General features: G+C 40.7%; 12 protein-coding genes, 1 long non-coding RNA gene, 1 other non-coding gene and 1 pseudogene across 15 annotated transcripts; 8 read left to right on the top strand and 7 right to left on the bottom strand.

The window, feature by feature from the left end:
- Positions 1-8611: 8611 nt before the first annotated feature.
- LOC121976731 (plasma membrane ATPase-like) lies at positions 8612-15119 on the bottom strand. Its single transcript, XM_042529031.1, has 16 exons — positions 14939-15119; positions 13171-13290; positions 12859-13095; positions 12011-12772; positions 11802-11924; positions 11595-11699; positions 11373-11517; positions 11122-11286; positions 10803-11041; positions 10689-10721; positions 10525-10606; positions 10260-10420; positions 9868-10041; positions 9325-9507; positions 9056-9237; positions 8612-8937 (listed from the first exon to the last, which is right to left on the bottom strand). The coding sequence occupies exons 1-16, from the start codon at positions 14993-14995 to the stop codon at positions 8841-8843; spliced, it is 2865 nt and encodes a 954-aa protein (XP_042384965.1). The 5' UTR covers positions 14996-15119; the 3' UTR covers positions 8612-8840.
- Positions 15120-23980: 8861 nt separating this feature from the next.
- LOC121976728 lies at positions 23981-28439 on the top strand. Of its 2 annotated transcripts, XM_042529029.1 has the most exons (6): positions 23981-24134; positions 24606-25109; positions 26941-26998; positions 27116-27199; positions 27269-27410; positions 27653-28439. In XM_042529029.1, the coding sequence occupies exons 1-6, from the start codon at positions 24125-24127 to the stop codon at positions 28043-28045; spliced, it is 1191 nt and encodes a 396-aa protein (XP_042384963.1). In that variant the 5' UTR covers positions 23981-24124; the 3' UTR covers positions 28046-28439. The 2 variants fall into 2 exon arrangements, with proteins under 2 accessions (XP_042384963.1, XP_042384964.1); XM_042529030.1 differs by having other exon boundaries at positions 23988-25109.
- A 171-nt stretch (positions 28440-28610) lies between these two features.
- LOC121976730 lies at positions 28611-31251 on the bottom strand. Its single transcript, XR_006110685.1, has 2 exons — positions 29149-31251; positions 28611-29065 (listed from the first exon to the last, which is right to left on the bottom strand). It is a non-coding gene; the product is annotated as an uncharacterized LOC121976730 (long non-coding RNA).
- Positions 31252-54436: 23185 nt separating this feature from the next.
- On the top strand, positions 54437-58813 carry LOC121976727 (uncharacterized methyltransferase At2g41040, chloroplastic-like). Its single transcript, XM_042529028.1, has 9 exons — positions 54437-54582; positions 54821-55096; positions 55744-55844; positions 55924-56064; positions 56676-56757; positions 56974-57167; positions 57862-57973; positions 58275-58388; positions 58459-58813. Exons 2-9 carry the CDS (start codon positions 54929-54931, stop codon positions 58594-58596), a joined length of 1050 nt encoding a protein of 349 aa, XP_042384962.1. The 5' UTR covers positions 54437-54582; positions 54821-54928; the 3' UTR covers positions 58597-58813.
- Positions 58814-59010: 197 nt separating this feature from the next.
- On the top strand, positions 59011-62057 carry LOC121976726. The gene is made up of 8 exons (XM_042529027.1): positions 59011-59718; positions 60016-60167; positions 60242-60426; positions 60501-60785; positions 60856-60914; positions 61008-61044; positions 61113-61184; positions 61254-62057. The coding sequence occupies exons 1-8, from the start codon at positions 59613-59615 to the stop codon at positions 61990-61992; spliced, it is 1635 nt and encodes a 544-aa protein (XP_042384961.1). The 5' UTR covers positions 59011-59612; the 3' UTR covers positions 61993-62057.
- Positions 62058-62110: 53 nt separating this feature from the next.
- LOC121978684 (endoglucanase 11-like) lies at positions 62111-64273 on the bottom strand. The gene is made up of 5 exons (XM_042530991.1): positions 64025-64273; positions 63707-63919; positions 63439-63639; positions 63074-63328; positions 62111-62806 (listed from the first exon to the last, which is right to left on the bottom strand). The coding sequence occupies exons 1-5, from the start codon at positions 64271-64273 to the stop codon at positions 62111-62113; spliced, it is 1614 nt and encodes a 537-aa protein (XP_042386925.1).
- Positions 64274-64639: 366 nt separating this feature from the next.
- Positions 64640-64712, bottom strand: TRNAE-CUC. Its single transcript has one exon. It is a non-coding gene; the product is annotated as a tRNA-Glu (tRNA).
- A 9970-nt stretch (positions 64713-74682) lies between these two features.
- LOC121976725 (tyrosine-protein phosphatase DSP1-like) lies at positions 74683-77441 on the top strand. Its single transcript, XM_042529025.1, has 5 exons — positions 74683-75518; positions 75647-75740; positions 76729-76786; positions 76874-76917; positions 77011-77441. The coding sequence occupies exons 1-5, from the start codon at positions 75322-75324 to the stop codon at positions 77188-77190; spliced, it is 573 nt and encodes a 190-aa protein (XP_042384959.1). The 5' UTR covers positions 74683-75321; the 3' UTR covers positions 77191-77441.
- Positions 77442-79500: 2059 nt separating this feature from the next.
- Positions 79501-84291, top strand: LOC121976724 (zinc finger CCCH domain-containing protein 5-like). The gene is made up of 7 exons (XM_042529024.1): positions 79501-79852; positions 80024-80193; positions 80270-80323; positions 81475-81591; positions 81737-82048; positions 82745-82975; positions 83075-84291. The coding sequence occupies exons 1-7, from the start codon at positions 79786-79788 to the stop codon at positions 83405-83407; spliced, it is 1284 nt and encodes a 427-aa protein (XP_042384958.1). The 5' UTR covers positions 79501-79785; the 3' UTR covers positions 83408-84291.
- Positions 84292-84466: 175 nt separating this feature from the next.
- LOC121977968 (F-box protein At1g47056-like) lies at positions 84467-86565 on the top strand. The gene has a single exon (XM_042530365.1). It carries the CDS (start codon positions 84633-84635, stop codon positions 86304-86306), a length of 1674 nt encoding a protein of 557 aa, XP_042386299.1. The 5' UTR covers positions 84467-84632; the 3' UTR covers positions 86307-86565.
- Positions 86566-87869: 1304 nt separating this feature from the next.
- On the bottom strand, positions 87870-99906 carry LOC121976723 (pre-mRNA-processing-splicing factor 8A). The gene is made up of 26 exons (XM_042529023.1): positions 99499-99906; positions 98726-98849; positions 98544-98636; positions 97855-98245; positions 97139-97625; positions 96249-97039; positions 96034-96119; positions 95752-95934; positions 95159-95473; positions 94777-95081; positions 94222-94676; positions 93968-94094; positions 93110-93351; positions 92906-93029; positions 92635-92824; positions 92434-92541; positions 91363-91616; positions 90662-91278; positions 90481-90587; positions 90157-90411; positions 89603-90076; positions 89354-89515; positions 89086-89283; positions 88724-89002; positions 88408-88650; positions 87870-88307 (listed from the first exon to the last, which is right to left on the bottom strand). Exons 1-26 carry the CDS (start codon positions 99780-99782, stop codon positions 88116-88118), a joined length of 7086 nt encoding a protein of 2361 aa, XP_042384957.1. The 5' UTR covers positions 99783-99906; the 3' UTR covers positions 87870-88115.
- An 8551-nt stretch (positions 99907-108457) lies between these two features.
- LOC121977967 (protein SUPPRESSOR OF PHYTOCHROME B 5-like) lies at positions 108458-109174 on the top strand. Its single transcript, XM_042530364.1, has 2 exons — positions 108458-108615; positions 108699-109174. The coding sequence occupies exon 2, from the start codon at positions 108756-108758 to the stop codon at positions 109089-109091; it is 336 nt and encodes a 111-aa protein (XP_042386298.1). The 5' UTR covers positions 108458-108615; positions 108699-108755; the 3' UTR covers positions 109092-109174.
- Positions 109175-109196: 22 nt separating this feature from the next.
- On the bottom strand, positions 109197-109961 carry LOC121977966 (serotonin N-acetyltransferase 2, chloroplastic-like). Its single transcript, XM_042530362.1, has one exon. It carries the CDS (start codon positions 109913-109915, stop codon positions 109322-109324), a length of 594 nt encoding a protein of 197 aa, XP_042386296.1. The 5' UTR covers positions 109916-109961; the 3' UTR covers positions 109197-109321.
- An 854-nt stretch (positions 109962-110815) lies between these two features.
- On the top strand, positions 110816-113042 carry LOC121978683 (annotated as a pseudogene).
- A 559-nt stretch (positions 113043-113601) lies between these two features.
- Positions 113602-123671, bottom strand: LOC121976721 (protein POLLEN DEFECTIVE IN GUIDANCE 1-like). The gene is made up of 11 exons (XM_042529022.1): positions 122930-123671; positions 119359-119510; positions 118672-118775; positions 117709-117797; positions 117538-117611; positions 117313-117463; positions 117057-117224; positions 115329-115426; positions 115096-115218; positions 114148-114216; positions 113602-114067 (listed from the first exon to the last, which is right to left on the bottom strand). Exons 1-11 carry the CDS (start codon positions 123483-123485, stop codon positions 113867-113869), a joined length of 1785 nt encoding a protein of 594 aa, XP_042384956.1. The 5' UTR covers positions 123486-123671; the 3' UTR covers positions 113602-113866.
- Between the last annotated feature and the right edge of the window lie 17328 nt (positions 123672-140999).

Here is a 140999-nt window from a genome sequence, read left to right as displayed (position 1 = left end):
AAGTCCTAGTGAGTGAAGCCAGGCAAGGAAGGAAATCCAGATGGATCAAGGATGATCGGACATCTGGTGTTGGGAAGTCCAAGTAGGTCAAAGGGATTGACTGGATACTTGGCAAGGAAGGAAGTCCAAGTAGGTCAATGGAGTGACCGGATACTTGGCACGACGAGTAAAAGTCCAAGTGGGTCAAAGGGATTGACCAGACACTTGGTGGGGAGTCCTGGCAGGTCAAGGGAGTGACCAGATGCGAGGCATGATGTACCAACAGGTCAAGGTTGACCGGATGTTGGTTAGGGAGGTTTGGGACTTGGTTTTGGGCAAAAACCAAGTTCTGGATCGATCCGTGGATCGATCCAGGATATGGATCGATCAGTGGATCGATCCAGATTCTTCCCAGCGAACAGAAAGCTTCTGGATCGATCCGTGGATCGATCCAGAGGTCCCGATCGATCAGCCGATCGATCGGGACGATGCTGCTTCGCGCGATAAGCGCTGGATCGATCCGTGGATCGATCCAGGCGCGTTTCCAGAGCACAGAGGCGCTCTGGATCGATCCGTGGATCGATCCAAAGCCTCCCCGATCGATTCGGAACATTTGAATCGATCGGGATCCGACCGTTGCGTCGGGTTTAAAGCCGCAGGCGAGCGTGGTCTTCGGCATCTCTTCACGAGCTCTTCTCAGATTCATTCCAGCTCCTCCACAGCTCTCTACAAGCACGTGATCGCCAGTTCTTGAAGGTTCTTGGAGGCTTTCCAAGTCAAGAGGCGGATCTATTGCAAGAGGAAGAAGTTAGGGTTAGGGTTTTTACTGCACATCTTGTAAGCTTTTGCTTAACTTGTATTTCCCTTTCTTCTTCTTGTATTGAGAGTGTTGTAGGGCTTCTCCGCCTTTGGTAGTTACCATAAAGGAGTGTTATTCATAGTGGAGGGTGTGTGCGTTGGTGTGGATCCTTGGATTAGTCACCTCTTGTGAGGTGGATACCAAGTAAAATCCTAGTGTTAGCGTTTTGTGTTTGTTTCTGTATTTTCCGCTGCACATCCAAGAAGAAACAAGCAACGCCAAGCAACGAAGCGCACCGAGCGAACGCGACGAGCTATTCACCCCCCCCCCCCTCTAGCTACTTTTGGTCCTAACACAGACGAGTTGGCCAAATTAGCCAACTCATTATCGCCGATCGTCATGGCGCAGCCGATCGAACAAGTCTCTTTGGTGGCACACATCGATCGGATGGAAGAGCTCGCGTTCCTGAACGATTGGAGGACTACGCTGGTAGAATTCTTGTGGTCGAGAGTGACCCCGTCCAACCAGGAGGAGACCGGTTATTGAGAAAAAGGGTCGGTCGATTCACGCTGATCGGAGACCAGTTGTACAAGAAAACCTTCTCTTGACCTTTGCTCAAGTGTGTCAAATCGGAGGACGCCACCTACATACTACAAGAAGTGAACCAAGATCCTATGGAGGGCATCCTGGCGGCCGCTCATTAGCAAGAAAGATTTTGCTGGCGGGATATTTTTGGCCGACCCTCCAGGAAGATGCCGCTAGGATGGTGTCCACCTGCCTGTCATGCCAGAAATATCATAGATTCTCGCACCGATCGACCGAAGAGATGAAGACGTCCACGGTCTCTTGCCCGTTCGACCGGTGGGGCATGGACATTGTAGGGTCTTTTCCCATGGCGACCGGCCAACGGAAGTTTCTACTCGTGGTCATAGATTACTTCTCAAAGTGGGTGCAGGCCGAGCCGGTTGCAAGGATAACCGAGCAGATGGTCATAAAATTCATATGGCAAAACATTATCTGCCGGTTCAGCATCCCTCGTCGGCTCATCTAGGATAATGGAAGACAATTCGCCGGTCATAGGCTTAGGGAGTGGTGTGAAGGATATAGTAGCCAACAAGCCTTCACTTCTGTGGCCAATCCACAAAGCAACGGGCAAGCAAAAGTCACTAATCGGGAAATCCTCCGAGTCTTGCGCGCTCAGCTCGATCATATGGGAGGTAGCTGGGTCGATGAGCTCCCCAGCGTGCTGTGGACGCTCCGCACATCTCCTAGGGAAGGGACCGGGGCAACTCCTTTCCACTTGGTGTATGGAAGTGAGGCAGTCGCCCTCGTCGAAGTCAGAGTTGAATCCGATTGGATCCAACATTATAGCAAGGACAACGCCGAGCGGAGGCTTTTGGAGCTAGACTTGGTGGACGGATCACGCACTAAAGCTGTCGTCCGGCTGATGGCATACCGACAAAGAATGAAGCAAAGCTACAATCGGAGGGTAATCCCAAGATCATTCCAAGTCGGCGACTTGGTATGGAAGACAGTGAAGCCGGTTGGCAATGTCACTAAGTTAGAGGCTCCGTGGTCTGGACATTTCAAGGTCATGGAAAAGCTCCACTCGAGTGCTTATTATCTAGAGGATGAGACGAGGAGGTGGCTCAAACGACCATGGAGCGCAAACCATCTCCAACCCTATCGGGTCGGATGAGAGGTGCGCAAGCGTAGAAGTGTGTTCATACATTTTTGTATGTCCTCTCTGAATGCAGGGATAAAATAAAGATTTCTAAGTTACATGTCGAATGGCACACCAAATCGTCGAGCGACGATGTTAAACACGTGTCTCCACCAATGGTCGAGCGGCGACCTTAAACTCTAGTCTCCACCAACGGTCGAGTGGCGACCTTAAACCCTAGTCTTCACCAAATCGTCGAGCGGCGACGTTAAATACGTGTCTCCACCAATGGTCAAGCGGTGACCTTAAACCCTAGTCTTCACCAAATCATCGAGCGGAGACGTTAAACTCTAGTCTTCACCAAATCGTCGAGCGATGACGTTAAACTCTAGTTTTCACCAAATCGTCGAGTGGCGACGTTAAACTCTAGTCTTCACCAAATTGTCAAGCGGTGACGTTAAAACACACTTCCTCACTAATGGTCGAGCGACGACCTTACATCCGAGCCTGCCCCAATGGTCAAAGGTTTACTCGCAGATACTATATTAGGGGCATTTACAAGCAAAGAAGAAAAGTTGTGAAAGGAAACGCTTCACCGAATGGGCGCGCATATCTTAAAACCAAAATACTTATTACATTGTGAGATTACAGTTGCAAGATAAAAATAAAAGCTTGGTCGAACGGGCGAGCCTACATTAGGACTTCAAAAATATACAACAATCAACCTCACTCAAGATAATCAAGAGCGTTGTCGGGCAGTGACTCAGTAATTTTATCCCGACTGATGACGCTATCCTTCAAGGTCTCGGGAAGGTGGCTACTGGTCTTGAGCTGGTTGATTGTCTCATCTATGGCCAGGTTGCAGAGTCGAAGATATTGAGCGACGACTTTATCATTAAATGTGTGCGAGCGGATGTAGTTCTGTCGCAGTGTTGCAAATCGGCTCGACTCAGCTTGGCGTCCTGATAGATCTTCATCGCCGCTCAGGAACCCTCCAACTCGGTCTTCACCTTCTCTAGCTCATCACGGGCCAGCTTCAGTGCTGCATCCTTAGCAGAGAGTTGGCCCTGGAGCTCGGTTTCCTTCGCCATCCGGCTCGCTCGCTCAATCACCAAAAAATCTTCAACATCTCTAAGCTTGCTGGCAAGATCTCGAGCCTCCTTGTTCTTCAGTTCCAGGTCCTTGATGGCCCGGTTCTTCCTAGCGGTGGTCGACTCGATCTTCTTGTCAAACGTCCTGACTTGCTTCTTGAGTCTGTTGGGGTTGCAAGGTTGCAAACATAGTCCCATATTGAAAACACATGGAAAAGATCATGGGTTTATAAGAGAAAGATATCTCCATTGGCATGAGGCCTTTTGGGGAGAGCCCAAGAGCAAAGCCATGAGGGCTTAGGCCCAAAGTGGACAATATCATGCTATTGTGGAGATATCTAAATTCTTTTCGATCCTACAATTGGTATCAGAGCCCGGACTGCCAGAAGGTTTAACCGCCGACTGTGCACAAGAGCTATGGTCTGATTGAACCATGTGAGTACAATATTGACCTCAAACAAAGAAAGTGGGGGCTCCTATGTTCGGATCAAGAGGACCAGACACCAGGCAGGAAGTCCTAGTAGGTCGGGTAGACCGAGGGGCAGGAAGTCCTAGTAGGTCGGGTAGACCGAGGGGCAGGAAGTCCTAGTAGGTCGGGTAGACCGAGGGGCAGGAAGACCTGGTGGGTCGAGGATCGGACGTGGGAAGCCCATGGTCCTTTGTTTGAGGGGGGGATTGTTGGGGTTGCAAGGTTGCAAACATAGTCCCATATTGAAAACACATGGAAAAGATCATGGGTTTATAAGAGAAAGATATCTCCATTGGCATGAGGCCTTTTGGGGAGAGCCCAAGAGCAAAGCCATGAGGGCTTAGGCCCAAAGTGGACAATATCATGCTATTGTGGAGATATCTAAATTCTTTTCGATCCTACAGAGTCGGCCCAACATCTCCTCATACCCAGAAGACTTAGCTCGCTCGGCCTCAAGGAGCTTGGTCGTCTTCTCCAGGTCGGACTTCAGGTTGGCCATCTCCTGCGGATCAGCGGCGAGCTGACTGCTGGATACCTGGAGTTTCCTTAACTCATCCTCCAGATAAGCTAGCTTGTGGCACATGGTCAGGCTCTCCACCCACTAATACAAATAGGTAAAAGGGTTAGAACCCATCAGAAGAAAGATAATGACAACAAAGAGCTTACCCCAGTTGACATTTAGGTATGGTTGTTGGCGAGCGCGCTCGGAGGCATCACCGTCGCTCGGGCTCGGGCTTCCTCCCAGACTTGGGCAAGCTGACCCCGTATGATGACTTAATGCTCAGGAGTGCTCGGTCGAGCACCCGACTCGCTGTACTCCTCCATGGGCAAGTGAAGGATCGCCGTGACGGATCATCGGCCGCTCGGAGCCGAGTGGGCCGAGGAGGCTGGGCCAGTCGACCGGGGCGCAGATGCAGGGAGGATGGCCGATTGCCGAACCCTCGATGGTCGCGATGGCGGCATAGAGGTCAGGGGCTCCGCGGCGATAGGCTCTTGCGACCACTCGACTACCGATGGAGTCCGGTCGGAGGATACCTTGGGCGTAGTCGCAGGAACCGCGGAGGGATTCGAGGTACCGACCTCGACCCTTGCGGCAGATTCCACCGCCGAGGCAGCAGAGCGCAAAGACTCTGTGCAGCAAATCCCACTATCGAGGCAGCAGAGCGCGAAGACTCTGTGCGGCAGATCCCACCGCCGAGGCAGCAGAGCGCGAAGACTTTGTGCGGCGCCTTTTACGCCTTAGCAATGACTCGCCAGAGGAATCCGAGCTCTCCGAGCGGACGATGGGCACTTACTCGGGTGGTGGCTGCGTGTCGTCGACAACCTCGATGCTAGGGGATTGGCTAGTCGCCCCCACTCGCCAGGGCGGGAATGGCAGCGCTCTCATCTTGAGAGCTGACCAGCTGTAGGCCGCAGTTCGCCAACTCCTCAACAACAACTGCCTCAATCTCGACATTCTGAAGCTTCGCGAGGTCGGACATCCGAGCACACACCATAACTTCGGCTGCAAAAGAAGTGGAAGAATCAGTTAGAATCAAAAGAGATATGTACATCAAATCTCTTACATAAGTCGGTCGGAAGCCCAGTACGGATCGGACTCAAGCCAAAGATGTACAACACAACCCGAAGCAGTAGCTTATGGATGTCATACTTCTGGCCGGCCAGCATGGAGGCAACATGAAGGTAGTCCGAGCGGCTCTTGTACTTCTTCAAATCAGGTTAGGGTGGTAAGTCGACCTGCCAGTGGGTTTGGAAGCTAGGCCGTTCGGGAAGACGCATAAAGAAGAAATATTCCTTCCAATGTTTGTTGGAAGTGGACATTTTGTCAAAGAAGACTAACTCAATCTGAGACTGAAATAGAAAGATTCCTAGTTCGGACTGCTTGGGATAATAATAGTAATAGAAAACTCGAGGGGTCAAAGGAATGTCGTGCAGTCGAAACAACAAAATGAAACCGCACAGCAAGTGAAAAGAGTTCGGCATGAGTTGTGGAAGGGGAACACAGAAATCATTACAGACTTCGATGATGAAGGGGTGGATAGGGAATCGAAGACCGACCACAAAATGGTCTCGGAACAGATATATGGTGCTGGTCGACGGATTATTGGGCCGATCGGGGCGAAGAAACCAGAATGATTTCGTGATCAGAGGGAAGCTCAAAAGCGTTTTGAGGCTCTCAGCGTCGCCCGCATCAAACCTGGTCTCCATGGTAGTGTACCAGAGTCCAGGAGCGGGGTCTAGCGACTATGAAGAGCTCGCCATTGCCAAAATACGAAGGGAAAAGAGTTCGAGGGGAAGAAATGCAAGTACAAAACATAAAGCAAGCACTGGAAGTAGCGGGGAGCGAAAAGTAAGGCAGAAAGATTGAAGGGGGGAAGATTCAGGAGGAAGTCGCCACCGATGAGATGCAGAAGATCGCCGGAGCACAGATCGCGCAGGAGGTCGCTGACAGCTTTCGCAGAGAATGCAAAGTGAGAAAAGGAAGCCAGCGCTGCGTCTTTATAAACTATGGGTTCGGTCGACTGGAGCCGTTCGATCTAGGTCATGGTAACCGGAGCACAGATCCAGCCATAGAATTCAAACCGCAAACGTCACATCAGCACATGTCGCTTCGGACATGTAGTGACTGTGGCGGCGACGCGTGGCATGCCCCCATTGGCCTGGTCCACATTTAATGGACGCCATTAATAGGCGTGGGCGCGTGCTCGACCTTAATGGGGGCGATCTGCACGAATTCCGAAGAGATTCGGGTGACATCAACGTTGACTGCACTCGTTCGAAGATACCGAAGGAGAAAGTCCCAAGTACAAGTACTTGAAGCACCGATCAACCTCAAGGATCAGTCCTCTAGCCGACCGACACTCTTCGACAGACCGACTGGAGTCCAACAGTATCTCGGCCGATTGGCCAACTGATCTCCAGACTTTTTGTCCAGTCAGTCGGACTTGTAGCCTCCTTCGACTAGACTTGAGGGGGAGACATGTGTGATGCGGGGATAAGGGACCCACCCCAAGGAGGAGCAAGGCCACGATGGAAGTCAAAGTCAAGGCGTGGTCAACTCCCCTACATCACCGGCCGGTCGGGCAACCCCCTTGCCCGACCGGGATAAAGAATGTTCGGTCCAACATCATCATAGCCCAGCCACGTACCGAGCTTCTGACGCTCATAAAAACATGTGTCGGTGAGGCACACGCCGAGCGGCCAGCCCGCTCGGACTTACATCAAACCTCGGAACTAGCGAAGCGAGGTCGCGACCGAGTAGACTACATTCAGACACAGCTCCACTCTGCACAACAGTGGAGCTCAAACAGTGGAAGATTGGCCAAGCGGCCATCCCACTTGGCCCGAGAATGATAGCATCCGGATGGCTGATGGTTGGCCGAACGGCTTACCCACTCAGCCCAGTAACGGACAAAAGGAGGATCTGACGATATCCTTTTGGGAGTTCGTGCCCCCGACAGACGGCATGGTTGGCGGCATGGTCAGGCAGAGGATCGTAAGACGGAAGATTCCACTGTCACGTCAGAAATATGTTCAACTTGTTGAGGTATTATGTCAGAGATACTTTACTGATACATTTTCTCAGGAAAAGCTTCGAGAAGTGTGCGTGCATTGGGAAGCATGCGCGTGCGCTACAGGAGCCCAATATAAAGGGGTCCAAGGTTCGTCGGAGGTACGCGCACATTACTGTTGCTACTGTTCTTTTATTTCTTCGTTCTACAACTTCCACATCGTCGGTGACTGACTTGAGCGTCGAAGGGCCAATGTCAGGAAACCCTTCCCTGGCTCGGCGCTGACGTGGTTGTGGTTGCAGGTCCGATTCGCTCGGAGTCTTCGCACAGTCAACAGTAGCGCCACATCCCTAATACCCGTTGACTCGACTTTCAGACAGGATCAATTACATACCCTCTCAAATAATTCGGATTTTGAAAGAGATTGATACTTTATACTAATAATTTTATTTTAGTATTTTAATATTAAAATGCTTTAATTAATATAATTCGATTATAAAGAATCATGCGTTGCGATCACTACTAATAATTAAATTGTAATATTTATAGATTTTATAATATTAAATTAAATATTGCCATCAATGTTACCAATATTGCAGATGGTAATTTCATATAATCTAATTAATTATTATTTGATTGTGGCAATTGGATTGGGTAATTTGCTAATACATGGACATGTGATAAATATATACAGGTATATATAACTCAAAAGAATCGATAAATATGATTGATTAATTTTATATATAATTTAAAAGATTCGATAAATATGCTAAGCGGTAAATGACTTTCTCCTTGATTTGTTACAATAAATCTACAGTACAATTATGCACACTCAAAATATTTCTTTTAGTTAACCAGATTTTGAGAAAAAAGCTATGGCTTATACTTCTCCGGCTTCAGGGATTAAGTTCATCAAATTAAATCAGTAGAATAAAAAATCTTCCATTTTTTTTTTTTTTTTTGATAAGGCGACACCCAGATTTGACTGGGGATAAACGATCGCCAAATCAGATCCAATATAGGCCAAGATAAGGATGGTATGCGAATTGAGATGTATTAAAGATAGGCCCACAAATTGAAAGAAAAAACAACACAAAGTTAAAAGTTATTAATATTAATTTTATAGAAAGTTTCATTTTTAGAAAAGTCATTTCAAACCTGGATCACAAACATTATAAGCACACCATGGCACAGTTATACTGGGAAGACCCAATACTTGAACTACAAAAAAAGAGAAGAAAAGCATGGCCATCCTCATAAATCCTACTCTAACAAAGTGTGCTTCTTCCATTCCAGTTGCAGTTCTACAACCCTCTTTGTTTTGGTCTCATACTGTGTAATGCTGCTGGATGTTGTCGATATCGAGACCTTTGAGCTTGAACACTGATTCCACATGACCTTTGAGAGTATGGAGCTCACGAAGCCTAAAATTTTCTCAAAACAATAGAAGATATCAGCTATTAAGAATTCAGTAAAGCTGCTTTTTTATTTTTTAGTTAGAGAAAAGTTCAGATTATTCAAAAGTATATGGCGAATTGGCACCTTGCAATTTCGGCTCGTCTTTTAGCTTGCTCAGCAATCTCGGAGAGTTCTCGGTAGCTACTCTTCTCAGGGAAGAGGTTGGCACTCTCAGGGGGTTGGAGTCCATGAAGAGTTCTTTGTGCCGTTGCCCACTGAGCTTCCCTTTCTTCCTTACCGTAATCCTTCTTGGTGGTGAAAGCAGTCTGTAAATTGAACAAGATCAGAGAGAGAAAGAAATGTGCAAACTTAGCTGATAGGACTGAGGATGTCCAAGTGAATAAACTAAGAACCTTGTTCTGCAGGAGGTTATCCCAAGCTTTCCCACTAAGAATATAACGAATTGCAAATTTGAACCAATCGAGCGGGAAGAAGGTGATGATGCTGTAAAGCCAGATGATACCAGCCCAACCCCAACCTATTCCTTTTATCCGCGCAAAGCCCCAATCAGCATACACAGCTATCATAGATGCAACCTGCCACAGAATCGAAACACCAATTTTAGACAAATTTAATGATTTTAAAAATCTATCTGATAGATACCTTTTTCATTGAATGTTGTCTAGTTGGCTAAAACAATTCTGATCAGCAATTTTTGTTATATAAACAATGTCATCATCCTCCAATGAATTGAAGGATTACATACTGAACATGGACTTAAAAATTAGCAATAACAGAGGTAGTAAACCACTTTCCTCATCCAAACTTTTAAAATTTACAAACTAAGCAAAACAAATAGAGTAGTGTGCTGTGTGCAATAGCAACAAGGATACGGCAAAGTGATAACAGAAACATAATTGAAAGTGAAAGATATGAAAGTAGGTGGATGATCTTACAAGCTGAGCAATAAGGAAGGCACTGACTAACAGAAGTCCAGGGCGTTCGACGAAAAACCAGCTGCGGGAGCGTGTAACAAAGATAAGTGCCTGGCTAATAATACTGACTTGTAGGTATAAAGCAGACATCATCTCATCTTCACTATTTCTCAATGACCTGACACCAAATTTATCCTGCAAATATATCCAAGGAAATAATGTTAATTTCCATGGCCGAGATAGTGTATGTATTATTCATAGCGGTTTGAACCTCACATTACATGATTTACAGGCAGTTGTATGATGTGCAATCATGAATTCCATGTTTAAAAGTTCAAGTATAGCAAGTTAAAGTTAATTAATCTTGAATTTTCTAAAAGTGAAGAGCCATATAACAGTCAGTGTAGACATACAGGGAAGAAGTCAGTGTCTTTCATTGCCCAAAAGAAGATAACAGTCATTAAAGCCATATAACTTCCATAAACAATGCCGGTAGCAAATATCTCGTTCAATTTCCAACTATCAGGCAATGGGGAAGGCTTCACTCTGTCCTTTGATATTGTCATGATTGTACCTGATGTTGCAAAATCAACTTAGCAACTTGCCATCATAAAAAAAACACGACGGTAAAAGATGGGAAGCGCATAGTTACGGCAAATATTTGTTGTCTAAACTTACCATCATTTAGGATGGCAATGATCAAAACCATGAACGGCGAAAAGTCAAATTTCCATATTAGTGCAATAAGCATGAAACCAAGCTGCAAGAAATTAAGTTAGAAGTGGAGGAAAAAGGAAGAAGCAAAATCACCAAAATGACAGTTAGTTTCAACCAATGCTTACCACAATACGAATGGTGATGGAGACAGCATAAATCTGAGGAGAAGAAAATCATAACTCTACATCAGAAATATTAAAGGAGAAAAAATAACAATGTACTGATAGTTAGGTACAAACTGTGTAGTTCTTCATCCTCTGGAAAATAGCTCGGCTAGTAAGGACAGCACTGATAATCACACTAAGCCCAGGCTCAGTGAGGACAATGTCCGAAGCACTTCTAGCAGCATCTGTAGCATCAGCAACTGCAATTCCAATATCAGCTTTCTTCAAAGCAGGGGCATCATTAACACCATCTCCAGTCATTCCACAAATGTGCTTCCGTTCCTGCAACTTCTTCACAATTTCGTATTTGTGTTCTGCTCAGAAAGAAAATGATCAATATTTTGAGATCAGATAACCAAAGTAATAGTTGAGAGCATAAGGTCATCAATCTGACCGGGAAAAACTCCAGCAAAACCATCGGCCTTTTCAATTAGTTCATCAACTGGAAGTGCTTCCAATGATGCATCCTTATTTTGGCCAAGCAATGAGGAGGAAGGATACATATTGGTTCCCATTCCAAGCCTTCTACCTGTCTCCTTAGCTATAGCAAGTTGATCACCTGAATATGAATAAATCACGTCAAGAACAATAAAGAAATTAAATTAAAGACAATATTAAGAAAAGGGCAAATAGATGTTCTCCTACCAGTAATCATCTTGACGTTGACTCCAAGATTGAGGGCCCTGCGAATAGTTTCTGCACTGTCATGCCGAGGTGGATCAAATAGAGGTAATAAACCAACAAACTGCCATGGCGTCCCTGGACTCTCCTTGGACTTCTCTGGTACCTCCTGTCAAATAGAAAAATACTTGTGAGTAATAGTAAATTCAATATACTACAATTAGATTAATGGATTGGAAAAGCAACCTGTCTTGCAACAGCCAGTGATCTTAATCCACGTTCAGCATACTTGTCAATAACACTATGCACTTTGTGCCTGACATCTTCTTTGCAATTGCAAAGGCTCACAATCTAATCCCAAGTAGAAGTTAATGCTCAGATAAAATTGAACGAAAAGTGGACATTTTTTTTTCTTATGACAGACAATAAGATAAAATATCGAAAACAAAATACCTGCTCTGGAGCACCTTTGCTTACACGGTGCCAGCTTCCATTTGAATCAATGTAGGTCAGAGCAGTTCTTTTATCAACAGGGTTGAAGGGAAGAAAATGTACTTCCCTTATACCTGCTCTAGCCTGTATTTGATATCAAACACTTTTTAAACCTAGCTAGCAAAATCAATGGAAGAATATGAATTAGAAAGCATCACATAAAGTACTACCTCCTTTGGGTCTGCAAGCATCCCAACCATGGCAGCATCAATAGCATCCTGATTCTCAGTTCTCGATGCTCTTGCAGCCAATAAGACCACATACTCTTTATCAACACCCTTTGCAAAGACCTCAATGAGGTTCTTATCGACACTCAACTTGTTGAGTGTTAGTGTCCCAGTTTTGTCACTGCAGAGAACATCCATACCGGCCATCTCCTCTATTGCCGTCATCCTCTTTGTGATAGCGCCTTGCTCAGACAGCCTGTGGGATCCAATAGCCATAGTCACTGACAAGACAGTAGGCATAGCAATCGGTATGCCTCCAATCAAGAGGACCAAGAGATTATCAATCCCATTTCTGTATTTTCGATGCTGAATAGGATACATGACGATGATCTCCACAACCATTCCAATAACAATGGAGCAAATGCAGAAATTGCCAATGGCTGTGAGGACCTTCTGGAAATGACCAACTTGGTTTGTGCTGTCCACCAAGTGAGCAGCCTTCCCAAAAAATGTATGCACACCAGTGGCAATGACAACGGCCTCAATCTCACCCTGCTTACAAGTTGACCCGGAGAACACTTCATCTCCTGGGTTCTTAGTGACAGGGAGAGATTCTCCAGTTAACGCAGACTGGTCTATTTTCAAAGGATCACCTTCCAAGAGTCGGGCATCAGCAGGGACAATATCTCCAAGTTTAATGCTGATTATATCACCAGGAACAAGTATGGAAGCTTCCTGCTCACACCAGCGGCCATCTCTGAGCACCTGAAAGCATCAAATCAACAACAATTTTGGTAAACAGAATTTACAGGAAAGAAAGGAAGCTCCCAAGGGATCGTATAAGCTTGTACCTTCGTTTTTGGAGCCAGGCCAGCCATAAGAGCTGCAGCAGCATTGCCAGCATTGTTTTCTTCAATGAAACTGATGGTGGAGTTTATCACGAGCAGCACTACAATACCGACAAAGTCTTGCCAGTCTGGGGGTTTTCCACCGCCGTTGGCCAAGGCAATGGCCATGATGGCAGCCATTTCCATCACCCATGAAAGGGGGTTCCACATGAAACCCAAAAATTTGAGAAATTTGCTCTCCTGAAAATCAAAAGAAACGGTATTTTTTTTTTCAATCTCAAAGTTCAGTACAATAAAACAAAGTAAAAGTTGAACCTTCTTCTCTTCAAGTTTGTTTGGCCCAAAGATTTGAAGTCGATTCTCTCCTTCCGAGGAAGAGAGACCTTCCCTGGTACACTTCAGTTGCTCAAAAACCTCCTCAATAGGAATCCGTTCCTGAGATTAACCAAGACAAATTTATTAACAAAAATAATACAAAATCCTAAGGACTAACCAACTTTTGTATCAAAGTTAACTCAGCAAATCTTTCCAGCTGTTGGATGACACCTCAGCGATTTAATCAGTCAGTTAGCACCGTACAAGTTCGTTCCTCCAGAATGCAAGTTCTTCTTTTTATTTGTATTTTAAAATATATAACTACTTTTGCAATAAAAACCACAATTCTTAATCAGAAAAAAATCAGAGTGGGATCGATTCCATGGCATCGTCAACTTTACAAAGTAGAAAAAAAAATCAAACTTTTTTTGATAACTTTGTTATCACGAAACTGTAGAAGAAAAGGCTGCCAACACACCGCTGGAACAAGGGTAGAAGCTACGAATTATAACCACGAACCCTGTGTCGGATGATGATCGATACCAATTTATTGATCATGATTCCCACATCAAAATATGGGCTACTGCAGAATTTATCACTCATATTTGAGTGAATGAGGCTAAGACTTGGCAGATATTTTATTTTAATAGAAAAAAAAAACGACACCGAATTGGTGTTCAATAGTAGAAGATGGTCTATTATGATGAACAAAATGAAAGGAAACAAGGCCAGATGATAACTTCCTCCCAATCCGATGGATGATCTAGGAGGAATTTTTTTTGACCTGGTATTGACATTCGGGTAATCGGTTATATATTTATTGAAAATGATTACATTATAATATGTTATAGATGTTTAATCATTTTTTTAATTATATTTTTTTTAGATATGATATTAATTTTATTATGTTTTTTGAATGAGAATAGTTGAATGTAATAAAAAAAATATTAATATAAAAGATAATAGGTATATAAACATGAGGACGATATCCAATTCTCGGGGATGTGAATAAAAGTTAAAAAGCCGGTGAAAATGAATATAATAAATAAAAATGGGAACAAAAAATATGAAATCGATCGATTGTCATCCCTTCGCACGATAAAGTCCAACGCACTCAAAAGTGGACGGAGACCGAAATAGTGGATCTCAATTTTCTCTTCCATATCAATTTTTTAATATTGAGTTAAGCAAAGTAAACAGACAAAGGATGAAAGTAGTCTAAATACGAAGAAAATCATATTATACTGTTTTCCCATCAACTTTTAATTACTTGCATTTATTTGGAGAGAACAAAAGAAAAGAAAGTAATTGCGCTATTTAATACTAGTTATTATTGAAAACCCAAACTTTGCTTTCTTCGTGCCATAAGGTTTCAATATAAATAAAGAATCGGAATAAAACTCTTTTCTACCTTTTTTTTATTTGCAAATAATATATTTAATACTTGTTATCATTTCTTTTCTCATGAAAAAGGTAAAAAAATTCACCATTCTAGTATCAGAATAGCATATTTCAACCACACTAGGGTTTGAGAACAAATGAAATGGAAAAAAGGGCGAAGAATTTACAGGAAAAAAAAAAGGAAATTGATCTCGAATGCAATTTGACAAGAACCGAGAGCAACTTGACAACAAAAGCAAACGCACTCAGATCGATCCGGTTCACGCCAAGAAAAATCAAAACGTATGAATAAGACAATCTTAAAAGACCTAATCAATCACTGAATCTTACAGATCGAGAAGAGTAGGGTAAGGAAATGCACACATACCAAATCGACGTTCTCATTCTTGATCTCGTCCAAGCTTATCGCCTTGGCTCCAGCCATCCCGATCCGTGTGCGAGCAGAGAACAGCACTTTCGCCCACTCTCCCTCTCTCTCGCGGACGACCAAAAGCAGACGCAGGAGACCCTTGTGAAAGCTTCCTCAGAGAAGAAGGTGCGTCTCCGCCGCCTTTTATAGTCCTCTTCCCCCCGATACCTACTCCCGCATAGAAATATACTATGCAGACGCACGCTTGCGGACACGCCGAGCCTAACTTGCGACGTGTCAAATCACTATTGGGAAAAGACTAGACCCCATTTCCGTTACCGAAAGCCGATACCATTAATGTGGCGGTCGTCCCGACGCAGGCAGTATCGGCCACGTACCGTTTAAATTTGTTACGGCGCTGCGATTCCCCGTAACCCATCCAAACCACTTATTAATGCGGATAAACCGGGTCGTCGGACCGTTACAACGTAGAGTAAATGACATGTTACAATTTTTTTAATGTATTTTGGAATTACGGGAAAATAATTAAAACATTTCCATTCGATAAGGACTCTCCAATGTTAACCGCGTTATTTTCGAATTAATTAGTTTAAAATGTCACGCACGTCACATTTAATAATGATTTCCTTTTTATTTAATGTCATATTAAATATTTTTTCAGTATAATTAAAGAATAAAAGAGTCCGACTTGACTTTTGGAATAATCAGAAGAGCAATTTTCCAAATTTTTTTTAATAAAACAAAAGTCAATTTGAAATTTTCATTTAAAAGATAATATTGAAGCGGGGGCCGAGTTGCAAAGTCCAAATGGGCCCACACTCAATAATTGCATTATTATATCTATATTTTTCTTTATTATAGATATGATTCTCAATCAAAGATATTATAACTTTTAAATTTTCATAATTTAAATTCATATATCAATTTATTTTTTTAACTCGAAATTAAATGAGAGTTGTGTGTTTCATGTGCATTCGAATGGGCATTACCAATCGACTAATGGAGTAGTTGGCCTAAAACACAATCGAAAAGCCACAAGAAAAAAAAAACAATTCCATCCCAAAACAATGCATCATTGTCGCTTTAAAAAACATTTAGGGTTGCAAAGAGACTCGGAGCTACTACAATTATATATTTCCTAATGCCGTCATTATCTAGCCCGATCAAACCGACCCGATACCGTTTTAGTAAGGCCGGGTAGGTGAAGTTATGAGCCTACTTGCCTACTTCCAAAGTGCTTAGTGAGTCAGACAGCACCTAAAACTAGACCCAATTCGACACTACAAATGCTACTCTACAATATCAGGAGCTAAATTTATCGACTATATATGAACAGAAGAGTCTGTGAAGGTGCTGATCCGTGAGTTGTGGGACAGGTAAAGTGTAGACACTCCACTCAACCATGAAAAAGAGTGGTGTGCAGGGTTGCAGTACAAGCTGAATCGAAACCGCACTGCATGAGTTTGATTTCTTCAAGCTTCCTTTTTGAGTCGACAAGAACTCTACCGGATGATAAAGAGTCATACTAACGAGGTCCCTCTTATGTTGTAGAAGAAAAATAAAATAAAATTAATATTAGATACCAAAGATTTATTATACCAAACTGAGAATTAAACATTATTCGATTGCCACATGGAGGCAAAATTTTAGGCCTAATTAAAGGAAGAACATGGCACAGATATCAGTCAGTAGCAAGAGAACTGATACTTGATATATGATGACAAACAATCAGAGTTAAGTGCCTAAATATAGTGGGAGAGAGTTGGAAGCTTGTGACTGTTCCAAGAACAAACAAAAAGTGTAGTTTATGAAAGCCCTATAAGTTAATTAGTAGGCCAAATGAAACCTAACGGTGGGTAAATCACGTAGCACCTTCAGATGTTCAGAAAAAGTAGGCATGCATTATTGTAGAAGAAGACCAAAGTAAATAATTGAATTGATGATGAGCAAATGCACGAGGCAACTTTAGATGTCCAACACCCATTTCCTATCTCGTCTTCAACTTCAATACAGGCACCTTTTGGACCTGTAAAGGCATCACTTATACCACAAGAAGAAAAAGAAAAGAAGAGATCAAGATGCTTTAATGTTAGGCTTCTTCCTTATGCTTCCTCTCTTTCTTGACCACCATTATTCACTATTTCACTAGTAGGGAATATTCTCAGTGTTCCTCAACTTTGGATTGAGTGATACTCCATCTATTTGTTCTCCATGATGAAAATTATTAGATGAAAGGAGTGAATGTTAAAATTGGTTTTGTATTATTGCAGTATTGGTCCGAGAATAATTGACTGTGATATTGCAGGATCACTAGCTAGCTTTCTCTTTTGTTGCCCTCCGGTCGATGATGCAGGCACATTCATGTGACTACAAAGAGGAAACGTTTGAAAAGTTTTTGTGAGTAGTGAAACTGAAGTGAAGTGGTATTGAACACATCATAATGATCGATCGACTTATTAATTATATTTTTTGTGGGGGAAACAAGAAGTTGACCACCATATATGTTGCTAGAGCAGTATGCTTGTTGACAGTGAAAGGCTCAGCCTGCTTCACTTTTGACTGATCTTGCAGTTTGTTCCTCCATCGGCCTCCTCCACTGGGCATGCGATTCTCTAGCTTGTGCACTTAGGGCCGTAAATGAGCCAAATTGAGTTAAATTTTGTATTGTTAATTGTTATGAAATTTTTATATTTTTAAACTTATTTAATTAATCGGTTACCGAATCTAATATTATGAACTTATTTATTCATTTTAAAAATTTATTAGTCTATTTACAAATTTGATAACAAATTTGTTGATTAAAAAATTGTTGATTCATAAACTTTGTTGGATATATTATTCATAAAAAAATTAGCTCTTCATAAATATTAATAAATTGACCATATATATATATATTTATTTAGTTTATTGGGTTATTCAAGTTTGTTATTCAATTAACCTTTGCTAATGAATGAATATAAATAAACATATTAAACAAATTTGATGAACATTTGATACAGGCCCAACTCATGTTGAAGCTCAAGATGAGTCTTCAAAATTTAAACGGATATAATTTTTAACACGGGATTCGGAATCAGACTTTGTCTGTCGTCATATGTACGGAATTCGAAAACTTACGTTTGTTATAAGTGAAACCGTAATCGTCAAATTTTTAACCCCAAATTCTACCGTTTAAATCCTTTTCAGGGTCTTTTTTGCTATTTTGATAATTTTTATTTTTGTAGGTATTTAGAATAATTTTTAATACTTCTAATATTTTTTAGAGAGGATTTGTTTTGATCCGCGTCTTGATTTGAATTAAAATGTTAAATTAATTATTTTTTTCGGATACAAATCTATTTTCTTTCTTTACAAGATTTAAATTAAGATTTATTAATTATATTTTTTTTATTTGAGTTTTAAGTTATGATATATGTAAAAATCATATTTAGATATTAAAAAATAAATCCTTAAATTTTAATAAAAAAAATTTCTTCTTAAACATTCCTCTTCTTATTTTCCTCTCAATCTTTCTTCTTCATTTCCACCTACTGAATAATTCGCTATTGCGTCTGTCGTCGACATTCGATTCATTTATAACCGGACTTGCACTTGAGTTTATTCATATTTGCACTTGTACTTTGAACTGTGGTTTCACTTCCGCTTCTAGCGTGGGTGAACAACTGTTCATCCTTTTCCATTTCAAAAATAATAAAATAATCAAAACACATTCTTTTAAAATTAAAAGACAATTGCCTCCAGAACAATGGTGCAACAATAATGTCTTCTCAATTTCTTTGATATATAAAAATTAAATCCTAATTTTAACAAATTAATGGACAAAATTTTTTTAATAAACAATTGATTTAAGAATATTAGATTAATGGGTCGTCGTTGTAAGTGATTCTTAATTTATGCTAGTGGACGATGAAAACTTTTGTGAGGCCGAATTAACTATCCAAAAATTAATCAGAATAAATTGAATACATGATATTAACTAAAAATATTATTCTAAATGAGTGTAAATTTCACTAAAAATATTATTCTAAATGAGTGTAAATTTCACTAAGAATGAATTTGTAAAAAAATTAACTTTTGAGTAGGTATAAGTTAAATTTCACTAACAATGCCTTCACTCAGGTGCTTGGCCACTTAGCACTCAGGGTGTTGGGAGTTCAACACTCGGACGTTTAGCACTTGACACTCAAATTCAATAGCTTGGGTGCTTAGAGTGGACTTGAATGCTCGGGGTTGATCCTTGGGTGATCAGGTGCTTGGATTGAGGGTAGTCGGGTCAGGTACTCGGGCAATCCAGTATCCACTTAGTCTCGATCCACTGTTCAGGCTATTCGACACTCGGGCTTGGCAGTTCAAGCTCAGAGCCACATAGCATGACAACGACGTGGGTGCATCCTACTGATCTAGTATGTACTATCACGTTTAATTATTATCCTTTCAATAATTATGTAATCTTGTTAGTTAATGTCGATTAGTTAGCTTGTCTTAGTCCATTATCCATTGATTTGCTATTTGACTAATTAATTCACTAGAGTTTTTTTCTCTTCGATCCAACTTATTTAGCATTTGTACATTTACACTTGCACATGCCATTTGCATTCACCATTATCATTGATGCTGTGAAGACGACGGGGCCTACGTGGAATCTAGTTAACACAGAGCCAACACAGAGCCCAAGTGACACGTTTCAAGACGTTGTCAACGTAGACTTCACGTAGCAATCTGACCTGCGAAACCAACTAGACCAGTTTGAGCTGCCGACCTACTGACTTACCAAGTCGATCAGACTAGTCGAATCGCCGACCTCTCGACTTCCTGAGCAATCTGATTCGCCGAGCCGAGTTGCTGACTTCTCGACCTCCCTATTTGCCGAGCTTACTCGATCAGTCGAGTCGCCAACTTCCCGATCTACTGATGTGTCGTATGCTGAGGCAAATAGGGGCTATGATCCCTACTCGCCCATGATCTCTTGCCCACCCCCTTATGATCTCCTCGTCACTAGACTCAACCCCGGTTCAGAATCGACAGTTCAAAACTATTGACAACTAAGACGGTTACGATTTATAGTTCGAAATCACCGGTTTACGATTCGTGCAAGGTTCACCACAGTTTACCATGATTCACGGTTCAAGATTATTATATTAAAAAAAAATAAAAATGGTGGTATAGGAGAATCAATGTTCATGTAGTTCTCTTACCTTTCTACCCTTTTATCTTATGAATTTCATTTCCTGTTCCCATAGTATTTGTACTTTTGGTATCAAATTTTTCGATTTAGTCATCTGAAAGTTACATTGCTTAGATTCTTTTTTTAGCTCTGGTTTAATCGTCGAATAATGTTTGAGCTTCCAATGAAAGTCGATCGTTGTTCATATAATAGGTTACTATTGGCACGATCATGGAGAGGACGGGAAAGCCTTCTGTGACCGCTTCTTCAAGACATTGAAATCTACATGTTATCTGCTTCATTAAAATCAAAAGAAATTGTAAAATAATTCTCAATTTCCTTTATAGAACTTAAGAATCCTCAAGTAACTAAGTCAATACTGAGAAAGTAAATCATGGGTAACTACTAGTCATTAGTACATGTGACCAAGACATAGGGAAAAACATGCTTGAATGCATCAAGTTTTGACCCCAAGACCTTATGTGACAACACCCTATGACTCAATCACGACACCTCATGTTCAATGTGTTTGTACATCTACATCATGTGGAAATTTTTTTATGTCTCATTACATTATTTTTTATAAAATTTGCTCTATTATTTCATTATAGATGGATGCAACCATAATATATAAAATAGTAGTTATAATTGGTTCAATATGATCGGTTAAATTCTTAATCCATTTTAAACATATAAATTTAAAACATGACAAAAAAATTTATAACCTAATAATCTTTTTTTGGAAATTCTTAGAGTTATCAATACAATGACATACCCATATATCAATATGTTTACCAATGATCATTCCAAATATCGAAATATAAAAAACTTTATTATTTAATATTGGGATTCAATCAAAGTCCCATATTAGAAAGATTTGGTAAAGATCATGAGTTTAAAAGGATGTAGGATATCTCCATTGGTATGAGATTTTTTGGGGAGAGCCCAAGAGCAAACCTTTTGTAGAGATATGTGGACATCCTTTTGCACAATAAATGGAATTAGAGTCATGGTTCAGACTAGATACAATGTGGGATAACCTTGAACGAAGTTAAGGATAGGCTCGGGATAGGTCAGGTTGACCAGATGCTTTCAGGGAGGCGGGAAAGATCCTGAAGCAGGTCAGGATGATCGGATACTCACAAGGAGCCCTGAAGCAAGTCGGCACAACATTTAATTTACTAAATTATTTAATTAATTATTTCTCCTTGTTTTATTAATCTTTTAACTGTTTTTATAAATGTAGTTATAACAACATGTTTAGCAGATGAATTAAATGATTTTTATAAAAATCTTCAAAAATATATTTAGATCCAAAACTAAATGAAATTATTCTAAAAAAACAAATCTAGTTAATCATTCTCTTAATTTATTATTAGAATATAAAATTAAACTAGAATCACTATTTCCACGTACTAGTGAATAACCTAGATAATTATGCTTAAGCATGATCAATTCTATATTCCGTTGGATGTTTCACTTCTATATGTAGTTTCAATAACCTATAGCCGTCGCTGACTTTGAATTTGTAGGAAACATTATAATGATTATACTTTGTAAGCAATTATTTTCGATGGAAGAGTGATCTTATTAAAATGTTTAATAAAAATAAAAGATTTTAAACGAGAAACTTCCTAAACCTTAAAAGTAATTGCATCGGTACTTCCTTATGTTTTGGGTGTTCGTAATCGGATTTGGAAGTTGCTTGGTCTTATCATTGTTTGATTGATTGTTCGGATTCATTATTTTCTTGTCCCTTCGAGATCGAGATGATGAACCTCCTCGCCCTTGGTCTCATTCTTACCCTCAGTTTCCTTCTATTATAGTTGAAACTCGGAAGAAGAAATCAAAAGTGTATAAAATTGGAATCAAAAGCGTGTAGAGATTACATAATTAAGAATGAGAATACAGAAAATAGGTGTGAAAATAATGAAATCGGCTCTCTATTTATACAGTTTGGAGAGTAATGAACACTAAATCATAACTATTAATAAAAACGGTCAAATAATCTCAATCATTGAAAAAAATATGTAAAAAAAATACATCTCATCCATTTTTCAACGGCTAGAACTACCGGTCAATTGTCAAAACCACTGGTCTAACAGTCAAAGTTGATTAACCGATGATTCTAATAGTCTGATACACAAAAAGAAAATTAAATTGCCAGGCCAAACTAATGATTAACCGCCGAATTAGATTTTTTTGGGTTGAACCATAATCGGCTCGGCACCTTGCCGAGTCGGTTACGATTATTGAACCGGAACCGGGTCAATGGGTACCAGTTCCATATCTAGGTTGGGTCCGGTTCGGATCCAACCCGGGATCGGGTCTACTCCCCACCTCTCCCAGATTTTTCTGAGTACCTGACACTGATAAAAGGTCAGGTTTATGCTCTGCGCAAGAGGCGACTCTAACCCAACATCTCTTAATTATGTCGTCCCTTTGTTTTTATCGAAATACTACGATAACTCAGGTATCATAGTGGTTTTTTGCTGTCCCTTCGTCGGCAACTCCCGGTGAGCTTTTTGCTGTTTATTATTCTTCACGGAAATCGACGCTACACGAAGAAATAGAGTTGAAGACCTCAACGTCATTACCGCTGCGTGAACAAGCATCATAGTCGACGACGCTCGCTTGCTGGTACTCACTCTCCTCCCTTGACGATCGTATAACATCAAATGCGTCGTTGATCGCAAAGCGCGACAACAAATAAAAACAAACTCTTTTAATCTGAATTTTCTACCGACAACCAGCTACGAAAAGGATTTTTTTTTTAAAATAAATAAATAAATAAATAAATAATTCACCATAAAGGAATTTAATGTAAAGTTTGGTGGTGTTTCAATTTTTGAGAAAGTTTCACTTTCTCCGATTCTATATTTGCCGATTTTTCATTTCGCTCCTGAATTTCCATAAAATGTTATCATTCAGCCTACCTTAATGGTAAAATATTTAAAGAAATAAATAAATAATTCACCATAAAGAAAATTAATGTAAAGTTTGGTGGTGTCTCAATTTTTGTGAAAGTTTCACTTTCTCCGATTCTATATTTGCCGATTTTTCATTTCGCCCCTGAATTTCCATAAAATGTTATCATTCATCCTACCTTAATGGTAAAATATTTAAAGAAATAAATAACAAAATCAGAGTTTAATAATACTGCCTACTTCCCGGATCGATCAATCGGACGAAACTTAGACATTTAAATTATCAATAATAATAATAAATAATACAAATGCATTTTCTATTTATAGCAAAAAACGATAGATTATTTAAGAAAGGAAGGACTAATTGTAGCAATAAAACATCTTTGCTATTTTAAAATAAATTATTTAATATATTTCTAAATGACTCCTCGCATCCAGCGAGTCAATTGTAATTGTTGGGATTTTGTTTATTCTCTGCTTTAAAAAATTAATTAAAAGAAAAAAAATGTTGTTTATTAAACTACTTTCTTTCGTCAGATTTTTTTTTAAATTTATTTTTTCTAAGGAGTTGGTGTCATGCTGTAATCTAAGCGTTTATTTGGAAATGAGAATCTTAGAAAAGAAAGGAATCTTTTCGTTTGACACCTTAAAGTTTAACGTTTTTTTGATACCCTAATATTTTTGAAAAATCCCTTAATGTTTTTATTGCTCGTCTTTAACAACTGAAGTTTGATGAAAATTATTTATTTATTATTTTTAGACTGAGATATGAAGAAGATATGTGAAATTAGAAAAGATTGAAAATTCACGGTAATTCGAGTCGTCGTTTAAGGATTTTGAAACAGGGGCATTTTGAAAATATGGATAACATGACGAGAGCAAAATGAAAGTTTCCCTAGAAATTCCCATGCCGGCATGGTGACTTGCTGCTGCCAGTCGGCTACCTGCTCCCCACCGGTAAATGCCCGTCTCTCTCTCTCTCTCTTCTGCCATTGTCTTCCTCCTTGAAAGCGGCTCTTCTCCAGCTTCGCCCCACGCTCTGGTACCAGATCGGGAGCTTTTAAGGGTCTATTAGGGTTTCTACGCCTCTACATGCCGCCTGGTTAGTTGATTCGGTGCCCATTTTTTTTGGATTTTGGTTGTGATTTGAAAGTTGCGTGGCTACATGTTCGTTTTCTCGGGAAGTCTCTCTGGATGTGCGCGTGTTTTTTTGTCTGTTTCGAAGAGGTTGCGTCGATTTTGAGCTGCGTCGGGCCTCGCGGTGGGTGGGTCTTTGTGCACAGGACACAAGGTCGGGGATTGCTGCCTCGGAAACCCTAGTGTAGTCTGCAGTCTGAGCTAGTGAGATGGTTTCTATTTCCCTTTCTTGTGTGGGCTCCGGAGGCTTTTGATCTCGCCGTGCATTTTGGAGATTGCATTCGCTCAGGGGCGAGTGGAGAATAGCCTTGAGATTGTGGCTGGAAAGGTCCAACCTTTGTTTAGATTTTGGTTTGGGAATTGTAGTGCTTTGAGCAAAATTGGAGCTAGGGTGTTTTACTGTGACACAAATTGGATTTTTTTGGCGACATGTCAGGAGCTCCAAAGGTCCGTTCCATCAATGTGGCTGATTCTGAGGCGAGACCTGTCCTAGTGCCTGGCGGAAACCAGGCAAGGTCTGTGGCAGCTGCTCAAAAGCCAGCTTCGAAGCCTTTGAATAAAACTGAGAACCCAGAGGCTGCTGCTACTGCTGCTGAGAATAAGAAGAAGAAGAAGGATACAAGTCCAACTGCTAATCTGCCACCTGTTCGTTCTAGTCTAAGCGCTCCCTCAGCTCTTAGGAGGCACGATTGGCTTTTACAATCAAGTTTATCGATGAATGCTTCTTGCTCCTCAGATGCGTCGACAGATTCATTCTGCAGCCGAGCCTCCACCGGAAGGATTGGTAGGACAAACTTGATGAGCAAGCGGAGACAGAGCATTCCTACTGTAAGTAAGATTGTGGCTAAGGCCGAGAAGAATGTTCCAGATGATGCAGTCATGTCTATACCGGAACTTGTGCATGGAAAGAGAAAGTGTGCTTGGGTGACAACCAATACAGGTGAGTTTCTTTGGATCAGAGATTGCCTATGCTCTGGGTCTTGGATTTTTGTTATCTCTTCATTGAGCCAAGTTTTCTTTTTCCTTGTCAGTTATTGAGTGAGTTCTCTTATATGGCAAATATTACTCTTAGTATAGGAGTCATACCATCAGTTCCTTAACTATTCTTGTGTCTTTCCAGCGTTTGGTTAGTATGAAGAACTTCTTAACATGTTGATGTTGGTCTTTCAAGTTGTTTGTTGGAAACACTTCAATTGTCTTTAAGGATTTGCAAGGATAGCCAGTGGAAGGGTAAGAGTTTTTTTTTTAATTTCTGGGTAAAGAATGTGAAAATTTTCCAACATAAAGTGCTTGGAAATCAAGGCACTAGAATGTGCACGGAGACAAGGTAGGAAGGACAATGCCAAATAGAAGTATAGATATAATGGAGAATGTGGTCAATAATTCTTCACTGATTTTGTTGTGGATTCTTTAAATAGATTGCTGTTCCTCAAATGCCTCACCTTTCAATTATTGATTCCTCTAGGAAGAGAGCTGAGACCTTTAAATGTACAATGTTCATACATGATCTTTGATGACTTGTTAAAATTTAGAGGTAACATATCTTTTAAATAGATTACTGGACCACAAATGCTTCATCTTTCGGTGATCATTTTTCTGGGAAGAAAGCAGATACCTTGTACATTGTCAGTGCACTTCAGTTTATGACTTGTTAGGACTTAGCGGTTGCAAAAATGTCACATCTATTGCATCAAAAGGTAAAGGCGTCACCTTAGTGGCCCTTGGGCGGCCCCATACACTCTAGAAGGGGGTAAATCACGGGGGACATTTGCCCAACTGCATCGGTCCTTTGCAAGGTGGATGTCAGGCACCCAACATCGCATCTATGATTATGTACAAGATCTTGGGAGATGAAAAAAATGGAAAGTCTACTTATTTGGCCCGTGTTGCTATGCTGGTGTAGCAGAACCAATAATTGCTTCATCATACTCTTTTTGAAATTGAGGAAGATCATTTGTCAGACGTGTAGAATGTATACTTCACCTACATAAGGCAAATATCTGATGTATAGTAATTTCCTTGCTACATAAATTGAGGTTGGAAAGAATTAAATTTAGGATGAGAAATCTTTTAAGGAATACATTTGGCTTAATTTACTTAAACGTGGTTTATGCTCTCAGCAGCACTTTGATGCCTATTCATTCAAAACCAATTAGTATCTTGTCAGTGAATTTTTTTGTGATTAGTTTAAAGTATGAGAGGGTATCTATTACAGTTTGACAAGAAGATTTACCTTTCGTGCATTGATTTGGTAAGACTTATCTGATTCCATTTCTTTTCTTAACCTAAATGCACACTGGTTGGATTGACATCAAGGCCCTCTTTTATTGATAAATATTAATTGTCGTGGTGAAAGCATCATACTTAGTGAAAGCATCATACTTACATGGGCAAGGAGCATCGGTCTTATTAATGAATAGAATAACACTCTTGGCTTTTACTTCAATGGTATTTTAAGAATGTCTTGCATTCCCCATAAAATATCTTTAAAGAGGGTGTAATCTCAGTGGAATCCAAGAAAATAGGTGAGCTCTTTCTGTCTATAGCATTCCAAGCTCATTTATCCATTAACCTAAAGTCTACCATGGTTTGTTTTCTTACTATTCGCTTCCTATTACTATAGTATTTATTTCTTACCTGAAGTTGCTTTTTCCATCTCGTAATATGCTTATTCTGTGAAGGAGTGTGTTTCCATCTTCTCTCTGCTGCTTTACTCCTAGCGCAATAAAGCTAAAGTCTTTTTTTCTTCTTTTGTTCCTATGTTGCTCCAGAATCATGTTATGCTCAATTCCATGATGAAGAATGGGGAATTCCTGTTCATGATGACAAGTAAGCTACAATAGATTTTACTTTTTCTCAAATTTTTCTATCAAAGCTTTAGAAGGGACAGTGTACAGACTCATAGTATGATTTTTTTTGCTGTCTGGTACAATAAACAATCCACAGGAAATTATTTGAGCTTCTTGTACTCTCTGGTGCTCTAGCTGAGTTTACATGGCCGGCTATCCTCACCAAAAGGCAGATATTTAGGTACTTCATAGAAAGTTAGAAAATAGACAATTAACTATTAACTCAGTGCTCATAGGACTGCTATTTCAGGGATGTTTTCTTGGAATTCGATCCTGTTGCAGTTTCCAAGTTGAATGAGAAGAAGATTGTTGCACCTGGAAGCAGTGGTAGCTCCCTTTTGTCGGAACCAAAGTTGCGAGCTATCATTGAGAATGCACGCCAAATACTCAAGGTCCATCTCACCCCTTTTCTATTCCTTGTCATTTTATCATCATTCTCACTAATAGTTTTTGTGGCGGGCTTTGCTTATTTTGTTATAAAACTGCATCTTAACATCTGCGTTAGAAATTTTGATGCTCAATGACAGCGCAAATAGTGAACACCAGCATCTTGGGGAGTGACACTGATCTGAGCCTTGCTATATGTTGCTTCATAACTCATCTTACTGACCTCCTTTCTGCTATACTCAAACAGATAATCGATGAGTTTGGATCATTTGATAAATACTGCTGGAGCTTTGTTAACTACAAACCTATCATCAGCAGATTCCGCTACCCTCGTCAGGTGCCCGCTAAGACTCCAAAAGCAGATGTCATAAGCAAAGATATGGTTCGGCGAGGCCTTCGCAGCGTGGGCCCAACTGTCGTATACTCCTTCATGCAGGCTGCTGGACTGACAAATGATCACCTCATTCGCTGCTTCCGGTTTGAGGAGTGCATAACAGCTGCTTCCCCTAGTCCAAACGAAGTCCACGAAGCTACGGTACCGGTTAACCTCAAAGCCAAAGAGAACTTACTAGATCAGGGACTGATGGAACAAATTGATTCGGAATTGTCAAGAGCCGTGGAGGAGATGAATATTTCCTAGCTCTTTTTGTAAGGGAAAATGCCATAATTCTGAACACCTGTGATTCCGCTCACTTCTCATGAATACAACAACCTATGTAAAAAATTGTCTGAGATTTATGCTTCTCGTTTGCAAGCTTTTTCTTGTGCCGGTGGATTAGAGTAGGAAACCTTTCTTTAGCAATGTGGGTGCCTACAAGTTGGTGGAATTTAAAATGATTGCAAAAGTTGTCAATTCTCAAGCCTAAATCCATCTCATTAGCAGGTATATGTCTGATTTCAATCATTGGAAGTGGGAGTGGATGTGATGATTACTTGAATACTTTGCTCTGAACTTGTTATCAATACAAAAGGGATTTGTTTAGTGGAGTGTAAGTATAACACAATTCTGGAATGTGTACTTGGCGATGAGACTCTTTGGAGTGTATAACCAATTTCCTAATGAGTAGCTTTGTCTTAGATTCCTTGTCATTACATAGCTTGAATGGGCCAAGTGTTTGGTTCAAGGATATTATCCTAGTGTTTGCTACCCCAGAGCTAATCTGTTTTATATGGAATTGAATGGTTTCCATGTGCTGTTGTTGTAATTAAACAACCGCGACCAATGAATTATTTGACCCAAAAAATCAAATAGTTGACTTAATCGACCTCCTCATTCTACTTTTCATTCTTCAGAAGCCCAAGATCTCTAAATTTTCAGTATTTCTTCCTCTCATCAAAACTAGATCAAATTGAGTTCGAGATCGACATCGATCAAAACTAAGACAAGTTGCATTTACCGTCTCCTCCATCTACTTCTCTGGCCATCATTCCACTTCTCACGCTCATCTTTTGAGTTATGATCGAAGTGTGCTCGCCGATGTGGTGAAATGTACAGCACACTCCAGAGAGTCATCCAGTGCCGACTGAGACGGAGCTACTGATTGTTCTGGCGAAGTTGGATCAGTTTCTCCTGCGAGAAATTTGAAGAAGAAGATCATAGATTCCACAGGCTCTAACGGCAATAAAGCCAGCATGAGGGAGAGCACGGCCAGAGTTCTACCTGGTAAGCCAATATATTACATTAAAATTCTTGATAACAAAAAAGAGCTATTTTTTCAGAAACCAGAAGAATCCATAATTTACAATGGTTCGGCAACTCTCAATGTCCTTCCATTGGAAGCAAAAGTGAAGCTGTTAGTTCAATAGCCCCTCTAGGACGACCTCACTCTCTCTCTGAAAGGGATAAATCATGGAGCTCTACCATAGTGGCCCTCTTTACACGAGATCAGACACCATCGATGCATTTTGCACCTACAGAAAAGCCTAAATAGCAACTTACAAAATAACATTATGTGCAAGAAAATGCCGATATGGTTAACGACACATCGCGCGGAAAACAAACCTGATACGAGTGTTTCAAATCCATTGTGCTTTTAACAAACCTGATGTGCAACACTCATCATCTTAAACCAGAAGTAGATTGGAAAGCATGCAATTATTGAGTTCTAAAAATAAGTATAGTGATAGAATAAAAAAAATTACTCGTTATCTGTACTGGAGATTGAAACAGCAGCTGAAAAACAAAACAATTAGGAAAGAAGAACAAAGGTAAAGAAAACAAAAAGAACGGTGGTAGACAAGAAAAAAAACCAAAATGCATGTCCTGGCCTTATTCAATTTAATCTACAGACACAGCCCTCAAATGGCAGAATTTACAGTTGGATATCATTTTTTATTTAAAAAAAAAATCTGTATAATAATCATCAATAATAGGCACAATGCTCTTATCATTCAATTGCATTCCATTATGTGTAGAGATGAGATAGAAGAAGGTGCTATGAATTCTCTTTTTTCACTTCTTTGTTGATTGGAAGATCATATTCTCTATATTATCAGATGGATGGTCTAGCAAAATATCCTCACAGGATTAAATAAATCACATAACCTCTTTTATTAGTCGAAGAAAAAAATTTGTATGACTTTTTCACAAACATAATTCCAAGCAATTTGAAACAACAGATGCACACAGTAATTTTCCAATATAATACTGTCTCTACTACTGTGATAAGTCTAAATTTATTGAGAAGATCTCTAATTCTTTAAAAGTTCAGTCCCCGTGCAATCAAGAGGAAATTTATTTGAATCCTTAAGAAAGATTTACTATTTCATTCAGAATACGAGTTGAACGAGTTATCACATTATCTGACGAAAAAATTGATGAGAAATATATTTAGATGATGTATGAACATTGTCTAACACACCAACAGGGCAGCAAAACACGGTGTCAAGAGAAAAGAAGGTACCTTGAAGCAACGAGAGAAAGGGGAAAGGATCGATTCAACGCCATGAGAAGAATGGATGTCGCTGTATTCTGTAAGAACAGCTCCGCCTCCTAAATCTGGTTCCTCGGGAAGTAGCCTTTCGCTGCTTCTCCAAAGCCTTATGCTCCACTGCAAAAGCATCGACAGGACGACCATGGCTAACGAAAAACAAAAGTGAGGAGCAAACTGCTACAGCTCGCTAGCTAGGGTTTTCGGAGAAGCGGAGAGAGAGAGGAAGAGCCGTAGCAGCTCCCGGGGTTCTAGAACAGAAGCGCGTAACAAAACGTCCGAAACGTTACGGCGAGAATAACGACATTAATAACGGCAATTTGCGTGGCTCTGTGGGCCCTACGTAATTAAGCAAGATAAACCTTTCGAAGTCCGGAAATTATAAACAAAACCTCCGAAAGACGAAAGGCAAAATATATATAATCTAATACAATATCCGCATATACGTACGTGCGTACCTTGTTATGAAAACTCGATCTAGTGGGTACATACCCCATCGACGTAGAGTTGTATGCATAGAGCAGGTGCATGCGAACGCACACAGCGTGGCACGAGGGTGATCGTCGTACCACGCGGTGTGCGTCTCATGCAGCCGCTCCAGTGGTTGCATTTCGGCGCACTGGCTCGTGCGTGCGCGTGCCTCGTGATCAATCAGTGGATTTCATTAGCAACAATCTCGTTGTTATCTACTTCATGCTGCTCAATTTTGGGGGTATTTAAAGGAAAACAGGAAAAGGGTGCGGGCGACGGGATGGCGCTCGGGGGCTGCTACGTGCGCGCGCGCAGATGGCGATGGCTCGGCCTGTGTCGCGCGTGCGGAAGGATCTGGGGGGAACGACGTGGTCGAATCCCTCAAGCGATCTGGCCGGGGGGGCCGCCTCGCGCCCTCGCGAGAAGAGCAGCGGCCGCGTGCGCTGGCCTGGCCTGGGCAGGCGCCACGCAGTATGTGTGACGAGCACATGGAACCTGCACGATCGAGATGACTCAGAGAACCGTGTCGGTGGCTGCGATGGTGCCAGCTGCGGAGCGGACACGCGCCGATGTGGAATGGATTGCGGCTTGAAATGGTGCGCGAATCGCGATCAACGCGCGTTGGTTCCAATTGTTAATTGATGGATGGTTCGGGAGGAGGGCATAGCACTGTTAATTGTTAATTTATATAATATTTTTAATTGAAAAACTGTTATATAATTATTTTCTATTTAAAATTTAAAATATATAAATTCATCTATGAGGCTTGATGCGGATGTATCTCTAGGTTAGATAGGAAATAGGAGTAAGTTGAGGGGCGTTTAGGACATTTGGCATGTAAGGGTTTCATGGTTAGAGGGATCATTGTTCACCCTAACGATGGGGGGGGCGGGTTCGGGTTTTTCTGCCGCCGCCGCCAAGCACAAGAAGCAGAGGAGACCCCTCGCCGGCGCCAACGCCAACCGCCGGTCCTCGCCTCATCTCCTCTCCCCCCCTCCTCGCGAGACCACCACGGGACCAACCTCGCTACTACCACGAACGGAGCGCCACCCTTGCGACGGCCAGTAGTCGCGCCTCCTCTTCTCATCTTCCTCGTCTCCCCCTCCCACGGCCAGCATGCGATTCCGCTGTCTCCTCTCCGCGCCGCTGCCGACGTCGCCTAGGAGGATCGCCTCTACCTCCGGCGGTCGTCGCCGCTGTCGTAGCCGCCTCCATCGGTTGTTATCGCCGCCTCCACCGACTCCAACGTCTGATGCCACCTCCAGTCGCCGGCGACACCTTCAGCGACTACCACAGCCGTCCCGAGCAGGCACCGTAGTCACCTTCCGAGCAGCCGCCGTCCGAGGGCTCATGTATCGCATTATGCCTATATTCCGGCCTGCGAGCCGAGAGAGTTGTCGGCCTTCGTGCTGTTGTTGCATTCCGGCCTGCGAGTCGAGATTATAATCGGACCATGCGTCGTCCTACGGATTCATATCGCATCCGGCTCTGAGCCACTGGAGCCAGCTACTCACCGGGCGGACATTCATCTACTATTTAGTGCCGCGACGACTCGGTCAGTATCCCAATCAACTCATCCACCTATCCAAGGGCACCCCCCCGGAGCCAGGGTACGTCATAGTACCTTTCCTGCATTTATTTCATTATTTTGTCATCAGTGTTCGAGTACTTATACATTTGTGGGACCCGCCTCGAGCATCGGGGTGTCAGGGACCGGGGCAACCAGGTCACTGGATACAGGTATTGTCGATCCGGGACTTCGGACGACTTGGTCAGTCAACGCAGAAGACCACCCATCACTGGGTCATGGGGATGCGGTCAACATTCAAGACACGTCATTCCGGCAGGTTCGTCTTCTCAGCTTCCCGACAGGATCAAATTGGCGCCGTCTGTGGGAACGCACCTGATCTGGAACGTGAGATGGACAACGCCGAAAAATTCTGCCATTCTCATGACCTCGATTAGTGTTTCTGTTATATTATCTCTCAGTTATTTGCTTTGTCAAAGTTCCTCGATCGAAGACCCCGTGCCGGTCGGCCGGGCGTATATTATCCGAGCCACAGACTCGATGTAGAAGACCCCGTGCCGTTCGGTCGGGCGTATATTATCCGAGCAACGGGCTCGATGTAGAAGACCCCGTGCCGTTCGGTCGGGCGTATATTATCCGAGCCACGGGCTCGAGGTAGAAGACCCCGTGCCGTTCGGCCGGGCGTATATTATCTGAGCCACGGGCTCGATGTAGAAGACCCCGTGTCGTTCGGCCGGGCGTATATTATCCGAGCCATCGGCTGGATGTAGAAGACCCCGTGTCGTTCGGCCGGGCGTATATTATCCAAGCCACGGGCTTGATGTAGAAGACCCCGTGTCAGTCGGCCGGGCGTATATTATCCGAGCCACGGGCTCGAGGTAGAAGACCCCGTGCCGTTCGGCCGGGCGTATATTATTCGAGCCATCGGCTCGAGGTAGAAGACTCCGTGCTGTTCGGCCGGGCGTATATTATCCGAGCCACGGGCTCGATGTCGAAGACCCCGTGCCGTTCGGCCGGGCGTATATTATCCGAGCGACGGGCTCGATGTCGAAGATCCCGTGCCGTTCAGCCGGGCGTATATTATCCGAGCCACGGGCTCGATGTCGAAGACCCCGTGCCGATCGGCCAGGTTTGAGTTATGTTTTAAGACCGTCGAGCGGCGACCTTAAACCCTCGCGTCATCGGCGGTAGAGCGGCAACCTTAAACCCTGACGTCATCGGCGATCGAGCGGCGACCTTAAACCCTCGCGTCATCTGCGGTCGAGCGGCGACCTTAAACCTGCGTCTTCACCGACCAGCTTATCAGAACATCTGATATTCTATCTGGTCGAGCAGACTTCACGAGCATCTACCTCCCTCATCAGGGGTCGAGCAGTCTTCACGAGCATCTACCTCCCCATCAGGGGTCGAGCAGACTTCACGAGCATCTACCTCCCTCATCAGGGATCGAGCAGTCTTCACGAGCATCTACCTCCCCCATCAGGGGTCGAACAGTCTTCACGAGCATCTACCTCCCTCATCAGGGATCGAGCAGTCTTCACGAGCATCTACCTCCCCCATCAGGGGTCGAACAGTCTTCACGAGCATCTACCTCCCTCATCAGGGGTCGAGCATACTTCACGAGCATCTACCTCCCTCATCAGGGGTCGAGCAGTTTTCACGAGCGTCTACCTCCCCCATCAGGAGTCGAACAGTCTTCACTAGCATCTATCTCCTCCGCTCGGGGTCGTGTGATCGTCACTGGTCTCGGACCAGCTTCGGATATTCTATCTCCCCCGTTCGAGGTCGAGTGATCGTCACTGGTCTCAGACCAACTTCAGATATTAAATCTCCCCGGTTCAGGGTCAAGTGTACTTCATTTATCTTGGACCAGTTTCATCAGTTATTTCCTCTCCCTCGTTCGGGGTGGAGCGGTCGCCACTGGTCTTGGACCAGGTTCAATTATTTCTTATCTCCCCCGTTCGGGGTCAAGCACTTCTCATTGGTCACAGACCAGATAAGAGCATCTATCTCCCCCGATCGGGGTCGTGCTATCTCTGATGGTCGCGAACAAGAGTATCTCCACTCATTTCAGACCGGAATATCTCATAGGTCATGTACCCGTTCAGCTTATGACTTTCGTCTCCGTGCGCATTCGATTTCACGAGCTATACTCCCGTTCAGTGTTCGGGCCCCACTCCTGCCTGGCGATGTTGCGTCGCTCACTCAGGTTTCGCCTATACTCTCACTTGGCGTTCGGCCAAGAGCTTGCCTGGCAGCTGTTCGGCACTATCTTTCGTCGCTCGGTCGACACTTTGGTCTCTTAGCCGCATTTTACGGCAATCTGATCGGCATTTTATGATCACCTGTTGGTCATTCTCTGGGCTGCTCGGTCAGCACTCTCTTAGCCGTCCGACTAGTATCGCTCGGTCGTCCATTCGGCCAGCGCTTGAACTAGGTCACACGCCCGACGCTTCCTAGGTTGCCCAGTTGCATTTTACAGTCATCCAGTCAACATTTTTTGATGGCTTGGTTCCCATTCTCCTGATCCTTCGGTCGGCATCCTCGTGGTCACGTGCTCGGCATCGTTCGCCCGGCGTCTATCCACTCGATCGACATCCTTCCGATCGCCCGGTCGGTACCTGCACGATAGTGCACTCGACACCGGTCGTCCGTTCGGTCTGCTCGTTATCCCGCATGCCGCTCGGTCTACTATCATATTACTTGTCGCATGCTTGACATTCTCGCAGTCCGCTCGGCATTGTTTCCATCCCTCACGAGACACCATACATCTATTGCTTGCGTAACATTATGCGAGGAAGTCGATGATGGGATTTTGTTATCGAGAGCATTTCAGCTTGTACGAGAGCAGTTCGGCTTTTGCGACTAACTATCTAGTCAGTCGGACTTGCGCCTCCTTCGACTAGACTTGAAGGGAAGACTTGTGATGCGGATGTTTCTCTAGGCTTGATAAGAAATAGGAGTAAGTTGAGGGGCGTTTAGGACATTTGGCATGTAAGGGTTTCATGCTTATAGGGATCAGTGTTCACCCTGACGATGGGGGGGGGAGGGGGGGGTTTGGGTTTTTTCTGCTGCCGCCGCCAAGCACAAGAAGCAGAGGAGACCCCTCGCCGGTGCCAATGTCGACCGCCGGTCCTCACCTCATCTCCTCTCCCCCTCCTCGCGAGACCATCGCGGGACCAACCTCGCTACTACCACGAACGGAGCGCCACCCTTGCGACGGCCAGCAGTCGCACCTCCTCTTCTCATCTTCCTCGTCTCCCCCTCCCGCGGCCAGCCGGCGATTCCGCTGTGTCCTCCTCTCCGCGCCGCTGCCGACGCTGCCTAGGAGGATCGCCTCTACCTCCGGCGGCCGTCGCCGCTGTCGTAGCCGCCTCCATCGGCTGTTATCGCCGCCTCCACCGACTCTAGCGTCTGATGCCACCTCCAGCCGCCGGCGACACCTCCAGCGACTACCACAGCCGTCCCGAGCAGGCGCCGTAGTCACCTTCCGAGCAGCCGCCGTCGGAGGGCTCAGGTATCGCATTATGCCTATATTTCGGCCTACAAGCCGAGAGAGTTGTCGGCCTTCGTGTCGTTGTTGCATTCCGGCCTGCGAGCCAAGGTTATAATCGGGTCATGCGTCGTCCTACGGATCCATATCGCGTCCGTCTCCGAGCCACTGGAGCAGCTACTCACCGGGCGGACATTCATCTACTATTTAGAGCCGCGACTACTCGGTCAGTATCCCAATCAGCTCATCCACCTATCTGAGGGCGCCCCCCCGGGGCCAGGGTATGTCATAGTACCTTTCCTGCATTTATTTCATTATTCTGTCATCAGTGTTCGAGTACTTATACATTTGTGGGACCCGTCTTGAGCATCGGGGCGCTAGGGACCGGGGTAACCCGGTCACTGGATACAGGTATTGTCGATCCGGGACTTCGGACGACTTGGTCTGTCAACACAGAAGACCACCCATCATCGGGTCATGGGGATGCGGTCAATATTCCAGACACGTCATTCCGACAGATTCGTCTTCTCAACTTCCCGACAATATCAAGGCTAATAAAGTTCATTCAAAATTATGAGATGACCAAACAGATAGTATCGATCAAAATTCTTGCATCATTCATTTATTCTCAAAATTTGGATCTTTTACTTCAAATTGTTACACTAGAGCACTTACAATGTCAACGGCTGGTCTGGCAATGCCTACGTTGAATAAAAAATTGAAAATTTCCTGATGTTGCAATCGTTGTTATACATGGTTTCAATAATTTAAACTTTAATATATGTCACCTTTTAAAATAGTCATGTATCCATTATATTAACATCTTCTCTTTATTAATATACACTTATATTTATTTAATATTAATATTGTTTATTTATAAATCCACTATCTATTTATTCATCTTTATTCTATATATCCATTTTTTAAAAAAAAATAATATAAAATCCGCTTATTAACTGTGTTTACATAATTAATGGTTGTTAATATGTGAGTGTTATAATACTCATCCACATTAGTTTGTAACACCATTTGAGTGTTAATATATTAATTATAACATTAATATATTAACACTCATGTGGATGCTCCAAGAAGCAACTCATGATTACTTTGCTTTAATTGTGCTATGTGTTATTGTTATTATCTGATATTGCGATCTGTTGAGTCGTGAAAAATAATTATCACAAAGAAAATTATAAATGACACGATAGTGAGGGGGTCACACGAAGATCCTACAAATACTTAGCAAGAGATTAGAATGGACATCAAGATTTGCCTTGACGTGAGTCGTATAACCACTCCGACGCTTAAATTATCACAGGAGCTAATAGAAGATGAAAAATGTGAAATCGTAAAAGAATTCATATGGTTGTGTGTGTGCACCTGAGCCCATAAGAGCAGACGACCTTTTATAGAGTTATAACTATGTCTTCCCCTTCCTCATGTGCTCAGAGATGAACATTTGCGTTGCCCACGCATTTTCCGAGAGAAACGACTATGTTACCTATGTCCTCCGAGATAAACAGTTACGTTTCCCACGCCCTTTGGGAGAGAACATTTACATTATCCATGTCTGCCGGGAGCAGTGGCTCAACAACCCAACTGAGTTGAGGGAGTTGGGTGATTGGTTTAAGGAAGTCAGGCGACTGAGTTGAGAGAGTCAGGTGACTAATTTGAGAGAGTCGGGAGACTAATATGAGGGAGTCAGGTGTTGGTTATGTTTTTGACTTGATCCGATCTATTCAATTTACAAATGGCTTGACTTTGATCAAACAACTTGACTCTTGAACAAACCTTGCCATGCGTAGGTTCTTATATCCATCACATCACAAGCCTCCCCCGAGTCTTGTTGAAGGAGGTCCGAGTCCAACTGACTGAACTAACTGGTGCACAACCCTCCTATTACCCAATACACGATATTGACTTGGCGCCCCGGATTTACTGTCTTACTCTCCATACGCCTCAATAACATGCGAGTCAGGTGCCATTAATATAGGAGATACATATGATTGCATATCAAAGTCATGATTGACATGTCATATTTGGTTGTTAATGTTGTCCTGTCCAAGATTGATGTGTGTCGAGGTCATACCAGGAACTGGACTCGAGGTGACTATTGAGATTTAGTGGATATTAATGTAGGAGATACGCATGATTGCATATTATACGAGTCATGATTGGAATGTCACATCTGATTGTTAATGTTGTCCTGTCTAAGCTTGACTCATGTTGAGGTCATATGGCCGGGAGCTTGGTTTGAGGTGACTGTTGAGTGATAAGCCTGAAGTATATAAGATTTTCATATTATTTTCACATCATATTTAACCTACTTTTGCATGCATGATTTGTGATATCTTGATCCTATGTTTCATTTTCATGCTTTATTACTCTTAGATATTGCTCTCGTGTATTTTTGTTGATAGAGACGTGAATCAGAGCGAAATTGAAGGAAGAAGATCAACTTTGGAGTCTCCATAGCCGGACATGGGTGCCCGTGCCTGCTTAGCCAACACGCCACGGGTGCCCGTGCCCAGTGGCACGAGTTGTGCTTGGTTAGGTCGACCTACCATGGGTACATGTGCCTAGCGACACGGGCCATGCCCGGCCAGATCCAAGGCTCCCACACACGACGCAAGTGATTGTGCCCAGTGTCGCGGCTTGTGTCGAGTGTTCGATTTTCTACACTATAAAATGAGCTCTCCTCATTTGGATTGGGGATCTGGGACTAGAGGACTTTATCTACCTCCTTGGGAGAGGGTTTCCCTCAGAGGAGGAAACCCTAGATCAATCACCTTCGTCCACTCTAACGGTTCGTCCACCGCCGATGCAAGGAACCACTCCAAAGATTCTGGGAATATTCTCCCTAAGCATTTCTTATCTCTATTCTCTGATTTGAATTGTATGAATGCTTTTATTAGTGTCTTTGGTTTGTAATTCCTTTGTCATGAAGTAGTTCTCTTAATTCTAGGATATAGAGAGTATCCCTTTTGATATCTGAACATCTTTTCATTTAATCTACTGAGTTTGCATGTTTCTTGTTTGATGAAATGCGTGTTTATGGTCTGGATCTACCGTACTAACACAATCTCGATGCTAAAATCATGAGATTCATATCCCATGGGGGTTTGGAGATGAACCAAAAGAAGAATTCGACCCTCCGACTCATAAAAAATCGAGACACGGAGAGTCGGATACGAAAGTGTAATAATATGCTACGAGGAACTCTAGGGTGTCATAGAGCTTAATGGATAAAATCTAATTCATTATCACATAATAGGAAAAGTGATTAATTAGAGGCCAAGGGATCTTGTGACAAGGTTGCTCATAGATTTCGATCACTAGTTACGATCCTTCTAAAAGTAGATAATGATTAGGATTGATATGTCATTGTAGTACCAAAAGTTCACATCGGATACCATATGATGACCTACCTATAAAAATACCCATTGTGTTGGTTGGTCCTAGGAAGATCGTACCGGTTTCACTGTACAAAAATTTTATACAAGTCCTGAACCTTTCCTAACAACCTATTGTGTTCTTTAGAAATTAAATTCGGAATCGCAAACAGAACTTAACATTATTGATTCCAAATTTAACTTATCTGTTCTTAATGGTTTAGACTTGGATCGCAAACGATACTTAACATTATTGATCCAAATCCACCTATGTTATAAATTCAATTAAATATTAATTTCTAAAATTGGCTTCCAGGACTGCTTGACGAGGTACTAGGCCTTTTTGGGTATGAGATCATCTACCACCGCCTAGACAAAGCCTTTTAAAGAAATCTAATATTTAATTTCCTTATATAACTCTAGGTTTAATCAAAAGGAACAATCGAATCACAATTCGAAAAAACAAAACAAAAGAAACACAACTTCGAATATCTAATCCGAAAATCTAGAATCACTAGCCTCTTGTGTTTGAGATTCATACAAAGAAAACTAGTATGATGCGGAAAATAATTACTAGTTATACATTTCTTTGTAAGCAATAACCTCTTGATCTTCTACCGTATTACTCTTCTTATCTCGGACGTTGTGTGGGCAACGATCTACCGAGATGAGAACCACCAAGCCTCCTTTCTTCTAGCAAGATTCGGCCACCAACCAATAAGCTCCAAGGGATGCAAGAGCAAAGCCTCCTTTCTCTCCTTCTTCACCAAGCTAGAACTGGCCACCAAAAACCCCTCTAGTATTGATGCCGCCGACCACCAAGGAAAAGGAGAAGAGTAAGGACTAGGGCCGGCCACCACCAAGGAAGAGAGAGAGGAAAGTAGAATAGAGTTGTGTCTCATGAAGACACCCCCTCTTTCTCTTTTATAATCCTTGGTCTTGGCAAATAAGAAAATTTTAAATAAAAACTTCCTTATTTTCTTTGTCATGAAAAGAAAATTTTAATTGATTAAAATTAATTTCCTTTTCTTATATTAAGTGGTCGGTCACCTCATAGCTCCAAGAAAGGAAAGTTTTAATAACACAGGAATTAAAACTTCCTAATTTGCTTCCGAAATTTTTAATAAAAATTTCTCTAATAAATTTTCCCTTCATGGTTGGTTATAAAAGGAAATTTTATAAATTAAAATCTCTCTATTAAAACACATGGATGATTTCCAAAAAGGAAAGTTTTCTCTAAAATTAAAATCTTCCTTTCAATTTACAAATAAGGAAATATATCAAATCTTTTTTTAATCTTTTGTAGAAACTTATAAAAGAAAATATTTAATTTTAAAACTCTCTTTTTAAATCATGAACATGGTTACAAAAAGGAAAGTTTTATAAAAAAAATTAAAATCTTTCTTTTAACTACAAATAAGGAAAGATATCAAATCTTTCACTTAATCTTTTGTAGAAGGAAAGATTTAAATTTTAAACTCTCTTTTAAAATCATGATATCCACATAAGAAAAGATTTTAAATAAAATCCCTTTTATTTTTCTAGCGGTCGACCACCTAAACTTGGGATCCAAGCTTTTGCCGGCCACCTTAAATTGGCTCCACCCTTAGCTTTGGTCGACCCTAGCTTGGGCTCCAAGCTAGCTTGGCCGGCCACCTCAAGGTGGGTAGAAAGGTGGGTATGCGGTGGGTTGATGCTTATAGGGTTGATGTTTGATCCTCCATTTGATTTTTCTTGTAATGTAGAGATGACATCATCTTCTATTTCTTCCTCTTCACTTGAGGATGTGGACTCTTCCACTTCTTCATCTCTTGAGGATGTAGAAGATCTCTCCTCTTCCACCTCTTCCTTCTCTTTCTCTCCCTCCTCTTCCTTTTCCTCCTCGAATGTTGACCTCTCGTCAACATCGGATTGATCCTTCTCTTCTTGGACCAATGAGTCATTCTCCTTGGGCTCTTCCACTCCTTGGACTTGTGTAGGGTCTTCATGGTAGGCAATGATCTTTTTCCAAAGATCACTTGCATTTGTGGTTTCACCTACACTCAACAGAATATTAGAAGGTAGTAAATTATGTAAAATTCTCGTTACCTCCTTGTCCGCCTCCGATTGCTCTCGTTGCTCTTCGGTCCAATGCTGAGGTCGGAGACGTTTACCCTTCTTGTTCGTAGGAGCTTCAAATGGGTCACTCAAGACAACTCATTGGTTCCAATCCATTTGGAACCATGTCTCCAGCCGATTCCTCCAAAACGCGAAGTCTTCCTTGTCGTATGGCGGAGGAATCCATATGTCCCATCCAAGTGGACCTCCCAAGTCCATCTTCTTCTTCCTCTAGCTTCTTGCTCTCTTGGCGGTTAGTCCGTAGAAGAGCGACCTCGCTCTGATACCAATTGTTGGGACCGTGATGTCCACTAGAGGGGGGGTGAATAGCGTTTCGTCGCGCTTGTTGGTTGCTTCGTCTTGATAATGTGCAGCGGAAATAAACACAAGACACACACAACGCTAATACTACGGATTTACTTGGTATCCACCTCAAGAAGAGGTGACTAATCCAAGGATCCACACGACACACTCGCTCCACTAATGAAAACCTCCTTCTCGATCGCAGCCGGAGGCGGAGAAGCCTCGTACAGTACTCACACACAAACACAAACACGAACACAAGAAGAAGAAACTGTTGGATCGAGAAGCGCTAGAGGGGGGGTGAATAGTATTCGCGGCTATTTCGTTCGATTATCGGAAAACTATCGGAGTAAAATACGCAGCGGAAATGTAAATAAACACAAACACAGAGACACAGTCGTTTACTTCGTTCGGAGCCTAGATCGACTCCTACTCGAAAGCCCGCGATCCTTGATCGCTTTCCGTGGGCAACAACTAAGATATCGTGAATAAGTACAAGGAAATAAGTACAAATGGAATTGAAATAATACCGACAACAAAATAATAACTGAAGCTTCGGGTCGTCGGCGACTGCAACAATACTTTAGAGTCGTTTCTTGAGCAGCACTCAGCAGAAGGAAAGCTTGTCAATTGTTGATCTTCACTGCTGCTCGAAGACCCCTTATAAAGGGCATCCAAGGCGCCTTGAAAGCCTCCGAAGGCGCCTCCATAGCTCCGAGTCCACCGTGCAGATGAGCGCTGACCATTCTGCGCCTTATCACCTTGAAGGCGCCTTTATAGGTCTTCAAGGCGCCTTCCAAGGCGCCTCCATAGACAACCGAGGCGCCTTCAGCCCTGCTTCACGGCCAGGTCAGCTTTTGCACCCGAGGCGCCTCCAAGCTCCATGGAGGCACCTCGGACACTGTTCATCCGAGGTTAATCTTTGCACTTTGGTCCCTGCAAGATACATTAATCCCAAATATACCCTACAGCACAAAGTTAACACATAAAGCATAATAGAAGTGATAATGATAGTCTCTGGACTATCCGAGCCTGACTTCGGGTTTCCAACCGAAAACCCTAGGTCGACCCGACGCCTACTGTTCCCTCTACGGGGAACGCGTCCTCACCTACTCCACTCAGGAGATTTACCTGTTGCCAGTGCGATCCTCCAGATCGACTGGACTTTTGCTCAGCACTCGACGCTTCCGGACTTTCTGCTGGACATCCGCTTCCCGGCTAGTCTAGTCTTTCACCTGGTTCGCGACACCAGGACTTTTCACCTAGGGTTACCACCCCCTAGGACTTTTGCCTGAAGTCATCGACCTGCCAAGACTTTCCGCATAGGGTTACCACCCCCTATGACCTAGGGTTACCACCCCCTAGGGTTTTCCCTTTGCCTAACCGCAGCTAGGACTTTTCTCCACCTAGGGTTATCGCCCCCTAGGACCTAGGGTTACCACCCCTTAGGGTTTTCACTTGCCTAACCGCAGTTAGGATTTTCCTGAAACACTCATTCAACATGTTAGATAACAACAAGACTTAACTTTGAACCCTTTGCCATTATCAAAATTTGGGTTCGATCGTCAGATGCTTCCCGCACCAATAATCTCCCCCTTTTTTATTATGGCAACCCAAATTCAAAGTTAAGTAAGACAAATGCATAAGTATATTAAAAGGTTTTAAGTGAGCAAGCTTAAGTATATAAATTCAAATGAACGCCTAACTTAAGCTAACACTTAAACTTTTGTGAAGCTCCCCCTTAATACAGGGTTTCCTTTTTGAATTTAAATAAAGTTTTACTTTTGAATTACCTACTCTCCCCCTTAATAAAACATTTTTTACTTTTGATTTTGAATTTTCTACTCTCCCCCTTTGCCATATATCAAAAAATAAGCCAGTTGGAAAGCATGTTTTAAGTTTTTAGAAAAAATAGTTTTAGTCTTTGAAAAAATACTTGTGAAACACTTAGCTAGTAACTGAAAAATTTGTTAGTTATTTTTCTCCTAAGTTAAGAAGGCTAATTTATGGATGACTTGAAGGATGGCTGAATTGTAAACTTAGTTGGTTTTAGAGGAAAAGAGAAAAAATATGTAACTAAGTTTAGAAAAACTTAGCTAGATTTTAATGAATTTTAGAGGCAAATTATTTTGAAGGCTCTTTTTACTTGGCAAAAAAAAAATTTGAAATCCATGAGTTAAATTTTGCAAGGAATATGCTTTTAATACTTTTAGCTAAGTATAGAATGAATCTAATAGGTAACTCAGCAAAAATTCATAAAGATGACTAAGTCTGAAAGTTGCTATATGAATCACTTAGCTAAGCCTTTTGCAAACATTAAATTTTGAAAATATAGCTTAAGTGAAAAAAGGGACTTAGCTTAATTTTGAATAAAATAATATTTATTTTTGAAAAAGAACTTGTTAATTTTTTAGGTTGAAGAGAGAGAGTAGCTAAAATTTAGGTTATTTATTCAGTTGGTCCTTAAGTCCAAGCATAAGTCAGGTTAAATAGCAATCAAATTATTTAATTGGTGTTGATCAGGTATCAGAGCCCTAAAGTACAAGTAATCTTAATCTTAATATTTCCATTTCCCTTAGTTTGAGAGATACTTTTAGCTAAGATAAGGTTATTTTTGTCTTTAACAAGTAACTAAGCAAATTTTTGTGATATCACAACACTTTAAATTCTTAGTTTTTAAAGAGGGAGTTTAGCTAAGATTTTTAATTTTAAAATACTTTTAAAATCCTTATGAAGATAATAGTTTTGTTAAGTATTTAACCTTAAAAAGACTTAGTTTTTCAAAAAAGTTGTTTTGATGAAATTTTGAGAATGCTTTGGAAAAAACTTAGCATTTGAAAACAATTGCTTTGAGAGACACTTAGCTAAATTCCCTTTTTTTTTTTTTTTTTAAACTTTAAAAAGTACTTAGCTAAATTTGAAAAACTAATTTTAAAACCAACTCAAAATCACTCCCCCTTAATTAATGCCTTAATAAATTCTTTGAGTTCAGGAGTCCAAGCATGAGAGGTTAAAAAAAATTATTTTTCTATCTTTTCATCTCACTTATTCTAGATTAACAAGCATGTTTAGCATATGAGTGAGCGTGAGATGGAGTTGTCTTTACAGTTGAAGTAAAACATAAGTTTTGAATTTCAAAGGATTTTGAAATTAAGTTTTGAAAGAATTTTGAAATTAAGTTTTGAAAGAATTTTAAAATTAAGTTTTGAAAAGATTTTGAAATTAAGTTTTGAAAGAATTTTGAAATTAAGTTTTGAAAAGAATTTTGAAATTAAGTTTTGAAAAGATTTTGAAATTAAGTTTTGAAAGAATTTTAAACTGATTTTGAAAGATTTTTTAAATAATTTAGAAATTAAGGTTTAAAAGATTTTTAAAATGATTATTAAAAGATTTTTCAAATAATTTTGAAATTAAGGTTCAAAAGATTTTTAAAATGATTTTTAAAAGATTTTTCAAATAATTTTGAAATTAAGATTTAAAAGATTTTTAAAATGATTTTTAAAAGATTTTTCAAATAATTTTGAAATTAAGATTTAAAAGATTTTTAAAATGATTTTGAAAGATTTTTAAATAATTTTGAAATTAAGGTTTGAACTGATTTTTAAAAGATTTTTCAAATAATTTTGAAATTAAGTTTTGAACTGATTTTTAAAAGTTTTTTAAAAGATTTTTCAAATAATTTTGAAATTAAGGTTTAAAAGATTTTTAAAATGATTTTTAAAAGATTTTTCAAATAATTTTGAAATTAAGGTTTAAAAGATTTTTAAAATGATTTTTAAAAGATTTTTCAAATAATTTTGAAATTAAGGTTTTGAAAGATTTTTAAAATGATTTTTAAAAGATTTTTCAAATAATTTTGAAATTAAGGTTTAAAAGATTTTTCAAGTAATTTTGAAATTAAGGTTTAAAAGATTTTTAAAATGATTTTGAAATTGAGTTTAAAAGATTTTTGAAATAATTTTGAAATAATTTAGTTGAATTAATTTGATTTAAGTCAATTTTAATTTCTAGTCATCTCACCCGATCTAAATTTTCAATCAGGGAACCCTATAATTGTTGTGAGATGAACTATGGTTGAATTTTAGGGTCTGGTTTAACTTTTGTGTTAGATTCAGGTTTAGCTTTGGGTTCAACAAGTAAGCATTCTTTGGATAAACTTCTGGGCTATGGTGAGTCACAAGGAACTCATTAAAGTAACCATGCCTTCGAGGTTTCCAAATAGTCCTACCCATTGAGCTTAATACTAAACCTTGGTCTAACTAGTTACGATCCATTTAAGGGTAGCTTCGGTCAGTTCCACTTGGCCAAATGCATCAGGTCGAAGTCATATCTTCCTAGACATGCGATGCCCAAGCTTCCCTAACGTACTATCATCCAAAAATTTCACCAGTACAGTGGGTCAAGTTAAACCTAGCCCATTTTGATCTAACCTTAATTACCCTATCGGGTAATCTACTCTTGTTTTACCCATTTCGGGTAAATTAGGTTCAGTTACCCTGTCGGGTAGTTCAGTTGGGGGTGCCAGCGAGTCTGGATCCTCCATCTATTTTTATTTAAGTTAAGTTGAAATTTACTTTTAATTTTGAATTAATTTTGAATTTTTAATTGAATTTTGTAATTTTGAATTTGATGAATTTTAATTTCAAATTTAATTTGAATATTAATTTGAATTATGTTCTTAATATTGTTTTTCTATTAGCTCCCCCTGGATCATAGCCTCGATATGGTCTATCAAGGTAATAGACTTGATCCTTGGGGACCCAATAGTAACCAGTTCCAACTTGATTAACCAAGTTGGATTTTGGCACCCATGCTTGGACAATTTTTCTATTATTTCTATTAACTAGTGATAAATATGATTTGTATTTTATTTTAGTTTTAAATCCAAGTCCAGTTTTGTTGTAAACGGCTCGCTGTTTTCCAAGAATCAGATCCAGATTCTTGGAGCCCAAGGTGAATCGTTCCAACGTGTCCTTGAGTTCTTTAATTTGAGCTTTCAAATTGGAAATTTCTTCCTCAAGTTGTTGGACTTGAGTTGAACTTCCAATTTGAACTGACTCAGTTAAAGAGCTCGAGTCAGTCGCTTCCTTAAGGGTTATTACCTCCTTTTGGAGCGACTTAACCCGGACGTTGGATTTAGCCAACTTTTTTACTAAGTAAGGTAATAATTCATGCAAGTTATCTAATTGAAATTCTGCAAGTAGTGAACTTACAGTGGGTTTTGGTCCTTCGGAAACGAATGCGGATTCGTGGCTTCGATCAGACTCAGTCCCGGATTCGCTCTCGATTTCTGACTCATACTTGGACTCAGTTTCCGCCACGGTTGCTAGTACTGGTAGAGCGAGGAAGCTCGTCGGTTCTTTTTCGTCGGACCCGGATTCATCTGAAGACTCGGACCATATCTTTTCCTCTGTCTTACTTGTACCTACACCCATCGTAATACCTTCCTCGGCCGAAGTAGTATTATTCTACTCATCTAATTCAAATAAATCATTTATTAAATTATGCTTACTTACTTGAGCGTCAGAAGTGCCCTCGTGTAGTTCCATCAACTTTTGCCACAACTCTTTTGCACTTGCGAAGGGGCCGATGCGGTTCAGTTCTTCATTGGTTAGGCCACATTGTAGCATGCAGGTTGCTTTGGCATCGGCTTCAACTTTTTTCATTGTGCTAGAATCCCAGTTGATGCATGAGATAAGTTCTCCGGTGTCGTCACGTGGAAGTTCGAGTCCGGTCTGGATGATGATCCACATCTCGACTTGCGTCTTGAGGTGGTATTCCATCCGGTTCTTCCAGTATCCAAAGTCCTCGCCAGAAAAGAGCGGCGGTCGGACGGTGCAGAATCCTTCTTGGAATGTCATTTTAAAAGAATCTTGCACACAAAAAATATGAAAAAAAATGTACCAGGACTTGATCCTGGATTAGCAGTGCGGTATGGAAGGATAGAAATAAAAGTTCACCAGTTTAGAGAAAAAATAATAATAATAAAATATTATTAAAAAATCAGTGCAGTATGGAAGGATAGAAATAAAAGTTCACCAGTTTCGAGAAAAAATAATAATAATAAAATATTATTAAAAAATATTATTTCAAATTTTGCCAAAGTCAATATTTTATCAATACTAATAAACCGTGAAAGGATGAAAATGAATTTTTCGAAAATAATTTTGGAGGGAAAAAACGAAAGGCGTAAAACTATCGGAGCCCTATACAAACGACAAAGCCAAAAAAATGCTTGAATGGTGGTTGCACCAGTTCAAAGCGACCTCGCTCTGATATCAATTGTTGGATCGAGAAGCGCTAGAGGGGGGGGTGAATAGCGTTCGCGGCTATTTCGTTCGATTATCGGAAAACTATCGGAGTAAAATACGCAACGGAAATGTAAATAAACACAAACACAGAGACACAGTCGTTTACTTCGTTCGAAGCCTAGATCGACTCTTACTCGAAGGCCCGCGATCCTTGATCGCTTTCCGTGGGCAACAACTAAGATATCGTGAATAAGTACAAGGAAATAAGTACAAATAGAATTGAAATAATACCGACAACAAAATAATAACTGAAGCTTCGGGTCGTCGGCGACTGCAACAACACTTTAGAGTCGTTTCTTGAGCAACACTCAGCAGAAGGAAAGCTTGTCAATTGTTGATCTTCACTGCTACTCGAAGACCCCTTATAAAGGGCATCCAAGGCGCCTTGAAAGCCTCCGAAGGCGCCTCCATAGCTCCGAGTCCACCGTGTAGATGAGCGCTGACCATTCTGCGCCTTATCACCTTGAAGGCGCCTTCATAGGTCTTCAAGGCGCCTTCCAAGGCGCCTCCATAGGCAACCGAGGCGCCTTCAGCCCTGCTTCACGGCCAGGTCAGCTTTTGCACCCGAGGCGCCTCCAAGCTCCATGGAGGCGCCTCGGACACTGTTCATCCGAGGTTAATCTTTGCACTTTGGTCCCTGCAAGATACATTAATCCCAAATATACCCTGCAACACAAAGTTAGCACATAAAGCATAATAGAAGTGATAATGATAGTCTCCGGACTATCCGAGCCTGACTTCGGGTTTCCAACCGGAAACCCTAGGTCGACCCGACGCCTACTGTTCCCTCTACGGGGAACGCGTCCTCACCTACTCCACTCAGGAGATTTACCTGTTGCCAGTGCGATCCTCCAGATTGATTGGACTTTTGCACAGCACTCGACGCTTCCGGACTTTCTGCTGGACATCCGCTTCCCGGCTAGTCCAGACTTTCACCTGGTTCGCGACACCAGGACTTTTCACCTAGGGTTACCACCCCCTAGGACTTTTGCCTGAAGCCATCGACCTGCCAAGACTTTCCGCATAGGGTTACCACCCCCTATGACCTAGGGTTACCACCCCCTAGGGTTTTCCCTTTGCCTAACCGCAGCTAGGACTTTTCTCCACCTAGGGTTATCGCCCCTAGGACCTAGGGTTACCACCCCTTAGGATTTTCACCTGCCTAACCGCAGTTAGGACTTTCCTGAAACACTCATTCAACATGTTAGATAACAACAAGACTTAACTTTGAACCCTTTGCCATTATCAAAACTTGGGTTCGATCGTCGGATGCTTCCCGCACCAACAGAAAAAAAAATACAATGTAATACACCCTTCTTCTTGCTTACTTGTGCTTGTCGTCACCTCTTGAACCTCAGAGAAACTCCCCAAGTGCCTTCAAGAACTAGCGCGAGTAGATCGGAGAAAACTCGTGAAGAATCGCTGAAGAACGGTGCAAAAGATTGCAAGAGATCTGCGGAGAAAACGCTCCGCCAAGGCTTTAAACAGTGTTCCCAATCGATCCAATCCATTCCCAATCGATTGCCACGTCAGCACCCAGTAATCCAAGCCGTCCATCGCCTGCAACCTACGCAACGGTCACTTCCCAATCGATCGACCGATCGATTGGGACTGCCTGAATCGATCGGCCGATCGATTCAGAGCCTTTCTATGCTCTCGCGTCCGCGCGAGAGCTTCTGCTGCCCAATCGATCGATTGGCAATTCCCAATCGATCGCCCGATCGATTGGGAAAGCTTCTGTGCTCGCGATTTCCTGACCCCAATCGATCGACCGATCGATTGGGCCATCCCAACAATCGCAGCACACTCCAATCGATCAGTTGATCGATTGGAGCATGTTCAATCGATGGCCCGATCGATTGAACACCCTGGACTTGACTCAAACTCAAGTCCAGCTTCCCAAACCCAACTCTCGATCAACCGTGACATGTTGGGTTTGCACGCCTAGCATTTGACTACTCTCAACCAACCTCGAACTATCCTTCTAGCCTCATTCATTAGCCTTGCGTCCCTCAGATATCTCCCCATCCTTCACGCCTTGCCTTCTGGAGCTTCTATCGGCCTCATTCTAGTTGTCGGGTTCTCCTAGCCAAATCAACCTAGGACTTGCTTTGCCAAGATCACACTTGGACTTTCTAATTGTCTGGCTCCTCACTAGGACTTTCCCTTTGCCTAGCTATACTAGGACTTTCCAATTGCCTGATCTCACTTATCAGGACTTTCACCACCAAGTCTGGTCAATACTAACCTACTTAGATTTTCACTCTTGCCAACCTTCTTGTTGGATTTACCTTTGCTTAATCTCCAATTAGGACTTTTCCCAGTCAAGTCTCCTGTCAACCTTGACCTACTTGACTTTTCTATTGCCTAACCTCCAGTTAGGACTTTCCCAGATGCCTAACCTCCAGTTAAAACTTCTCCACTGCCTAACCTCCAGTTAGGACTTCACCACTGTCTAACCTCCAGTTAGGACTTCACCACTGCCTAATCTCTAGTTAGGACTTCACCATTGCCTAATCTTCAGTTAGGACTTCTCCACTGCCTAACCTCCAGTTAGGACTTCACCATTGCCTAATCTCCAGTTAGGACTTCACCATTGCCTAATCTCCAATTAGGACTTCTCCACTGCCTAACCTCCAGTTAGGACTTTCAGACGTCTAACCTCCAGTTAGGACTTACCCAGTCAAGTCTTCTGTCATTTCTGACCTACTTGACTTGTCTTCTTCTCAACCTAGTTAACCTTTTGACCATCTCCACAACCGGACGATTGTCAAACATCAAAACTCAAATCCCGACTCAAGCTTGACTCAACTCAAGCTTAGTCAAACTGGTCAAACTTGACTTAGGGAAAATTGCTCCAACAGATCGATCCTTCAGTTTGGTCGACCGATCAAGCTGAACCTGCAAAATAGAGTTAAACAGTATATCCCTGCAAAATAGAGATTAGCATAGTAATATATAAAATGCATGAGTAATATAATAATAGACAGTTTAACTATCTTGATCTCAACTTGGAAACCTTCCCAATTTCTTCAATTGGATTAGCGACCTTAGGTTGTTCCCTTTAGGAACACGACCTCACTGTCGCTTCTCTAGTTGTTTACCTCAACCTACCTGCCAAACTTTGATCCTCCAGATCTGTTTGGACTTTTCACTTAGCCTTGATCGGCTCGCATGGACTTTCTCTCGATCTTCGACCCTCCAGACCTCTTGATCTCACTGCCAAGTGTCGGGTCCTCTCGACCCACTTGGTCTTTCCACCTGGGTTCCACGATCTGCTAAGACTTTTTCTGCCTAGCCTCCAACTAGGTCTTTCTTGGTTGAGTAAACAGCCTGCACACTTAGTCATCTTGTTAGATTACAACAAAACTTAACTTGAACCCTTGACAACATCAAAACTTAGGTTTGATTCTGGTGCAACTTGCACCAACAGATACGAGTGCCCATACCCGCCAACACAGGATGTGTTCTAATCGACACATTCAACCGAAGGGCATGTGCCAGTCGACACGAACTGTGCTTAAGCAACCAAACCGACCACGGGTGCCCGTGCCTGCAGGCACGACCCGTGGTCGACTTCGCTCTAAAGCCACCACGTCAGACATGGGTGTCTGTGTCGCCCTACACGGTCCATGTCGAGCTATGGTTCCTTGTCCTATAAAAGTCGATCACGTCTCTTTGATTGGAGATCTTGACCTAAGGTCCCAAGGAAGCTTCGGAAGGTGTTCTAAAGCTGATCCAACACCATTTGCACGAGGAAGGAAGGTCGAGTGTAGCTTGGAGGAGGATTCATCACATCAAACCTAAGCTTTTATTTTTCTGAATTTATATACTTGATTTGAATTGTAATCGATCTAAACATGTTTTGAGTTGTAACCCTGTCTCCATACAAAATAGTAACCATAGGTTGAAGCTTGCCTTGGTCTATTTGCATTTTCTCAAAGACGGCTTTGAAGAGGACATTAACGGAACTTTCCGTATCCATGAAAATACAAGCCACCTCGGAATTTGCAATAACGACTTTGATGATCAAGGCGTCATCATAGGGAAGCTCCACTCCTTCAAGATCTTGAGGTTCGAAGCTAATATGTGGGCCCTCTGCTTGCTCTTGGTTAAAGCAGACCGCATGAAATTCCAATCAATGTCCATGGATTTTTCGTGCTCTGTTGGAATTTCTATTAGTTGTTCCTTCAGAAATCATGTTCACCCTTCTTACAACGGTATTGCTATGATTCTCCTCCTTCCTAGTCCACACAAGTTCCCCACCTTCACAAGGGACAAAGAGATTACTGGGTAGTGGTCATATATTGGCTGGCTAACCAACCACACTAGAACTCAATGTTGGAGGTCTAAGCAATTGTGGAGCAATTTCGGGAGGTGGTTGTACTTGCTCAACCGCTCGGTGGCTATCCTGGGCATACTATTGGTAGTATTGAATATTATGTATCTTGGTTCGGTGGTAAATACAAAAACTAGGAATCCACCAGCATGACTCTATAAAAGCTGTACGTGCCACTCCACGTGCTGCACCACTCTCCCTTTCCTAGCTGGGTGGATAGGAGCTGGTGGGATGGGAGCCGACCGATGCTCTTTGTGTCTCAAGGGAGCCGGTGGGGCCTTCTACTCAGCTTGAAAGGGAGGAACTGGATTGGTTACTTTCTTCTTCCGAGCGGCTTAGGGTTCTTCCATATTGATGTATTTATTTGCTTAGGGCGCTCCTGTTGACTGTTGACGGACTCCAAGTTGAAGGAACCTGCAACCACAGCAGCGTCAGTGCCGAGCCAGGGAGGGGTTCCCCGGCAATGGCCCTCCGACGCTCAAGTCAGTCTCCGGCGGTGTATAAGCGAGGAAGCAAAGAAGTAGAGTAACAATAGCTACAGTAAAATGTGCATACCTCCGTCGAACCATGGAGCCCTTTATATAGGACTCCGGGGAAGCGCGTGTATGCTTCTCGAGGCATGCACGCTTCTCAAAGCTTCCCCTGAAAAGACATGTCATGAAAGCATCCCTGACACCATACCTCAATAACCCGGGCATATCTCTGACATGACAGTGGAAGCTTCCGCAGTACGATCCTCTGCCTGTCCATGCCGCCAACCATGCCGTCTGTCGGTGGAAAGAGTTCCCACGAGGATATCGGCTGATCCTCCTTTTGTCTGTTAGTGGGGCGAGCGGGATAGCCGCTCGGTCAGCCCTTAGCCGTTTGAGTGGTCTAGCCCTTCGGCTGAGCGAAGTGGTCACTCGACCAACATTCCACTGTCAGAGTTCCGTTGTGTTGTGATCCTTTTTCACCGGCTTCGAAGTTTGATGTAAGTCTGAGCGAGCTAGCTACTCGGCGTATGTCTTTCTTTGAGCGTCGGAAGCTCGATGCCTGGCCGAGCTGTGGTGATATTTGATCGGTACTTCTTTGTCCCAGTCGGGCGAGTGTGTTGTCCGACCGACCATCGATACATGGATGTTGACCGCTTAGATTTTGACTTCCACCGTGGTCATGCCCACCTGAGGGGTGGGTCTTTATCACCGGATCATGATAAATAAATAATAAAATAAAATAAATAAATTTAAATTATCAATCTCAATAACCAATCAAACAACTAAAAATTTCAAACAATCAAACAAGCTTGAATTGAGAGCTTGATAACATCTAAATGAACTAAGCTCAAGCCAAGCTTGAACCAAGCTCAAGTCAAGATTGAACTGAGAGTTTGATAACATCTAAATGAACCAAGGTCAAGTCAAGATTCAAACAAGCTCAAGTTCATAAAAAATAAACTAAGCCAAGCTTGAACTCTCATTTCAAAAACTTGGTTCATTTTAAACTTGGCTCGGCTTGGTTACCTTATCAAACAAGCTTGAGCACCCCAAAGCTCGGTTCGGCTTGTTTACAATTCTAATTTTGCCTAACAAATCTCGATTTCTTTTCAGGAAATTAACATTGCGATTCATGTATTTACTTTTTGGACCATCAAGATAAATCAAGAAGTATTAGGAGTAAATAGTTAAGAAGTTCAATATTCTTTAGTTATGCATCTTATTTGAAAAAAAAATTCTATAAATTTATCATAGTTAAATATTAAATCATGGATATCCCAACGATAACTTAAATATACTACTGTTCTAGCATAACCCAGACGCCTTAGTTTATTTTCAAGATAATATAAACAGGTAAATTATGAATAATTATTAATCTCAGATAATTGAATAGCGCACAGCGAGTGAGGATTGATCTTTAATATATTTCCGTGAAGGATTGTACTCCTGTTTAAACGAGCATTTTGTTTTTCGGCAAATCAGGACTCCCTTTCTCTATATCTTCCTTTTCGTTTTCTTGGTTGGTTTACCAATATATCCAACACAAGATGGCATCATTTTGAAGACCTATTCGATGAGACCACGGACTTAGAGGCAATAAACGAAAAGAAACGGAAAGAAATAAATCCTCGCACTCTTCTTCATACCTCTCTTGTGATTGGTATCTGGGAGCATTCATCCACCCGTCCAGGAATCGAAAACAGTTTGTTTTTTAAAACTATAATTTTTGCCTCCTACCTGTCTCTCTAATCCCTAATGTTCCGGGCTTTAGGTGGCGGCCCCGAACCCACGGGCACCGACGGTTTCGCTCGTCGTCCGGCGGCAACCATCCAAAAAAATGGTAAGCTATCGAAATCTTTCAGTTGAATGTTAAATCTGTCGTCTTGGTTTGGCGGCAGACGAAAGTGGAGCTGCAGGCCATGCGAATGTCATTGCTGGAAGAGAATGCGAAACTTTTCACTACATTTGTTTGATCGGGAAATAATTGTGTAAAAAAATATAGAGAGTATGCTGTTTTCTAGTTCATTTTTATTTATTTCTATTTTTTTTAAAAAAAATCTTATTATTATTGAGAGAAGGAAGACAGCGCTCTCGTCGGCTCATAATTGTCCACGAGTCGGTTCCGGACGCCAAACAAGGTCTCGAAGAAGAGCGGCAGGGAGCGAGCGAGCGAGGTCGACTGGGGCATGGCTGCCGCTTCCTCCTCAGTACTCTGTCCTTCCTCCCGCTTGCGAGGCTTTCATGGTCATACGCTCGCTCTCCGGCTACCTCCCCGCCCCTCCTTCCTCAGCTCTGGCTCTTCCCGATGGCTCGGTGTGTCCGCATCGGCCTCGGTCTCGGTCTCCGTTGATCCGGTGAGTTTCTTCTCGATACCTAAATTGAAACTTTCCCCGTGATCAATAAGCTTCTTATTCATCCTCAAAACTTTTTGCAATATTTCCAACTGAGATCCCGGGGCATGATTCAAAAAAAGACTTTATGGTAGAAAATTAACCTTTAATTCGTCATTTTATCCATTTTGTATGTCGGGTCTTCGTGAAGTAAATAAATAGAAGAGCTAGGAATGGCGATTGTGTTCTGTGGTCTGAAAGAGAAGATTTGAAGAAGCATTTGTTCTGTCTATTATATATAATGAGTATTTGAAGTTAGGAAAAATTATTTTTTGTTCTATCCGATTTAGAATAGATTGAAATACTCACATGGAAGGGACGGCCATTTTGATGTTTCATAGTTCATTTGGCAAATTACTTCTCAGACTAACTTTTAGCTATTCCTGTTTCTGCTAGAGAGTCAACCATATTACACCGCACTTTTTCTTGGTTTTTTAGGTTTCTAAGAATGCAGCAAATACATTAGGTATCCTATCTGTTAAAAGAAACAAAACCTTTTTTCCTGCAAAAGTGATACTATTTTTTTTATATGGTGGCATCTCATGATAATTTATATGCCTAATTTGCACTTTCACACAATGGATGTACTTCCTGAAAGAGAATCCTTTCAGGAAACCAAAGCTCAACGAGATGACTTGAGGGACATTCCGTTGCTTTCCTGCCCGATTTGCTATGAGCCTTTAATAAGAAAAGGGCCTTCAGGTTTTAACGTGTATGGAGGATTCGATGTGTTTTCAGTTGGACAGATCAGTGGTTACTTGGTATATTAAGATTTTGTTCTTGTACTGCAGTCCTTCGATATACAGGTCTGGTTTCAAGTGCCCAAAATGTAACAAATCATTCAGTAGCAAAGATGTCTACTTGGATCTAACTGTCACTTCTGGGACAACTGAGTACAGTGAGTTCAAGCCTGCTAGAACTGAGTTATTTAGGTAACACAATTTCTAAATCTCCGATGATGTTTTGAATGAATTAAATAGCACATATATAAAATTATTTAGTTTTTATGCACTAGAACATGACAATTACCAAGGAAATTAGAATACTGAAGGATATCATAAGTTACTTTTTAGATGGTGAAAATTAAGAACTCAAGTTGTTTCTGTAAGAATTATCAAATTCAAGTTCTTTTTCTTCGTCATTAAGAATTATCAAGATATTGATAGTGCACAAAAGAAAAATATTGGATGTTTGAGATAGCTTTATAGGTATACCTTAAGTTTTTCATCCGTGGAGTGTGGTACATGCCAACAGCCTAACTACATTTACTTAAGAGATTTTCCCAGTGGGATGAGAAAAAGATATTCCAATTGTGGACTTCCTTAAGGTTCCCTGAATTGTTCGAGATTAAGAACTAACATGACAATGTACCTTTTGAGGTCAGGTTAATAGTTTAATTCTTGTGTACACTTGAGTTTGGAAGTTTTGAATGAAATAAACATTTGCCACAAGCTGTTAGATCCTAATATTGCTCTAATGGATGGTTGTAAAGCATCTTTCAATTTGATCATGCTATATCTACCATCTTGTTTTGTATCCTTAGGAGCCCTCTTGTTTCATTTCTCTATGAAAGAGGATGGCGTCAGAACTTCAATCGAAGTGGGTTTCCAGGTCCTGATGAAGAGGTAAATTATTCACCTTGTTCTATGAAAGAACATTCATCTTATTGGTCCCTTTCTCTTTGATCATGTTTCAAAACTATATTTAAAAAGTAAAATCTTCTCACTTCAAAGAACCATGTTTTTCACGATAACCTAAAACTCTAACGAACCACATATAATCATGGTTGATGTTTTTGAATTTTACATTGCCAAATTATTGTTGTCTGATTGGCTTGGCAGTTCAACATGGCTCAAGAATACTTCAAGCCTGTCAAAGGTGGTTTGCTCATTGATGTTAGTTGCGGCAGTGGCTTGTTTTCGAGGAAATTTGCAAAATCTGGTTCTTATTCGGCTGTAGTTGCACTGGATTTTTCTGAGAATATGCTTCGCCAATGCTATGAGTTCATTAAACAAGATGATACACTTTTGACAACGTAAGCATTTTCTTCAACATGTATAGCATAGTGTTTTTATCCAAAACTTTACTAACACGGCGCAAGTTTTGAGGTAATATCTTTTACTTCTTGTCTATCCACAAGTGCAAGCTCTCTAATTGAATCAATATAGTATGGGGTCATCTGTTCCCTACTTGCTAACTGTTAACCACCTATGCATTAGCTCCATGGCCAAATCTTTCAAATTTGACATCCATTCAAATATAGTTAAAAGAAATAAATGAAATATCTGCCTCATGTCATGCTCCCAAATAACATTGCTTGCTCCATCATCCAAGTACTGTGAAGTTAAAAGACTCTTCTAGCAATCAAATTTCTGCTCTTCTTTTTGGTTGAATTACATAATTTATACCAAAATCCTTTACAATTTTTTGGCTATGTACAAGATGTTCTTGATGAAATAAATTAAACTCGGAATTAGGAATTGTTAGTTGTCCTGCAACATTTTAGGATGGTTACCATTGTCTAGGGTTACTATATGCTATTTAATAGTTCATAGCTGTTTCTTTTTCCACAGATTAGTAATTAAATGAGTTAATACTGACTTGAAGGACAGTTTATTAGTTGTTTCTAAAAAACATTTTGCCTACTTTGCTTTGAAATTAGCGCAAAAGTATTGTGGGATACACATGCTTGCCTCTGATGCATCGAATGTTGTTAAACACATTTTCAGGAACCTTGCTCTTGTAAGAGCAGATGTGTCGAGGCTTCCTTTTGCATCTGGTTCTGTTGATGCCGTTCATGCTGGTGCTGCATTGCATTGCTGGCCTTCTCCTTCCAATGCGGTAATCATCAATTTGTCTGTGTGTCTAGTAGTTTATCATATGCCAATTCAAATCTACCGAATTTTGACGAAATAAAAATAGGGAAGTCATGCAGATTATGTTGATGTTGAATGCCCCAAACATATGTCATTCTGAATTTGAATGAGGTTTTTTATTGCAACATCTCTGTTCGTACAATTTCAAAAATGTTTTAAATTTCTTTGGCAATCATCAAAATTGATGTAGGTTTTGCAATTCAATGGATACTTCTTGTTTTAGCTCTGTTTCTAAAACAACTTTGAGATTTAATCTTTGTCGCCAGGTTGCTGAAATAAGCCGGGTACTAAGAAGTGGCGGTGTTTTTGTCGGAACGACCTTTTTATCATCTCCAATGAATACACCATTGCCCTTCACGGCATTGCGGCCGTTAAGACAGGTACACTCAAACCATCCCTTATTCCTGTTGCTTTGCCTAGAAAGCTAGCTAATTGTTCGAAATCTTCTAGTTTTTTATGCAAGTGAGCAACAGCTATACCTATTTCACTGAGAAAGAAATTGAAGATTTGTGCAAATCTTGCGGACTCGTTAATTACTCAAGCACAGTGAGGCGAGCTTTTATCATGTTTTCCGCACACAAACCGTAATGCAATGGTAATTGCCCTGGTTCACCCAAACAGCAACAGCAGCAAACTTTATGTTGCATTTAGCATTAGAATCATATGACGCATCCATATAATAAATACAAAGCAACATACATGCTATAACACCAATAGATATACTATTCATCCATTTCATACTTTGTAACTGATGTAAGAATAATTTTTCATGACTTGGAACCGTGTTTGTATATTTCATATGTATTATTTTGGCTTTCTTGGACATGTGCTAATTGGAAATGATCTGTAAGATTGCCACACTTTTTTAATATCATGTTTTCTATACAATGCTCAACTAAAAAAAAATTATGTATCATGCTCTCCGCTAACGTTATTGGTTCAAAAATATTTCACTAATATTCTCTATAGTTTAGAAGGTTTTGAAGGTCTGGGTAATGGTGCAGCATTAGGTACCTTTTCAATTTCTTAGATATATATTTAAAGATGGAGTTTTAGTTTCGGATAATTTTTTTTTTAATAGATTGTTAAGAATGTTGGATTGATAGATATTTCATTATAAATATTTTTGGATTTATTTTAATAGTCGATAGAAAATTTAGATGGGAATGGATTGATTATAATAAAAAAAATATTGAATAAGGATGGAAATATAAAATTTATTATATCACATGTATCTTATCACAATAGATCGAACTATATTAAAAATTTAGTATATAAAAATTTACGATTAGTGCATCGAATCACTCTTAATTTTGAATGGCGTGGTGATTTCAGATTGAGACAAGTGGAATTGTGATGAGGTCCACCATTTTATATGTATTTATTATCAGCTTTAATTTAGAATTTGGTCAGTAACGTCTATTATTCCTCCACCAAATGGATAAATCTCAATCTTTAATCCTCGTCTTTATTTATTTTTTGAATGGAGATGTTGTGAAAGAGTCAACCAAGAGGTAACTCTCTGCCACGATCTGTTTCTCCATCGTCTTGCCCTCAAAATTTATTTAACTTATTTCTCCTTCTCATGCCTCTGGCTTGAAGACATGGTGGCGTTGCGCAGATCGCCGAACATTTTGGTGATCGTCACCATTATTTCTGTCTGCTCTGTCTGCTCTGCTCTTTCTGCATTTCGTGAATCCCCGACTTCAGGTACAAAAATTTCTCTCCTTTTGATTCTTGAGATGGAGAATGAAAGTTCCCTCAGACAAAGATGACTTCTTTGTCCAGTTTCTGCAAACAGGAAGATGTTTTGGTAGAAAAAAGGCTACTTTTTCTTAGTCTTGTTCATCTTGTTTCAATGAATTGATCTTGGAAGTTTTTTTCTTTACGGGATCTTTATTTGTTGTATGTAACTGCATTTATATCGCACAGCATTTTGTTAAAAAGAAAATAAATAGAAGGCCTTCTTTCCGTTGACATTTAATATTTTTCTTACATGAACTGCAGCAAAACTCCTGATCATCACACAAAAGAGATCCATGTTAGAACAGAACAAGTCCTTCATTTTGGCCGCAGAGAGGACTCACAGAAGAGATCCCCTGAATGCATTCAGATTCTACACCGATGGCTGGAACATCAGCAATCACCACTACTTGGCCGTGAGTCTGGCTGGAACATCAACAGTTTCTTTCTTCCAACATCTTTTCAATTTCTTACAGACTTTCGATTGCAGTCGGTCGGATTCTCTGCTGCTCCCCTGTTTTCCATCAGCATTGTTTGGTTGCTTGTCTTCGGCCTGGCCTTGGCCCTCATCTGCTGCTGCTACTACTGCTTCCCAAAACAGAGCCACTCTTTCTACTCCCGCACAACTCATGCACTCTCCTTCATTCTCCTCATCCTCTTCACAGTTCTCACAGTGTAAGCTCGAATCCTTTTCATCGGTCCGACAATTTAACTTGTCAAGAATCGATCTTGACTTGGTTTGCATCCAGAATTGGGTGTGCCATTTTGTTCGATGGCCAGAGAAACTTCCACAGAAGCACATCCAGAACTTTGGATTTCATCGAGGGGCAGTCCAACACCACCGTCTCCAACCTCAGAAACTTCTCCAGCGACTTGATGAAAGCCGAGAACGTTGGGGTTGGCCAAGCCTCTCTCTCATCGGATCAGAAAGCCAGAATTGATTCGGTCGTTCGGAGAGTCCATCGAGCTGCAGATCAAGTTTCTTCCAAGACATCCGAAAATACGAACAAGATCAGAAACTATCTAGACAAAGTGTACGTGCTGCTGTTCAGAAGTATTTTCAATCTCATTGCAGTCATTTAATCTTCGTGTTGAATTTTGCAGGCATGTTATACTGATCGTAACTGTGGCTGCTCTGCTTCTCTTGGCTGTTCTTGGATTAAGTATGACTCCATTAACTTCAAGATCAAGTTCTACAGCCTGAATAATAATAAAAAAAAAATATGATCTTTTTTCTTGTTTTGTTTTTGTTGCAGCATTTTCAATACTTGGAATGAGATCTCTTGTGTATACGTAAGTATTGTTATGATTTTTTCCAGAACAATATCTTGATTACTGATTTCTTCTTTGAGTATTTGCAGATTAGTGATAGTTGGATGGCTGCTTGTGGCAGCAACATTTTTTTTGAGTGGCCTCTTTCTCCTCTTCCACAAGTCAGTCTCCGATCATACTTTGCATTTTCTCCTCAAAAGTTGTTAAATTTGTCGAATTTATGATTACAGTGCAATCTCTGATACGTGCTTGGCCATGGACGAGTGGGCGGTGCATCCGCAGGAGCATTCCGCCATGGACGACATCCTCCCCTGCGTCGACGAGGCCACCGCCGGCGCCTCCCTCGACCAGAGCAAGCAAGTCACCTTCGAGCTCGTCGACGTGGTCAACCGCGTCATAGTCAACGTCTCCAACGTCAACTACCCTCCCAACTTCCAGCCCCTCTACTACAACCAGTCCGGCCCGTTGGTTCCCCTCCTCTGCAACCCCTTCAACACTGACCTCACCAACCGGACCTGCCTCGCCGGAGAACTCGGCTTCGACGACGCGGCGCGCGTCTGGTCCAAGCACGTGTGCCGAGTCAGGACAGCCAACGGGTTCGACACGTGCTGGACCGTCGGCCGCCTGACGCCGGCGATGTATCGCCAGATGACGTCAGCGACGGAGGTGGGCTCTGGGCTTTACATGTACGGGGCGTTCCTTGTTGGTCTGGTGGACTGTAGCTTCGTGCGGGCGGCGTTTAGGTCGATAAGCGTCCGGAATTGCCCGGGTTTGGGCCGGTACAGCAAGCGGGTCTACGAAGGGTTAGCGGTGGCGTCTGCCGCCGTCATGGCGGCGCTGGTGGTCTGGGTGGTCCTGGCGCGGTCGAGATGGCGGCGCACGTTTGAGAAGAAGGTTGCAGCTCGATCGCAGCTAGAACAATTGGAGTTACAGAGGAAGAACTTGTTACAAAGTCAAGAAGAAGATTAATAGTTTGTACACGTGATTATGTTAATGGTGTTGATTTGTAATTATTAGCTTGTCCTAAAGATCGAAAATTCTCAAAAATTCTCAGAAAACCCCATAAAGATCGAAAATTCTCAAAAATTCAAGCCGACATGCCTCCTCTCGTCGCTCGCCGGCGCTTCCTCCTCGATTCCGTCGTCTCATTACGCAGCCTGGCGAAGACCCCCACCATGGGCGCCGTGTTGTACGTGCACGCCTCCGTCTGCATGTAGTTCCCCCTCCGGTCCTCGAACGCGTCGCCGCCGTCCGGACCGCCCACGATCGCCCCCGCCACCACGTTCGGATTGGACCCCCGCCGCCCAAACCACGCGTCGTACCCCTGCGCGCACCCGATGAAGCCCTTCTCCTCCTTGTGCGGCGCCGTCGACGCCGCCCGGTGGTGCACCCTTCTGGGAAACCGTGGTCCGAAGCCCACCAAGTAGCTGAGCCCCATCGGGTTGTCGCCGAGGATGTAGTCGGCCTGGCCCCTCGCCAGGCCCATCAGGTCTCGCGGGCCCACCGGCCCTCGAGAGCAGAGCAGGGCCCGCCCCCCGGAGGCGGCGAGGCTGTCGGAGGCGACGGCCAGCAGGAAGGCGGCGCCGGCCGCGTACTGCAAGTTGTTCCAGGGGCGGACGAAGAGCAGGCCGCCGGGCGTACGGGCGACGTTGCTGCCGGAATCATCCGAGTTCATGGAGAGGCAGGCGCAGAGGAAGTGGTCGGCGTTGGATTTGTACTGCTCCAACGTGCTCTTCTCCTTCCCCTGGAGCCGCAGCTCGCGCCTCCCTTCCTCCATCAGCAGCTGCTCATGAAGCACAAAATTTCACTTTACCCCCTGATGTTTCTCATTTTGCAGGGATTCATAATTTCAAAATTGATAGAATATATAAATTTTTTATATCTCGATAGAAATCGATATGAATGAAAAAGTTTCATTTCGATCTATTTATTTAAATTTGAAAATTGAATTAATTAAGGAATTGCATGCAAATTAAGTGAAGTATCTATCGTACTTTGTGAACTTTGCATGCGAATGAAGTGAAGTCTAGTCCATCGTTGAACGATGTACCTTGGAAGCAAGAATTTGGACGCCGGCGTATTTGATGTCCCAGCTAAACTCGGCGACGGCCCAGGCGGCGCCGCCCAACTCGTACGCCTTCTCCACCACGTAGTCCAAGTACTCCGCCCTCCCCGTCGCCCGGTGCAACCACAGCGCCGCCCACAGCAGCTCGTCCCCGTACCCGCTCCTCGACGGGTAGTAGCCCGCCGCCTCCGCCACGCTCTCATGGTACCTCCCCCTGTACTTGTCCCCGAACTCAAAAAGCTGCAATTTTTTTTTGTTTTTATTCTGATCGATCGAGGATTATTAATTCGTGCAGAGGGAGATCGATCGAAAGCGGTGCGGATTGATTGATTTGTTAATTAGTTAATTACCTGTTGAGCGTGGTGGAGCAGGAGGTGGGAGTAATGCGGATTGCTCTGCTTGAAGACGATCGCGGCGGCCGCCATGGCTGCCGCCGTCTCCGCCGCCACATCCGATCCGGGGTTCTCCGCGTCGACCTTGAAGGCCTGCCGGGACGTGGTCATGTCCTCGGGCCTCTGCCAGCAATAGTGATCCGTGTCTCCATCTCCGACCTGATCGTCCGATTCGAGAATTAATTTACTCCGAATTCGAAGGCAGCTGATCGACTGGAGAGAATACCTGAACCCAGAGAACGTTGGGGTGAGTGTGAGCCTTGATGAAGTAATCCGTGCCCCACTTGATCGCCTCCATGGCGTGCTCCAACTCGCCTGCCGCCGACATCGCGCCGCCGTACTCGACGACGCTCCACGACAGCATGGTGATGGTGAAGGCCATCGGCAGGCCGAACTTGACGTTGTCGCCGGCGTCGTAGTACCCTCCGACCAAATCGACCTATGCCACGCAAAGCACCGAGGTGAGGAACCGAAATCAACAATCACGCATCGCGCGTTGCACTCCATGACCGGAAGTCGGAGGAGGAGAAAGAAAGGCACGCACTCCTTGCTCAATGCCGTCGAGGAGACCGGAGTGGCCACGCCAGGAGACGCGCTGGCTGTAAGGGAGGTGGCCGGAGCGCTGCGCCTCGAAGTAAAGGAGGCTCTTCGACAGGGCCTCGCCGTAGTCGAACCCCGAAGCACCGGAAGAGGCCGGAACTACCGCATTCAGCAAAATAAGCGCAAATGGCACGAGAATTACGGCAAAAATCTCGCCTTTTGCTGCATTTCCTTCCATCGATCTCGTAACCATTGCGGAAACCTGAACAGGAGAGGAAGATCGGAGCAAAACCGAGGAAGAAGACGGAAGAAAACAGAGGATCGGTGTGATTATTATTATTTTTATATATTAACAATCATAAAAAAGAAGGCTGCACGGGAAGAAGAGAGGCATTCCTTGGAAGCACCCTCCTCACCAAATCTCTGGAATTCCATATTTCAATAATTCTGAATATTAATTTCCCCCTTTTTCGCTCTCACTCAGGTTGGTGCGCTGCGCCGCCGTTGGGTTCTTGCCAAATTTAGCTCGCTGCGTTAAAAGATGACGGAATTATCTGCCATCGTTGATAACCTTAAAAAAGCAAGGACAATGACTTCATCATGCTGACGAAAAAAATATTTCCGTTGCCGGGACTCGAACCCGGGTCTCTCGGGTGAGAGCCGAGTATCCTAACCAACTAGACTACAACGGATTGTTGAAGAGAAGCGATGGTGTTTATTAATTGTAGCTAATCTTTCATAGATCTGACAAAGATAGCCTTTCTTATCACACTCAGTAGTTTCTGTGTATGCTGTTTTCGAGATTTGAACTCCTTTTTAGATTTGATAAATGGATGTGCAAGACAGTGGTAAGATTCTTGGCACTCCTTATTAACAACTTGTATCTGATATTAACTCAGGGCTTCACTTTTCGAAGATTCAATATTTGTAGGATTTTGCCACGAAGCTTTTCCCCATAGTGTTTTTATTTTTGTTTTTTTTTGTTCCTACCTTAGTTTCAATCTCCAAAGATGGATAGAGTGACATTCTGCTTGTAGGCTACAAGGTTTAAGTCGTATTTCAAAATGTTTGGAGCACGATTTAAAGCAGGGATTGACTCTGGGAAACTCCGATAGGTGTGCACAAAAAGCTTGCACTTATGTGTGTTCCGATCAAATATTGTGCTTGTGTGTGTTCCGATCAAATATTGTGGTGAAGTCATCCGTCAATGAACAAGTTGAGACATGCACATTCTTCAGAGATCGTTAGTCCGGAGAAGGAGAGGACTTGAAATGCACTTCAATAGAGACTTAGAATGACACCGGGGAGAGATTTCGACAGATACTCCAATGCTCAAGTTGGAGTTTGGTTAAGGTATGAGGCTTAAGGAGGAAAGAGGAGAAAACATGAGAGCTTGGTGAAAATTAAGAAAGTCCCCTCCCCTTTACACTTTCATTCTCTAGGATTTATATAACTATTAGAAGAGCTTCTGCACGTCAAACGATTCACTGTCTTTTCCTTTAGCATCCTCGTATGAGCCAGTGAGAGGATCAAATCCGACCACTATTATTGTCTCCTCATTCACCAAATGTCACTCGTTTGAAAGAGAACATTTAGGATATCAGATCTAATCATTCATCAGGTGTCATGTGTTCCAGAATATTCATGGAGAAACGGTCTCATTGAGGATAGAATTATGTCGCCTCCTTATCCACATATCCCTCATGTGCTTTCAGTAGGCCATGTAAGGTATGAGCTCGATCAAAGCACAGATGAGGAAATGAGACTAACGCAGAATGACCATGAAAATAGACGAAGTCGAGGTCAAAGCAAGAAAGATGTCGACAACTAAGGCTAAGGCAGGGGATACAGGCGACTAATAGCTGAGGTTGAGGCATGGATGATGTCGAAATCTGAGATTGAGGCATGGATGATGTCGGTGATCAAAACCTAGTTAGGGGAGATATCTGGAACTGAGACTGATATGATGTTGATGATTGAGAATTAGATAGGGGAGATGTCTAGATCTAAGGCTAAGCCGAGGGCGATGTCAAGATCTAAAATTGAGTTGAAGGAGGATGTCGATGACTAAGACCATCACAGGGGAGATGTCACCGATCGAAACAAAGATACGGATAATATCGAGATCTGAGGTTGAGCCAGGGAGGATGTCAACGATTAAGGCCAAGACGGAGGATTTGTCTGAATATGAAGCTGAGCCGAGGACGATATCAGGATCTATGGTTGAGATAGGATGATGTCGACAATTGAGGCCGAGACATAATAGTTGACTTGTCCTTGATCAAAATCGAATTTGTTCCTGTCCGAAAGTGAAGAAGATGGAAAACTGGGGATGTGGCGGGAAGTTTGATGGGGCAAAGTGTTGGATCACTGCGGCCGGCTAGAAGGGGGTTGAATAGTCTGTAAAAAAATAAAAGCAAAACCCTTCTCGACTTTTCTTAAACTAAAACTTGCTTAAAATATAACAGCAATAAATTAAAACAGAAAAGAAGAGGCACACAGGGATTTACTTGGTTACAACCGGGGAGGTTGTTAATTCAAGGAAGATGTTGCACTAGTATCTCTTTCAGGCGGAGAAGCCTCTTACAACGATGAAGCGCAAAAAGAAAGAAGCTAAACTCTAAAAGAAGCACACAACTGTTGGAATTACAATTCTTGAGTTGTTAAAAAACTTCTGGACCAAGGTTGTTGATCCCGTCCGGAAGCTGAGTCGGATGGAGGCGGGCCTTGTTGTGCTAAAAGTTGACGGAGAGTCGTTGAGATGCTGAATCAGCGAGACACCCCCTGGACAGGTTCGCACGGGCGGTTCTACGGAGAGAAATGATCAGGATGATGACGCTATTGATCTGCACACACTCAGACGAGTCCACCGGGCGTTAGAGACCAGAAACCAGGGAAAAAGTCCCCGGGTCAGGCCCTCCGACGCTCAAGTCAGGTACTTTTTCCCCAGAAATCACAGAGAAAACACGAAAAGTAAAAGACTGGTAGGAAATGACGAGTGAGCGTACCTGCGTAAGGGACAAAGCATCCCTTTTTATACTGCAACTGAGGCTTCTGGAACCTGACGAATGTCAGAGAATGTCGGATGTCAGGTTCTGTCTGGCGGTGGTCGACACGTGGCTTTTTCTTATAGGCTGGCGGAGGAACCAAGAGAAGTATGAGCCTCCCACCGTTAGAATATTCCCTGACAAATGATGATTGTTCTCTGACAGGTGGTTACGATTCCTTGCAAGCCTATTTGTCATGTAGTCTCTGGCCTCCTGACCCACCTTCGTCTGCGTCATTCGAAGTATGTACATCCCGCCGACCTGCTGATTCCCGACCCGCATTTGCTTATTGCTATCCAAGGCATGTATGTTCCGACCTGCACGCTTGGTCTAATTCCCGACCCGCATTTGTTTATTGCTATCCAAGGCATGTATATTCTGACTTGTACGCTGGGTCTAATTCCCAACCCGCATCTGCTTATTGCTATCCAGAGCATGTACGTTCCGACCTGCACGTTGGGTCTAATTCTCGACCTGTATCTGCTTATTGCTATCCAGAGCATGTACGTTCCGACCTGCACGCTGGGTCTAATTCCCGATCCGCACCCGCTTATTGCTATCCAAGGCATGTACGTTCCGACCTGCACGCTGGGTCTGATTCTCGATCTGCATCTGTCCGCTGTTATCCATGGTATGAACGTCCCGACCTGCACGCTGGATTGACTCCCTGACTTGCGTCTGTCCACTATTATCTATGGTATGAACATCCTAACCTGCACGTTGGGGTCGGTTCCCTGACCTGCATCTGTCCGTTGTTATCCATGGTATGAACGTCCCGACCTGCACGCTGGGTTGGTTCCCTGACCTGCATCTGTCCGCTGTTATCCATGGTATGAACGTCCCGACTTGCACGCTGGGTCGGTTCCCTGACCTACATATGTCCGCTGTTATCCATGGTATGAACGTCCCGACCTGCACGCTGGATTGGCTCCCCGACCTGTATCGCTTCATAGGAAGTCTTATTTGGTATACCCATCCAATCAATAAGCTGGCCCCCTAGTCGCACCCAATCCCTGGTTATACCTGACCCATGGGTTCAATCCTCAATTGAATTTGGCCCTGTGGGTCGGGTCTATTTTCGATTCCCTTTGAGATCAGATCCGACCCAACTTGTAAATACTGTCCTTTGACCAGTCCATCAACTGAAGCTTTGACTTTAGCCACGTGGGTCGGAATCTTGACCTCCTTATAATTCTGATTCCTGACCTCCACGATGGTGTTGCCACGGCGGCTAGACTTTTGACCTCCAGGCTGGTGTAACTTTTGACCCTTCTGTAGGTTTGACTCCGTGCCATATCATCTCACAGACCCCACATTCATGCACCATATTAGCTGTATTTATAGCCTTGGTCAGGGCGCCCCGAAGTGTTCCGAGCGTCTTGAGGAGATAAAACTTTATCCCCAATACACATATCTCGGTTTGACCGAGATCTGGATAAACTTCGGTCCGAGCGCCCGGAAGGGTTCCGGGCGCCCCGGACTGTTCCGGGTGGCTCGGTTGGGAAAGTCAACCCCGTTGACTTTTTCAACCCGGGTCTTCTTCTCCGGCTCCGTTCGCCTCAGTCCGAGTCTTCCGCTCGCTTGGGTGATCTCTACCATCCGGAATAGAGCTCACATTAACCCAACTTCCGGTCTTCTCGAGCTGGCTTCCGCTCCGGCTTCTTGTCCCTCAGAATCGTCGTGTTCTTCCTCTCATCTGCTAGCGTACTTATTCGCAGTCTTCGTCCCTTAGTCAGACCCCGTGCCGACCTTCTCACTAGCTGCGTCTCTTGCTCCTCGAGCAGTCTTCCGTTCCGGCTTCTCGTCCCTTGGAACCACCGCACGCTTCTTTCTTGTCCGTCGGAGTACTCTTCCACAGTGTCTCATCCCTTAAACGTACCGCGTGCCGTCCTTCTCGCTAGCTGCGCCTTCCGCTTGAGTCTCTGTGCTCCTAAGCTCCTGCACACTTTGACTTAGACACAAAGTTAAAAATCGACAGAACCTAACTTAACTTGTTGATCACACCAAAACAACATTGGGATTCCAACACAAAGACCCCACACAATCCTGCAACACAGAAGCATTAGTGCTGGGCCAGGAAGGGGTTCCCGACGTTAGTTCTTCGATCAAATCAATTTTCGGTGATGTAGAGAATAGTAAAAATGTTGTAACAAAAGTGTGTAGAGTAATAAAGTTGTGCATACTTTTTCCTGTATATAGGAACCTCCTTTTATAGTGTCACTGTAGTGATTGCACACTTGTCCCAAAATATGCGTACGTTTTCCCAAGTGTCCTTTGAAAAGACAAGTCAAAAAGTGTCCTTGATACTTTTACTTAAGTGAGCATGAATATCTTTGATGTAACAGTCTGGAAGCTTCTATCGTACGATTTTCCTACGGAACGTGTTGGATCGAGTCGCGCGTGAGAGGGGGGATGAATCACATGGTTTTGAAAAACTTGTTCTTTTCGGTATTGAAAACAAAATGCACAATGAAAATACAAACAGAAACAAAAAAGTAAAAGAAAGTAAAAGATACGAATGTAAGCTGTTTTACTTTGTTGAGCCTTCAATGACTTCTACTCCAAGACTCGGGCCTCGCGGACCTATCGATGAGTAATTCACTAAAAGTCTCTTCCGAAGCCACCAGAAAAGGGGATTGAGTCCAAAAGAATCGGAAAAGTGTAACAAACTATACTTTCCATTTGTAAACATTAAGAACAGAAATTAAATTATGTTAGCAAACACTTTCGTAGGCGGTCTACTTGAGTTCGGTGTTTGGACGACTTCTCAGTGGCAGTCGGGCAGCAGCAGGAAACTGGAGCAATCGGAAAGCCAAATCGAGCGCGTAGGAGCTCGTGCAGAAGTTGATGTTGAATGAAGAGGTTGAATGCTCTTTTACAGAGGATGGAAGGCATCTTCCATAGTCTTGAAGGCGCCTTCAATCCCCAAATTTGATCCCAATCAATCCAGCTCTTATCGGCGACAAATTCTGAATTTTATCCATTGGAAGGCATCTTTCATAGCCTTGAAGGCACCTTCCATGAACAGTACGAAGGTACCTTCCAATGCTTGAAGGCGCCTTGGGTACTGTTCACCCGAGGCCTTTTTGCTCCTTTTGCCCTGCAAGTTAGGTTAGTCCAACACGACAATATCTAACCTGCAAAACAAAGTTAACACAACAATAATATAATCAATTTATAACTTAGACTCTATTCTCCAGTCCAGGATCTAGTCAGGATCCCAATTTAGATTTCCAAAATAGACCTAAATTAAACCGACTCCTACTGTCTCCTCAATCAAGACGCGTCCTCACTTAGTCACTCTCTTCCAGTGACTTATCTTTACTTACCGTGTGTCAAGTTACCTCCTTGACGTCAATCTGACCCACCAGGTCTTTCTGCTGGAATCGCATATCCAAACTTCGCCACATGGGAATCACACATCCCAATCTCATGCCGGAATCGCACATCCGGATTTCCTCTTGCCAGAATCTCATATCTAGACTTTGCCAATCGGGAATCGCACATCCTAACTGGACTTCTTGTCTGGTGTCAGGTCCTCTTGACTCGTCAAGTTAGTCAACACTGCACACTCAATAACAAGGATAGATCACAAACATATCTAACTTTAACATACTTGTCATTCATTAAAACTCAGGTTTAATCATTGGTGTCAAATGTGTTGGGACCTTGACGCCCGCTAGAGGGAGGTGAATATCGTCTCACCCAAAACACCGCTTCCTACAATGGTTAGTGTGCATAACGAAAATACAAGACAAACACTAACAAAAGAAGGCAAACCTAACACGTTGTTTAACGTGGTTCGGAGATAAACCTCCTACTCCATGGTTGTCCGTAAGATGGATGATCCTGATCCGTTGGTGGATGATGTAGGAGATCGGTAGCCGGCTAGAATGGTGTTTGAATAGCTAGGTCACCCCCAAACTCAATCGCTTCTCTACAAGGTGTTAGTGCGCAAGCGGAATATACTAAAACAATGAAAGCAAACAAGAAGGAACACAAATCCTTTATGTGGTTTGGAGATTACTTGCTCCTACTCCACGACGTGTCCTTGAGGTGGGCGAACTCTTGATCCTTCGATGGATCAGTCCCCAGCAATCTCTGGCTAGATCTTACTCCTTCTCGGTGGAGTACAACCTCTCACAAAACTCTCTTTCTCTTACAAGATGGAACTTAGGTTTGGAGAGGAAGAGTGGACTTAGAAGCTTTGGGCAAAGACTTAAGAGTTATTCAACAAGCATATTGAGTTACCTCCTTCATGCCCCAAAGCTTCTTATAAATAAAAGGAGAGAGTTGATCAACAAATCAACTCATCTCAACACTAGTCAACTAACACTTCCATCAGTCGACTGGTGCTACCGTTGGAGATAGCCAATGACTACTTCGCAGTGCCAACGGTTTGCCAACGACTATTTACCAGTCAACTGGTAAAAGTACCAGTTGACTGGTCACTGTTGGCTGAGCGAACAAAATGCTTCTGTTCGCTCCCAGTCGACTACAACTTAGAGCAGTCAACTGGTCTCAGTTACATACTCACACTCATCCTCTCCGGAGTCGCCCTTGAAGCCCTCTTCCTCTGCCTTCGTCCCTCAGATGCACCCGAGCCCGCAGCTCCTCTCCGTGCCATCCTTACGTTGCCTTGAAGTCCACTTTCTTCGGCTTCACTCCGTTGCTCCTCGTCCTCGGTCCCTCGGATGCACCATCCTTCACTGATCTTAAAGACCTAAGCCATAGGATGAGCTTCCTAAGCTTAGCCACACCAAGCTCCTCATGTGTGTTTCACCAAGTCCTGCATGACTCAAATACATATCAAAACAATATGAAAGTCTAACTTAAACTCTTTGACATACACATCAAAACTATGATCGTACCGATCAAACTTGGGTCGATTGCACCAATAGATGACTTCTCGGAAAACCTCTGGCTAGCTCAAGTAGCTCCTTGTGGATGGAGAAACCTCGCCACAAACTCGCACAAGCTATTGATCACTCAAGAAGACCTTTGAGACTCTAATAGGAGTTAACCACATCTATTTTCGTCAACCTTGGCCAAGCACCCCGAGCTCTATTAAATAGAGCTCGAGAGGAAAATCTAGCTGTGTTTCCCGCCACCAGTCGATTGGTCATAAGTGAAATTCGACCGTTATAAGCCAACGATTAGCTACTAGTCGACTGATGAAAACATCAGTCGACTGCTACAGTAACGCTACAATACTGCTACGGTAACTATGCAGTACTGCCACAGTGCACAATGAAATTGTACCCTGAGACAATCTTTTATGCACTCGCCCTTTCCTGTACAACCTAGACCTAGCTTTCTAGTCTCCTCCATCAGCCTTGCATCCCTTGGATGCCTCCCCATCATTCACGCCTTGCCTTCTGGAACTTCTATTAGCCTTGTCATCATTGTCGGGTCTTCATTGCCAAAAGCCACGCTCCGAGACTTCATCCTTTGCAAAGTCACACTTGGACTTACATTGCCAAGACTACATACTTGGACTTACACCGCCAAAACTCACCCTTGGACTTTCCTTGTTGTACCTGTATCCTGCACACTCACAATGTATATCAAATATAACAATAAATCTAACTTAAACCTTTGCACAAACATCAAAACCTAGGTATACCCAGATTGCTCCAACAAAATGTACCAACCACATGCTTTGTTAGTGGCACAAACTTCCAAAAGAATATGAGGAGACATATGGGTGGGTCTCACAGTAGGTCGACTAGTGCCCGCTCGGTCGAGACATGCTCCGCTAGGTTGTGCTGCACCAAGCAATTTCCCTTAGCTTTTCCATTATCAGAGGGTTGCCTCTCATCTGGATAGACACGCAGTTGCTCGGCCTTGACTCTATGTTGTCCTCTTAGCTTTGCTTGCCCGTTCGAACATGTCGTCCGTCTGACCATAATTGGCCCGTTTGGTCGATCTTTGGCCAACGCCTCTTTTACTTTGACCTCTACGTCAGCCGATTTACCTTTCTTTAGCCTATCTCTGGTGGAGCCCCTCTTTATCACCAGACTGAATGTGATTCTCATCTGAACTAGATTTGAATTCGTTTGGCTACATTTGATATTATCTTTGATTAGAGACCTGCTTTTCCCACCTCCTTGACATTTTCCCCTTCCCGATCTCATCTTAAAATTTATTTTTATACCCTTTTATCAGTTTTTTTTATCAGTTGCGTTAAAAAAATAAAAAAAAAATAAAAGATTATTTTTTTATCAGTTTAATTTTGTTTGAATATTTTTTTATTATATATTTGTATTTTTTTTAATAGTAGATTATATATATATATATATATATATATATATATATATATATATGAAATTAATAAAAATATATATATATAAATTTTAAAAATTAAATCAAAATAAAAAACAAAAATGATTAAATCTAAAATAAAAAATTATATATAAAAAAATTTGATGAAAAAAATCATAAATAAAATTGTTTAAAAAAATTAAATTGAAAAAAAAAAAGAGGTATAAAGCTCATTTGAAAGGTGGGGTATTGTGGGGGAGAAGTAATTAGAGTCGGATCATTTGTCTCTAATTTTTTCTATCTTCGTGTCCCACTCGTTGCCTCCAACCCACTGTCGCTGGCCTTCAGCCGCCGCCCTAACCATAACTATATTTTAGGGGGAAGGTGAACCCAGGGGGGTCACCACCGGCGCGATCAGCGTCGGAATCTGACTGAATCTGAACAGGGACTCAGATCGACGATGGAGGAAAATCTATTCAGGTTCGGTCGGATTTCAACGTCGATCACCCCGGTGGCAACCCCCTGCGTTCACCTTCCCCCTAGCATGTAGTTTTGATATGGACGATGACCGGAAGCCGCTGGCGATGGGTTGGGACGACGAGTAGGACATGAGAATATGTGATATTGAGGACAGAGAATTCAATATCTTGTAATCTTTTATTTTTTTTTATATTAGATTTTAGGAATTATTATTGGTAAACATTTTAAAAGTATAAATATATAGATCAAAATAAAAATTACAAAAGATAAAAAAGAATTGATGAAAAATAAGAAAAAATTATTTAAAAAATAAAACTAAAGACAAAGTAAATTAAATTGAAAAAAATAGAAGTTAAGGAATTAAAATAAAATAATTTTTTATTTAAAAAAAGAGGAGTAAAAAGGTCATTTAAAAAGAGAAAGAGAGGAGGGGTATTGTGTGGAAAAAGCAATTTACCTTTGATTAACAGTTTAACATGATTTTTAACGTTGATCAGTCTTTCCTTTCTATTTTACATTATGCGTATCTTTCTCTGTTACCCTCCTCCCATTGCAGTGATATAGCCATTTCTATTTCAGTTTCAATCTCGAAAGTTCGATAAGTGCTATACTAAGATTTCAAATGGTTTCACTGCAGTGCAAGAATTTAGTTTGTGGTGTAGCTGGATATAAAAATTTAAAGGAAGGGGAAGAAACTGGCAGCCACGAGAACGTGTATGGTCGACAGCCGACGGATTAAAGTCGTCGTCGTTTACCGCCGGTATATTCTCCGGTATGTACTCGTCGTCCCCTCTCTTTGCTTTTGGATCAATGTAAATCTCACGTCACGTCCTTCTCACCTCAATTATAAGATATCCGTATAATAATTCGGGATCGCGACGCTGATCATCCCTGTGGTCCAATGCGCAGAGCTACCGTAGCAGTAGAAGTTTGGCCGCCCACCACGTAATGAGATACTACGCCGCATACTTCGCCGCTGCCGTCGAAATCAGATTTTGATAGAGAAAAGGATCGTTTTTATTCGTGATTTCAGCTTCTGCGTGCCCCTTCGTGGCTTCGTCAATGGAGGAGCAGTGATGTCACGAGCTCCCACGGGTCATCGAGATTTGGGGATCATAACAAAGTGGCGGATTCATCGTCAAGGACCACTTCCTGAAGACGTTGTTTTTTTTCTTCCATGGCATGATGGCAAACGCTGGACGTGACTCACCGTTCCAGTCCACCACCGCAGCCTCTTCGCCTGAGTCAACAAGTGGAACTTGGAAACGCTGACAAATTACTCCTTGTCCCATTTCGTGCCGTGGTTGTGATTCCCAGTAGTTACTTCACACGTTGTGCTTGCTCGCAAGGGCAAATAGAAAAGAAGGCGAAAAGAGCGAAAAGCGCGCTGTTTTGTGTCGTTTACAGCTTCGCTGCTTCCTTCCTTTGCCTTTTTAAGCAGGGCAGCGGTGCAACGCAGCGCAGCGAAGCGGATTTGGGTAGCAGAGGAGATACTGATATACTCTTGGCAATGGGGAAGCAGTCGCTGGACGCGGTGGAGGCGGAGGCGGCTAAGATTGCGAGGCCTCCGCTTCCGGCGGCCACGGGGGAGGCGCTGCTGCTGCCGCCGCTCAACTTCGCGATGGTGGACTACGGCGTCTACCGGTCGGGCTTCCCGGACGCCGCCAACTTCCGTTTCCTCCGCTCGCTTCACCTTCGCTCTGTCCTGTGCGCATCGATTTCCTTTAGTCTTGCGGTGAAAATTAAATAAAAAATAAAAAATTCGATTCTTTGATTGCAAAAAGCGTCCGTTTTTCTTGTTTGCTCGCGGTGGATTGATCATTGACGCCGTGCAGGTGCCTTTGCCCGGAGCCGTACCCGGAGGAAAACCTAAACTTCCTTAAGGCTAACGGAATCAAGCTTTTCCAGATCGGGATTGAAGGGTGCAAGGTTCGTTGCTAATGCTTCCCCGTTCCTGGTTCCTCTAATTCGTCTTCACTGTTTTCGATGCACTTCTAGTGTTTGATTAATTGTCACCGACATAACCTAAATCATTTATTCTTGTGCACAGTCATTTACTTGATGGTGGCTCGGTCTATCTTTGATCTTTTTGATGACAGCAACTCTTTCTATAGTATTTTATCCTTGTTTACTCCTTAATTGCTTAGGCTGATGATACTGTTCGTGAAAGAGCAAGATAGCTTAGTCGGTAAGGGCTTTCGTGATTGTTCACAGAGTCTTCGAGTAGAATTCCATCTTTACCTGTTAAATGTATAATAACTATAAGCTAACCGCTTGACAACGCTCGAGTTTACTGCTTTCTTGATATCTAACATAAAATTTATGCTTCATCATTCAAGCTAGGTGATCAACTTATTCTTTCCATGCTCCTCTCAGTTTGTATCTTTATGTTGATTAGTTGAACTATTTTGCATATGCTTTTTGATTAACAATTTGGATCTCTTTCAATCTTGTTCATGGGTTCAGCAATTGTGAGTATGAAAGTCACTAGCACAATTCTATTAACACTACCTTGTCTGAGTTGTAAGTTCTGATTTCTGAAGTTTGTAAATCTCCTTTAAAGTCTATATGCATTTCCCTCTATTCTGAAAATGGGGGATTTTGACCGTATGGCAAATCGTGTTCTCATAGTTCCATAGCAAATGGAAGTCTCTACCAGTGAATGAAACAAATCTACCAGGGAAGTTGTCTTTCACAAAACACAGTTGGTTTTCTGTAGTACTCTATTCTTAAATGAGCTTTTATCAGACATTTTGGTGGCTGCATATTCATTTTGATAAATAACTAAAGAAATGGATATTTGATTGATACAAGAGTTGCAACAGTTCAGAGTGAACATCTCTTAAGCATAAGCATCTAAGTTGAAACATTCTCATGTCTCAGTTCAGAAGACTTAATGATAACATCGCATTTGCAGGAGCCTTTTGTCAACATTCCAGAAGATACAATTCGTGAAGCTCTCAAAGTCGTTCTCGGTAATTTGTTCAAACCAATTTCCCTTATTCTAGCACATATACGATTCGACTTTATTTGTCTAACCGTTTGGAACGTTAACATTGTAGATGTGGGAAACCACCCTCTTCTTATTCATTGCAAACGAGGAAAGGTAAGAGTCATCTTATTTTCAACTACTTCCTATGTATTGCTTGAAACATAGCCATGGATTATCTAACTACTCAATCATTGTGCGTGCGTGTAGCATCGAACTGGCTGTCTCGTAGGATGCCTAAGAAAACTCCAGAGGTGGTGCCTTGCCTCAATTTTTGACGAGTACCTCCGCTTTGCTGCGGCTAAAGCTAGAATTTCCGATCAAATGTTTATGGAGCGCTTTGATATCTCAAGCTTGAGACATTTGCAGGCTTCATTTTCAGGATGCTGAGGCTTCATGTTTTCTTTTGCAAACGAGTTTGGGTTAGTTCTTCGCGACACGAAAACGAGAATGTTTTCTTTCTCAGCTCTTATTCTGTAGGTAAATATGATCGAAACCGTTGCTAGTGGTTCCATTTTTGAGGTCCCTTGTATGTGTTTACCTCAGAGGTGCAATTCCACTTTACTGATTGGAAGAATATTATCTTGTCTCATTAATTGTTGTGATGATTCAGGGAGTGCTAATCAAGCTTACTTTTCTTACATCTTGATCAATGAAATGTCGAAAAATCAGGACAAAAACTCAACTCTTATGATGTCTTGGATATTCGACCGATCCTTCGGTCGACTGTTCACTCAGTGCAATCTTGTTAATTCAAATGGAATACAATTCTTATGTTTGGTGATTAGTCTAGTGATTCCTTTGTCATGATAATTCCTATTCTAACTTACCGGTTAAATTCCTTAATGGTTGTTCTAGCTGGTTGGCTCAACTAAGTTTAATTGGCCATTAGCGCGACTACTAGGTCACGGGGGTCGATTAGCTCCAACTTGATTGAGCTGATTGGGTGTCATGTAAGGCCAATTGATCAACTAACTTTTGGGCATGAGCAAAGCCAAAGGATGATTGACAATTTATTAAGTAAGCTTGATTAATTGAGTGAGATAGACTAATCGAGTCAATGATTGAGTTACATGTTGAAATGGATGAATTGGTTGAGTAAACTTGAGGGTTGAGCGAACAAGATGGGCTAGATGAATCGAGTAAACTTAACTGAGTTAAGTTAGGCGAGTCGAATAAGCTGGACGAGCAAAGTGACTTCCAGGACTAACAAGGGGCTCGCGGCTACAGCTAGGTTAATAATCAAATCGAACCGATCAGATTTTATCACAAAAACCAAATGGATAAAAAATCAATTAATTCGATGGATTACCGATTTAATTTTAGAATTTAAGGTTTAACCGTCAATTGATATTGTATATTAATTGATTGTTATTGGACAATTGAGTCAAGAATCAAATTTTAAAGTTTTTTTTTTTTTTTGAACACCGATCAACCAACATTAGTCGACTGCTTATCACATATATAGTTGCTGGTTCGATTTAACTAATTTAAAAATAAAAAATAAAAAAAACTGAAGGAATCAAGTTTTTTTTTTTAAAAAAAAAAATGAATTTTAACTTTGGCCGATTAATTCAATTTAACATATTCTTTACTCACCGTTACTCACAGCTATTGATGCTTTCGTTTGCATTCACTAAGTGCCAAGCAGCTCAAATGCTTTATATCCCCTTTCTTCTTTAGCGTCGCCCTCAAGGAACCAGAATCATACAGACCGATTGCTTCTTCTCAGCGGAGAAAGGAGCCTCTGATTGGAACCGGCAACTCAGTAATTAGACTACTTTAATTCTGCCGAAAAGATTCAAAGCCAGCTTTGTTTTTTACCTCCATCATCGTCAACACAATTTTATGCATATTCGCCCCGGGACACGGTGTGATAGTAAAAGATAGGATGGACTCTCATGCAATGAAATAGCACTCAAAAATTAGTCGGTTAAAAAATTAAATAATTAAATTAATGGATTTGAAAAGTTAAATAGTTGAATTTTAAAAAAAAATACACATACATATTATGTGCAAATTCAAAATTAATTTTTAAAAATATTTAATTTCTTAAAAATTTAAATTCTAATCTTTTTATTATTCTTTTGAATACTTCCATGTGAAAGATGATTTGCGTTTAGACTCCATCATCTAGAAATGTTCCTTCCTATCGAGTCAAGGAAGAAAGAAGAAAGAAGAAAGAAAGAAGTCAGGAGAATCAGAGAAAGAGAACACTTACTTTTTACTTTTTCTTTTTTTAGTTTTTTCTGTTCCATCCATCTTTTTCTGCGTTGATCCGATCAGATAAATTCCCAGTCTTTTCCATCCCCCGCCTTTGAATCAATTTTACAAGAAAATTGATTCAAGAAATAATTACAAAAAAATTCTCAAAAAAAAAAAGCCTTTAAAAAAAACAAATAATTCTGATATCTCCTTCCTTATTCGTAGACACTTTCATTTATTAGAAGATTTGCTTCCTCCAGGATCCGCTGTCTCTCCAGGACCCGACACGGCATTCTTCGCCACTGAGTGGTCGATCTGCCGTTTCGGCGGAAAAGCGAGTGCGTCGGATTCGGGGGCGGGATCCGAGAGAGTTGGGCCGCGTGCCTCGGCTGGGACAGCGGATCCTGCGGGCGAGGCGGTCGATGGATTCGCGCGGGACTTTGCGGTAATCTTCGCTTAATGACGTCGTCCTAATCGAGATTAATAACCCACTCCGCGATTAAAAGCTTCGGCGACAGCGACGTTCTTCTCCTCCGAGCCGATTTGGAATCGAATATTTTGAATCAAGCAGGCCAAAGATTTCTCGATCGGTAGATCTATAAATTGAGGGAGAGCTGCTCCCTCGCCCTCCGATCACCCGCTTCCAATTCTCGGGCTTCGAGGTGGAAATCGGCGATCTGAGTTGGGGTTTCGAATAGCAAGGAGTTGATTTGTCTTTGGCCGTCGGTTCTGATCTCGGTGCAGTAGGAAAGCACCTTGAATTAGCCGATCACCAACGTGATGACCGGCGATAGGGCAAACTCCCCCTCCGACTCTCGGTGCAATGCCTCGCCTGAGGACCGCGAAGGTTAGTTTTTGGTTCCTTTCCGTTTTGGTTCTTTTTAGGGAAAGCTTTTTTATATATATAGATAAAGGGGGAAAGCTAGTTGCCCACGTGAAATCTAGTTAGAGATGATGTGATACTTGATTTTCGTTGGATCAGTGTGTACAAATTTGATGGCTTTGTTTTCGGGTGCAGAGCCGATGAAGAATTTGAAGATTGAGGGGGACGAGAAGGACGACGCCGATGGTCGTCCGAATCCCTACCCTCAGCGCCCTGGAGAACCTGATTGCAAGTACTACTTGAGGACCGGCTCTTGTAGTTATGGAAGCAAGTGCAAGTATAATCATCCTTCTTCCACAGAACAGGTGATAGCAATCAAAAACCTTCTTTACCAATCAATAGTAAGTTAATTCGATAATATGTGATTATTTTTTGTTGCAGGAAAGTAAGAATAGTGATGAACTGCCCCAAAGGGAGGATCGACCTGACTGCCAGGTTCTTCTTATCTGTGCAATTCTAATAAAAAGTTTTGTTTTTTTTTTTAATTTCAACTTGTGAGTTATAAGACATCTGTTTGTTTGTCAAGTTGTTTACTTCTTATCATAACAGTAAACTACTAGGAGATGAGAACACGCACGCATGCACAAAAAAGATTGTTGGCTTCTTTATTGCATGCCTGTCATGTAATTTTCATGCACTTGGTTTATGAAATTTGCAGTAGTTACTCCATTTGCTAAATTGCAATTCTTTGGACTGGAACCGCAATGTGATTGCACAAACACATATCATATTTTCTTCATTCACACACAAGCACAATGGTTTGCATATATGTAATTTCATATACTTTGTCTATGGAATACACAGATATTCCTCATTTACTAAATTACAATTCCTTGGACTTGTAATTGAATTTGATTTCTTCTGCAAACATCACCTGAGTTGGTTTCCATATTCATTACATATATCTGCCGATTAATTTCATGTGCTCAGTTTTCGAAATTCATTGGATTGGAATTGAATGTGATGCTTCAAACACATTATATTTGATTATTTTAAAATCATAACTATGAGTTTATGGTTGCTAGTTATGGATTCCATGTCTAGAAGAACATTCATTTTGATTAGATGCATCTTCAAAAAATTGATATTTGATGAATAATCATAAGAAATTCTTATGGTAATAGATAATTATCCTCCTAGTACTTAATTATGCCCCTGGAAATGATTTTTAATTGATGAGACAGACCAAATGGTAGAGTTCTCTAGATACGATCGATTTCAAACACCAAAATCAAGCACAAAAGATTTGGAAATGAAGAAAAATCTGTCTGTAGAGGAGCAAGTTCTTGATATCATTTAATCTTATACACTCTCTTTTGTTTTAAAAAGAAGCATTTTTTCAAAGTAAATTTTTTGTCTAAAAATTTGAAGAAAAATCTGTTTAGATCATAAAAGTTGTCTTTGATTTCGCAGACCATTTTATTTCCCCTCTTGATGAACCAAGTGGATTTAGGGGTTTTCAGAGACTGATATGCCGAATCAATTTCATCCTTTTTTCCTTTTCTGTTATTGGTGCATCAGATAGAATATGGTTTCTTTTTTCCATTTCTGTATTTTCATTTGGTTTTTTGAATTTGTTCTTGTAGTTTTTCCTCAAAACTGGGTTTTGCAAATATGGTACAACCTGCAAGTATCATCATCCAAAAGACAAGCATGCAATCCAGATACCTCCCTTGAATTCTTTCGGACTGCCACTTCGCAAGGTAGTAACATCTTTTTATTGTGGCTCTAGATTTTGAAATTGACAGATTAATGTTTCTGAACCTTCGGTTTTGTCATTATCAAATTAACTTGAGTTTAGTTAATTGACTAATGAACTTATGTGCTGTATTTTACCTGATTTAACAGGATATGGAGTCATGTTCTTACTTCTTGAAAACCGGATCTTGTAAATTTGGAATGGCATGCAAGTATGATCACCCTCAGCTTAACAATATTGGAGCCATATTTCCTGGGTCAGGGCCTTCAGTCTACGGCTATTCTGGATACTCTGCAACTACAGGAGGTCTACATTTGGCTGGTGGATATTCTGCATGGCTTACATCATGGAATCCTTATGTGACTAATTCTTATATCGAAGGATTTCCAGCTTACAGTTCGCATGTGCTTCCAACTAACCAAACCACCATGCCTATCCAGCAGGGTTGGTGCACATATGTGGTTAGCACCTAGTTTATGGAATTACTAGACTTACATCCACTGGTCTTAAATCTCACTATAAATTGGAATTTGAGTGCTTAATATTTGAGACTTAAAGCATCCATATCTATCTCTTTGATTTTGAATAAATTTTCTTTTTATTAATTTATGTTGTGACTAGTCTATCATGGTTTAACTTGATTTAGAGATTCCTTACCCTTGTAACTTTACCAGTTTGTGCATAGAGCTTTAATGACAATATTCAGATTCAGTATATTTGCTTGATCACAAATTTCCAATTACATTGTGTTCATGTCAGGTTTCTGTTTGCAGTGTTATTTTGCCTCGTCCTCTAGTAAATATGTTATTTCCTTTAAATAGACTTATACAAGATGTATATTTGTTTACCCAAGCCTACAAATTGTGGTTTACAGAGACAGAAAATTCACGTGTGATTTATAGGTAGCGGTATCCTCATTCACAATTGATTGTGACTTCATGCACACTAAATAGGAAGGCGTACTGACGTCGTTTCAAGCAACTCAGTACTAATACTTTGGATAAATTAATTTTCATATATGCTTGTGTCTACCATGAAGTCATATGTCATTTTCCATCTTCCTTTTCCTTTTGTTTGCTGCAGTATCATCCTTTCGTCGTTAACTTTCTCATCATAGTATGATATTAACACTTAACCATGTGCACCATGTCAAACAGGCACCCAGCACTATAACTGTTTCCTCTATAAGCAGCCTTGGGAATAATCAAGCAAAGCCAGGTTCGAGCACTGATGGTATCTTTCCAGAGAGACCTGATGAACCAGATTGCCAATATTACTTGAAGACTGGGACTTGCATGTATGGTAGTTCTTGTAAATATAATCACCCTAACGGAGCAACCCAAGTGGCTAACTGCATCATTGGACCCTATGGGCTGCCTCTTAGACCAGTAATTCTTCTTCAGAATTGTGCTATTTATTTATGTTCTATTTGAGAAACTGAACAATTTCCTTGTTTAAATGCATGTACGTATCAATCATTCGTAAAGGATTCTCCTAAATGCAAACACTATGCTACTTATGGAAATTGCAAATATGGTGCTACATGCAAATTCGATCATCCGATTATAGCCATGTACTCACTGCCAGGAGCATCAGAACCATATCCTTTCAGAGATGGTAGAGGGATTACATGGAACGCATCAAACAATTCATCCCTTAGGGTCCTGAAAGGACTTGATCAGCTCAATTCTTCTACAGTTGCCAGTGGAGAGCAAAATGTGAACAATAATGAGCATGACGGTCGATCTTCAGCACTAACTTCTCCAAACCATCCTGCTCCTAATTCTGACTCCTCGTGGAACCAATCCGATGAGGGTTAGCTTATCACTTGCCTGAAGAATGGGAACTGTGCCATCTCTGAATGATAAATTTTTGGTCTGTTTGACTCTATACCCCCACACAGACAAGTAACTGGTGATGATTCAGTGTTTCTTGAATATGGATCTGCTGTAAGGAGGATAACAAATTATTCAGAAAATTTTGAAGTGTGTATTTTCGGAAGCGAACCATTTTATACTCCCATTGCAACTGGAACGAAAACTTGACAATGAAACTCTTTATGTAGCTTTAGGCAAAAAAAAAAAAAAAAAGTGTGCTTGTTAATATCCAGCATATCTGATATTTCAAATTTGACTTGTGAAGATGCAGAGATTGAAGCTCCTCCAGGATGCAGTAATTGATTGTACAAGTTCCTAGAAGGTATTACTACTTGTTCTATATTTTGACTACTTAACACAAGGAACTCAACTAGTTGAGAGGTCTCACCCTGATTCTCACGTTAAGTTACACAAAAGAAATGTGTTGACAAAGTCATTTAAGTATTCAAAGCCAAAGCAATGCATAAGGAAAGGAAAAGAAATTCTGCCAAAGTTTGATCCCTTCACAGATTCAAACACTATCAAGAGCTTAGGCCCAGCTTGGTCTTGGTGGGAAAACCACAGTTAAACATCATCATCACTCTGATACATATATAGACTAGTCATTCTTTAGACTACGAGCCCATGGAAGACCATGATTTTGACTTCCACAACCCTAGGAATCATCCAATGGACTCTTCATGTAAGAAATGGAATGATTGACTGGTTGTTCAATGCCCAAATGCAATTGAGTTACTAACCTAAATGTTAAGAACTTATTCAGTGGAGTGGTACCAAGTTTAGGATATATTGGGAGATTATAAATAGATGTTCAATTTATATGTTTATATTGGGAGATTATTCAATTTTCTATTTGATAAATGATATCGAAGTCCATGATATTAGAGCCTTATTTTGAACTTCGAAGTAAAAAAAAAAAAATACAAAGTTCGAAAATAATACATTTAAAAGAGGCAAAACCCGGCGATGCTAAACATTCAATGGAAAATATAGGGACTGAGTTGATATTTTTTAAACTATCCTAAGCGAAGTGAAAATATTAATAAACTTAAAAGAGGCAAAGTGAAAAATTGTTCGAGCTTATGACCGAACGCGTGATTGGCTGATTGCACGCTCGAGTCTGTTTGACTCGCTCAATTCCAATTCCAACTTCAACTCCTCGGTCGCCATGGCCTTCCTGTTTAAAATCCAACCCATGGCTCCGCTTTCAGCTGTAAAATCTGATAATTGGCCCGAGAATCAACCACCCTCCTTCCGGCCGCCGCTTCGGGGTTTTACGCCTCCGTGCATGGGTCAATCAGCATCCTCCCGCCTCCTCACCCTCTCCCAATCTAGAGACTTCACCGACGACCTTCCCGACGAGTGTTTAGCCCTAGTCTTCGGCTCCCTCACCGCCGCCGACCGCCGAACCTGCTCCCTCGTCTGCCGTCGATGGCTCCTCGTCGAGGCCAGCTGCCGCGCCCGCCTCTCCCTCCACGCCCGCCCTTCGCTCCTCCAGGCCGTGCCCCCGCTCTTTGCCCGCTTCGATGCCGTCTCCAAGCTCTCCCTCCGCTGCAGCCGCCGCACTGCGAGCGTCGGCGACGAGGCCCTGGCGCTCATCGCTTCACGCTGCCCCCGTCTGGTCAGCCTCAAGCTCCGCTCTTGCCGTGATATCACGGACGCCGGCTTGGACGCCGTCGCCCGTCACTGCCCAGACCTCCGGAAGCTCTCCGTCAGTTCCTGCTGCTTCGGCGCCAACGGCATCGACTTGGTTCTCCGCGGCTGCCTCCTCCTCGAGGAGCTCTCCGTCAAGCACCTCCGCGTCCTCCACGACTCCGCTGCCATCTCCGGCCCCATCGCCGGAGTTACAACGCTCCGCACCGTGTGCCTCAAGGATCTATATAACGCCCAGTGCTTCGCGCCGCTCATCGCCAGCTCCCCCAAACTCAAGACGCTAAAGCTCATCCGCTGCTCCGGTGACTGGGACCCTCTCCTGGAAGCCATGGCCGGCAAGGTGCCCGGCTTCGCGGAGCTCCACCTCGAGCGGCTGCAGGTGAGCGACCGCGGCCTCATCGCTCTATCAGCTCGCGTCGACCTCGAGTTCCTCCGCCTCGTGAAGACGCCGGAATGCACCGACGCCGGCGTCGCCGCTGTGGCCGAATGCTCCCCCCGCCTCCGCAAGCTCCACGTAGATGGATGGAAGGCGGACCGCATCGGCGATGACGGCCTCGCCGCCGTGGCCCGACGCTGCGTCGGCCTCCAAGAGCTCGTCCTCGTCGGGGTCAATCCCTCGATCCGGAGCTTGGAGCTCGTGGCGACCAACTGCGGCTCCCTCGAGCGCCTTGCGCTCTGCGGCAGCGACACCGTCGGGGATGCCGAGATCGCCTGCGTCGCCGCCAAGTGCACTTCGCTGAAGAAGCTCTGCATCAATGGGTGCCCTGTCTCCGACCAAGGCATGGAATCCTTCGTCAGCAGATGCCCCAACCTGCTCAAAGTGAAGGTGAAGCGGTGCCCCGGAGTGACGCCAGAGTGCGCGGAGCGGCTGATGGCGAGCCGGAGCGGCCAGCTGTCGATGAACGTAGAGCCCGTCGACGAGGGACCGGACGACGAGCAGAGGATCGTCGCTGCTATCGACGAAGTTGAAATCCAGGAGAGCAACAGCGGCGGCCGCGGTATCGAGCAGGCGGTAGCGACCGCCGGCGTGATTACGACGATCTGGAAAAGGAGATGCGCGACGATGAAGATGCGGTCGGGGCTCATCGCAGCTAGGAGGAACGTGGTCGCCTTCGCCATCCGGAAATGGTCGTCGCAGTGGAGGACCATTCTACGCCTAGTCAACGCTGAGTATGAACACGGTCGTTGACTTTTTCTCCGCAGCCTACAAGCACGGAGCCCATCTTGAGATTTAAATTGTGACTTTGACTTCATCGAAGAATTGGTCTTTAATTTTGAATTTTTGGCCATTCTCTTTGTTCAACCTCGATGACTTATTCTTCTTAATAGTTTTCATTATCGATTGGTTGAAAGATCCAATCATGAAATAGGACATTTATGAATGTTTGACTATCTGCGCTAGGCCTTGTAAATGAAGGGCATACAAATAAAAGGAAAATGTTAATAAAAAGAAATAAATGGTTGAAATTGAAAGAAGATTAGTTAAAATATTTTTCATTTTTTCTTCATTCTTTCGTGATTGTCCTAGTGGATTTTCATGTTTATGAACGTTTGGAAGCTGAAATTGTTGTACTGATGATTAGTTAATGGTTTATGTTTAATATGGCTACTTGCAAGTGTTGTGAGATAATAAGTCTAACCTAAAGCTGTTGTGTTAAGGTCCCAAATTTGAGGTTTGTGAGCTCTCATGATTCATCTAATTTTGAAAGTGAACGATCTAGTCTTAGAATCGTCCATCAAATAAATTCAAAACATATAAATGGATCTTAATAGGAAGTCCAACGTCACCAATAGTTCAAATTCTACGGGCGTTATGAAAGAATCAGGCTTTTAAGAAATAAAGTGAAGAAGGGAAACATTGACCATTGAAGACTGTTTTTTTTTTTTTGTCCAAGTATCCAACTTGTACCAATTAATCTTGGAGGTGTGCCCACTCTCCGCACATAAAGTAATATAGAGAAGCACATGTGACTCTTGATGCCCAAGCATCACTAGTAGTTAGAATATCACGGACATTTAATATGTCCAATGTGAAAATCGAATCTTCATTGCATGAGAATACCCTGCCTCTGACCACTGCACCATACCTCAGGAGTATTTAAAAAAAAAAAATAGGAGATGATTAATCTGGTCTATGAAAATTTTTTATCAATCATTAAAATAAGTCAACAAATAGATCCGATCTAACCTTACAAGTAATTAAAACTCTTCGTGTGTTTATATCTTGGGTGACACTCATATTTTTTTTTTTTTTTTTTTTTTTTTACGAAAGGGAGGAGGATACCTCTTTTAAAGAATTAAGGACATCTTGAAGAAGAGCTTTGTAAAATTGAAAAAACTGTTATCATTGTGACATGAAGTTTGAGGTTTTTATTTTAAAAGCCGTGAAATTTTAAACATCCTTTTTCTCTTGAAATTAGTAAATACGAATCAGACCACTCTAAATATAGGCGTGTGAAAAAAAAAATTATAGGAAGATTTTTTTTTCATAATAGAAAGAATAGTAGATTTTTATATTTTTATTGTGACATTGATATACGCTTCAATAATAATTAAAAAAATATTAATACACTAAGCCTAGTAAAGAAATTACGTAGCTAAATCTATTTTACTTCTCTTAGATTAGTAGAGGATGATTCGATTGCAACCAATATAGAGGAGCATTTTGTAAATACTCATTCTACAACTTCAAAGACTAAATCTAATCGTCATATAGTTGGCAAAAAAAAAAGTTGATGACAAAAACTAATAATGATTATACACAGTAAGCCTTGCTTTTAAATATAATAATGAAGCAAACAGGATATCTAACTTACAAATCTTTGGCAACGGAGCTTCAACGCTGAGTCACCATGGCATCTCAAGTGTAGAGGCCCCTTTTTAACATGAGATGGATTATGTGGAAATCAAACTGTATCCATCAAGTGCTCGCATCATAGTAGCATCAAACTACATGTCCATTTCAAGTACCAGGTACATATTCCTCAAAACAACTAAACTATGTAAACTTATCCTCTGCGTCTGCCAATGCAGTATCGCCTTCTTCAAGATTACTGAATTCAAGGTAATGTGTGGGTCTGTGATCCTCATGGTAGTAGTCTCTTGGTATCCCCAACTTCACTCCGTATCGCATGCTCACGGTATGCTTTACTCCCATGAAGTTGTAATTCCATGGACCATTGTCTGGAACCTGAGATTTCCAAATAACCAGGGTAATTCAAGTATTCAGATTTATCAAAGATCTCCAAAATGAATCATAATTTTAGGATATGGCAGGAGAGATTCATTACCATATAGAATCCTAGGAAACGGTCACTCAGAAGCATTTGCACTTTCTCATAGTGTGTAGGTAGATAACCATGGGGGTTGCTTCCAGTGTCCTTATTGACACGTCCCCATTCGTACCCCGATTGAGTGAGCTTATATGCAGTCAAGGAGCAGGAACCTGGAGTGAAGCTACAGGTCAAAATAATACATTTGTCACCATCCCACTGCTTATTGTTCTCTAGTACCCGAGCATGAGATGTCAGATCCTGAAGGAAAAGGTATGTATAAGGAGCATGAAACCAACATATTTCATCGAGAGACAGAAGTAGCAATATTGACCTGTGGGGATAGCTGAGGAAGCTCATTAGGTTGTGTGTGCATCCATCCCAATGGTTCTAAGTCGTTCAAAAAATCGTGCTCGGGTAGAGCTGATGGTAAGTGGACCTGCTGATGTGTTCCCCATTGCGGTGCCATGACTATGCAGCGGATCTCCTTCACTTGTGGGTTATCTTGAGGGCTCAGCCCATAGAGGTAACCAGCAATCTGAGTTCTCAAATCTGCTATGCAGATGAACTTCTTCAATATGTTCTTAGGCATAATGTAAGTATATCCAGTCTCCTGCTCAATGAAAAACCAATTAAATTCCTGAATAATAAATCTGTAGCCAGCAATGATAAAATATTGTAATGCCTATTTAATACCTTGATATCATCCGAGTTCACATAAATGTGGTTAACACGAAGATAAAGATTTGTAGCTGAAATGGCCCTGACTCGCCAATCGGTTTTGGAACCAAATGCTTGCTGCTCATATGGACTAGTTGTGGTAACTATAAGCTCATCGCCGTGAACATTTGTCGTCCTTGTTGTAACTGCTGTCAATTGGCTAGCTTCTTTAGCCTACATTAACAAAAGGGAAGGTTAGAATAACATGGAAAAAGTGTCGCAGCCGGTTGGACCAAATGCAAACCTGTTTCTCAATTTCAGCAATCTGTTGCCTCTGCTGTGAGGGTGGTGCTATCTCTGCACCCAATATTATGTCTCGTATTTCAGACTGTGTTAACGCGGATGTATTGACATTGTTCTTTTTTGCATAATCAGAAAGTATGAGATCTCTAAGTGCGACTTCAACCTGAAACCAGTTTTGAGGTTAGTAAAAGCTAAAATTATTGGGGAATAGAAATAATAATAGGTACTAGAAAATAACTGCAGATTCTACCTTCATCCACTGATCATCAGTCAGCGAAGGCCATATATGGTGTGGTTCAGTGACAATGGTCTTGTCAGGCTTCAAGAGCATCTTTGCTTTCTCATTGTTAACATGCAGTGCCCGCAATATCAATATAAGCCGGGAGAAAGCAGTGTAGGATGAAATACTTTTCAACCAATCGTCATAGATATTAAAAAGAACCATCTGAGGTTCAGTAGCCTTCAAAATCAGATCACCGAACTTCTCAATCTTTAAGCAAGCCTGAAAAGGCAACTGGAGTTCACTACCCTTGATTACAATATTGGGGAAGTCAAGCAAATGGACTTCTAAAGGATCCAACATTCCTTTACGAGTGACAACAATTTGCTTCGGCTGCTCTTCAACTGGCAATGACCGCACGAGAGCTGCTACTTCTTCTGCAGTCTTCCACTTGGCCAGTTGTCCAAGACGCTTTTGCCCAGCCCAAACACTTGTATGGATGACCTGCATGAGACTAGCTGTTTAATCCTGCCAGCTCGCAAGAGTCTCAAGCTACCTTAAACAAGTAGAAAAAAAGAATATACCTTTAGAAATAGTTGTCCTGTCCTTGGATTGAAGATGAAGATAGCACCATTAATGGGCTTAGTGGTGAGATTTCCCTCGAAAGTTTTATGTATTGTTACTCTATACACATTAGTATCATCAACAAACCATATGATTTGGTTGCTGAAAATCTCTCCATAATTTTGCGATGAGAGATATGGTTCAGTTGGCTCAGATGAATATAGCTGCAAACCTTTCCTTATTCGTTCCCTCAGCACATATAAAGCTGGATTTGACTGCATTAATGACAAAAATAAGAAAATTGGAAGTCAACAAATATGGAGGATTATTTCTCAGAATTATACCTTCATGATCTTGTTCATCGCTTGAGCTAGCAAAGGCTTTGACCCAGGGAACCAATTGCCAAAGGCCGAGTGCAAATTGTATGCCAAATCCAGTCCAATCATAACTCCTGCAAAAACATAGCATTAGTTAACAGGTTCTTTGTGACTATGAAATTCTAAATGGAGCCAATACAAAATATACCAGTGGGTGATGGATATATGGACATATTGTCTGTTGTATAGTCCATAAACTTAGCCCTAGTATAACGCTCTATATCATGGGAATCATAGTCCCCCCAACGAAGTTGCACATCAATCCAGTATTTGTTGCTTGCTTTTTGGTCAAATACGTCCTTAGATTCAGCAACAAGGCTTGGTTTGGACATTGGCCATCGATGTGCAGCAAAGAGGAGAACGTCAGCACAAGAGCTGTTCATCTTGTAACTTTTCCTTGGATGTATAGTCTCTTTCTGCACAGTCTCAATTTCTAATGCATCCAACTCTTGATCCAAAACTTGGCAAAGATCCATAACAACACTCTCATGGATCTTCTGCCAAAGGTGAGCACGGAATATCTGAATCAAAGATATCTTCAAGGTAGGAATTTTCCCATGCATAAATATTCCTGTCAGATCAAGTTGGACCTGGAAGCCGACGTATACATTGGCACGATTGATGGTGGGTGACCACCACAAAGTAAACCTACGATTTGGAATTTGATTCAGACCTGACCGCTGTGCATTGGTTAACTTCTTATACTTCATAGACTCCTCGAATCCAGATGCCTTCTCCCAGAAGAGACCTTCCCAGGTCGGGAAACTGAAACAGAACCAAAATCAGTCTTAAGATACAGAGATACAGATATAACATAATCTTTGCATACATGTCAATTTCTTTACTTACTATGTCCCTTTAAATAAAGTGTGTTCCAGGATTCCTTCCACTCCTCCAAGTGCTTGGATAACATCAGTACGATAGTTGTTCAAGTTCCAAAGCTTGCCATCATGCCTCTGGTGGGTCCACCAAAATGGATTCTGCTTCAAAACTTGATATTGCTTGAAATCAGTACGAACCCTCCATCCTTTATCATATGCTAATGTGTGGCGGTCTTTCTGGAACAAGGTGTTGATTCGAGGTATGCCTCTATCCCAAGAATCCTAAAATAATAAATACTTATTGTCAGACCTTCAAATTAATACTGTATTAGCAAATAGGAATACTAGCTGAAGTATATCTGAATAATAATCAACAATGATCTTGGGCAGAAAACTATTGTTTATTTATGTTCCACCCTGAACCCAAGAATAGACAAAGATAAGGCCCGTGGTGAAGGAGAATTGGACAGATAAAGAATGAACTGTATCACATATATCTGAACTGGATGAGATCCATGGCAAACACAGACTTAGAAAACTCCCCCAAGCGAAACAACATGCCGAGTAGATTTTTCTCTTTAGACAATGTTACTAAACCAGCCAATCATGTGCTATAGTCAAAGCATCTGTGATTAGAGAAAGTCTCAAAAGTGTATTTGCTTGTGATGGCAAATTTTGACAAACAGACAGTTAAGGATGACTATAAAATTGTACCAAATGAAGCAATTTCAAACTCCTCATTACCCTGCAAATTCTACTAAGCGTTGCACATACACTGCTAGTTTTTTATGTAAAACCAGTAGGCCACTAAATGCTCAGAGAACAGATAACAAGAACATATTAATATTTTTCACAACCTTTTCACCACATGATAATATATCAAGTTAACATTTAAATCATGTTTAAGTGACATTATCAAGTTCATTCACTGATAGAAGATTTAGGCACTATATTTGGGGTATATAACAAGAATCAACTAATTCAAAGCAATTAAATGTCTCCATTTGTCTCACAGCTAAATGATGTTCAAGAAAAAAAGGCTTTCTAAAAGATTCCAAGCATACACCATTTCTCCAATTTCAACAATCATGAAAAATACCTCTAGATCCTCAAGCGTCAATCTTCTATTTTGTGACTGTGCTTCTTGCCTCTTCAATGCATATTCAGCCCAAACACGCTGTGAATCAATGAACTCACTCTCCCAGGGCTGAGTAATTGAAAGATAACCAGCAAAATTAGAATTAGCAAGGGTATATTCTAAAACTATAAATTAATGACACAACAGTGTTGGTTTAAGAACCTGTATATAGCGGTAAAGATTGGGGATAAGCTGATCTTCCTCATGACTCATACCACTCCTAAAATGTGTCACTCCAACATCAGTTTGTTGGCTATACCTTAGGTCACTCTGTGGGATCAATATGTGTCCCATGGAAAGCATCCCAAGGCCTCCAATTTCCTTTGGTGTGTAAAAGATAACAGGAGGAAATCTGTGGAATGCAAGTAATTAAACTCAACCATGCAATAGAAAATATATCATATTGGGACACAAAATTGGACATAGTGATTACCTGCTAGGCATCTTTGAGTTCAATCCAATTTTAATACGAGTCTGTATCTTGTTTTCACATTTGACCAGCAAATCCAACAACTCCTGTGTATGCACAGTGGCTTCTCGGAAATATGTCATAAGACCTATCAAAAGAATGAAACAACTAAATAGTATAATCTAATTGCCAAATAAGTAAAGCAAAAAAGACAATAGTTTAGCATACCAATAAGAGCTGTATTCCATTTGTTAACAATCTTGGTAAAAGTTGTTGAACCTGATGACATAAGAATCTGCCTCACACGATTCTCAAATACCTTCATGTGTTCATCATCAACACGCAAGAAGGCTATTGCTGTTCTTTCCTTGGTTTGTTCATTTTGTAAATTCCAAACACCATCTTTGGTGTTACTAAAAGCTTCTTGAGTCATTCTTACTTTAGGCAATATTCGAATCTCAAATCCACACCTGGAGAACATTATGAATGACAAATGAAAAGGACGAAGTATTGTTAAAAACTTAGCTACTACAAAGGAGAATTACTAAACTGAAGGGAGTCTCAACTAAAAGTTTGGTAGTTAAAAAATGGATCATCAAATTTGAAAAATAAATAAATAAATCTTATTAGAAAGGAACATTCAGATTAAACAACAGAAGAGGACTTTAAAAGCGAAAACTAGGTACATAATATTTTGTAATACTTTGAGAATAAAAAAGAACACCCAAAAATTTTAAAAAAAAAAAATCATCAACATCCCTTGCATTAGTAGAAACATGCAAATACTTCATGTGAACATAATAAATTCATGTGCATTTGGATGCGACTTCAAAAAAAGAAAGCAAAAAAGAACACTTTAAAGAAAAAGCAAATTTAAAAATGTTAAGCACAATTGCCAGCCAATATGGTAATATCTTAAAGATGCTTGATAAGACAGTTGTAGAACAAACACGCTAGAAAATTTGGGCCCAGCAACACCCATATGTAGAGATCAATTGATCAAAGTACAGTACCATACAATAGAAAGAAATCCATGGTATGAGTCATAAAGTATAATAAGAAAAGAGAAGAAACAAACATTCTTACATGCTGAAAAGGAGATTGGGATTGTCCTTGCTATAAACAGACACGAAGCTATTTTCCCATTCCAATGTTGTAATGCTTCTCGGAAGCCGATTTTTCATATCCCAAAAAACACTTCGCCCAAGATTGACTGCAATTCACAAATAAAATGATGAAATGAATTCATTGAGGGGGAAATGTAAATATAACAGAGCGTCAAACAGAAAAAGAAGCAAAAGATATGAACAAAATGATGAAGATGGGCAAAGGGGATCTACCATCATGTTTCATCAACCTCATCCGTGCATCTCTAGGCCAACATTTCTTGTTATTATATCCAACCATGTTTTCGTTATTTGGATCTGGATGCTCAGTTAGATACCGCTGAATTAGGTCTCGTGCCTCCTCATGTGTGAATCGGAATAGTATGTGTACTTTGTCAATGTAACGGGAATATAACCGAATAGGATGTCTAGTCTCTATTCTGGTGTCTGCATATGTAATGAATTCATTGGGCATCTGAGGAGGACCAGCAATTTCACTGGCTCGGGTTAAACCGAGGAGCAATAGATCAAGCACAAGCCCATAATACTGCACAACAAAGGAAGCAAATTGCAGGCCTCGAATAAGACCATATGAGTTGGTGTGGCTCATATCCTTGTATGATAACACAACATTGTTTTTGGCAGTGACATAATCAGCAATATTGTGGTCAAGAACCAAGCGCAAAAGCCTGTAAAGAATGAACAGGATCAAACATAATACAATTAACATATGAAGTAAAACTCTGAAAGCATGGTCAGATAAAAAATATGAGAAAAAAAAAATGTTACCTATTAAGCATAGTCAAATCAATTTTCTCAAAAAACTTCTCAAACTTTGTTTGCATCATCACCACACACTGACCATCACTTGTGTCCCATATGCCTTGTAAGTTATTAATACCTTGGCACCATTTGTATACTAGAAGTGGTGGTGGTTCTGAATCTGCAGGCTTGACCCAGTTAGGGAATAGGTGTCTTTTGTCTCCTTCATACCACAAATATTGATCAAGGTATGCATCTGTGATTTTTTCAAGAGGTTCAATCTCATAAACTGGAATCAGATAACTGTATAAATCCATGAACTCAATTCCAACCTGTGAATATTGCAAAATGAGCAGCAATCTCAGAAATGGGGAAAAAGGAATAATAATATTGAAATTGATGGGTTTACCTCCTTGAATGCACGCTGAGTGAGCAAGTGACGTTTTATTCTTGATAAGGCTTCATGGGGATTGTCATATGCTTGCTCAATAAGACCCAATTCTTCCCTTTGAGATTGATTCAATCTAACTGCGACACTATAAGATTCCTTCAACCTCTCTAGTGCAAGGATAAGGAGTTTGGTGTCATGTTTGTAGGACAATGGTGGAAATGGAATAGGAGAAAACTTCCTTGATTCCAACCAATGAACTGTGGTAGTATAGATGGCCACAGCCTCTTCTGGGGTGACATATGGTCCATCTTTCAGGTAGTTGTGTTGTCGCTCCTGGAATAACAAGGATATGGTTTGTCAAACAGGTGTTGAGATTATACCAATAAGAATCATAAAATAAATATAATTAATTATATTTGTTGTATTTATTTTATTTCAGTTAGGTGTCTGATGATGCAAGATGGACTCAAAAAAAGGGAAAATGGACAAATTGTGACAGACAATCATCACGTGACTGTGAATTGGCAAGCATAAGATATACTGAATTGGCAAGCATAAGATATACTGATCGCTTCTTCAACTGAAAGTGTAACAAACTCTATCTCATTTACCTGCTCAGCTTTTAGCCATAACCGAGTCAATCTTCCTAGGTTCTTCCTACAAACTGTCTTATCAACAGTTGCACCCCTTCTAATACGCTCACGATTGTAGTGAGCAACATTTGTCCACCAATCTGCCTTGGATTTTACATATCGGAGAATCATATTCTCAATTGGCACTGGGAGACCTGGAACCTGAAATTGACTAACATATAAGGCAAACAAAGCAAAAGCAACTGAACAAGAATAATGACAATTAGAAAAGGTACTGTCACACTGTTAGAAATAGCATACCTTCCATGGGATATTGGCTTTCCAACAACGCCATGCTTCACTCAGATGTTGTAAGATAGTCCTTGCCTTGTTATGCTTAATGCCCTCTGCAGGATACAAATGCAAGTTCATGGCTACCAAACCAATCAACAGAGGATGCACAATATGGAGAACAAAATAATGTAGTGTGTGGTAGGCACAAACCCAGATACAAAACGTAAAGTTTATGGGCTTACCAGGCATTGCATCGAGAATATCATGCATCACAGCAGCTCTTAGTTCCAAATCAAAGTGGCTTTCAACTCGTTGTTTTGTAACAGTCTTTGCGACCCCCTTTGAATGGCGGCCTTCAAATTGGCGAGCTAATAAATTACCCAACCATCTTTCCAGCAATGGTACAATACCTCGAAGAAAAAACAACCATACCCTCCACATGGGAGCCCAAAATCCACAACCAGGTCCCTTCCCAACAGGACCAGTATTAAAACGGTAGTAGATTAAGTGCTTCAGATCTTTACACATTCTGATCTGCCTCATTAAACGGTACTTATAACGGTACATGCCAGTCAGCTGACCAACATGAGAAAAAATGTATTGCAATCCATCAGCTAATTGAAAAGCATCTACATTTCCCAGACGGAACTGGACATTAGCATCGACTACAAGCTTGGTCAAACGAAGAATTTCTCTGCACAGATGGAAGGCATTTCCAAACCGTGACTTCTTGCGCTCCTTTGTGGTGAGCGTTTTTACAGGTTTCAAATTAAAATTGTAATCAAGGTGAAGATAGTTGAGATTTTTCCGATGAATCAAGAGATTAAGCATATTGTAACCTTGTTTACAAACTTGTAGACCTGCTTCTACCCAATCTAGTTCTGTTGTTTGGAAGAACTTAGTAGCCTGCAGAGATCGGAACAAATGTTTCTTCTTCTGTGCCTTGGGAGGTCGATGATGTAATTCATTCAAGACAAAACATTTTAGCAGCTTCTGATAACTGACGCGAACTTTAACTGGATAGGATGGAGGACTACAAAAATAAAAGTAACATTAGACATGAAACTAACAATTTCAAATCCTAATCAATACAACCATAATAGACAATATATTCAGTAACATATCAATTTACCAATGCTCCTTGAACCACTCTGACACAAGAGGTACATCTTCAGCCCGTCTTGTGCGACCAGATCTGGTATTAAATGGGCGCGGTGCAAATAGCAATGAGATACCAGCTGCAGTTGTATCAGTATATAATTGTGTTTCAAGCAGAAGAGGTTCAACTCCTTCGGGAAGGTAAAATTCTTCTTCATCCTCTTCTTGTACTTTCCTCTCCCGACGATCAACCTTGTTGACTGAAGATATTGGGTTAATTAAGGGATCAAAGTAAAATGCAGGCAAATCAGGATCCTCAGCTTTTATGTACATTATCATGGGAGTGTGATACACGCTAAGCTTGACTTTCCTTGGCCTATTGTTGTACAGATGTGGAAATGCAATCCTGTATTCTGTTCTAAGTGGCTGGCGAATGATTAGCTTATTGATGTCATTAAATTCATTCCAATCTTCATCACCTTTCTCCATGTCCCTGTACAATGGCTCAAACTTGGGGCCTCCTGCAGTCAACAAAGCTATTAGTATCAACTATGAGAGGTAAATGATGAGAAACTTACAGATAAGTAAATAACCATTCATAATTAAACAACTGATTTTTATAACAGCTAACTTCAACAGTAAACTGATAGTGTGGGATCTCATCAAGGACCAAATTGATTTTTCAAAAGATGCAAAAAAGGATAATATAACAATCAAGACCTTTTCACAACAAATCAAAGAGACACATACCAGGTATGCACATGTTCAGTGCTTTAGCAGTAAAGAATGACTCCATATCGAACAAGTAAAAGTAATTGTGATCGATCAGATCAGAAAGTAGTTGTCCCGCAAGCCGATTCAGATTTGCCATTATTGGAAGTGACAGATGCCACCTTCTGTAACTAGGACCATTTATGAGCTTTGTTTTTACAAGAGGTTTATGGTCATAGAACCATGTATGCACAGCAGCATCTTCTTCCTCATCTAATTCTAATTGAATCGCTTCTAAGGGTTCTACATCCAACAAATTGTCTGCATAATCTAATGGAGGCTCCTCGTCATCAAAAGGAGGAAACCTCATTCTTTTAAAATGCCGGCGATCTCTTTTCTCCCTTCTCATCATGATCCACATTGTACCCCACTATAAAGGTAAGAATAAACAAATCACGATATTATAACTGGCAAAAACTTTTTAAATGAAAGAATACACTAGCAGTCTGGTAGGGAATAAATTATGAAGAATTAACGGGCCTAACTAAGCTTTTGAACAGAATCTGACAGCAATTACTTGTTTTTTTTGTCTATTATAATATGTATAGGAATTTGGACATTGCTAGACATGTATGATAAGCTCCAAAACTAAACTAAGGTAGTAAACCCTGTCAAGTCAGAAAATTTTTGAAGAAATATCTTGCTAGTTAAAACTGAAAAGCACATACCTGTGCTAAGTATATAGGTTCAACCACCCAAGGTATCTCATTCACAAATGTGATTGCACCAGTTATGTGATATAAAATTTTCACATTGCGAACCTAAAACCACAAAAAAAATATTGTTCAGTTGAGATGCTGCAGAATATACCTAAACTTCAAAACATGAAACAAGTCATACGATGAAGTACCTGTTCCCATGGCATAGGCATGTTCTCAAGTAATTTATAAACTGCATGAGGTACAAACTTCAAAGCTCCAAGGTATACACGCTTGTCATGGCGATATTTCTTCGATGACATGTCTCCATGATCTCTGTGTATAAAAAAGGGAGGAAGTTCATTGACTTGAAAACAGATTCATTTGGAAGCTTACTTTAGTAATGTCAGGGATCAAAAAAATACACAAACTTAGTCTCAAAAGAACATGACTAATTGAATGTGGGCTTTCCAATGTACTATGACAAAAGATCTGGACGTGTGAGCCGATAACTCACTGATGCAGTCCACAGACAAAATTTGAATTATTTCAAATACCTCATTTATGTGCTGAAAGGGAAGGAATTCGAACTTCAGTAACCAATCCAACAATAGAATAGAAGTGAAAGAAAAAAATTATGTGAACCTTCTCAGTCACAGTTTACAAGTTGAAAACCAAACAGCTTTATAGGTGCACGTATATATGTGGAAGAGGGAATGATTAAAATGGGTATATTGATGAACATGTATGAATTTATTTTTTAAGAAAAAACAAAAAGACATGCACAAGTTCTCCAAGCATGCTTAGAAGGAATAATAGCAATCAAGAACTAACTAATAAATAGCTATGGAAAATTATCTGAGTTCCAAAAGGATAGCAGAAACCTATTTGTTGACAGTCGCAAAACAAAATAATTTTTACAAGAGTTCTACACCTTCATAGGCGGAGTTCGAAACAACAAAATGATCCCAGAAAAGCGGATAACCTGATGATCTTCCTGACGTGCTCGGGAGGCATATCCTCCTTCTGGGTCTCAACAAACCCGAACTTCCTCTTGTCGCCATACCGCTTGGAGTTGAGCTGATGCCACTTCCTGGCCTTCTCCACCAGCTGCGCCTCCAGCTCCGCTGGAGAAGGCGGTATGCTGAAGGACGGCTGCACCGCCGGGGGCGGGGGCTGGGGAGGGGGGATCCCAGCCCCGGGCACCGTTCCTGGCGGCGCCATGGGGGGCTGTGACGAAGACGACGACGGAGGGCCGCCGCTCCACATCGCTGCGTCTGTTACCGCACCAAATCGACAACGAAACAGGAGAGATCGACTCTCCCCTCTCCGCTAGGGTTTGGACTTTGGCGTAGGGTTCTGGACGAGCGCAAGCGAGCAGCGAGGGGATAGCAGCGAGCGGGGATAATATCGCCAATTCACCGACTCGAGTGAGTCGCCGACACTATCATGAATTTCACCGGGACTCGGACTCGGACTCGGACTCAACCGAGAGGGCACGGGTCCGTAGCAGTGTTGTCACTCAGCTTCTTTTACTTATTTGCGTGTCCAATAATTAGTTCTTATCTTTATAAATTAAAATGTCAAATTCTACGGTAAAGTACATGTATATTTAATTTAATTTAATTTAATTTTTCATTTACAAAATCTTATATTTTACTTTATCCATTTAAAAATATATTACTCTTAATTTATATTACGATAATTTATCAAAACCAACACCTAATTTTTTAAATTGAATAAAAGGTACATCACACTTTGATAATTATCAAAGGATGCATTAACCGAGGATAGATCCTTTGAATCATATTTTACAATTTAAAAATTGGATTACTTCATTTATTGATTCATTTAAATGTACTTCATCGGTTAAACAGGTAAAATTCATTCAAAGAGATTAATCATCCTTGTGATCCATCATCTGGACCGCAAAATGAGGTCTAAAGGATCCCATCTGGCATTAATATATCTAATCTTTTTATTTTATCCTTCTAATAATTATGTTTACATACAACCCCTTTTTCTCTCTCTCTCTCTTCACTAGTAGAAAATAATCAAATTTTATTCTTCTTTTTTTTCACCTATCGAATTTTATTCAATACGAATTAAATTTTTTCAAAACCTCTCGACCACCATTAGTAAAGCCGAAAATAACAATGAAGAATATATTTGAATTCCTTATAATTTAAGAAATCCACAAGACCTGAAATGATTACAATCTGAGATTTCTAGGTCAATAAATAGGTTTCGATCAAAATCCACTAATCGACCTAAAGACCTCATATTACAACCATTTAAGTCCTGTAAATTTCTAAAATTAAAAGAGTCCAAATATATTCTTCATTACTATTTTTGACTTTCGTTGGGGTGGTCAGAGATTTTGAAAAAAAAATATTTTTTTTCCTTTCTGTTGGGTCTGATATCTCCCCATATCAGGCCCACGTTGGACCTGATATGGGGAGATATCAGTCCTACATTGAGCACGATATGGGGAGATATCAAGCTTAATATAGGCTCAAGGAAAAAAAATTAAAAAAAAAAGAAGCCTTCAGACTCCTTACAATTTTAGAAATTTACAAAACATAAAATTATTATAATTTGAGATCTTTAGATCGATTAATGGATTTAAACTGAAACTCACTGATTAACCTAGAGATCTCATATTGCAACCATTTCAAGTCCTATAGATTTCTAAAATTACAAAGAGTCAAAATATACTTTTCATTATTATTTTCGACTTTCGTAGAAGTGGTCCAGAGGATTTTAAATAAATAAATAGATATATATATATATATATATATATATATATATATGCATCTTAAGAGAGATCAGACCCCATAGGCCTAGGCCTGATATGGGGAGATATCAGGCCCAATAACAAAAAAAGAAAAAGATATTTAGTTTTTTCAAAACCTCCGGTCCATCACTAGGAAAGTCGAAGATATTTTAGTTTTTTCAAAACCTTTGGTCCATCACTAGGAAAGTCGAAGATATTTTATGGGGTGTTTGGTTTGCGTTTTCCACGCTGTTTTCTGTTTTCATTTTCTGCGAAAATGGAAAACGCGTTTGGTTTGCGTTTTCCACGTTCATTGTTAAGAAAATGATAGAGCGATTTCTAAGAAAACGAAAAACGCGGAAAAGTCATTTTCTAAAAAATGAAAAACACGCGTTTTTCAGAAAATGAAAAGGAAAATGGGGCAAACCAAACGCACCCTTAGTTTTTTCAAAACCTCTGGTCCATCACTAGGAAAGTCGAAGATATTTTAGTTTTTTCAAAACCTCTGGTCCATACTAAAAAAGTCGAAAATATTTAGATTGTAATTATTTCAGGTTCTATTGATTTCTAAATTGCAAAGAGTCTAAATATGCTCTTTAATGCTATTTTTGGCATTCCTAATGGTGATTCAAAAGTTTTACAAAAAATATTTTTTTTCTTATTTTTTTAATTTTTTTTCTTAAACTTGTTATCGGAGATCAAGCCCACATTGGGTCAGATATGGGAGATATCATGCCCAATAGAAAGGGAAAAAACAATAGAGAATTTTTTAGCCAACATAGCTGCATACTTGGTAGGATGAAGCATGATGAACACTGTCCCAAAGCAAGCTGAGAATGTTGCCTAAGGATCCTTGACGCCTTCCTTGGGCTAGCCACCTAATTTTTATTTTTAATAGCAATGAGCATACTCGAACATATTGATTAAACAACAACCAAAGAGTAGCAAAGCAATGGACTATATACCAGAGCACTGTAACCATCGATGAAGTGGTACATTATTTATCATTAGGGATGACAATGGGATAGGGCGGGGATGGATTTGTCATCCTCATTCTCGCTCCCAAATTTTATCCCCATCCTCACCCCGCTCCCACCCCCACTTTTTCAGGTTCAAGGAATCCCCGAACCCGAACTATCTCCATCCTCGGCCCATTTCCGCTTTCATCCCCAAATTCATTTAATATTATTATTTTTTTACTATTAATATTAATGTTAATACCAGTATTAATAATAATTTTATTATCAATATTTTTAAAAAATTTAATATTAATATTATTATTGATGCGGTGATAAGGAGGGGCCCCATCCCGCATAGGATAGCGACCATAGTGAAGATCAAAGTCAAGGCGGTCAACGCGCAGATAACACCGGGCGATCGGGTGAGCATGCCCCGACCAGGGAGAAGATCCCGGTCTGATCTTGCCTTTGACACGGGGAGTTGTCAAACAACCGACGCTCAAATAACTGGCTTAGCATTGGCGAGGTTGAACTTCGACCGAGCGGCTACCCCGCTTGGCCCGACAGCGGGTCTCGATAATGGCAGAGCATAATTTCGGCCGAGCGGCTACCCCGTTCGGACTGGCAGCAGGTCTCGGCATTGGCAGAGCGGAACTTCGGCCGAGTGGTCGAGAAGCACAAACAACGGAGTTACGGCCGAGCGGAAGAGATACGGGGGCAGCAAAATTTCGGTCAAGCGGTCATCCCGCTCGGCCCTGCAGTACACTCCCTCTGATATCCCTCGACATCCTTTTGAAAGTTGGTGCCACCGACACCGGGTATGGACAACTAGAATATCTTACGGCCGAAGCTTCCACTATCACTTCAGAGATATGCTTGGTCTGTTAAGGTACTGTGTCAGAGACACTTTACTGACAAGTCTTTTCAAGAAAATCTTGGGAAGTGTGCTTGCCTTGAGGAGCGTGCACACGTGCTATAGGAACTCTATATAAAGGGGGTCCAAGCATCGGCGGAGATATGCAATACGCAAGACACTATGCACTCTACTATTCATGCTTATTTGCTCCACCTTCTACTTCATCGTCGACGACTGACTTGAGCATCATAGGGCCAACGTCGGGGACCCCTTCATTAGCTCAGCACTGACTTAATTTGTGTTGGTGCAATCGACCTCCAAGGTTTTAATATCAGACAAATATATTTAAGTATGCTTAAGTATGGAACTTAATCAAGGGAAATCCTAATTGTAGGCTAGGCAAGGGGAAATATCTTGATATATCGTGGAAGTCAGGTGGATAGGTCTGGAGGACATGATTCATGGGTAGACAAATACTAAGTCTTGGTGAGTGAAGCCAAGTGGAGAAATTTTTAGAGGGTGGTAACCTTAAGTCCTGGTGAGTGAAGCTAGGTTGAGAAAACCCTTGGGGGTGGTAACCTTAGGTCCTGGTGAGTGAAGCCAGGTTGAGAAAACCCTAGGAGGTGATAACCTTAGGTAACGAGAAGTCTTGGAGGGGTGAACTCCAAGCAAGGTTGTTCGGATGGTTTAGGCGGTCGACCGGACAAGTGGATCTCGGTAAATCTAGGCTTAGGTTTATCATTGTATTCTGTATTACTATTATTGTTGTTGGCTAATGTAGTATTGCAGAAAAAGTCTTAGTGGATCGGGCGATCAGATACTAAACAGGAAAAGTCCAAACATGTCTGGATGATCATCTTTGGCAGGTAAGTTGAGGTAAACAACTGGAGGAGCGACAGTGAGGTCGGGTTCCTGAAAGGAACAACCTAAGGTCGTTGATCCAACTGAAGAAATCGGGAAGGTTTCCAAGTTGATATCAAGACAGTTCTACTGTCTTTTATACTACTCATGCATTATAATATTACTGTGCTAATATCTGTTTTGCAGGATTATTATCTAACACTGTTTTGAAGGTTCGACCTGATCGGTCGACCGAACAGGATGATCGGTCGACTGAACCAGGTCAACTTAAAGCAGGTATCAGTTCAGACCAAAACAGAGTACAGTCCGGTCAAAGCTTGATCGGTCGACCGAACCAGAGGATTGGTCGACCGAACCATAATGACTTAGCACTGCCAGTTCATCAGCACCGATCAGCAGCAAAGGAAAAGAAGCAGATCGGTCGACCGATCCAATCAACAATAAAGCGCATTAAAGAAAGATCTCGGTAGATTTCGACGAACAGGGAAAGAGCTTGTTCGGTCGACCGAACCATTAAAGACCAATTAATGCAGAATATCGAGCCAGCGTCAGACTCTAGCCAGGAAGGAAGGGAGCGTGTTCAGTCGACCGAACAGGAGGATCGGTCGACCGAACGTCGAGTATACCTATAAAAGGAGGCTCGAAGTCTGAGGTAAAAGATAGAACTTCTGATTGACTCAAGTGCTCTTATGCAAGCTGCTTGTGCTACAAATCTTCGTCAACTCTGCAAGACACTTCGTCCTATAGTGCTGACCGAGCTTCGACTTACAACTACTATTGTCGGTATATCTTATTTTGTACTGCACTTAATTTCATGTAAGATAGTAGGAGTGTTACTATCTTATATCTTTGTACATGTACGATCCACTCCTTTCCGAGGATTTATGAAAGAAGGGTTATAGTGTTTTGCCCATCGGAGCGGTCAAGGTCCGCGGGCCTTCGAGTAGGAGTCGAGCTAGACTCCGAACGAAGTAAACAACTTTGTCTCTTTTCTTATTTTTCGCTGCACAATTCTGATTGAAAAGAAAAAGATAAGTTTTAAAGAAAGCGATATTCACCCGCCCCTCTATCGCTCGCATTCGATCTATCAATTTGTATTGCATGTTTGAGTGGAGTCAACAGATGATCAGCGGGAGCGCCACATCCCCAGCTTTCCATCTCAGCGACTTTCAGACAGGATCAATTATCAATATTATTATTAATATTTTTAATAATAATAATAATATTATTATTATTATTTTTGGGGTGGGTTCGGGGATGGGGACAATATCACCATACCCGCCCCGAACCCGCCCCATCCCCGACAAAAAATTCTGAACCTATCCCCATCCCTGAATAAATCAGGGATCTCCATCTCCATTTCGGGTTTTCTCCGTGGGGCCCCGAACCCACGGGGGAAATTGTTATCCCTATTTATCATGCTTCATCCTTGGTTGAAAAAATTCTCTATTTTTTTCCTTATGGGAGATCAAATCTACATTGGGCCTGATATCTCCCCATATCAGGCCCAATGTGGGGTTTGATCTCCCATAAGAGGCACGAGAAAAAAAAAAGAAAAGGTAAAATAGATTTTTTTTTTTTTTTCAAAACCTCTAGATCACCCCTAGAAAAGCAAAAAATATGAGTATATTTGGATTCCTTACAATTTTAGAAATCCATATGATTTGAAATTGTTGAAATCTGAGGTCTATTGGTCGATCAGTGAATTTTGTCAAAATCCACTGATCAACTTATAGACCTCATATTGCAACTATTTTAGGTCATGTAGATTTCTAAAATTATAAGAGTCCAAATATGCTCTCCATTATTATTTTTGACTTTTCTAAGGGTGGTCTAAAAGTTTTGAAAAAAATTATTTTTTTTTCCTTTCTATTGAGCCTAATATGGAGAGATATCAGACTCAACATGGAACTGATCTCCCATAACAGGTACGAGGAAAAAATTAAAAAAAAATATTTTTTTTTCAAAACCTCTATATCACCTCTACCTCTAGGAAAGTCAAAAATAGTAATTGAGAGATCCTTTCAATTTTATAAATCTATAGGACCTAAAATGATTGCAATCTAAATATATTCTCTATTATTATTTTTGCTATACTAATGGTGGTCTAGAGGGTTTAAAAAAATTTAATTCGTATTAAATAAAATTCAATAGGTGAGAAAAAAGAAGAAAGAAATTTGATTGGTTTCCACAAGTGGCGAGAAAGGGAGAGAGAAGTTGCATGCAAATATAATTGTCGGAAGGGTAAGATGGTAAGATTCAATATATTAGTGTACCCTTTGGTAATTACCAAAGTGTGATAAACTGTTTGGTCAATTCACAAAGTTAGGTGCTTCTTTTAGTAAATTATCGTTTATATTATTAAATTTAGATATGAAGTTGTGGATATATTAAGGAGACTTGGAGAAGTACATTAATTTTAACTTGCAATGATTCAGAGTTTCTTTACGTGAATCAGAGAATTTCGAATTATTTCAAATTAAAATTAATATGTTTTTTAAAGTCTTCTTAATGTGCGTGTTCATACCTCTAAATCTATTTCGATAGTATAAATTGAGAATAATTAATTTTAAACTTGTGAATGTTTAAAATTTTTTATCACAAATTTATTACAAAGTCTAGACAATAATACTAATTAATTAACACCGCCAAGGATTCCTTTAATTTTCCATCTGAAAAATATAAAACTTTTGAATTTTTAAATAGTATGGATCCATTAGTTTATTTTGTCCAAAACTTATTTATAAATCTAAAGAACTCCAAAATATTTAAAACTAAAATTAATATACCACTACAAATCTCCTTAATATATTTATGCTTCCATATTTGAATTTGATATTATAAATTTAAAACAGTAAATTTTTAAACCGGTAAAGATTTGAGAAAATTTATCACAAGTTTATTATAAAATTTAAGATAATGATACTCATTAATTGATACTATCAATGAATCCCTAAGACTACCCGGTTAAAAAAAAATAGTGTTATATTAATGCTCTCATACTTAAATTGTGAGTGATAAATTTTTAAATTTATAAATGTTTGATAAAATTTGTGAGAAACTCACCAGAGTACCTAAACATGATGATGCTCACTAATTAATATTATTAATGAGTTTTAATACTTTTAAAAAAAATTAAACTTTTAAAATTTCAAATGATTTAGATTCATCACTCAATTTCATTTAAAAATGACTAATAAATCTAGAAAATTCTGAATCATTTTAAATCAAAATTAATATATTTATGTAATTTTTTTTAATATATATCATATCTAAATTTAATGGTATAAACTGAGCAGTAAACTTTCGAACTGATTGGGAAAATTTTAAAGCCGTAATACACGTAAACTCACATAATTATTTCTTAAAAGAAATAAAGAGGTATAGCAGAATATGATACGTGTTTTTTTTTAATTACGAAAACATTTAAATAGGTAAAACTGAAATTTACTCATACGGTTAAGTAAAATGAGTAAAATGCCTTAAAATTTATTAGAAAGTTCGAGAATACAAATAATACTATTTTCATTAATTATTCTCCGTGATATCCCATGTGACCTGACTCTAGCGCAATTATATGTGGATTACACGACTCGTAATTTATAAGATTCAATAACCCATTAGGGTTTGGGATAATTAACTTCTATAAATACCAGAATCCGAAGAAATCACTTATGAAATTATCCTTAATCTTCTATTTTTTTTAGATATATATATTTTTTTAATAACATCCACGATGATTTAAGTATTGGATGGATCTATTTGGGATGATGTCTCTAATGTGTATTTGATCATGTTATACAAGGAAATTTTGTTAGTTTTCTTAGCTAGTACTAGTTATCAGTCTTTTGATTTGATTAATTTTAAGAATGATCAGTCCGGTTTCTAACCATCAAAATAAATCTAGAAGACTATAATAGGTGATCTAACATCTAAGGTTTGTCATTCCATCGGAAGAAAATGTCCCACTATAATTTGGATTCGAACCGTGTGTGTCTAGGAGACTGCATGAGCGTCATAACGCTGTATCATAGTCCGGGTTAAGGCAAGGAAACTTCATTAGTGTGACAAAAGATGATGTGCTCACCTCAGGTGCCCTCCACGTCTGTCGTAAGGCATTTAGAAGGAAAGTAAATCACGGTGATTGAACAACGTCTCTTTAGGTGAGAGAGATTTTATTCCCTAGAAGATTTCCCTCGAGGATTCAACTCTTATTTTCATATGGTAGTCTAGCATCCGAATATCAATTGAACTACCCGGAGTACAAAGGAAATTTTGTTAGTTATAACAAAAGATAATTACGTTCATGTCAGATTTTCCCTCCCAATTGATCTCCATATTACATGAAAAGAAATAAATTATGTAGTTAACTTATAACCTACTATCAAGTGGCCAAGTGGTGGAAGAAAACTTTGTTAGTGATCTCTAGTGCAGTGATAGATTTTCGTTGCATTACTCCAAGTAGGGGAAAACACTCTTCCATGCTCCAAATCAACTTCATTACAAAAAGAAACAACTTTTATCCTTGAAGAACCCTCCTTTAGCCGCAGAACCTTAGAACGCAAGTATATACTTCCGTTCAAAACTATCGATAAGTAAACTCCATTACAGATGACGAGACAGATGAACCACCAAAGGATACAGATAAAGGTAAAGCCAGCGATGAGAATTAATACACTTGTTTCTTGGATCATGTTCGAAGCATTAATTCCTGTCCCTTTGTTCCTCTTCAGTCCCGTGTTTAATTAGACTTAAGGAACTACTTAATTCTTTCGTAATCCGCGTTTCTCATGGATCAAAACAACGCGATTGGAGATGCAGAAGGCTGTAGCAGCTCTGAATCTGGATGGACCGAGTATATTTCTTCTCCCATGAACGATCGTCACAGCGAAGAAGATGGCTACGGCGAGGAAGAAGAAGAAGAAGATGATGATGATGGCGGAGACTCTGTGGCTTCTGATGCTTCTACTGGAGAGTTACTGCACCAGAGTCAGCATCCCTGTCGTAGCGGAGTCGATGAGGATGGACAAGGCGGCGATGACTTCGATCGTACTCGAGATGGTGAAATGGAGGTCTCTGCAAGGAAAGAAGATGTTTGTTCCTCTGCTCATCTCGATGACAAGTAAAGAGGGATTCGGATATCAATTCGAGTTGAAGTTTGAGTATGTAGCTCGGGTAGTTCGTTCTCCTTGTAGAATCGAAGATTACGGATTTTTGTTTGATTAAATAAGTTAGGAATCAGAAGAGTTTTCCCTCAGAAGGTTGATAGTAGTGACGAATCAAGAACAGAGGAAGTGTCTTAATTTGCGCCTTGATTGTAACAATTAAGAATCAAATTATGAACTATAAGATCGAATTATCTGGTCTTGCGCTGCTTCTGGAAGTTCTTGCGGGAGAGGACCATGCCCCGGACGCCGTCGGGGTCGGCGGCGAAGCCGAGGAGCCGGTAGAACCCCACCACGCGCGGCTCGGCGTAGAGGGCGATGTTGGAGACGCCCGTGGCGCGGAGGTCGGCGACGAGTCGCTCCATCACGGCCTTCCCCAGCCCGGTCCCCTGCAGCGACGGGTCCACCACCACGTCCCACACCACCGCGTTGAACACCCCGTCCCCCGTCGCCCGTGCGAACGCCACCGGCTTGCCCCCGGCCAGCTCCTCTATCCACACCACCGCCTCGCCCGCGTGCCCCAGCGCGCGCCGGAGCCGCTCCGGGTCACGCCGCGGGAACCCCACCCGCGCGAACACCTCGTTCAGCGCCGCCACGTCCAGCCCCCCGGGGTTGCGCCGGACCCGGAAGCCCCGGGACTCGAGCTCGCCGTCCGATACCGTGAAGGAGCTGGAGGCGGCGAGGCAGAGGGGTTTGGTCGGGAAGGAGGTACGGTGACGGAGGGGGAGGGGGATTGGGGACGACCAAGGGCTGCGGAGAGGAAGGAGGGGGCCGTGGGATTGCATGGCCGAGGTCACTCGGCGGAGGATATGTTTCTGGAATGAGGCAACACAAACTTTAAAGGGGCAAAGTGATATTTTCACATTTCTGTTTTTTTTTTTAAAAAATCCATTTTATCATTGCCAAAATTTCTAAAATTTACCATGATAGCATAAATGGTCACTTTCGCCTCTACTGTTATAACTCGGGTGATAAGTAGGAGGTTAGATCCTCTAGTCCAGAATTTTCTGGATAAAGGAGGTCCTATCTATTTATTAGTTAGATTAATTGGATTCTATTTGTTAAATAGGTGGGGTCCAGTTCATCCAACTAATGAATGAATAAGGGATCAGGGATGATCCGGAGATCCTGGACTAGAGAATCCCTGCCCAATAAATATTTATCCCTTGAGGTGGAATCGAATCTAGGGACGGGTGAAATGTAAATTTTGCACCTGTATCATTTACTCTTATGACTTCTTGCCTCCATGGGGGTAGGGTTGTTGTTACTCGGATGTAAATTTATTCGATTGATATGAGTCAATTCTTGAGGATTTTATCATCTCGGGTTATACTTTTCCATTTAAGAGGTCGTTGTATATCGTAATTTATCTATCTGTATTTTATTTTATCATGAGGTCGATAAAACTAGAATATTTATGGTGAGTGATATCTTATTGGATAAATGATCTCTTTCTTTGTCCATAGAGGCACATTGCAATGATAAGTATGAGAGTTCAATATATAATATATACTTGATCCTGTGATAAGGAGGGGCCCGATCAGCAAGGTGGTCAATGACATGATGGAGGTCAAAGTCAAGTTAGTTAATGTCCTTATAATATCGTCCGATCGGGAAACCCCCTTTCCCGACCGGGAGGGAGAGTCGATGAGCCTACATGAAGCAGATGTTAGCAAAGCTCGGTCATGTACCGAGCTTCCGACGCTCAAACAGACAAGGTATGCGCAGAGCGGCTAACCCGTTGAGACTCACATTAGCAGAACAGTGACGACCGAGCAGACTATATTCATACATAGCTCCTCTGTTCGGTACAACAGCGGAGCCCAGACAGGATGATTGGCCGAATGGCCATTCCGCTCAGCCCGATGACAAGATAGTCCGGATGATCGAGGGCTGGCTGAGCGACTCTTCCGCTCGACCTATAATACACAAAAGGAGGATCAAATGATATTCTTTTGGGAACCTGTGCCGCTGACAGACGACATGTTTGATGGCATGGTCAGACAGAAGATCGTACGATGGAAGCTTCCAATGTCTTGTCAGAGATATGCTCGCTCGTTAAGGTATGGTGCAGAGACACTTTTCTGGCACGTCTTTTCAAGGTATGCTTCGAGAAGCGTACGCGTCTCGAGAAACGTACATGTACTCCTCGGGAGTCCTATATAAAGACTTCAAAGTTTCGACGGAGGTATGCATAATCTCTACTGTAGCTACAGTTACCCTGCCATTTCGTTTCCTCGTTTCTTCTACATCGTCGATGGTTGACTTGAGCATCAGAGGACCATCGGCGGGGAACCCCTCCCTGGCTCGACACTGACGTTGCTGTGGTTATAGGTTTTACTGATGAGGAGTCCACCAAGGATCAACAAAAATACTACATCCCCACCATTTATTACCTCGACTTTCGTACAGGATCAATACTATCGCCTCGACTCTCGAATTGATGGTCATCCGTTAGAGAATCATCTGTCATTATTTGATAATACATAAAATACTGAAAAAAGGATAAATAATTCATCTTTTCTTGAAAAATAAATAGCAGAAAATTGTGAATGAAAAAAAACCCCCCCAAAGTGACCGAATCATAAAATCATCTTTTCCTCTCCCTGTCTTTCGAATTTTTCTGTTCTCTTCGGCTAAGGGTTTCAATTGGGTGACTGATGGTTTTGCCCCCTTGCGAGCAGTTATGCGTCGTATTCTAACTGTGAAGTTCTTTTTCATCATCGATCATAGTTTCAGTTTGTATTTCTGCCATTAACCTTATCAAATTCTTTGATGGCTTTGGTTCTGTGCAGAGTTAGAATTGGTGCTCTCACCTCTGCCGTCTGGATAGCCATCGGAGCAGCAGGCATCCTCTATTATCGGAAAGGGTGCCTCCATTCTTGATCTTCAGGTTGATGCCGGTCTGCAGAAGGTGGAACTCAATTCTTCAGGACCGGAGTTTTCTTGCAGCCCACTCTCGCGTTCCTTCGCATGGACCCTGCCTTCTCACATTTTGGAAAAGCTCACAGGAATATCAATGCTCGGTCTTCAGCCTACCCCTGAAAACATGGTACAAGATCCCTTTTGGATTTCTACCAGATTGGGCTTTTTGGCTGGTTGGCTCTTCAGGAGGTCTTCTTTGTTTATCTGGATATGACGGGCTTGACTTTAAAATCCTTGTTTGCAATCCTTTAACTCAACATGGAAGGTATTGCCTAGCATGCATCACAATCAGCAAAGGCAATTGACCTTGGTAGTTGATAAGGTGGACCGTGCTTTTAAAGTGATTGCTACAGGTGGTGATATCCTTGGAGATCAAACTTTGCCGACTGAAGTCTATTACTCAAGACTTGATAGTCGGTCAGTTCATTAGGTAATGCCAGCCGTTACTTTATGTTCATCAAAAATGGCATTTTGTGATTCGAGGCTTTATCCAGACACTCCTTCACCACTTGAGCTTATGATGTATCGAGTGGATATGGGGCAATGAGAACGCATTCCAGCAAAATTTCCACGTTCATGACTGGATGGTTATTTAGTTGCTGGTGCAAAAAAACCGTTTGTTTCTAGTGGGAAGGATTGGACTTTTCAGCACTCTCCATAGCATTAGCATTTGGGAGCTTGATCACGCAAAGACATCATGGGTTGAAATCAGTAGGATGCCACCAAAGTATCTCAGGGCCCTTCTGAGATTATCGGCTGATAGATTTTATTGTTTTGGACAGGACAATCAAATATGTTTTACTTCCTGGAATCAGGGAAAAGGTCTTCTCTATGCTGTCGACAAAAAGGCATGGTCATGGATTGTAGGATGGGTGATCCAATTATGCAGTACTCAGGTTTGCTTAGAAAATAGGATGTCACAGGAAAAGGGAAAAGAAATGTGAAGTAAAAAAAAACACACTAAAAAGAAAGAGAAACGGTCACCACCAGCCAACTCGTAGCGACAATGCTGGGAACTCTAGCTTGCAGCCTCGCAGCAAAGCTGCAAGTTTACAACCGCAATGATCATGAATTCGTGGCAACTCCGCGAGAGTTGACCACCACTAGGATCAAACAACAAACGATTTTTCTTGGGCGTTTACCATTGTTGGGAAAGCTCGTTCCGCCTAGTTCTACAAACGGTTTCTAAATCATCCGCCTAAACAGGAGAACATGTTTCAACTCTAGTACAGTTCATCTTTTCTCTCATTCGCACCCAGTGTAAATAGAGGATTAAGATAGTCAATTTTTAATTCTAAGTGTGTAATTTGACAGTTCACTTTAAGGATGATCATTTCAAGTCTTAGGATTTATAACCTAACTAGTTGAAATTGTTAAACGGCACAAACTAAAGTCTGAGCACATATAGAACATGACCTATCAATTAGTGCAGACTTCTTGGCTTCTTGCATTCATGATTAACTCAAGATGCTGATTCTCACAAAAGTCTAGGCAGACAATTTACTAGAAGGTTCGAAAAAACTGAGACAATTGCAATAACACAATGCATGGAAAATATTGTAGTCCTTTAGCCTACAAAATCCATGAACTTGCACTGTTGGAGGAGGATTAGAAACATATACATGCAAAATTGGGGAGATTAATCTAAAGTTCGTGAAGTACTTTGGAAGAAGTATCGGTGCCTGCTCTTCAGTATTCGCCCTTCAAGTGGGGCAAAAGTTGAACCAGTTGATTCAAGCTCATTATCAACCGTGTTCGCTGAAAACTTTAAAATTCTTGGCGCGCACCAAAGGAGAAGCATGAACAAAAATTTAGTCAACATGTTGTTTCCTGGAACAACGAAGGTTGATGTACCAAGTGGCTAGACGGCGTAGGCTCAATCCAACCATAATCTTCCAGATGGCAAGCATTATATAGGTAAGACTTGACCAGAAAAGAATCCACACTAATCTCCAAGGGAGTGGTTCGTAAGGGAGAAGTTTTGCATACACTGGGGTTAGTACTCTGATAACCTAAACAAAGATAAATATTTTACTGAGTTGAATCATGATGGCGATTAGCCGTCGCATGAAAATTACTGCTTATGACCTACCACACAGGCCGGTGCAAGAGGTATGAAAGTAAGATCCTTTCTCTGCTCATCAGATTTCTCGTTCAGAGTCTGTTAAAGGAAATTACAAGTTACAATCTAGAAAAGGAAGGTAACTTCCATCAAATGCAGGAGTAAAGCAAAACCTAAGCCCAAGGTATGAAACTACAAAATATTGAATCTCCAAAAGTGAACAAAAAAGATCATTGCACGGTAGAATGAGAAAATAAAAAACAATCATGTGGGCATTAAACCTTAATATAGTCCTTAATTTTTCTAGTCAATTGATAGACGATACACTTGTTCTATGACATTTGGATGCTTGTATCCCAGCTCTTATACCGTGTGATATTGCAACTTCAGACCAAGATCAGAGACCAAATTATTTGTCAACTTTTGGTTTATTATTCTCAAATAAACTTTGCAACTATCATTTATTGTCAAAAATATCTGTCCGGGCATCATCAGCATATGCTTTCCCGAGATTACTCATATTTTGTCTACCAAACAACAGAACTTTCGCAAACTGGTCTCAGTGCCAGATTAAAAAAAAAACCCTTGTTATACATTGCACAACAAAAATTCTTTGGAGACTTGTAAAGTAAATCAATTACAAAATCAGCAGCAAGCCAACATATCTAACATGGACAGATGGAAATTGTTATCATGCATGTATCTTCTATCCTGTTATGTGCTTGCTCATGCATTATGGTTGTCAGCATGATATTGTCTATTGCCTGTGTTCATTTTTTATGACTACTATGTTTGGCTTCATGTTTTATGAAATCTCATGTAAAATAATTAACACATTCATGTATTTATTTTGGCTCCTGGTATTATATCAACCACCCCACCTTTCCATGAGAAAACCAAAAATCAGAAGACTGAAAAACCATATTAAGCTAAACAAAAATCAAAATGTTATATAAAAGATTTTGAGCCAAAATCTACCTGCTTACAAAGATCTTCCAAAAACTCTGAGTATGCAATGGGCTTTATCTCATTGAATTTTGCCAGGAAAGAATGCTTGATTGCATCAACAAACACTTCGCACATGAAGACCAACAGAACATTCTAGATTTTAATGAACAAGCATTAGAAGATTACACAAGGCATTAGGGAATCACATCATGAACTCTTCTCATTAGAAGGAATCATGTTTGTCAATGGAACAAGCAACTTACACTGAAAAAGCTTTCAAACCAGGATCCCTCAGCCTCCAAAATGTTCTGAGCCAACACAAACAGCACAAAAGCTGTGATGTGAAATCTCTCCACTATGTCTGTTCACCAGTGTTTGAAGCCCGACAAGGTAATGGAAATTAGTACAACTTCCTTTGCTACTTATCCAGTGTAGCAGGAGATGGAAAAATAAAATTGACCAAGGTTTCACAATGTAAACAAAAATCATAACAAAAGTAAAGGACTTTTTTATATTGCACTCGCACCAACATGTGAAGTTTATGATACAATCAAGGAAAAAGAGGCGCATAATGCAAGCAAAAGAAGTATGGATTGGTTGATTGGTACTTTAACTGACTGTTGATTACTAACAATGGAAATGAAGCACAGAAAAAATGTAACTATTAATAATATTATCTGGTAGGTATTAAAAATGGAAGGAAATTGAGTCAACAAAAACGCATTGAGCTTGTCTAAAGGATATAGAATTTACTGGATGCTAAAGAAAACTATCAACCATACATTAGACAAGAACACGGAAAATGGACTACAGACTTCAGGGAAACACAACTCTTAGCAAATTTGTGAAGGCATTCTTGTTGTAAAGAAAGCTATAAATGATGGCCTACGTATAGGTGAAGATTAATCAATCATGAGATAAAAAAATGACTTTAAATGTATTTCCTGTTATGATTTTCCATCTTTTGACTCAAGGCATCATCAATACTGTATTATCAATAAGCCAATCCTTTTCTGTGTTTTCTTAAAAATCATATTTTATCAGGAAGAGGATCTTCATGGGAAAAAAAAAGTTTAAATGCAGTAAGGTTGTAACATTTTACTGCTTCACTTCACAATCTTTAACTTTCATTAAGTATTGGCTCTTTTGATTTCTGACAATGATAAATAGATTGATATTAACATATACAAAAAGCCAATGGTTAACAATTCCTTTTAAACATGGGAAGCAAAAATACAAAATTCTACATGAGCGCATCACTTTTTACTTAATAGCTTGTAAATACTTAATTTACAATTTACATGTGAGCTTTCATTTTCTTTAATTTGGAATGTACAAGATAGCTCAGTTATTTGGTTATAAGGTAGAACTAGAATTCTTGAAAGAATAGTTACTTAGAATAAGGTCATAGGTCCAACTGGAAGATAAATTATATAGCATAACAGAGAATCAATAATGTGCTAATGATATGATGTCTTATCCTCATGAGCTGGGATGAACTTCAGGCCAAGCTAATATAAGTCAGTTTGTCCTCGGGTAACATTGACCTTGTGTTGATACCAGATCATATGAGAAGTATATGCTACAATTTTTACAAATAGCCATATTAAATGTTTTGGGAACAATATTACGCATTCAGATTTTGACATCTGTTCACCAACAAGACATAACAAAAAATATATGCATACCATAATTCTACCATAGGTCTCAGACTATGATGGATGAAATTTTAATGAAGATCCAACTTTGTGTAACATCGGTTTCCTCTACCTTCTCTTACATACTAGCATAATTTTTTTTTCATTTTGGATAAGATCAGAGATGTGTATCAGCACTCTCATGTAACAATCATTACCTCCCTCTAAAATAGAGGAACAATATCAAAATAATTGGTCAAAGAGCAAGCATGAGCATCTAAAAGGAAATAAAACTGAATTCTGCAGTCCTCAGCAAATCAAGACACTATAGGAAGTATGAAAAAAAATGCTTACCATAGTATACCAAACTGTGAATATTTTCTTTGCTAACTCGTTTGAATACATTACTTTTGATCTCAGCAAAATTATTTGACACCAGTAGAGCAAGGACAGCATTATTGTGAGCAATAATGCAAGTTGATAATGTAATAGCCTGAGCTAACAGTACAAAAGAATGAACAAGTGTGGAGAGTTAAGAAACAACAAAATAAACTCATCTTAGGACAAATTAGAAAGAGACAAAACAAAGCCACTAGAGATGAAAGGATATCAAAAGCAATGACAGCAATTGCTTCATCAAAAATGAATCTAATCAGTGCAAATATCATATCATCATCAGAGCAGGTTGAAAGTCCTTCTGCAGAGTCAAAGAGAACTTGCAAAACATCTTCGCCAAATGACTGACAAAGTTTGTCAAATATCTGGAACAAATTTCAGAAGATAGCATCATTATTCAAAGAACAAACTAACATATTCCTCAACTGCAGCTGCTCACCTCTAATACGTTGTAAACGACATACAGTTTAATTGTTCCTTGTCCTCGTATGAAGTGATATATTAGGCTAATATCTGTTTCACAAGAAAGAAAACAGGTTGTTTCACAGTAAACATGAGAAAATTGTTGTGAAAATATAGAATAGTTGGGTGTGTAAAGGCAAGCATGTACCTGCTAACTGTAGAGAAGAAACTCCTAAAACTAACACAAAAAAACATCCAAAATCTGACAATTCAGCAGCACTAAGCCTCCAAAACTGCCTGCCAGAAATAATTTGTGTCAACAAGTACAGTTTTACCAAGCTGTTCAGCATTTATAAAAGAATAAAGGTAGATAAAAAACTAAAACTATTTCCCAAATCATTCAAAGTCCTTTAGGTTGGTTTATGTTGACAGCCCAAGCACCCAAAATATTTACTTCCTGGCTAGACAATTCACAAGTGAAAATGAAAGAGCAAGTTATTATTGACAAATATATGATACCTATGCAACAATCAACTGAATCTAGAAATTTTCATAAAGAGTTCAACATTGGATGCAAGGTTTTAAATCTCAAGTCATGTTTCGGTCTGACTGCAACGACATTATTTTGCTATCGATGGTGTTCATGGCGAATAGGAGGTGGAAAGAAGAGATGAAAAAGGAATAACATAACACAATTATGTACTTAAATTCAAATTTTATTTTTCACTTGGAATGGTACAATTTTAACATTATCTTGTATGGAGACAAACTAAAATAAATAATAATATCTCAATTCATCTTGACCTGCAAAGAGGTGTCTAGTGTTGGCATGAAACAATACACATTGCTATGATTGTCACACTGATATGATTGACACAAAGACATATGAGACATTGCCTTTGTCGAATCAAGTTTCGGTAATTTATTAGAATAATACATTTTGACTATTTTGACCGGCATGGTACGAGATTTTAAACCATGGCTATATGTATTAGCAAAGTAAAAGAACAAGGGCTATAGCCATGCATTTCCTGTCTTGTTAGCTTTTCCCAAGATCACATGTGTAATTGTGTTACAACAGCTAAACAGGAATGTAATCACAACTTGGAGTTCACAAAAAAAAAAATGATCCTAAAGCTCGAGGGAAGTAATTCAAAAGACCAAGTCTAACCTGGTCTTTAGTACCCTCCAAAGTGCCATAGCAATTCTTGCAGGCATTATTGTCAGCAATGACAAAAATGACTCCAGACAGACAAAGAAGCCTGCAACAATAAGCTGCATATGTGATCAACATCAGACGCATTACACCAAATATGCAGATAGTGCAGCCAATATTAATATTTTAAGATGCTTGAGCCAATTTCCAAAAGCTAATTCTTAACTTGTTAAATTTCATCGTGGGAAAGAAAGAGCATCCGCAAGATATGCAAATGATTTACCAGCCTGTATAGACATATATCCTTAACTAATTAAAACGTCTGTTTCCATCATTTGCAAGCTACTTTTTAAAAAGATACAACTAGCACACAAACTTACATGTTCTTTCTCACCCACATGATAGCGTAAATAATAATTGTTAATCAAAATTAATAGTAAAACCTGAAATCCTTTTGAAGCAAAAAAAAAAAAAAGTAAAATATGTTCATTGTGTTAACCAGAGGAAACTAGTCTAATCCATGTCATCTTAGGTTTGATTGTCAGCTAAAACTTTAAATACAAATCCTGCTCAAGGGAAACCAGTTTTTCCTGGCAACTGCACAGATCTTGGAAACTTATAATTATAACAGAGCTGTTTTATATGCAAGCATAACTTCAAAAAACTACTGTTCATCTTCATATGCTTGGATTTTGGATTTACCCTTTCGCATCTCCATGGCACATGAAACATAGTATTATAAACCCCCTGTCTTTTCTTCTCATTGCCAGCAGAGATTGTTCCTCTAAGGGAACTGCCACGATAAATCTCTCCTACGAAGTACTTACAAGGTGATTTGTTGATGAAGGAGGCTTCTGCCAAGATCAATGTGAACAAGAGAACATATTATATTGAGACACAAATTTGATAAAATATGCAAAATGATGAAAAAATTCTGGTTGAAAGCTATAAAAAAGTACTAAAAGATCATAATGGAAATTGAACAGTCTTACTGAATCTAGTCTAGCAAGTTCATTGAATTAATATGTCAAATATAGAAACTATCATATATGGCAACATTCAGCACACACAGTTCATAACTCTTACATGATTTGCGAAATGGGGTTGGAGATAATATATGGGGCTTCATTTCTAACTTAGCTTTTACCTTCCTGATTCACATCAATTACCTTTTGATGAACTGTAAACACAATAAATTCTCATAATCTAACCCTAAATGTACATTTCAAGAGATTTAACCTCATTCCTGACTTGTGAAAACTCCTCTTAAATCGTCCATATCACCTCCTCTGGTTTTACTTTGTACCATGTCAGTTATGTATACTATTGTATTTCACCCAACCCCAAATCTCCAAACAATACATTGACTAGTAATTGGTAAGTACATCTGTATTTTTCAAACCAAAACACATGACTTTGTAACAATTAAGTACTTTTTTAAAATCCAGAAGGAAGTGTTAGGCTCATCCTCTGCAGTCATGAATGCAAACTTGGTTATCCAGAAAAGACATCCAAAAAACTTAACACCTCATAACCAGTCATGTTGTCCATCATCCGGTCAATCTGGGAGTAGAAGAAAAAATCTCTTGGAGATGCCTTATTCAAATCTATGAAGTTCATATATATTCACCATTTTCTTATAGGTTTCTTCACTGTAACTACATTGGTCAATCATACCAAAAATTTTATTTCCCAGATGAAATTCACACAAAGCAACCTCCTGGTCATTCACGGCCTCCCTTATTTCTTTGGCAAGAGCCTTCTATTGGATAAGTTGCATATTAGTCCAAAGGTGCAATTGGTGCTCAACAATTTCAATTGGGATCTCAAGCATGTCTTCCACAGACAAAGCAAAAAATGTCCTTATATTCTATATTCAATGTTAGTCTTCCTAGAATCACATTTTAAGTAGAGGGTAAGTCTACTATCCAAAATTTCCATGAACAACCCGAATATTTGGTTCCTCCCCACAGTTACATCCAGAATAGTTATCCCAAAGGTCCTTATTCTATTTCTAGTCAAGTTTCTTAAAATCATACTCTCAGTCTCCATGTCCCTCTGTGTGTAATCCTTCATTAAGAATGTGTTGAGATACAACACTTCAACAAAACTATCGGTATACATTAAAACTCTTCTCCAGTAGGAAATTCACAGTCTAAATTCAAACTACAGGACATCCTGATGCTTATCTACAACATCATTTAACAAAAAGACTACATCAAAATCATATTCAAGCTCGCATATTTTGCAAAAATGAAGACATATTTTGGACATAAGGCCTCGACTCATTACTGCTCTCTCCTCAAAATGCAGGTCCAACAATAATTCAAGTAAATATGCTTCTGCACTAGTTCTCAAGTTTCCTCTATTTCCATTTATAATCCTTGTTCCTTGTACCTAGCAACTTATCTAAGTGTCCTTAACTTACTAATACTTCAATCTGAATCTTTCCATGAATGCAATCATATGCATCATGTTTGTGATCCAGATGACATTGACAATACTACTTCAACCTATTTTCTTATGTAATGCAGATCGAATAAGTTGAAGTTCAGACAACACAAATTATGATCTTTGATTTCCTTGAATACTTATACAGTGGGGAATTTAAAGGTATCTCCTTGAGCATCATCACTGATTGAAATTTGTTAAATTCTCTCAAGACTCACTTTCTACCGTCAAAGACTCCTTAGTCCCTCGACCATAAGAGGTTCAACTATACAACCTTATCTTACATGACATCATCTGAAGTAGCATACTTGCTTGTTACCTGCATTTTAGTGTAATCCTTCAAAGGCTTCTTGTATAGGTATGAGAGTTAGGATGACCCCAAGACAAATTTAAAGGAGATCATTTGGACAGTTCGATTTTAATTGTCCAATTGCCTGGCCAACTAGATGAATCTCTTCAAATTTTTCAAAGGGTGGCTCATTGCTACCTTAATTCGATATCATTATCAACACTTCAGACTATTCTACTATTATCAACAAAATAGACTTCAAAACTCCATACAATACTCCAGTTAACCTGGCAATCTTCCCCAATGGCAATCAAGCAAAGAATAATGTGCCTCTCCTTGCATTGTTGTTGGGAAAACTTGGCACATTAGCTATCTGATATCCCATGCAAAGACATTCAAAAATTAAAATCATGAACATATTTTGATGGGTCAATACTCCCGCCATATGTAATATGTACCCATGAACAAGACCTGGAAGTCCTTCAGGATACTTTAGGAGTGAATTCATCACTTCTGAAAATTTCATTTCTACCACCACTGAATCAGGCGGGATCTCTAAACTTGTGGTTGAACAATTCTCTCAAACTTTCTCTTGTATCTACGCCTAGCCCCTTTCTACACGCCGTGCTAAATCTGTTATTGTCAATTGTCAAATGTCAAAGCTAAGACAGATAAAGAAATTTGCTAGCTTTTGAGTCCAGCTTGGACCTTGATTTGGGAAGTTCGCTTGAGAATATTAGGTTAAGAAGAGTTCAGCAGGCTTGCATAGTAAATCATATTTAGCTCAGCCAAATTACTAGGAGCTCAGTCAAAGTAAGTTGGGTTCAGTCAAACTGTAAGCAGATCATCTGAGGTGAATGGATTTGGGATTGACTTGAGCGATTGGAGTAAAGGTGGAGCTAAGTCATGGGATGTGGTGTCATGGTGCCGCAATTTGGAGTGGTAGTGACAAGAAATTAAGCTTCAGTGGATGGTATTGCATTTTGTTCATAAAGGGCATCCCGGTGCACGAAGCTCCCATCAATGCAAGTCCCGGGGAAGGGTCTATCGCATTTTGTTCATACTTATCAAATTATAAATCACTTCCTCCCATTAGATGGATATTGTCCTTAGACTTCAGTGGATGGTATTGCATTTTGTATTTACTTTTTGGCAACCTTGTAATAAAAGCTCATTGGGAGAGAGTGATCATTATAGATTTCACATAAAATCTAGAGAAGAATATTCACATAGTGGACACGTTCGTAATAAAACAATAAGAATATTTCATTTTCACCATTGGTTCTCAACCAAGCACATGCCTTGCCATGGAAAGCAGGAATATGCATAGATAATAGATAACAGTTTATCTTGATTTTCTCTTTGCTTTCTGATGCTCTTCCTTTTTATGTGTATCAGAGCTTTACAACAAGGAACTTGGTTTTGTGCTGTGTAATTTTGTTATCATGCAACGAAAACTGCAAGATCCCTACAGCCTTTGCTATCGAGAAAACCATACCAGACGTTTTTTTTATTGTCCTTTAAAGATTTTACCTTGTAAAATAGATGGATCTTTTGCCATCACCTGGTTCCAATCTAGTGACTCTTCCTTGTCCAATTTCTTGTTCGCCTCATCAGATTCGAGCTTCCACAACCTGTCTGTGCTCTCCCTCGCCGTCGCTTCCTCCGCCCCAGGATCCTCAGCCACGCTTCCTTTCACATTCCTCTGTCTCAACTCCGGCAAAGCGACGAAACTCACCTGCGAGCTCTCAAGCGCCGTCTCCTCTACCGTGCAAACCGTTTCCACCACGGACCTTTTCACCAAAATACTGAGCGCGGTTCCATCCTGGAGGTGTCCGTTCCGGACCACCGAAGGGCTCTCCTCTCTCAATTCCGTTGCAGGGATCAGATCCCCCAACGCAGCTCTCCTCGACACAACCTTATTCTTCTTAGTGGCCTTGTGCCTCCGCTTCCGACTGGGCAACCGGTCGTATCCATTTTCAAGAATAGTGCTGTCATAGGATCCTGTTGAAGGCTTGCTTTCGTCACCGGAGGTATCTACGGCGAGGAGGTCGAAGGACAGTTTGCCGCTTCCGAATCTATCAGGCATGACAAAGCCAGATCGAGTCCGATCGGATGAAGACAAGAAAAGGAGTGGCGGAGGCAAGAAACCCTAGAGGCTTCGACGCGACCAAGAAGATCGGGCAGGAGAGACGATCACGGAAACCGGAGGAGGTGAGAAGCGAGCCGCAGAAGCGGCGACGCCGGAGAAGTAACGCCCGATATCTGGCGGCAGGCGAATCGGGTCGTTAGCGGGTCTGAGCTAAACTATACCTATCCAATCCATCCACAGTCCAGGCTTGCATCCGACCCGAACTCTAATTTACGTATGTTTATAAAATCTCATTGAAAAAGGGATCGGTTTCAAATTAATTTTTAGAGAAATCCTTTGTTAAATTAAAAGTTAATTTGTCTAAGTAAATTAGGGGTTCATGGGGCAAAGTGCCCAGCGCCTAGGGATTTAAATTAAAAGGAAAAAGAACGTGATTAAGAAAATTTGCCACTTCTTAATATTCATGAATTAGTATTTTGAATATTCATGAATTAGTATTTTGCATTCCGAGATAAGATTGAGTTGGCTAGTACGGATAAAATTATTATTATAAAATAATGATTTAAATTTCAATAAAATTGAGGAAAAAAATCTTTCTCCACATTGGATTTACCTCCTCACATAGGGTTGTAGGATTGATCGTATGGAGTTATTGGGGATGACGAATTTCATCTTTTATTACCATGAATTAGTATTTTGTACCTAGGTGTTTGATGAAAATTTTCAACAAGCATATCTTAATGATAGTCTATGAAAATTTATACCTAGGGCTCTAATTTTATTGGGATCATTGATTACAAAAATAAACAAAGACATTAGAAAAATTAAATTAGGGGCATTTATATTAATTAATTATAACATACACATGAATGAATAGATATAATGCTAACTCATTAATATTAATTTATTATCGATGCTTCCTATTTATGCTTTACATTTATCATATTTTCTCATAATTAAAATTAGTTAAGATTTTATTTTATTTAATCTTGTTTCTCATAATTATAATTAGGTAAGATTTTATTCTATTTAATTATATATATATATATATATATATATGACAAAATCTAATAATTTCGTTCTCAATATCTCTTAAAAGTCCTAACCATTCTCTCATCGATAATTTGTGTTTTTTTTTCTCATCGGCAATTTTATACGTTTATATTTTCTCAAGATGATACTAGCTAGAATATCCTTCTCCTAATTCATCAATAATATTTCTTTCACGGTTAGCGCATGAGGTGTTATCATAATAAGGTCTGGGGTTTGAATTTTAGTAAAGTCGAGGTAAATACCTTCTTTATGTGTTAGTCATTATTCCAAATGCTAGTAGTCGTCCGTGATTTATCTCTTTTATGTTGACCTTGGGATGGATTGCGGGGGCACTAAGGGTGAATATATTCACCTTCTGCCACAATAATATTTCTTTCACGTTTTTTATTTTTCTTCCTTAATAATCTGAATTAAAGATTTTTTTTATCTATACAAAACAAGTAAAATGCTTTAATAGATTTTTTTAAAAATTAAAATTAATAAAATTTTATTTACATTCAAATGTCTAAAAAATTAAATAATTTAACAATGTTATCAATAAAAAATTATCTAGATATTAACTAGAAAACTAAATTTATATAAAAATAATATTTTCAATTTTTTAAATCTGTCAGTATCATTCTCAAATTCAAATGAAAAAGATTTGAGAAAAAAATTAATAATATATTAAAAAACTTTTTTTATTTTTTATTACCTAGACCTCAAAATCTTGAGATGACCTGAAATTTAGTGAGATGGAATTAATCATTGTCAAAATTAATCGACTATAAATACAAAATATATGGATTCAAAAAAAAATGAATTAGTATTTTGTTTATTAAATTTTTTGTAATTTATCAAAAGACGTACTAGGTTTAATATATTTACCAAAAGACGTATCATCGTTTGGTATTTACCAAAAGGCACAGTTTACCAAAATATATTCCTAGATTACCCCTCTGGCTAACCTGGCAACCGTCTTTTTCAAACACATTTTTCCAAGCATCCAAGCCGAAAATAGAATTGAAAAATAATTTGTGGTTCGGATGCACGTTTTATCACCGTCTCTCTCCCTCCATCCCTCTGCGTGGTGTTATAAACTTGAAAGAAATATGAACCCTGCGCTTGCCATTACTACTCGTGCTGGTTGGCGGGATTGCAATAGACCAGTTAGGTTTATGGCATAATGGCGTAAGAGTTGCTAGAGGAGACCAAGGACAAATTAACTTAAGAACGTCAGCCGAGAAGGACGAACTTCTTGCAAGAGGGAAATTAGTAGAAGCACACATTTAAAGATTTAGACATGTATGTATTGATTTTTTTACTGTAAATTAGGGTATTGATGGTAAATAAAAATGACAGTATTCGTGGGAAGGGTGGCGGCAAAAAGTGTTGTTATGGTTTATTTTGGTTGTGTGGGGAATAATATTCAACAACACCTGAATTATAATGTAATAGAAGACTTAGTCGATTTAAGTCATGTTAGTTTCTGACGTTGATAGTTAAGTTAGGCTAAAAATTATTTATTTTTGGTTTAGGGTTTAGTCAGTGGTGGTCCTAATTTACAAGAAGTATATGCTTCAAAAGGGGCCTGATATCGATAAAGTGTTATGTGGTTAAAACTTTGCTTTTACATCAAACCCTTCCTAGTTTGAACAAAATTATAATTTAACTACAGCAATAGATTATGTAGTTGCAAATTCACTAAAATAGTTTGTAATTTATTTATCAGGGATGATCATATAACTGAAGAAATTCTCTCTGAGATATGGAATACTCTTGATGCAAATTCTAGCATTGGACATGCAGCTAATGTAGGAGAAGTATCCAGAACAAATATTCTATCATCTTCACAGTATAGTTGTGTGCCTAACACAAATAGAAATACAAACAGCAATTTCACATTTGATCTAAATGAAGAAGCTAGTATTCAAGAAGATAAGGTTCTGAACCCGTGTGCAACACTTGTTGATTACTATGAGCCTACTTGGAGTGAGGAGGAAGGGTATTATAACCGAAATGAAGAGGAAATGCAATGCAATACAGATGTACAAGAATTCTTTGCTGATGATATGCAGATTGAACAATATGAAATATCTCAAGAACAGTACAGTGACTTAGAGGAGGAGTTCCCAATAGCTGATGATCCATATATTCTAAATTCTCGATTGCTCCAAAGGCCAATTGAAGAGGCAACAGATCAGCATGAATTTTTTGTAGGACAGATATTTCCGTCTCGACAAGAGTTCAAGAATGAACTTATGAAGCATGCCATGGTTAAACATATGAGATATAACCCAGTTGACACTCGAAAAAATAGAGTAAAAGCTGTCTGCTTCAATCAACCGTGTAAGTGGAGAGTAGTTGCCCGGGGGGATGTAGAGTTCATTGTTACGAAATATATAAAGGAACACCTGTTAGAGTGTATACTAAAAACCTAGCTTTTGGTATAAACATTTATCTAGAAATAAGAATCACATTGGTCAAATGTCTACATTTATGATAAATGTAGTTGCTCAATTAATTTATATTGTAGATAACATGGTGTGTGGTGTCACATACAGAAGATCATGTTATCGGTTCCTTATAAATTATAAACAGTAGCTCACGACCAAGATGGAAAGGAACAAACCATTGGAAGGTCGTAGTGTAATTAGGTATTAGTTTATCTTAACTATATAATTACACTAGTACACTTAGAGTGTATTGAGTAAGACCATTTGAGGTCGTTCCTTTTATACTGACTTTATAAAGGAACAAATACTTCAGTTATTATGGAAGTGTGTGCTCTTAATCCTAATATAATAACAAGCACATATATTTGATATTTATTTCTTTAATTTATCAATGGGTGAGATTTAGTTCGATAAATCAATAAGCCCGATAAGTTGGGAAATGATATCACTTATAGTGTGTGTTGTTGATTATAGAAGGAAACTGTGTCCTAGTGATCTAGGTTGAGAATGTCCCCAAGAGGAGCTCATAAAGATTGTCATGTTAAACCCTGCAGGTGGACTTAGTCCGACATGACGATGAAGTTGAGTGGTACTACTCTTGGAGATAGATATTAATTAAGCGAGTTGTTAGTGACTTACTTAATTAGTGGACATTTGTTATCTTAAACGCAGGGAGACTAACACACTCATAATAAGAAGGAGCCCAAAATGTAATTTGGGATTGGTGCGGTAGTTCAATAATAGTTCTTTAGTGGAATGAATTATTATTGATGAAATTAAGTTGTGTGTTCGGGGCGAACACGGGATGCTTAATTTCATCGGGAGACCAAAACCAATTCCTCCTTTCGGTCCCTATCGTAGCCTCTAGTATATAGAGATTTATGTTGGTGCAACCTTAGGTCAAGGTTGACCTGGTTGACCAGACTCGAGTTGACTTGACTCGAGTTGTGTTTTGATGTTTGACGAATTATGTTTGACAATGTTTGACGTGAACAGAAAAGTTGTATCTTGATGTTTGACAAGGATACAAGCTTGGGAGATTGTGGGTGCAACTAGTGGTCAAGGTTGACCTGGTTGACCCGAGGTGAGTTGACCAGACATCTGGTGAAAAGTCCAAGCAGGGACTTGGCACGGAGAAGTCCAAGTATGGGAACTTGGCAAGTGGAAGTCGGAGAGGGCTCGGTAGCTCGTTCTCTGGACCGGATGTGGAAAGTCCTGGTGAGTGAAGCCAGGCAGACGGATAAGTCCTGGTGAGTGAAGCCAGGCAGTTGTGAAAACCCTAGTGAGTGAAGCTAGGTGAAAGTCCTGGTGAGTGAAGCCAGGCAGTGGGAAAGTCCTGGTGAGTGAAGCCAGGCAGTTGGAAAGTCCTGGTGAGTGAAGCCGGGCAAATTGGAAATCCTGGTGAGTGAAGCCAGGCAGTTGGAAAGTCCTGGTGAGTGAAGCCGGGCAGATTGGAAATCCTGGTGAGTGAAGCCAGGTGAAAACCCTAGTGAGTGAAGCTAGGTGAAAGTCCTAGTGAGTGAAGCCGGGCAAGGGAAAATCCAGATGGATCAAGGGTGATCGGACATCTGGTGTTGAGAAGGTCAAGTAGGTCAAGGGAGTGACCGGATACTTGACACGAAGAGAAAAGTCCAAGTGGGTCAAAGGGATTGACCGGACACTTGGTGGGGAGTCTTAGCAGGTCAAGGGAGTGACCGGATGCTAAGCATGATGTACCAAGAGGTCAAGGTTGACCGGATATTGGTTTGGACTTGGTTTGGGCAAAACCAAGACCTGGATCGGTCCGAGACCGAAGGCAAGCATCGATTCTGTGAGCTTCTTGATCGGTCTGGGGACCGATCGGCGACTTTGATCGGTCCCGGGACCGATCGAGTCTGCCTGAGAGTTGGGCAACTCTGAAAGCTTCGATCGGTCGGGACCGATCAGCATAAACCTAATCGGTCCTGACCGATCGGTGAACTGATCGGTCCGGGACCGATCGAGGTACTGGACCGATCGGGCTTGACCGATCGTTCCAACTATCCGTTAGCTCTGGCGGTCTTACATCTTCTGTCTTCGGCTTCTTCTTCTGGATGCAGGTATAAAAGAGGCCGAGGGCTTCTATAGATGGTAATTCTTCTTCTTCTTCCTCCTCTCGTCTTCTCTGAAAGCTGTGCTCTTGAGCTTTGCTGAGCTCCGAAGCTTCGTGTGAGCTTCTTTGACTGAGTTGCTTGTTGGCATTCGTCCGTGAAGTTGGTGCTTTATCCGGGACTTCAGTCGACGAAGAAGGCAAGCGAGTATTCGTACATTCATTGTGTATTTTGTTCTTGCTCTTCTTTGTATTTCCATATTGCTGTTGCAAGCTATTGTGGCGAGGTTTCTCCACCCACAAGGAGTATTTATTAGCCGGTTCTCCGGGGACTCATCCACCGACGGATTGATAGGGCTCGTCCACCTTACGGACACGCCGAGGAGTAGGAGTATCACCTCCGAACCTTGTTACATCCATCGAGTTTGAGGTTTGTCTTTTTCCTTTTCGTTTCTACGGTTTCATTTCCGCTGCGCTAACCCTAATCGTAGGAAGAAACGCGAAGATTTTGGGGCGGCTATTCACACCCCCCTCTCTAGCCGCGACCATCGATCCTAACAAGTGGTATCAGAGCGAGGTCGCTCTTCGCCGGATTAACACCCGAGGGAGCACAAGCTAGAGATGGATCAACTCGGAGAAGACATCACCATTCCACCTTTCTATGACCGCGACGACTTCGCGTATTGGAAGGTAAGAATGAGGTATTTTCTTATGACTAACCTTGAAAATTGGAGTTGTGTTCAATTAGGTTTCAAGCCTCCAATGGATAAGGAAGGAAAACCACTCGAGAAGAAGAAGTGGACAAGGGAACAAATCCACCATTCCACAATCAACGATGAGGTAATGAAAGTATTTGAATTCTCATTACCTAATGACATTCTATATAAGATAGGTGGATACAACAATGCCAAGGAGTTGTGGAACAACTTGGCTAAGTTCCATGAGGGGAACTCCACTTCAAGCCATGAAGATGAGTCAAGTGAGCCAAGTAGCTCACATCAAGGAGGAGAGGAATTAGAAGTTGAGGGCTACTCAACATCTAAGGAAGAAGAGGAGGAGAGTTCTTCTTCAAGAATGGAGCAAGAGGAAGAAACTTCTACCTCCGGAAGGGATGAAGAAGAAAGTCTTCATCCATCCTCAACTCTAGGTAACTCAAGCCATTTAGTTTCTAGCAAATTACACATAATGTGCTTTGAGTGTAGGGAATTTGGACATTACAAGAGTAAATGTCCAAAGAGGGTTAGAAAGACTCCACCGGCGCCAAAGGTCAAGGAAGCCGGAGTCCCAACTAGGGCTGCAAACGAATCGAGCCGGCTCGCGAGCTTTTCGAGCCGGCTCGAAAAATATTCGATTCGTATTCGAATTTATCGAATTCGAGCCGAACTCGAACATGTTCGAATTTTTTTTCGAGTCGAACTCGAGCCCAAATTATATTGTTCGAGCCGCTCGCGAACCGCTCGCGAGCCTTAATATTTATTAATATAAGTTAAATATATATATTAAATAAATAAATTTCGAGTCTTTCGAACCTATTTTCGAGCAATAATTCGAATAGTTCGCGAACATGTTCGAATATTTCGAGCCGAACTCGAACTCGAGCCCTAATTCGAACCGAACTCGAACCAAATATTTTGAATTTTTCGAACTTCGAATCGAGCTCGAACTCGAATATATCTATTTCGAGCCGAATTCGAGCCTTAAATTTTTCTGCATATTCGACTCGATTCGGTTCGTTTGCACCCCTAGTCCCAACACGCAAGGGCAAGGAGCACGTGGTGTGCTTCCAATGCAAGCGAAAGGGACACTATAGGAGCCAATGTCCGAGGGGGAGGCAACCTCACAAGGACAAGAAACCAAGCACATCGATAGGGGGAGCTAAGGCAAACCCTAAGGTAACCTCTAAGGCTCATCATTGCAATTCTAATAAGACACATGCTAGTAGTTTTATTGCAATTGCTAATAATGATAAGCATGTTAATTATAAGAATCAATATATGTGCTTAGGTGCTAAACATGTTAGCTTGAATAAGGACAACTCTAGAAATGTCAACCCTAGGATTAACTCATCTAAGGTTAAGGGAAACCTAGATAGAAATCCCAAATCATCTAGACATATGCCTAGGAATACCTCAAAGAAAAGTGATAAATTAAAGCTTGAGGTATTAGAGAAAGAAAATCAAATCTTGAGGTCAAGACTTGACTCTCTAGAAAAGACTCTTGAGGATTTGACTCTAGGATCTAGGGGTCAAAAACCCAAGTCCAAGGACAAGAAAGGTTTGGATCACAAACTTAAGTCCCAAGTGGTCAAGCCCACTTACCATGATGTTCCATTCGATTATGGAACAAACCTAGGACTAGGAAGACCATCACCAAGGTCACAAGGGGAGTCACCCCTAGAGTTGATCTTGATGAGTCCCAAATGACCAAGGCTTCAAAGCCTAGGAGGGTCATTAGTGTTGGTTGCTACTCGGAAAGCCTATAGGTTCCACTGTACAAAAATTTTGTACAAAGATCTGAACCTTTTCCTAGCTACCATGTGTTCTTTTAAATTAAATTTTGGATCTCCTGCGGAACTTAACACGTTTGATCCAAAACTTAATCTATTTGTTCTTTTAGGTTTTTGACTTGGATCTCCTGCGGAACTTAACACGTTCGACCCAAGTCTCCTTAAGTTATTAATTCCATTAAATATTAATTTCCATAAAAGGTTCCCAGTACTGACGTGGCGAGGCACATGGCCTTCTTGGATATGGGAGCAACCACCACCGACTAGACAAAACCTTTAATAGAAAGCTAATATTTAATTTCCTAAAATAACTTTAGGTTAACCAAAGAGAACAATCAAATCACAAGGAAAAGAAAGAAACAAAAGAACACAACTTCAAAAAAAACATATTCGAAATACTAGAACGTAAGCCTCTTGTATTTGGTATTATTTCCATAAATAACTAGCATGATGCGGAAATAGAAATTACTAGTTATACCTTGTAGAAAAAACCTCTTGATCTTCTACCGTATTCCTCTTCTAACCTCGGACGTTGTGTGGGCAACGATCTTCCAAGATGAGAAACCACCAACCACCTTCTTCTCCTCCAAGCAAGGTTCGGCCACAAAAGAAAAGCTTCACCAAGGAGAAAAACCAAAATACTAACCAAGCTCCAAGAGATGCTAGCTTTCTCTCCTTCTTCTTCTTCTTCTTCTCTGAGTAGTATCCGGCCACCACAAGAACTCCAAGGGAGAGGGAGAGGTTCGGCCACCACAAGAGGAAGAGAAGGAGATGATGGCCGGCCACACCAAGGACCAAAAGAGGGAGAGGAATAATAGATGTTGTGTCTTGTGAAGGCACCCTCACCCCTTCTTTTATATTCCTTGGCCTAGGTAAATTAGGAAATTTAATTACAATAAATTTTCCTTAATTTCCTTGACATGAATTAATTGAGAAAAATAAAATAATATTTCCCCAATTAAACAATGATGGCCGGCCAAATCAATAGGAAGCAAATTGGACAAGTTTCAATCAACAATTAAAACTTTCCTTATTTGTTTCCGGAAATTTTAAAAAATTAAAATTTCTCTTTAAAATCTCTTCATGGTTAATAAAAGGAAATATCTATAATTTTAATTTTATTAACATGTGAATAATTTTAAAGAGAAAATAAAACATCTCTCCAATCTACAAATAAGGAAAGAGATCTAATCTCTTTCTTTAATCTTTTGTAAATCTTTTACAAGAGAGATATTTTATTTTTAATTTTAATTCTCTTTTAAATTAAATCTTCCACATAATAATAAACATTAAAATTAAATTTTCTTTTTAATTAATTATGGCCGGCCCTACTAGCTTGGGTTCAAGCTAGGGCCGGCCACCTTAAACCCAAGTTTAGGCCGGCCCTAGCTTAGTTCCCAAGCTAGCTTGGCCGGCCCCCTTTAGGTGGGTATAGAAGGTGGGTATATGTGGGTATAGTACTCTATAAATAAGAGGCTACGATAGGGACCGAGAGGAGGAATTGGTTTTGGTCTCCCGATAAAATTAAGCATCCCATGTTCGCCCCGAACACACAACTTAATTTTATCAATGATAATTCATTCCACTAGAGAACTATCATTGAACTACCGCACCAATCCCAAATTACATTTTTGGGCTCCTTCTTATTATGAGTGTGTTAGTCTCACGTGTTTAAGATATCGAATGTCCACTAATTAAGTGAGTTATTGACAACTCATTTAATTAATATCTAAGTCCAAGAGTAGTACCACTCAACCTTATTATCATGTCGGACTAAGTCCACTGCAGGGTTTAACATGACAATCTTTATGAGCTCCTCTTGAGGACATTATCAACCTAGTATCACTAGGACACAGTTTCCTTCTATAATCAACAACACACACTATAGGTGATACCATTTCCCAATTTATCGGGTTTATTGATTCATCGAACTAAATCTCACCCATTGATAAATTAAAGAAATAAATATCAAACATATGTGCTTGTTATTATATTAGGATTAAGAGCACACACTTCCATAATAACTGAGGTCTTTGTTCCTTTATAAAGTCAGTATAAAAGGAACGACCTTAAATGGTCCTACTCAATACACTCTGAGTGTACTAGTGTAATTATATAGTCAAGATAAACTAATACCTAATTACACTACGACTTTCTAATGGTTTGTTCCTTTCCATTCTGGTCATGAGCTACTGTTTATAATTTATAAGGTACTGATAACATCATCTTCTGTATGTGACACCACATACTATGTTATCTACAATATAAATTAAATGAACAACTACAAACAAATGTAGATAATTAGACCAAATGTGATTCTTTATTCATAATGAATGTTTACAAAGCTTAGGCTTTCAGTATACACTCCAACAATTAGGAGGGTTGCTTGGGAAGTCATCCCTAGTGAATATTTAGTGAACCCAATGAGCTCAAATAGGTATTGGGTTCCTAGGAGCGTGATTCCATCACGCTAAATGGTTTAGGGTGTGCCAACCTTACTTGAATAGGTAGTTAACCTAATCATGGCAAAAGGTGGCACTTTAGGATTTTTCAAGGTCTAATCAAGCCTTGAAAATGAAAGTGAAAATTATTCCTAAGATAATTAGGATGTGCCAACCACATTTGAGGAATTTTCTAGAGTCAATCTAGTTGGCACATAGTGATCTAAAAATCTTTGGTATAAGATGCTAGGTCTATTACACTTAGGAATATAGAACCTATGACAAAATGATCAAAACTATCAAAAATGACAACTAAGACTAGAATTAGGTATTTTCTATACCTTTACATGTTATTTGCCATATATTGTTTGCCATATGCCATGTCATGATATCATATTTAATTTATTATCATTTGAAATGTCATGATAATGCTTAGGTTAGTTAGATGTCATGCTCTATTTAAGTTTCATACTTTATGTCATGACATCATGACATTGGCACATATTTTTACTTATGATATCATTTTATGCCATGTCATCATTTCTTGCATTTATAATCAATGAAATTGATGTAAGGTTAAAAACATAATTTGATATGGAGATCAAATTGATGTTTAGAAAATGCATGAGACCTTAGCCTAAGATAACCTAAACCCATATCTCACATCAAAATTGACTTGGATGTGTTTGATACACCTTAGATGTGTGTGAGATATTAGGATGATGAGTTAGTAACAAGGTGCATAGTTCTTGTACCTAGATGAGCTTAATTCAAAATTGGGGATCATAGGGAAAGCTTATGTACAAGTCATGTACATTTAGCCCAAAGATTGTGGTCCTAAATTAAATGGTTTAAAATCATTTCAAAATTGATTTGAAAAACCTTGATGAAGCTTTTCTAGTGATAGCATTCATCATTGAGCAAAGTGATACAAAGATGAGTTAACTTTGAGCTATTTCAAAGAATTTTGAACTTTGTATCAAGATTTGAAAATGGAACTTATTTTCATAGAAAACTATTTTTCCATGATAGTATATGTTATGAGGAGTGTATCCTCAAAATTTTACAATTTTTAGAATTTTCTGTGATTTTCTAGAGGTTTCTGAATTTCGGGAGAAGAAATCAGAAATCAGAGGTCGTGGACCGATCAGGAGGTTCCCTGATCGGTCCAGGTCTGTGTGGATCGGTCACTGGACCGATCCAGAGGGAGCCTGATCGGTCTGGTGACCGATCAGGGCGTGCCAAATTGTTGAAATTTGACTGGTTGTCTGAAATTTCAGCTCGGGAGTTGGTATTTTGAAGGTTTGAAACTCTCCAAGACATTGTTGGTGCAATGGTCAAGGGGGAGTTGACCTTTAGGGGGAGTTTTACCTATTAGTCAAGGGGGAGTTGACTTTTAGGGGGAGTTTTTACTCCTAAAGACTTGAGTGATATGAGATTATCACTAAGTTAATTGTTGACCTTAGTATCAAGGGGGAAATTAAGGGTTTCAATGAAAGGTATGAGACCTTCATTAGAAAGAAACTCTTGACCTTGATTCACTCTTTTTGATGTATGTCAAAAAGGGGGAGAGTGTAGGTTTGAGGAGAATAGAGAATGTTCAGGGAAGAACATTGGAAAACCTAAGTTAGGTTATCGGGTTAACCTAACTTGATTATGGGTTTGATTATGGGTTTTGTCAAACATAAAAAAGGGGGAGATTGTTGGTGCAACCTTAGGTCAAGGTTGACCTGGTTGACCAGACTCGAGTTGACTTGACTCGAGTTGTGTTTTGATGTTTGACGAGTTATGTTTGACAATGTTTGACGTGAACAGAAAAGTTGTATCTTGATGTTTGACAAGGATACAAGCTTGGGAGATTGTGGGTGCAACCAGTGGTCAAGGTTGACCTGGTTGACCCGAGGTGAGTTGACCAGACATCTGGTGAAAAGTCCAAGCAGGGACTTGGCACGGAGAAGTCCAAGTATGAGAACTTGGCAAGTGGAAGTCGGAGAGGGCTCGGTAGCTCGTTCTCCGGACTAGGTCAGAGAGGGCTCGGTAGCTCGTTCTCTAGACCGGATGTGGAAAGTCCTGGTGAGTGAAGCCAGGCAGACGGATAAGTCCTGGTGAGTGAAGCCAGGCAGTTGTGAAAACCCTAGTGAGTGAAGTTAGGTGAAAGTCCTGGTCAGTGAAGTCAGGCAGTGGGAAAGTCCTGGTGAGTGAAGCCAGGCAGTTGGAAAGTCCTGGTGAGTGAAGCCGGGCAGATTGGAAATCCTGGTGAGTGAAGCCAGGTAAAAACCCTAGTGAGTGAAGCTAGGTGAAAGTCCTGGTGAGTGAAGCTGGGCAAGGGAAAATCCAGATGGATCAAGGGTGATCGGACATCTGGTGTTGAGAAGGTCAAGTAGGTCAAGGGAGTGACCGGATACTTGACACGAAGAGAAAAGTCCAAGTGGGTCAAAGGGATTGACCGGACACTTGGTGGGGAGTCTTAGCAGGTCAAGGGAGTGACCGGATGCTAAGCATGATGTACCAAGAGGTCAAGGTTGACCGGATATTGATTTGGACTTGGTTTGGGCAAAAACCAAGACCTGGATCGGTCTGGAGACCGATCAGAAAGCGATCAGTGTGCCTCTGTGAGCTTACTGATCGGTCTGGGGACCGATCAGCAAGAAGCTTGATCAGTCCCCGGGACCGATCAGGGTACGCACAGAGAGTTGGGCAACTCTCTGTGAAAGCTTTCTGATCGGTTTGGGGACCGATCAGCATAGAGCCTGATCGGTCCCCACGATCGATCAGACTGGGGCCTGATCGGTCCCAGGACCGATCAGAGGTGCCCTGGACCGATCAGGCTTCAGCCTGATCGGTCCAGAACTATCCGTTGGCTCACAACGGTCTTCTGTCTTCTGCTGTCTTCTGGCTTCTTCTTCACAGGTGGATGCAAGTATAAAAGAGGCTGAGGGCTTCTACAGATGGGTAACTGCTTCCTTCTTCTTCCTCCTCTGAACTGAGCTGCTGTTCTTCTGAAAGCTGTGCTCTTGAGCTTTGCTGAGCTCCGAAGCTTCGTGTGAGCTTCTTTGACTGAGTTGCTTGTTGGCATTCGTCCGTGAAGTTGGTGCTTCATCCGGGACTTCAGTCGACGAAGAAGGCAAGCGAGTATTCGTACATTCATTGTGTATTTTGTTCTTGCTCTTCTTTGTATTTCCATATTGCTGTTGCAAGCTATTGTGGCGAGGTTTCTCCACCCACAAGGAGTATTTATTAGCCGGTTCTCCGGGGACTCATCCACCGACGGATTGATAGGGCTCGTCCACCTTACGGACACGCCGAGGAGTAGGAGTATCACCTCCGAACCTCGTTACATCCATCGAGTTTGAGGTTTGTCTTTTTCCTTTTCATTTCTACGGTTTCATTTCCGCTGCGCTAACCCTAATCGTAGGAAGAAACGCGAAGATTTTGGGGCGGCTATTCACACCCCCCTCTCTAGCCGCGACCATCGATCCTAACAATTTATACCCACCGCATACCCACCTTCTTACCCATCCAATGGGGCCGGCCAAGCTAGCTTTGAACCCAAGCTAGGGCCGGCCAAGACCAAGTGGATGAGCCATGTAGGTGGCCGGCCACTAGAATATTAAAAAGGATTTTTATTAAAATTATTTCTTATGTGGATATCATGATTTTAAAAGAGAGTTTAAAAATTAAAAATTTCCTTTTATAGTTTTCTACAAAAGATTAAGAGAAGAGATTAATCTCTTTCCTTATTTGTAGTTTAAAAGGATTTTAATTTTTGGTAAAAACTTTCCTTATTTGTAAATCATCTACATGTTTAAAAGAGAGTTTAAAATTTGAAATCTTTCCTTATTTGTTGATTAAAGGAGGATTTTAAATTTTAAGAAAACTTTCCTTTTTAACCATGTTTATGATTTAAAATAAAGTTTAAAAATTAATAATTCTCTTTTATTAGTTTCTACAAAAGATTGAGAAAAGATTTGATATCTTTCCTTATTTGTAGATTAAAAGAGATTTTAATTTTTAGAGATAATTTTCTTTTTATTCACATGTTTAAAAGAAAGATTTTAATTTATTAAATTTCCTTTTTATAAACCAATCATGAAGGGATTAAATTATTGGAGAAATTTTATAAATTTCTGGAGACAAATTAGGAAGTTTTAATTAATTAAAACTCTCCTTGTTTGTAGCTTTTATGTGGCCGGCCAAATAAAATTGAGAAAGAAAATTATTTTAATTAAATAATTTTTCCTTTTCAATGGAAAAAGAATTAAGGAAATTTTTATTAAATTTTTCTTATTTGCCAGGATCAAGGATTATAAAAGAGGGGGTAGAGGAGGCTTCAAGGCTAACGACTCTATTCTATTTTTCTCTCTCTTTTCCTTGGTGGTGTGGCCGCCCTTATTTCTCTCCTCTCCTCTTGTTGGCCGAAACTTATCTCTTGGTGGAGCTTTTGTTAGTGGCCGGATCAAGGAAGGAGAAGAAGGAGAGAAAGCATCCCTCGTTTCTAGCCTCGTTCCTAGAAGATGTTTTGATGGCCGAAACTTGCAAGGAAGAAGAAGGTGATTGGTGGTTTCTCATCTCGGAAGAACGTTGCCCACACAACGTCCGAGGTTAGAAGAGGAATACGGTAGAAGATCAAGAGGTCTTTCTAGAAGGTATAACTAGTAATTTTTCCTTTCCGCATCATGCTAGTTATTTATGGAAATAATACCAAATACAAGAGGATTACGATTCTAGTATTTCGAATATGTTTTTCGATGATGTGTTCTTTTGTTTTATTTTTTCCTTGTGATTTGATTGTTCTTTTTGGTTAACCTAAAGTTATTTTAGGAAATTAAATATTAGCTTTTCATAAAAGGTTTTGTCTAGTCGGTGGTGGTTGCTCCCATATCCAAGAAGGTCATGTGCCTCGCCACGTCAGTACTGGGAACCACTTATGGAAATTAGTATTTAATGGAATTAATAACTTAAGGTGATTTGGGTCGAACGTGTTAAGTTCTGGAGGAGATCCAAGTCAAAACCTAAAAGAACAAATAGATTAAGTTTTGGATCAAACGTGTTAAGTTCCGCAGGCGATCCAAAATTTAATTTAAAAGAACACATGGTAGCTAGGAAAAGGTTCAGACCTTTGTACAAAAATTTTTGTACATTGGAACCTCTAGGTTTTCCGAGTAGCAACCAACAACACCAATGTGACACCATTAGGGAAAGTATTGATCATCAAGCATGCTCTTCATCCTTTGTAGTTTTTTTTGTTGAAGAGCAATTTCTTGCTAATGAATAATACAAGCCAAGTATGATTATAGCAGATATAAAAGCCAGGTTCGGAGTGACCATATCCTACAGAAAAACATACATAACTCGAGAAAAAGCGATGAAGAAAGTTGTTGGAGATTATGACCAAGCATATAGAGATCTTCCACTATATCTGCATGAGTTAAGAGTTAGGGATCCTGAAACCTATGTGGCACTACACAGGAATGGGGTTAATAAGTTCCAACGCTGTTTTTGGGGTTTTGGAGCTTGTAGAAGAGTATTCAGGTCTTATCTTCGTAAATTAATTGGAATTGATGCCACACACCTAAGAGGCAAATATCCGGGTGTGTTGTTGACGGCTACATCAATAGATGCTAATGACAATGTCCTCCCAGTAGCCTTTGGAATCGCTGAAGTTGAATATGAGTCTGCATGGGAGTAGTTTCTGGACCATACGAAGAGATTCTTTAATGTTGATTCAGAGTCAATGAGTATAGTATCAGATAGACATTGTGACATTACAGCAGCAGTTAGGATAGTCTACCCTACTGCCCATCATGGTTTTTGTTGCCACCACATGTCTTGTAATATGGTAACAGATACTGGCAGTAGGTCAGGTTTGGGGTTGTTTTGGGCAGTAGCTCGAGCAAACACAACACTACAATATGATCTCATAATGCAGTCCATGCTTGAAAAACATCCAGATGCTAATAAGTGGCTTCAGAACATTGCCCCTAAAAGATGGGCTAATGCATACTTTAGTGGCAGAAGGTACACAATGCTAACCATCAATTGTGTAGAGAGTTTAAATGCTTTGTTCAAGGAGACACGTGAACTTTCGATAAACAGGTTAATTGATAATACCAGAAGAAAGGTAGCTCAATGGTTCTTTAATCGTAAGGAGGAAGCGTCAAAATGGTATGTTGCGTTGACACCTCATGCTACCAAAGAAATGGAATCAAGGAGGAAGAAAGTTAGACGATATAAAGTCCACCCCTACTCTCAATCCGAAATGGAAGTAGAGACATAGGGTGCTTCATACATTGTTGATTTGGAGAGAAAATATTGTAACTGTGGGGAGTTTCAAATTTTATGATTGCCTTGCTCACATGCAATTGTCGTCATAATTCACCGGAACATGGATACACTCTCATATTGTGAGCATTATTTTCATTCACAGAATTGGAAAACGACATACATGGATCATATTTACCCTAGTCGAAGCAAGGAATATTGGCCTAGGGGAGTCAACAACATTATAGTGCTATGTCCCCGTAGCCTTGTGCAACCTGGTAGGTGAAAGAAGGCAAGGATCGAGTCGAAACATAATGGGAAGGTAAAAATCAAATGCAGCAGGTGCAAACAACTGGGTCATAATCGGAGGACGTGTAGAATGCCGCCAACCCCTGGTTTTTGACTGAATTGTAAATTGGAGGAGTTGAGCCATATGTTTTGTATGAAGTACATATATAGGATTGTAAGAAAAACAGTTGTGGAAAGTGATGTTTCTGTTATATAGGTTTATGGAGTATTTATTTTGTATTACAGTGTTATTGTAGGTATGAGAAGTGTAAACCATCACCTACAAAGCAAAAATAATACTTCACACCATATCTCCATTGTGTAAAATAAAAATGTGATACATTTCAATTCAACAGGAAGGGGTTCGTAATTTCAAAGTCACGTAAATATGTGGTGAAATATAAATGAGATAAAACTCGCACAAGGGGATTGTAGTAACCCTTGCAAAATAAGATAGAA

This window comes from Zingiber officinale, chromosome 4B (genome assembly GCF_018446385.1).
Source record: "Zingiber officinale cultivar Zhangliang chromosome 4B, Zo_v1.1, whole genome shotgun sequence".
Lineage (NCBI taxonomy): Eukaryota > Viridiplantae > Streptophyta > Magnoliopsida > Zingiberales > Zingiberaceae > Zingiber > Zingiber officinale.
Note: the sequence above shows the minus strand (reverse complement) of the source record. Positions and strands in the feature narration are given on the sequence as shown.

What these genes read in the sequence shown, in the direction of transcription:
- LOC121976727 (XM_042529028.1), top strand. Translation starts at nt 54,929, where the DNA reads ATGGCTGCCGCTTCCTCCTCAGTACTCTGTCCTTCCTCCCGCTTGCGA. An exon ending in GGGCCTTCAGGTTTTAACGT is followed by an intron (nt 55,845 to 55,923) that starts GTATGGAGGATT and finishes CTTGTACTGCAG; the next exon opens with TCCTTCGATATACAGGTCTG. An exon ending in GCTAGAACTGAGTTATTTAG is followed by an intron (nt 56,065 to 56,675) that starts GTAACACAATTT and finishes TTGTATCCTTAG; the next exon opens with GAGCCCTCTTGTTTCATTTC.
- LOC121977966 (XM_042530362.1), bottom strand. Translation starts at nt 109,915, where the DNA reads ATGCAATCCCACGGCCCCCTCCTTCCTCTCCGCAGCCCTTGGTCGTCC.
- LOC121977968 (XM_042530365.1), top strand. Translation starts at nt 84,633, where the DNA reads ATGGCCTTCCTGTTTAAAATCCAACCCATGGCTCCGCTTTCAGCTGTA.
- LOC121978684 (XM_042530991.1), bottom strand. Translation starts at nt 64,273, where the DNA reads ATGGTTACGAGATCGATGGAAGGAAATGCAGCAAAAGGCGAGATTTTT. An exon ending in CCAACGTTCTCTGGGTTCAG is followed by an intron (nt 63,640 to 63,706) that starts GTATTCTCTCCA and finishes TCGGACGATCAG; the next exon opens with GTCGGAGATGGAGACACGGA. An exon ending in TGCTCCACCACGCTCAACAG is followed by an intron (nt 63,329 to 63,438) that starts GTAATTAACTAA and finishes AAAAAATTGCAG; the next exon opens with CTTTTTGAGTTCGGGGACAA.
- LOC121977967 (XM_042530364.1), top strand. Translation starts at nt 108,756, where the DNA reads ATGGATCAAAACAACGCGATTGGAGATGCAGAAGGCTGTAGCAGCTCT.
- LOC121976725 (XM_042529025.1), top strand. Translation starts at nt 75,322, where the DNA reads ATGGGGAAGCAGTCGCTGGACGCGGTGGAGGCGGAGGCGGCTAAGATT. An exon ending in CTTCACCTTCGCTCTGTCCT is followed by an intron (nt 75,519 to 75,646) that starts GTGCGCATCGAT and finishes GACGCCGTGCAG; the next exon opens with GTGCCTTTGCCCGGAGCCGT. An exon ending in TTCATTGCAAACGAGGAAAG is followed by an intron (nt 76,918 to 77,010) that starts GTAAGAGTCATC and finishes GCGTGCGTGTAG; the next exon opens with CATCGAACTGGCTGTCTCGT.
- LOC121976724 (XM_042529024.1), top strand. Translation starts at nt 79,786, where the DNA reads ATGACCGGCGATAGGGCAAACTCCCCCTCCGACTCTCGGTGCAATGCC. An exon ending in AGGATCGACCTGACTGCCAG is followed by an intron (nt 80,324 to 81,474) that starts GTTCTTCTTATC and finishes TTGTTCTTGTAG; the next exon opens with TTTTTCCTCAAAACTGGGTT. An exon ending in AGGGTTGGTGCACATATGTG is followed by an intron (nt 82,049 to 82,744) that starts GTTAGCACCTAG and finishes CATGTCAAACAG; the next exon opens with GCACCCAGCACTATAACTGT.
- LOC121976721 (XM_042529022.1), bottom strand. Translation starts at nt 123,485, where the DNA reads ATGCCTGATAGATTCGGAAGCGGCAAACTGTCCTTCGACCTCCTCGCC. An exon ending in TGGAAGATCTTTGTAAGCAG is followed by an intron (nt 114,217 to 115,095) that starts GTAGATTTTGGC and finishes TTCCTTTAACAG; the next exon opens with ACTCTGAACGAGAAATCTGA. An exon ending in CTCTTGCACCGGCCTGTGTG is followed by an intron (nt 114,068 to 114,147) that starts GTAGGTCATAAG and finishes ATCTTTGTTTAG; the next exon opens with GTTATCAGAGTACTAACCCC.
- LOC121976726 (XM_042529027.1), top strand. Translation starts at nt 59,613, where the DNA reads ATGGTGGCGTTGCGCAGATCGCCGAACATTTTGGTGATCGTCACCATT. An exon ending in GCAATCACCACTACTTGGCC is followed by an intron (nt 60,168 to 60,241) that starts GTGAGTCTGGCT and finishes TTTCGATTGCAG; the next exon opens with TCGGTCGGATTCTCTGCTGC. An exon ending in AGAAACTATCTAGACAAAGT is followed by an intron (nt 60,786 to 60,855) that starts GTACGTGCTGCT and finishes TGAATTTTGCAG; the next exon opens with GCATGTTATACTGATCGTAA.
- LOC121976731 (XM_042529031.1), bottom strand. Translation starts at nt 14,995, where the DNA reads ATGGCTGGAGCCAAGGCGATAAGCTTGGACGAGATCAAGAATGAGAAC. An exon ending in GCAAAGGTGCTCCAGAGCAG is followed by an intron (nt 11,700 to 11,801) that starts GTATTTTGTTTT and finishes ACTTGGGATTAG; the next exon opens with ATTGTGAGCCTTTGCAATTG. An exon ending in ATAACCTCCTGCAGAACAAG is followed by an intron (nt 9,238 to 9,324) that starts GTTCTTAGTTTA and finishes TTCAATTTACAG; the next exon opens with ACTGCTTTCACCACCAAGAA.
- LOC121976723 (XM_042529023.1), bottom strand. Translation starts at nt 99,782, where the DNA reads ATGTGGAGCGGCGGCCCTCCGTCGTCGTCTTCGTCACAGCCCCCCATG. An exon ending in ACTGAACATGTGCATACCTG is followed by an intron (nt 97,626 to 97,854) that starts GTATGTGTCTCT and finishes TGTTGACTGCAG; the next exon opens with GAGGCCCCAAGTTTGAGCCA. An exon ending in CGATGAACAAGATCATGAAG is followed by an intron (nt 90,412 to 90,480) that starts GTATAATTCTGA and finishes TCATTAATGCAG; the next exon opens with TCAAATCCAGCTTTATATGT.
- LOC121976728 (XM_042529029.1), top strand. An exon ending in TTGGGTGACAACCAATACAG is followed by an intron (nt 25,110 to 26,940) that starts GTGAGTTTCTTT and finishes ATGTTGCTCCAG; the next exon opens with AATCATGTTATGCTCAATTC. An exon ending in ATGCACGCCAAATACTCAAG is followed by an intron (nt 27,411 to 27,652) that starts GTCCATCTCACC and finishes ATACTCAAACAG; the next exon opens with ATAATCGATGAGTTTGGATC.